The sequence below is a fragment of the Heteronotia binoei genome, chromosome 7, assembly GCF_032191835.1.
Source record: "Heteronotia binoei isolate CCM8104 ecotype False Entrance Well chromosome 7, APGP_CSIRO_Hbin_v1, whole genome shotgun sequence".
Lineage (NCBI taxonomy): Eukaryota > Metazoa > Chordata > Lepidosauria > Squamata > Gekkonidae > Heteronotia > Heteronotia binoei.
Genome location: NC_083229.1, coordinates 59,201,839 through 59,346,017, shown reverse-complemented (window position 1 = coordinate 59,346,017; position 144,179 = coordinate 59,201,839).

The window sequence follows — 144,179 nt, the reverse complement described above, 5'->3', positions numbered from 1 at the left end:
TGTTATTGATGCGTACATGTGTGCTATTAAGATAACTAAAGACATAGGTAATTTAAAAGCTCTCTTCCTCATATGGACACACACACAAGGACATTATAAAAAAGGCCATGATATTCTTATATAGTACAAAGAATTGGACCAAAGGCCAAATTTCATAACCATACCAGCACTGTGAGAACGGAACTGCTTGTTTACAATGAACACCACTTGCCATTCAACCCAAAATTTACTATAATATCACTCAATCCATCTTGCACAGATCTATGGTGGTGTAGTATTAGAATCTGATTCCACAGTGTCTTCTGAGTGAGCAGCCTGAGTGATATGAGATAAACTTCATGCCACCACTAAAGTCTGGCCCAAAGAAAGAACTGTAATGAAAAAATCCTCATCTCTTTTTTGCAGCAAAAGGCCAAATGAGGTGATAGTTTCAGACCCCACAAAGACCTTATAGATCAGGATTTTTTGCTGGGCCTAACAATGATGATATATGCTCTTACCCTCTGTTGAGTAACCTTTACCTTTGCCTTGACTTAACTTTGACTGCACAGAAACTGACACAGAGTAAGTGTGGGGAAATAGCAAAGCTCTACCAAATGCCCAACGCACCCCAGATACATCCATCTTATGTTACAGCCTGAACAGTATGTCTTAAGAATATAAGAACATAAGAGAAGCCATGTTGGATCAGGCCAATGGCTCATCCAGTCCAACACTCTGTGTCACACAGTGGCCAAAAAAAACCCAGGTGCCATCAGGAGGTCCACAAGTTGGGCCAGGGCACTAGAAGCCCTCCCACTGTGCCCCCCCCCCACCAAGCACCAAGAATGCAGAGCATCACTGCCTCAGACAGAGAGTTCCAACAATATGCTGTGGCTAATAGCCACTGATGAACCTCTGTTCCATATGCATATCCTATCCACTCTTGGAGCTGGCTATGCTTGTAGCCACCACCACCTCCTGTGGCAGTGAAGTCCATGTGTTAATCACCCTTTGGGTAAAGAAATACTTCCTTTTATCTGCTCTAACCCGACTGCTCTGCAATTTCATTGAATATCGACAAGTTCTCATATTGTGAGAAAGGGTAAAAAGTACTTCTTTCTCTACCTTCTCTATTCCATGCATAATCTTGTAAACCTCTATCATGTCACCCCTCAGTTGACGTTTCTCCAAGCTAAAGAGTCCCAAGCGTTTTAACCTTTCTTTATAGGGAAAGTGTTCCAAACCTTTAATCATTCTAATTGCCTTTTTCTGCACTTTTTAATGCTATATTATCTTTTTTGAGGTGTGGTGACCCAAATTGTACACAGTACTCCAAATGAGGCCGCACCATTGATTTATACAGGGGCATTATGATACTGGCTGATTTGTTTTCAATTCCCTTCCTAATAATTCCCAGCATGGCGTTGGCCTTTTTAATTGCAATCTCACACTGTCTTGACATTTTCAGAGAGTTATCTACCATGACCCCAAGATCTCTCACTTGGTCAGTCTCTGCCAGTTCACACCCCATCAACTTGTATTTATAGTTAGGATTTTTGGCCCCAATGTGCATTATTTTGCACTTGGCCACACTGAACCTCATTTGCCATGTTGACACCCAGTCACCCAGCCTCGACAGATCCCTTTGGAGTACCTCACAATCCTTTCTGGTTCTCACCATCCTGAACAATTTAGTGTCATCTGCAAACTTAGCCACTTCATTGCTTACTCCCAAGTTCAAATCATTAATGAACATTTAAACAGTTAAAAAACATTGCAACCAGTACTGAGCCCTGCGGCACTCTGCTGCTTACCATCCACTGAGAAAATTGCCCATTTATATTCACTCTCTGTTTCCTATTAATTAGCCAGTTTTTGATCTACAAGAAGACTAGTCTTTTTACTCCATGACTCTCGAGCTTACTAAGGAGCCTTTGATGAAGAACTTTATCAAAAGCTTTCTGGAAGTCAAGGTAAACGACATCTATTGGGTCCTCTTTGTCCACATGTTTGTTCATCCCCTCAAAGAACTCTAACAGGTTAGTGAGACAAGATCTTCCCTTACAGAACCCATGCTGAGTTTTCCTCAATAACTTCTGTTCATCTATGTGCTTACTAATTTTCTCTTTGATAATGGCTTCCACCAACTTTCCCAGTATTGAAGTCATACTAACTGGCCTGTAATTTCCTGGATCTCCTCAGGAACCCTTTTTAAAGATGGGGGTGACATTTGCTACCTTCCAGTCCTCAGGAACGGAGGCAGATTTCAATGAAAGATTACATATTTTTGTCAGGAGATCCATAAGTTCATCTTTGAGTTCTTTCAGAACTCTTGGAAGTATGCCATCTGGACTTGGTGATTTATCATTTTTTAATTTGACTATCAGTTGTAGAACCTCCTCTCTCACCACCCCAATCTGACTCAGGTCTTTCAGCACCCCTCCCAAAATTAGTGGTTCTGGAGTGGGCAAACGTTTCTCATCTTCCAAAGTGAAGATGAAGGCAAAAAATGCATTCAGTTTCTCAGCCATTTCCCTATCCTCCTTCAGTAATCCTTTTACCCCTTGGTCATCCAAGAGCCCCATTGCCTCCCTGGCTGATTTCCTGCTTTTAATATATTTGAATAATTTTTTATTGTTGGTCTTTATGTTTTTTGCAATATGCTCCTCATAGTCCCTTTTTGCCTGCCTGATCACAGTCTTGCATTTGATTTGCCATAGCCTGTTTTCCCTTTTTTAACCTCACTGGGACTAGCTTTCCACCACTTAAAGGAATCCTTCTTACCTTTTACAGCTTCCATTACTTTGTTTATTAACCATGCAGGCTTTTAAAAATACCTTTTTGTGCCTTTCCTGACTTGTGGTATATATTTTATCTGAGCTTCTAGGATTGTAGTTTTAAATAGCCTCCAAGCTTCCCCAAGGGATTTGACCCTATTTACCTTTCCTTTCAGTTTCCTCTTCACATAACACTAGACTGTATCTGAGCAGTTGCCCAGTACCACCATATTTCAGCTCTTTACTATTTATCCATTCATTCAAACGTATTCTTTAAAATATAAATGCTGTGCTTACTACTTACTGAGGAAGTCAGCATAGAAATTCTTGTGTCATAATAAGTTTTCATGTATTTTTGCATGATTGGGATAAAAGTTTGGAGAAGTTCATTGTTTAGGAGATACAATATTTTTGTATACAAAGTCCAGCCTACAAAATCTAGAGAAAGAAACCTTTGAGAGAAAAAGCCTTTAGAAGTAGAATAAACCTTGCAAATGATTTTTACAATGGATTTTCACCATAGCTTTGTGCACATGATTCACATAAGCACGGAATAAATATGGAGAACTTGGATCATACTAGCTACCCTGTTTCCTTGGTTTCGTATATTCAGATATTGTACATACATATGGAAAATACTCCTGAAGTCATAAAGACTCCCTGAATATGATCCATACTCTCTATTTTTATAGATGCAGCTCACATCTACAGAGTGTACATATTTAGGCCTCTGTGCAGATCCAAATTCAAGAATTTGATGGGCTGAAACCTATATATATGGCATACTATGCTGGTCATTTGCATATGTCTCCTTGAAAATTTCACTGAAATCTTTTGCCCAGAATATCCATTGCAGCTCACTTCTTGCCATGTTTTTATTCATTAGACCATTTCCATGATAATGATGACTGAGTGTCCACTATATAATTAGTACAGATTCATTACACATGCTTCTCCCCACCCTGTCCCACTCCCTTCCCATTATGCTTCCTTCTTTCCAACTTCCAACTCTCTTCCACAACTCTGCTGAAACCATGTTACCCTACCCTCTTCTCCAGCTGGATAGTTGTCTATTCAGACCCACATGAACCTGCACTCCCAACTGATGCCTTCTGGCTGGTAGCCACATTCCCACTCCTGTAGGCTACTGAGTTTCTCAGTTTGCCAGCATTGCTTCCAGGACAACCGTACACTTCTTCCATCTCCCCCATTAGTTCCTAGTGGGTATACAGGAGACTAGTCAAGGGGCCCCCTGATGGAAGGGCTGCTACATTTGTCCATTCTGGGAGTCCATCAGGCATGCTTCTGTAGAGCAGACTGGGTGGGGGAGGACAGAGGCAAATATTTTGTTATCCCCAATAAAATGTAGGAGCAGACCAGACAATACATTTTTTTAAAAATTACGCTGAGGAAAGATCTAAGAATTCTCCCAGTATCTGAGTACATCTTTAATTTTATTTAAAACAATCAATGGAAGAGATTTGTATTATAGCCAGAGCACTGATATGAGATGCAGAAACAAGCAATCTCTTTTAGGTTGCAATCTAACCTAGTTCAGTTCACACAGTAAAATCCAGTTCACACAGTAAAATCCAGTTGGAAAGTGCATTGAAAGTGGATTGAAAGTGTATTATTTAGTGTGTGTGACCACAACCTTAGTTGAGAGCATTCTTGGGCAATCCTGATTTACGGATTAAATCAGCAGTTCAGATTGGTGGGTGTGAAAGATGTACATTCAAATGAAACCAGAGTGCATACATAGAACGAGGAAGGTAAACCTTGCCATTTCCTGCATCTTGCATCACTGTACTGAGTAGCTTGATTTCAGAATTTTTCTTCCAGGATGGCTGTAACAGTAGGAGCAGCCAGGCTAGTGAAAAACTCTCAAAAACAACTGAGCACAGTGAAACGAGGCACTCTTTATATAAAGCTAGACTCACCTTTCACATATATCTTCACTTGAGGATATCATAAAGGAGTAGGAAAGTCACTTGCATCCCAATATAGAATAATAGAACATGAAGGGGCCACACAGGCAATCTATTCCAACCTACAGGGTGTGAAAGAAACATCATTTCCCCCCAAGTTTGGGTATATTGGACACAAAAAATAGTCTTGATATCCCCAAATTTCAAATACTAGTAGGGTATTCAGGTATCTGAATTTTGGGGCCCTTTATTCCCAGTGGAAAAAACTTTATGGGTGGCTGGGGGAGAGTTTTTTAAAAGTTACAAGCACCACTATTGTAGCAAAGATGCTAGTGCCTGTGTTTTATATATCTGTCATGACTCACTGTTTAGCTCAATCTTTCCAGTGCCTTAACCTGTGGTGTCTGTGGCCACAACTCAAAAGCAGGTGATGAAGGTCTCAACCTGTTGACTGAGGAAATGCGCAGGAATTACAACCCACCTCTGAGGAGGAGGGAATCTCCACACCATTTTGCTAGAGGGTTGAAAGAAAAAGAAGCAAAGGCTAAAGAGAATGTGGCAGTAAATGCTCACAACTGGTGAACTGTTGGCTCTTTTTAAAGAAACACCTGGATAGGGAAGGGCTGCTGCAGTCCCATGATTACTGAGCATTTATGGCCAGTTCATGGCTGGCAACAACTTTTGTTGTAGCTCCCTGCTTTTCCCTGCAACTCCCTGAAAGAGCCTTGCATCTTGACTACTGGTGTTTCAACCTTTATTCTGGAATCTGGAGCCAACTATGCCTCTTGGACTTACCTTATATCCTGACTTCCTGAGGTATGACTTTCATTCTGTCCTGACTACACTTCTTGAACTTGCCTTATATCCTGACTCCTTGTGCTTTGACCTTCAAACTGGAACTTGACTACGTCCCATGGAACTCACCCCTGCATAAGGCCCTGTCTTTGTCATCTTGACCGCCAAGCTTTTTCCAGGGCAAGCCATGCCTGGAAGCAACAACCACTGGTCAAATGTCTTCCACAGAAGAACCAGCAACAAGCCCAACAGAACCATTGCAGAAGTCAGTAATCCCAGTAGAACCCCAAGCCAATGAGCAAAGCCAAACAGAACCAAAGACAAACCAGAGAATCTCTGCAGTAGAAACTGAAGGGTGGCACTTTTGCAAGCAGAGCAGAACAAATGACAATGTACAGAATGCCCAACAGAACCCAATGTCACTGTGGCAGTGCAAGCTCAACAGAACTAATGTCAGACTAGGACAAATACAAGCAAGGGATATGGGGTTTGCAAGGCCAGCAGAACAAATGGCTATGTACAGAATGCACAGCAGAACCCAAGATCAACATAACTGATGTAAAACTGCAGCAGAACATATTTAAGCACTAAGCAGCAACACAGTAAAAACTGCAAAAGGAGCACTAAAGAACTCTGGCAAAGAAGGTGGGGGGGAACCATTGAAACTGACAAGCACATTTGACATTCTCAAAAGCAGCCTGGCAAGACCTTTGAAACACACACACACAAACCCAAAGGGGGAGAATGAGAGAGAGCAGTCCCTGTCACTCTGCAAACACTAGTTCCTGATAGTCCCAGTAAATCCTGAATATTTTTTTAGTCCCCCCAAAAAACTCCCAGATATATCTGGAATGCTGAATATATCCAAAAAATACCAATAAGGTATGATGGGGGTATATTTTCAGCTTTGGTGTATCTGAATGCACACCCCTAGAGCCTGCTCGAGGGAAGGAAGGAAGGTCTGATGGACAGACGGACAGACAGACAGACAGATAGATGATAGATAGATAGATAGATAGATAGATAGATAGATAGATAGATAGATAGATAGATAGATAGATAGTCCACCCTCCAACTCATTGCAGGATCAACCTAAAGCATTCCTTACAAGTGTTCATCCAACTGAAATTGCTGAGCAGCCAGGTTAAAATGGATAAAAGGAAGTACTTCTTCACCCAAAGGGTGATTAACATGTGGAATTCACTGCCACAGGAGGTGGTGGCGGCCACAAGCATAGCCACCTTCAAGAGGGGTTTAGATAAAAATATGGAGCAGAGGTCCATCAGTGGCTATTAGCCACAGTGTGTGTGTATATATACATTTTTTTGCCACTGTGTGACACAGAGTGTTGGACTGGATGGGCCATTGGCCTGATCCAACATGGCTTCTCTTATGTTCTTATGTTCTTAACTGCTGCTTGAAGACTTCCAATGAGAGGGAGCTCCACTTCCCTAGGCAACTGATTCCACTGCTGAATCAGTCTTACAGTAAAAAAAAAAAAAAGTTTCCTATTATCCAGCTGGTACCTTTCCACCTGTAATTTAAACTCATTATTTCATGTCCTATACTCTGCTGTCAACAAGAACAGCCTCCTGCCCTTCTTTTAGTAACAGTATTTCAAATACTTAAAGAGAGCAATCATGTCCCCCTCAGCTACCTTTTCTCCATACTGAACATTCCCACATCCCTCAGCCTTTCCTTATAAGTCATGGTGTCCAGGCCCCTGATCATTCTTGTTACTTTCACCCGCTCCATTCTGTCCACATCCTTTTTGAAGTGAGGCCTCCAGAACTGCACACAGTTCTCCATGCATGGCCTGACCCATGCAGCATATTGAGGAGCTATGACATCTTGTGATTTGGATGTTATGTCTGTTTATACACCCCAAGACTACATTAGTCTTTTCTGCCACTAATATTCTCATGCCTCCATGCCTAATCTGCAAATGACACTTTAATTGCCTTTAAAATTTGGACCCTTCCTCAAGTGTGCTAGAAATTTTACAGTATATATACCTCAAGGAAGGGGTACTATCCATGAGACCTTCATCCTGGTTGGCTGGGGAGGACGGTTATAGGTACAAAAAGTTTCCCATCCAAACAAACAGAGATGAAGCAAGAAACCAAATAGTGAAGGAAAAAAATGTAAAGCTAAAGTGAATCAAACCAATTTTTTTGTATCCATCCCTATTGTGGAAGTAGTCTAGGATCCATCACACACATTTGGCTCTTGGCAAATTATCATCAGCCCGTGAATCTCCAATGACACTGCAAACTGTGAAACATCTGTTGGCAGTATTTGAAATTGAATCAAGTCTAATATTATAATCCATATAAGAATAGTTTGATCATGATTTCATTTAGGCCATTAAGCCATTACCTTATTAAATGAAATGCGCTAATTATTACAGGTGAGCAAGCAGGTCTTTTGCTGCCACAGCTTTCTGAAATATATTCTGGAAGATAATCTGCACCTGATTTTTCTAACTTCAGAGATCCCACTTATCAATTTGATTTTGGTTGATTCCCAGAAGAGGTTTTTCCTTGGTGGTTATGTTCTTGGTGCACTTGTTCAGTTCACACCAGCAGGCATGAAAAGGAAGCTGCCAGGCCACTCAGGATATTCCCCATCAGTAAGTTTATGGAGTACTGGCTGATGTGGAGGAGTATGAAAATCTGGCCTTTTCTATTTGAATATTGAGAGTGACCATGTTGGTAATAATCCTTTACTTGAGAGACACACGGGCATATACATTTGATTTGCTATTGTTTAATGAATATTATTTTTCTTGTTAAGTCTTTATTTGTGTGTGTGGGGGGGGGAGCTGACCAGCTACCTGGTGAGGCTAACATAACTTTGGTATACCAGGTCTCAGTTTTGCTGTTGTCAGCAACTGGAAGTTCACTGTGAAATGCAGAGGAAGAAGGGGGTGTTTCCTGTCATTCAAATAGAAAGGTCTTTTTCTGGTTTTAAAAGTGAAGCCTTTAGTGGGGGGGGGGGCAGGCTGTTCATGATTCATGCAGGAATGTAGGACAACATTGTGTGGAAAATGATAAATGTGCATGAAGCAGAGAAAACCCTCCATGTGGAATAAGCCCTCCTGACTTCCTTATATAGAAAACAAGTGAGACCAATTGCAAATGTAAATTGTGAGATATTCAAACATTTCAATTCAATTGTAAGAAATGTTATAAGGCATTATGGTTTTAATAACTTAAGTAGAAAATATACTCATGGTTTTAGTAGGGATGTGCATTCATTCCAAAATAAATACAGGAGAAACAATGAACTGGAGAAGTCCAAGTTTTCTTTTTCATACAGAAATGGATAGGAATCATAATGAACAAAAAGTATTTTCCATTAGTTTCCAATTGTAACTTTTTTATTTCTGTTTTTTCTAGTCATTTACTTCACCATGGGATCATGCCTACTAAATATCAAACAGATAGGAAGCAAGGGCCTTTACTTTACTGACAAAATAAAATTGCATTTCTGGTGGTATGTCTTTGTTTCATATACAGTTAGGATTATACTCTCAAGAGCTGTCTCTCTCATTGATGATATCTTCCCTGCCAAATTTCAGAGATAGGGGAGAAAGAGTTTCCGTGAATCTAGAAGGTATGTTAATCTAAGGTAATTGGTTAAGTAGCAACAGAAATATTACTTACTCAATTACCACAAAATGTGGACAGACATTTGTACCCCAAGCATATTCTTAAATAAACAGGAAGCATTGTCATCAAAATAAATAGGAAGAACTATAAATCAGTCATAAAAATAAGCAAGAACCATTGAGTCAATTACTGAAGGAAAAGATCTTTTATTTCTTGAATGTGTGGTCATGAAAGACGAGAGAGAAAGTCAGGAGAGATAAAGAAATATGAAGCTGACATATAGGAAGCGTTAAATCAATCATCAAAACATTTTGTTTCCAACATGTGTTTTGGTTTAAATTGCTTATGAAACTGGGTTCATGTTTCCTATCTGCCTGAAATTTGGCAGCCAGGATCCCTTGTGTGACAATTCAGTCCTTCCGAGTTTGATCTAAATTGGATGCTATAGCTAGAAATGTGTTTTGCCTTTATTGTCTATAAACCTGAAACACTTTCTCCTATCTGTATGAAATTTGGCTGGCACAGTTCTTTCAGTCAGTGGTATAATCTCAAAAATGTCATCCAAATTGGATGTAATAAAAGTTACATTCTAATTGCATGTGTGTATTTCCATTGAAACTCATAGAAAATCATAATAAACAAAAGAGAATGAACATATTAACAAACTGAGCAAAACTGACAAAATTTTTGAAAACAAAAACTAATTTGAACACTTCAAAATGTTAGAAGCCTAGTGCTTGTTGACTTTACTTAACATAAGAATGGGAAAGGTGACGTTCCACCTTCTTGACCTGTGTATATAATGATCTTTTAAGCATGGTTAGGAAAACCAGATTTTGTTTCAGAAGATATGGTTGCAAACTTATCAGCAAGAATCAATTACTCTTGTCTAAATAATATAGATGTCATATGCTAAACTAGCTTTTGGTAACAAAAGCTCTTCCACTTAAGGAAGAAGGGGAGGGTGACATTTCCCGCCTCATTGCAGCCCACTTCTTTGGCTCTAGAATGTTCCTGTGATCCAGTGACCACAGGGACATAATATTGGGTGATGTGAATGACTATGGCAGGAGAGGGCAGTAGGAAAGTTATTATTTATTTATTTTTGTTAATTTGTATTCCACCCTTTTCCGCAAGCAGGATCGGGGTGCATAACAACAAAAGTAAAAACAATTTAAAACTACAAGCTAAAACCATAAAATACAATAAAACAAATAACACATTTGTCACAGGCGGTGGTTTCCATTGGGCGCATTCTGCATATTAGTACAGCAGTTGGCCCAGAGATGGAATAATAAATTAAGGTAAGATAATATAGCATCATGAAAGGCAAGGGAGGCCAAGCAGATGGAAATAAGGATGTCCGCTGCCTCAACTGAAGGCCCAGCTGAACAGCTCCGACTTACAGACCCTACGAAATCAAATCAGGTAGGGCCTGGATCTCCATAGGAAGCTGATTCCACCAGGCTGGGGCCATGGCCCAAAAGACCCTGGCCTTGGTTGAGGCAAGTCAAACAACCTTTGGGCCAGGGATGGTCAGAAGATGCTACAAAGTGGAACACAGTGATCTCTAGGGCACATATAGGGAGAGGCGGTCAAGCAGGTATGTCGATCCCAGGCCGCATAAATGTTAAGACCAAAACTTTGAAGCGGATCCAGTACTCTATTAGTAGCCAGTGTAATTGGCGCAGCACTGGCCAGATGCTTGCCCATAGAGGCAATACAGTTACCAGCCGTGCTGCCGCATTTTGCACCAGCTAGAGTTTCCGGGTCAGCCTCAAGGACAAGCCTGCATAGAGCGACTTACAGTAGTTCAACCTGGAAATGACTGTCGCATGGATCGTTGAAGCTAAGTCCCGGGAGGACAGGTAGGGCGCTAGTTGTCTAATCTGCCGAAGATAGTAAAAGGCAGATTGAGCAACTGCTGTGATCTGGGCCTCCAAGTGAGGCATCCAGTATCACTCCCAGGCTCTTCACCTTCTGGACCAGCACAAGAGGTGCACCGTCCAGGGTTGGGAGCCAGATGCCTGACTCTAACCCCCCATGGCTCAAGTACAGAACCTCCGTCTTAGTTGAATTAAGCTTCAGCCTATTTTACTGCAACCATCCAGCCACAGCTTCTAAGGCCCTGGTCAGATGATCTGGGGAAGAGTCTGAATGACCATCCATCAACAGATAGAGTTGGGTGTCATTGGCATACTAGTGATGACCCAGCCCATAACCTCGAGCAATCTGGGCAAGGGGGCACATATAGCTGTTAAACATAATGGGCGAGAGAATGGCTCCCTGAGGCATGCCGCATTCAAGAGGATGTCACAGGGAGGTCTGCTCGCCAAGTGCCACCCTTTGTCCCCGACCACAGAGAAAGGAGGAGAAACACTGTAAGACAACCCTCTGAACTCCAATGTCAACATGGCAGTGGGTCATTAGATCATAATTGACCATGTCAAATGCTGCTGATAGATCTAAAAGCAACAGCAGCGCTGACCTGTCTTGATCCAGATTCCTTCTGAGGTCATCTGTGAGAGCGACCAGAACAGTTTCTATTCCATGACCAGGGTGGAAGCAAGACTGGAATGGGTCAAGGGCAGATGTACCATCCAGGAAAGTTTGGAATTGCTCCGCCACTGCTTTCTCTTTTAGTTAAAACAATTTTATTTGGTAACATATGGTAACAAATTATATTTCTTGCATCATTAATAACTTCTTTTATCTATCCCATATATTACTTTCTACCCACCCCTCCCCCCGTTACTTGACCCCCGCCAGTGTTATTTACTTAAAATACTAATATTTAAAGGTACCCTTAACTAATAAAAACAAAAAATAATATTCTCCTTTTTTCTAAGACTTAATCATTATCAAAAATTGTCCAATGTCCTTTTACTTTCTACTCTTTTTCTACATATCTTCTGAATTTTTTCCACTCCATCTTAAAAACTTCTAAATCATAGTATCTTAAAATTCTTGTTAATTTGTCCATTTCACTCCACATCATAACTTTTACAATCCAGTCCCATTTCTCTGGTATTTTTTCTTGCTTCCACAACTGCGCATATAATGTCCTAGCAGCTGCGTGATTTCGCAGATGCAATGGAGGCTGCATAGAAATCTTTCTTAGCAGACTTCACTGCCTCCTCATAGGTCTTCATAAATGTTCTATAAGAAGTTCTTGACTGTTCATCATAGGAACACTGCCACACTCACTATAGCTGTCTAAGTTGCCACTTCACCCTCTGCAGCTTCAAGGTATACCATGGGGCTGCTTTGGCACAGCAATGGGGGCGATGTCATCTATGGCTGTAGAGAGCCAGGAGTACCAGTCCTGTACTAGCTCATCTAATGATCCACTATGGGGCACTGGATCTCGTAGCCACTCAGGGTCCAATTGGCTCTGTGGGCAAGCATAAATCTGCTCAACACCTAAACAGGAGGGGGGCTTGTAAGCCAAAATGCCCTCAAAACGAGGTTGGGGAATTGTCAGGTGGGCACCTGGCTCACTCAGGATCTTTTTACCTGTGTATACAGGATTCCACATCCAGAAAAGTAATGCTTAAAATATTAGGGACTCTAATTAAGTAAAACAATTATAATTTATTAAGAAAAATATAGGCTTCCATACAAGATAAAATACTCATAAAAACACACATTCAGTCCTAGGAAACATAGATAGAGAGATAGGGAACACGTGGGTAGACAAACAGGGCAATATTTACCTATAGTAGTCTTCAAGGAAGGCTCCAATGGCGAGAAGCGAGGAAGTGGGAGAAGGGACCCGAAACTGATCAGGAATTGGGGATGGATCTATGCAGCGGAAGTTGGGATACTGATAGAAGCACACCTGTGGGTAGCTAGTCCACAGAATATAAGGACTCTCTTGAGCCCTTAGGGGATGGGTGGTACGAGGGAGGAGGAAGGTGGTCAGCTGGTGCATGACCTCATGAAAAGAGGAGGCTTCGCAGTGACCATAAGGGCTGGACCACTGCAACAACCAATAGAAAGTTCATTGGTGGCACCTAATTGGGTGCTTGCTCTTGACCAATGGACTTGCCTGGATCCTGGATACCTGAGAGAACTTTCAGGTTGAAACGGACCAGGGGGAGGCTCCAAAGTGACAGTTGGGGAGAAGAATAGAGAGATTACTTGGGTGGGGAGATGCTTAGGACTATTGGACTTATCTAAAAGGGTGACAATAGAGAGTCAAATCATGGCCTAGGTAACACCCAGTTTGTACAAAGGAACTTGGCTCTGGCTGAAGATGGTCTTCCTCTTCTTCTGTCTTCTTCTGGGCACTAGTCTTTGTCTTGAGTTCCGTCAAACAAAGAAAGTGGTGGTTGGACGATTAACTACTCCTGAGGTGGGTGGGTTGCTTGCAGGCATAGGTGACATCTGGTGTGTATGTGAGCCGTTGCTTCGCAGGAATGGAGTCAAGCCTGGTAGGAAGATGGCTGCGTGTGGTGTTAGCCCTCCACAGTGGATTCCATGGTCAGAACTTCATAACCGTTTGCCTGGATAGCTCCTGGCGGCGCAGTCTCCTCCACTCCAATGCCTTCCGTTCTCCTGGTGGCCACTCTTATACTGGTCTGGAGTGCCTTTGTAGCATTATGGCTGCTTGTACTGCATAAGTCCCTTTTGCCCCTGGAGAGGTTTACCCACACTTTCTGGCCAGACGTGTGTGAGTCACTTCTCCAGATGCTCTGGCAACCAAGCTGGTGATCATGATGTTCTGTAAGGGGGTTTTTCCTCACAGGCTGCAGGTCCAGTTGGACTTTCAGGGCATTCCCGTGTCTCCAACCTCTTCCAAAATCCTGAGACCTAGTCCCACCATCATACCTTCCCTGCCCTCGTATGTCTGGAATCCCTGACCTTGACATGGCCTACTTCACACGATGCTATCAGGTCAGATGGTCCAACTACCATGCGACCTCATTACAGTTACAACTTATGTAGCTCAGATCTAAGTCATGCTGCACTGAATGTAAGCTATTGTTTACATCTTTTTGCTCATAATATTAGATAATACACATGCTTTAGTATATTCATAGGAAATCCTGCTTCTACATATGGGTAACAAGTATTGTTACACTATCTGCACCAGGGATGGTCCAGACATGATCCTTGAGACAATCAGGCTCCTGGGCCTCTTTCAGATACATTTTCAAATTGTTTTTTAAAAATCCATATATATATATATATTTATTCTACATGACCAGATGTAATTTATAGCTATGAACCCACTTACTGTTGTACATCACCTACTTCCATATGGAGCTTGTAACTTTCAGCAATTGGGCTACATTCTGGAAAGGCACAAACAGGCATAAGAAAAGGCCTGCATGGTTAACAAACAAAGTAATGGAAGCTGTAAAAGGTAAGAAGGACTCCTTTAAGCGGTGGAAAACCAGTCCAAGTGAGATTAATAAAAGGGAACACAGGCTGTGGCAAATCAAATGCAAGACTGTGATCAGGCAGGCAAAAAGGGACTATGAGGAGCATATTGCAAAAAACATAAAGACCAACAATAAAAATTTCTTAAAATATATTAGAAGCAGGAAACCAGCCAGGGAGGCAGTGGGGCCCTTGGATGACCATGGGGTAAAAGGATTACTGGAGGAGGATAGGGAAATGGCTGAGAAGCTGAATGCATTTTTTGCCTCCGTCTTCATTTTGGAAGATGAGAACTTTTTGCCCGCCCCAGAACCACTAATTTTGGAAGGGATGTTGAAAGACCTGAGTCAGATTGAGGTGACAAGAGAAGGTCCTACAACTGATAGACGAATTAAAAGCTAATAAGTCACCAGGTCCGGATTGCATACATCTGAGAGTTTTGAAAGAACTCAAAGTTGAACTTGTGGATCTTCTAACAAAAATCTGTAATCTTTCATTAAAATCTGCCTCCGTTCCTGAGGACTGGAAGGTAGCAAATGTCACCCCCATCTTTAAAAAGGGTTCTAGAGGAGATCTGGGAAATTACAGGCCAGTCAGTCTGACTTCAATACCGGGAAAGTTGGTAGAAACCATTATCAAGGACAGAATGAGTAGCCACATTGATGAACACGGGTTATTGAGGAAGACTCAGCATGGGTTCTGTAAGGGAAGATCTTGCCTCACTAACCTGTTACAGTTCTTTGAGGGGGTGAACAAACATGTAGACAAAGGAGACCCGATAGATGTTGTTTACCTTGACTTCCAGAAAGCTTTTGATAAAGTTCCTCATCAAAGGTTCCTTAGAAAGCTTGAGAGTCATGGAGTAAAAGGACAGGTCCTCTTGTAGATCAAAAACTGGCTAAGTAATAGGAAGCAGAGAGTGAGTATAAATGGGCAGTCTTCGCAGTGGAGGACGGTAAGCAGTGGGGTGCCGCAGGGCTCGGTACTGGGTCCCATGCTCTTTAACTTGTTCATAAATGATTTAGAGTTGGGAGTGAGCAGTGAAGTGGCCAAGTTTGCGGATGGCACTAAATTGTTCAGGGTGGTGAAAACCAGAGAGGATTGTGAGGAACTCCAAAGGGATCTGTTGAGGCTGGGTGAGTGGGCGTCAACGTGGCAGATGCGGTTCAATGTGGCCAAGTGCAGAGTAATGCACATTGGGGCCGAGAATCCTAACTATAAATACAAGTTGATGGGGTGTGAACTGGCAGAGACTGACCAAGAGAGAGATCTTGGGGTCGTGGTAGATAACTCACTGAAAATGTCAAGACAGTGTGCGTTTGCAATAAAAAAGGCCAACGCCATTCTGGGAATTATTAGGAAGGGAATTGAAAACAAATCAGCCAGTATCATAATGCCCCTGTATAAATCGATGGTGCGGTCTCATTTGGAGTACTGTGTGCAGTTCTGGTCACCGCACCTCAAAAAGGATATTATAGCATTGGAGAAAGTCCAGAAAAGGGCAACTAGAATGATTAAAGGGCTGGAACACTTTCCCTATGAAGAAAGGTTGAAACGCTTGGGGCTCTTTAGCTTGGAGAAACGTCGACTGCTGGGTGACATGATAGAGGTTTACAAGATAATGCATGGGATGGAGAAAGTAGAGAAAGAAGTACTTTTCTCCCTTTCTCACAATACAAGAACTTGTGGGCATTCGATGAAATTGCTGAGCAGACAGGTTAAAACGGATAAAAGGAAGTACTTCTTCACCCAAAGGGTGATTAACATGTGGAATTCACTGCCACAGGAGGTGGCGGCGGCCACAAGCATAGCCACCTTCAAGAGGGGTTTAGATAAAAATATGGTGTGTGTATTATATATATATATATATATATATATAAATTTTTTGCCACTGTGTGACTCAGAGTGTTGGACTGGATGGGCCATTGGCTTGATTTAACATGGCTTCTCTTATGTTCTTATGACGCCCCCCCCCCATGACAAAAGTAACTATCCTGGGTTTACATAGTCATTTTTACATGCATTAAAAATAGAGATCCATGAACCTGTTTTGAAAGAGGTTCTGTTGCTTCCCTCCAACTTACCCAGAGTTTCAATTTATCCCTAGAACATTCAAGCATTGTATGTATGGAGTTGCTGCCTAGGACTACTGAAAATATATGGACCAGATGTTGTGAGAGTAACTGTACTTCTCTAATGATATTTTGCAGTTATAGGCTGATTTGCATCCACTAAGTATCTGGCAGATTCATAAACACATTCAGAAAATGCCAAAATTCAGTATACCCTTCAAGCGTTCTTCAGAGATCAGACATAATTAAGGTTTTTAAGCTAGTGCTTGGCAGCTATTTTGCACAGTCGGAAACATATTTCTTTCTATTATCATATAACTTTAAGAAGAAGCATAATTTCCCTGAAACTTTCCTAAATGTTCACCTTTTGGCTAACACCAAGAAAAAGAAATGTCAACCCCAAGGGGTATTTTTTTTAAAGACAAAAACAGTAAGCTATTGAAACCATTTATTAATCTTAACTGGAGAGGCACATACAATGAAATGGCACAGATAAAAAGTTGTATTTCCTGGAAAAAAAGAACACCATACCCAAGTAATGCATACAGACGGATCAATCAATACTACTAATGCATCCTAAAGGTTGTTGCTTTTCCTGCAGTCATTGCAGGAAAATTAATGGACTACAATTGAGATTGAGATTTCTATTGCTCTGAGCACAACAGTGATAGATTAGAGAGTCTATTTTATGTTAAACATTATTAGGCACAGAGTTGTATCCACCAAGAAAATTAGTCATGCAACTTTTAAAAACTAGTAGCTTACCTGCCTGTTCTCTCACCTATTGCATGAAGAAAATCACCAACAGAGAACATTCTTTATTTCATATCTTTCTAGGCATCCTTTCCACTGTGAAAATATTATTCACTGCAACATATACAACATTTCCTTTCTCCTTTTTGCTAATCCTATCTCTTCCCTTCTTCATCCCCTCTCTTCTTCTTGTCTAAACTATTTTAATTTCGTTTGTAAAGTCCCTGTGGAAGAGATTTGTCTTTTATCACAAAGGGCATGATGATGGCTAAAGAAGTAATGGCATGTTAGTAATGTGAAAAAAATCACTGTACAACATAAATAAATGGTGTTCTATTAAATGTAATTAATTCATACCTTCCTCCAAATGAAGTCATGCCTTGAAATGCACAGAGAAACCTGTAGTTAGAGATGCTAGCCTCCAGGTGGGACCTGGGAATCCCCCAGAATTACTGCTCATCTCCAGACTACAGAGATCAGTTCCCCTGGAGAAAATGGATACTTTGAAAGGTGGACTCTATGGCACTGCACCCCACTAAGGACCCTGTCCTCCCCAGTCTCCATCCCCAGATCTCCAGGAGCTTCCATGGATCTAACAACTCTAATCCTACATCCCCTACTGGTGGCCAGGGAGGACCTGGCAACCCTATCTTTGGTGGACCCTAAAATATTGAATCAAAATGATCCTAAGAACCTATATCTTGACATGTTAATGATCATAGGACTAAAGAGGCCCCTAAAAGAGGACAGGATAAATCATCTGGTTTGGTGGTTCTTAAGTTTTAATCAACTAATGCCTGGCAAATATGCAAGCTTTTCATTGAATGAGCCCCCAAACCATAAGTTAAAAAAATGAAATGTAAACACAGCACACTGGACAAATTTGTATAGTTATCTTTATGGCAGATGAAGAAAAGAAAGAACCAGATCTCCTACCCCAAGCAGCAATTCTTATTTAAGCCCAAATGGCACTTTTTGGAGAACTTCTTTCTCTTTTGCCTCACTTCTGTTGTTTTCTTTCCAGAAACTAATCACACATATCTACAGTGTAATCGTAAACATCAGTGGATTTAGAATGGTACAGTTCTGTTTAGGATGGCATTGCCAGTCTTGTGGATGGCAGATGAGTAACTTTTGTTGTTTGGGTTTCTTTGTCTCAAATGGGGAGGGGTATTCTTATTTGATTCCTCATCACTGAGTGGCACTTCTTGCTGTGCAGCCTGCAGAAGAAACTGAGGATCTGGGATTTATTATTTGTTTAGGAAGATTATATACTGCTTCTCCAGAGTCCTGAGGCCACTTACTCAGTAAAATGGGGGAGGGAATCTCATTGGCCTACTGTCAGAAACCATTGCTGGTAGGAAGAAGGGGCTGCCTTAAATCTCATTTGCCCCTTCATTGGAGCCCAAAAATCTTGAATTCTCCCCAGACAACTGCCTGTACTTGCACTTTCTTCATTGTGGTTCCCACCTTATGGAATAACCTGCCTAAGGAGGTCAGGAAAGCTTCCACACTCCTGGCTTTCCACAAACTATGCAAAACTGAACTGTTCAAAGGATTTTTCCTAAATAATTTTTATTTTAAAAAAGGGGGGGGGGGGTCTTTCCTTTCCTAAGAGGGTTTTTCTGTGCAGATAATAGGATTGTACTGCACAAAATCGTTCACAAACTTAGTTGGATAAATGATTGGGACTGTGGTCTATGCTGTTGTGCGCCACATATTGTCAGTAGGATCCTATTACATAATCTCTGTAGTGCTTAATGTCCCATATGAATACTTCTGCTGCTATGCTTCATTCTTTCTGGTGGATCTAGAATTCTTAAATCTTGTAGCATTAGTTATGGATGTCCCACTTTGTTAATTGTACTGACACACTTTTTGTAATCAGCCTTAGGTTTTGTAATCAGCCTTGTAAGAAAGGTGAACCATAAATAAATATAAATAAAATGTAAAAATTAAGTAGAGATGGCCCAATGTGTGTGTGTGAATTGTTCTGGTGAAGAATCACTGCTCCACTTTATCTGATGTACACATGATAATCTTTTTAGATCCTTCTGGACTTTTGGAACCAAAGCTTTTACAATCAACCCTTCTCCTTCCTATCATTCATTGGAGAGCCAGTTTGGTGTAGTGGTTAAGTGTGCGGACTCTTATCTGGGAGAACCGGGTTTGATTCCCCACTCCTCCACTTGCACCTGCTGAAATGGCCTTGGGTCAGCCATAGCTCTGGCAGAGGTTTTCCTTGAAAGGGCAGCTGCTGTGAGAGCCCTCTCCAGCCCCACCCACCTCACAGGGTGTCTGTTGTGGGGGAGGAAGGTAAAGGAGATTGTGAGTCGCTCTGAGACTCTTCGGAGTGGAGGGCGGGATATAAATCCAATATCTTCTATCTTCTTCTTCATTCATTCTTTTCTTCTCTCCTCCTTTTCACTTATTTTGCCTCAACTTAGCCCACTTATGACATCTGGACTTCCATTTCCTTTACCTGTAACCTCCCAAGGTCATTTCATTTCCTTCCCTCACTACTGAATTCAATGTGGGATAAAGGGTCTGAACCCAGATGCTGTTACACTTCTCTAGAACTGTGCCAAACCCACTTTTTACTATGAAATTCTTAGTAAAACACATACTTAAAACCAGCACCAAAACTATTTTGACTTCATGAGAACTGGGTCATATTTTTTGTTATTGTATTGGCAGCAAAAAAAATGTTTTTAATGCTTTAATGTAATAAAAGCTTATGACATTTTTAAAAGGAAGATTCTTAGTTTCTAAGAGGCCCTAAATTCTATTGACCTCACTATGAAACGAATTTAATATAAAATAAAAGAACTTTACACCTGTTTTGCTGTTACTATACTGGCAGTCAATGAAAACTGCAAGACTTGTCATCTACATGTTTTCAACTTAATAGCTATGCTAAAATAGGTTCCGCTGCATAGCATCTTGTAACACATTTTTTCTCTTATCCCACCCCTTCCGCTTCTCCCCAAGCCTGTTACTTTGTTCAGCTATCGAACAACTATAATGAAAAATGTTAAGTAATGTGTCGAGAAAGAGGGTTACTTTGGAACCCACAGCAGCAATTGGTGAAGATAAATGAACCCACCCACCTGATACTGAGCGCAAACACCCTTTTAACCTTGCATTCTATACACAATTCAGAAATACTCTTTTGCACAGTAACAAACTGCACAATTGCTGCTGCTTCATTCAAGGATTCTTCTTCTGTTTGGCCACCAATGTCTCTTCTGATGACATTGATCAGTTTTTGAAGGAGGAGATCTCTGGAATCAGTTCCTCATATGAACAAAAAAAGTCAGATTATTGGTCTATCTGTCTTTGTGCCAATCTAATCTATCCACATACCACACTTTTATCCTACCTTCCCTCCAAGGAATTCAGGGTGGCATACACTGTATTTCCCTCCATCACTATATCCTCACAACTGCCTGTGAGATAGATAAGACTGAGAAAGAATGATTGTCCCAAGGTCACTGAATAACTATGAAGCTCACTGTAGGTAGCTTAGAACCATCTCGTCTGACTCACAGAAGCACTCTGAAGATTCCATGGATTTTACTTCCTTACACAAGAAGTTATTAAAATGTGGAATTTGCTATCAGAGGATTTAGTGATGGCCGCAGGTATATAGACAGCTTTAAAAGCGGATTAGACAAATTCATGGAGTAGCTAGCTACTAACTGTAATAACTAAAGGGAACCTCCACATTCAGAGGAAGTAAACCTCAATAGATCATTCCCAGGAGGCAACATCATGGGAAGGCCTTGGCCTCTACGCCTTGCTATTGGCCATCCAGGGAAACTGGTTGGCCACTGTGTGAGACAACATGCTGGACTAAATGGACCACTGCTCTGATCCAGCTCTCTCTCTCTGTTTCTGCCTCTGCCTCTCTCTCTGATGTTGAATGTAGGACTTTCTGCATACAAATCACCAGGGCTTTTTTTTTGTAGATAAAACCCAGGAACTCATTGGCATATTAGGCCACACACCCTGACATCACCATTGTTCACATAGGGCTTTTTTGCAGGAAAAAACAGCAGGAAATCATTTGCTTATTAGGCCACACTCCCTGACACCAAGCCAGCCGGAACTGCATTCCTGCTCAAAAAAAAGCCCTGCAAATCACTTGCTGTATCACTGAACCACAATCCCTTCTTTAAAATGGAACACACACACACACACACAAATGTTCTTAAGGCTTCCCACCCCCAGCAATATTTTTGCAGACCGAAGGGATTGCCTTTCTGGGTTCAAATAATTTGCATAAAAGCAAGTTGCACTGGTTTTAGTGAATACCATGAGCGTAGTGACACTCAAAATCCTTTGGATTCTGCCCAATAGAAATTATGTGATTCTAAGTATGTTTATAGAAAAGTAAGTGATGTAGTAGGATTTACTCCTAATTCATGTCCATAGGATTACAATATGAGGATCACTGCTGAAATCCCACTGCATTGGAATTTTTGTGGAGAGCTGTATTCATCATTCTAGTTACTTCATTACTTATTAACTAGGGAGGAGAGAAGGAATTTGATTTGTCTGTATTGCATTTTGTTTCCCCTCTATACATTAAAAATTCATGAAGTTGTATTATTGGAGTATTGTAATAGATGGGAGGGTCTCCATCTTTGGACTGTGGAAGAATTTGGACTGTTGATGAATGTTCCAAGAGAACTTATACACACATTCTTTGATCAGGAGAAGTCACTTTGCCTATGGTCACTCACTGTTATTATATGTTGCCCTTATTACTAAGACTCTGCATTTTAAAAGAGGCCTTCATTGGAATGCTTGTTACAAAGTTTATAGAGAATGGAAGACTTTTCTTGCTGAATTACAAATTACAAGGTTTATAGAGAATGGAAGACTTTTCTTGCTGAATTACAAATTACAAGGTTTATAGAGAATGGAAGACTTTTCTTGCTAAAATTTTGCAATTTATTTCCATTCTAGGAAAATGGTAAGAAGTTTGCTTGTTTCTGCAATTCAAACAGTTGTGTTTGCTTTTGCAATATTCCAAGCTTGCTCTTACTTAACATCTTGTTATGGGCTCATTTTGTGAGCAGAGACTACCTGTCTTTCTGTACTTTGCTTCCTGGTTCTTTATTTACAGATAGAGATTGGATATACTGTAAATTACAATAAACCAATACTGTAAATAATATAAATTATCTGCGCACATTATTTATATGCATTCTTTACACAAGTGGATTTTTCAAGTTTTTAATGCTGACTCTTCTACACATGTATACACGTGTCATCTCTAAAAATGAAAACTTAAGGTAAAAAAACCTACAATGGTTCCTTGTACATAACAGTACCAAAATGAAGTATATGTGCATACATTCTACCACACCTGCAGTTTCACAACATACATGCAAATATAACTTGTTATATTTTGTATTGTTCTGATTTTTAAAAAATTGCTAGAAACTAATACATAAATGTTAAAAAGAAAGGAACATATGAAGACACTCTTTCAAAATATATAACACTTGTGCAACCATGGAGAAAAAAATAAAGCAGACTTCAGCAATAAAACCATACTATGTAGAAGAATAACCATCTTATATTATGATTGCAAAGTTGGACAAATTTTTGGATGCTTAAATATGGTAACTGGAGCTGTGAATGGGCAAGGCAAAACCTGAAAAGTGCCCCAGGTTTGCAGAAAAATGTGAAATCTTAAAAAAAATGCTTTGGGGAGTTTTAAAAAGCCAAAAATGATAAAACGGAGCTTTACCAAACAGATTCCCTCAGTGGCTGTTGCTAGGCAACCATGGTATTCCAGGCTGGGTTTCTGTGACTAAAAGGCAGGGGGAGAGGGCAGGGCCATTTACAGGACTGTTTGGGCCTTTGAGAGAGGACTTATCAGAGCCAGGCCTAGCTAGGGTTGCCAGCCAGGAGGAGGGAAAGAGGAAATAGCATAGGGAGAAGGATACAGGGGAAAGTGAGGTGATGTCACACAAGCCCTTTAGGGTTCCTACCATGCAAATGGGCCTGGCTCAAAGGCCAACACCACAAAACTGGGCCATAGTTTTCCCAAACAGAGGCTGTCGAGAGGCAGAAGCTTAAGACAGAGAGGCCAATAAAACTATAGTGGGTGTTGGGTGGAAAGCCGGGAAGGAGATAGGTTTGCCAACTCCAGATTAAGAAATTCCTAGAGATTTGAGGGTGGAACCTGGAGAGGGTCAGATATGAGGGAAGGGACCTCGGAGTGGTAGAATACTATAGATTCTACTCTTCAAAGCAGCCATTTCCATTAGGGAACTAGGGTTGCTTACCTACAGGTGGAGCCTGGAAACCACCTGGAATTAAACTGCTGTTCAGATGATAGAGGCTGTTTTTCATGTTGTACTTTAAGACACTCTACCTTTCTGAGGTTGTTTTCAACCCCAGACCTTCCCCTCCCAAAGGCTCCACCCCCAAATCTCCAGGAATTTCCCAACCTGGAACTGGCCACCCTAATGGGGGAACTGATCTCTGTAGTTGGGAGATCTGTTGTGATTCCAGGAGAGCTCCAGGCTGGCAACCCTAGAAGGAGAGAAGAAAGCAGGAAAAGGGAAGAGGCTATGGGGCTTTCAGAAAAGGGAAATAGGAATAGTGGGGGAGGAGGAAATGAGATGCCTCCGGCAAATCCTTGTGAGTTCTCACTTGTGGGGAAGCCTTACCACATAACCATATTCATGGCAGGGAAAAAAACATGGCACATTTATAGTAATACAGGTAACCAATCAAGCAACATGCTGTTCTTTAGTCCAGAAAAATATGTTGCTTATTTTTATTTTACTTTATTAAAATATTTATACTTTATTTTACTATGTAGCTCAAGGTGGTTTACAAATCCAAACTTAAAATATGCAAACTACAACAAAATCTCAAATAACCCCTCTCCCACGTAAAATGCCCACAGCCTACACCTGTCCTTGCAGCACCTTGTAAAAAAATGTATCACGTTAGTACCCCTCACCTCACAAACCATCTGTTTCATAGTATGCAAATTAGGTATGCATGTACCTTCAAGTCAAGACTTACAGCAACCCCAGCAAAGGGCTTTCAAGGCAAGTGAGAAGCAAAGGTGGTTTGCCATTGCCATCCTCTGCAGAGTCTTCCTTGTCATACACCCATCCAGGTACTAACCATGATTAGCTTCTTGAGATCTGACAAGTTTGGGCTATACCCTACCATTCCACATCCAACATGAGAGTTACCATACAGAAAACATGGGCTGTTGTAGAAACCAAGTGGACTACCTTAATCAAAGGGGTGTGTGTGTGTGTGTGAAAAAACAGTAGGTGGCAACCTGAAGGCTACAGTTATGTTAGGTATGAGGCTGATGCTGCAGTTCCTTTCTTCTCTTTCTTCACTAAAATGTCTAGTTAACCACCATGTGTGGCAGAATTTCATTGTGCATTTCCCTATTCTACCAGCTTTAGGTAGGAAAGAAGCAATGTCAAAGATCTAGCAAAAGACCACATATGTGCAGCAGAAACAGGATTCTACATCTGTATAGTTTACAAGAAAATATGCACACAAAGGGCTGCTGAAACATGGTTCCCATTCTTCCTGAACATAAATCCAGTTAGATATCTGAAAGAAATGTCACTGGTCAAGACTTGGAACGAAGACTGGATATAGTCCCATTTTCTTTCTCCTCCTCAAGGACTAAATTGCCTTCCCAGTCGGAATAATGAGACAGACACCGAATTGGATTAAAGGGCCACTTTATTAACTTAACAGCAAGGACAAAACATGGGGACAGGTCAAGCCAGGGGTCCAACCAGACCACCTCCTTGACCTGGAAATGGGCGAGCCCCCAAAGCCCCAGGTATGAGCCAACCCAATGGCTCAGACCCGGCCGGCCCAGCAACGTGATCTCTGCTCACAAAGCTCCACCATCCCCAAAACCATACAGCCTGGAATGTGGACACTTTCCGTGTGACGGGATCCCCGGACTCCCTGGAGCTGACCTTGGGCCGTACAGCTTAACAGTCCCTCAGGGAGGCCGTTCACCAAAAATGGTGCGGTGCCACAGGAACTCACCAATCCCCAAAACATTTCCCAACAACAAACAGCCAGTGACCAACCTATTTAACGGCACCACCAATTCAATTGCCAGCACCCATTACCCGCAGTACAGGGTAGGCAAAAACACCCCTCAACTGGCCAATTAGTCAGGGGGCGAAAAATTCCTACCCGGCCCCTGAAAAGGCGACGAGCCTATGCTTGTACTGCATGACAGGTGGGCGGGCCGAGAGCGGATTTCTAACTGTGACACTAGGGGCGGGCTGGCCTTTTAAGGCCGTGCCTCGCCCCCGCAACTCTGTTGAGCAAGTCTACTGCCTCCCATCTATCCGGGGAGGCAATGGGCGGCCCCCCAGCCTCAGTGGACGATGGTCCGCTCAGCTGGAAAGGGGCTGAACTAGTCATTATGTTTTAAAAAAACAAAAAACAAACTGAGGCTGCATTTGGAGGCAAGGAAGTTTGGAGATATGAAGGCAGTGCCTGAAATGAGTGGAATTTGGGAAAGGCAAAATTGCTCAGCAGGAATATAATGCCATAGAATCCATCTTCCAAAGCTGCCATTTTTTTCCAGCAGAATTGATTTTTGTAGTCTGGAGATCATTTATAATGCAGGGAGAATTCCAGGCCTCACAAAGAGCATGCAACACTCTAGGTTTTGTGCAAAAACTCTATGGGTTTTTTGCTACAAAACCATAGAATTTGTCCAAAACTCAGAACATCATTGCATGATGTCAGCAATGCAATGCCATCACTTCTGAGTGGCACCATCATGCCAGAGACATTGCATGAGGATGTCCCTGTTTGGGGGGGGGGGTTCCCCACCAGTCAGCTGGGGGCCAATGGACTGCAGCCCCAATGATCAAGGGATCTCTTGGCTGGACCAGGAGTCTAGCAACCCTACAAGTTGAGAAGACTTGATAAACACAAACTGAATTGAATGTTGTGTGCAGGCGTTTAGTACCTTTCACTTTTTTTGTTGTTTCAAAATAGGCCCTCATAATGGACAGGGATAACTTTCTCAGTAAAGAATAGTGAAGCCGACATACACATGGGTCCATGTTTGTATTGCAGCAGAAATAAGGTTTTTACTGTTTCAAATAAATGTCTTCTCAGTATGTACGCACAAAATAACATATGTTCCTTTTTTGCAGATAGTCAAAAATATGGTGTTGTTTGTATTAATTTGACCCTTGGACATGATCTAATAAGTCAAGTTATTTGCCAGTTTAGCTCTACTAAAGTCAATAGAATTGTGCCCACAGTAAATGTTTTAAATTGTAAAAATAAGTGGAGATTTGTTTCAATTTTCCTTGTTGGTTATCAGATCAACAGACTAATATGTTTCAAATGGAGATATAACAGGCACTTGTTCTGGAAGCACAGTTCTCTAATACAGTTTCCTGAGGGCAAGCCATGTATTCACTGAAAAATACAAAAAAAAATCATGTTATGTAACTGCAGCAGAAACTGACTGCTACATTACCACAAAACTCACATATTCAGAGTAAACAATGCATGGGAGAAATGGGCCGCTACTACATATGAACACACTCACACATGAAGAAATCTAATTGTATTTCCAATTCCTTTGGGATAGCTACATTTGCACTTATTTGCATTTCACTGTGTATCATTGCTTCCCTCCCTGAACCTTAATCTCTACAGTTGTTTTCTGCAGAATAGAAGATATGCTATAAAAATGAGCTCTGAAATCTCTTCATTGCTTCATAGATTTTTATATGGTAAATAATAACATCAGAGTGGTCAATAAGTACCACAACATCTACATCTATGGGGAATTTCTTGATGGTACATTGTCTTTACTTATTTGAGGAGGAAACCTAAGCTCTTTGTAGGATGGTAGAATTAAAATGTACTAAATAAATAATAAATGTTTTTAACCCCAATTGAACAGAAGTGGCATGATAGATGGTGTCATACTCTAGCATCTTCATGAAACACATTGGCTGCATCCTTCCTGCAGCAGAGGAAGTGTCCCTTCTGTTGCTTTCCTTAATAGGAAGCTAGCTGCTCCCCACTGAAGAGAAGGAACAGATCTTCCAAAAACCAAATTAAAAGGACAAAATAAAAAATGAGCTTAACATTTCCTGAAATGGAAAAAGGCAGTAGACAAGTGGTACCTTTAAGACCAACTAAGTTTTATTCAGAATGTAAGCTTTCATATGCTCTAAGCAGATTTCATCAAACAAAAATGGAATGGTAACAACACACTGATGGAGACAGTAGCATATTCCTTGGTCTTTCTGGAAGAAAAGATCGGTGTCACTTCTAACTTCTCAGACCTCATTACAGGCACTGACCAAAAGGTGCTCATGACTCCTGCACAATCACATAGTGGCCTATATCCTACCGTTCTGCTGAGCAAAGCCCTCCTCCAGTCCAAGATCCTTCCTCTAATGTCACTGGTTCTTCCTCCAGTAGAAGAGCTACATGTTGGATGAAGTCTCTTTAGGCTGGACTTCACTGAGCAGAGGAGTGGGATAGAGGCCAATACTCGGTACAGCAATCTGTATATATATATATATATATATATATATATATATATATATTTTAGTCTCAAATTTTTGCATTTTGAGTGCTGGGAAAACACAGACTGCCTTGCAGCAAACTTTCTAGCTGAGGAGAAAGAGAGCCTAGCATCCCCTACACCTCCTGAGTAACAACTGCACACTTATTGCACACTAAACCTATCATCTGGAAAGGCCTGAAACCCCAAGGGGCAAGGAGACTTTAGTTGAACAATCAGAAAACTGGCTTGCTTTGTGGTGTTTACACTGCTGCTTGCTAATGGATCACCATAAAGGAAGCAAAAGGGCTCTTACACAATTGAGTATGCTATCATGGGAGTCTTCTGAGTGTGCCTTTTTTATTTGCTGCAGTCAGGTTAATGAGCTCACCAGCCCACTTGATGTTGAGGACTTTGTAACAAAGCAATCTCTCATTAAATGCTGCTTGGCACCACACTCTTGAAGCAGAGGGACATTCGGATTATTGAATGCCTTTGTATTCTTCCTTCCTACCAGGCTATGGAGTCCAGCAGTGGCATCAGGCCCACACACTTCCTGGCAGGCATCCAGTCCTCCGCCTTCAAGCTGCATGGGCATTTGCCAATCTAAGCAGCACTAGTAGGCAAACAAGCATGGCACACGACTGCTTTGGCCAAGAGCCAAGTGTGCAGCTGAACAATCGCCCTTGTTTTACTGTACAGGGAGATGCATTCCTTGCCTATTCTCCCTCATTCAGCTGATTTACATGTCAAAGTTTTGTTATGATACAAAGGAATGTGCATTTATCTACATTCTCTTTCTCCTTTTACACCTTTATTAGTCTCAGCAGTGCAGGTCATGAATTCATCAGTGGCATTATATAAATACCTAATGGCTGACAGTTTCTTCAATGAAATGACCCCAGAGTGTTATCAGCTAGCGAGCAGGTGGGTCTGCTTATTCAAAATCTCACTGGCAACAGTGCATCAGGTCTGTGGTGAAGAACAATCTATGCCTGATCCAGCTCTCTCTGACATTACTTGTGAAATTTGCAATTGCTTACTGTGATGGCAGAACTTTCAAAAATTATTTTATGTTATATTCTACTGTAAATGTATTTTCTACTGTATTTTCTATTGTATGTTATAAGGCATATTGGCAAAAACATTCACACAGATATAAATGTCCACTTTAAAGAGTTCCATTCATGGACAAGAAAAGGGAAACTGTTAACCTTTATAAAACCTTTGAACATTCAGGCTATGAAACATATTGAATATGCATATTCAATATTATATTATACTCAGGATTGTATTGTATACTCTCCTGTTTGGGAAAGGGATATAATCAGATTTTCTGAACAGTTCTTTGTCAATCAGGCCATTCAGAGAAAGCTGAATTATAGTTCCCTCCCATCTCTCTGTAACAAAGAACATTCATTGTTTCCTCCCATGCTATTCCTAACTAAGCCTAAACTGCAGGGAACACCACAGTGTTTCAGTTTAAACCTAGTCAGTGATGCAGGCCCTAGATGTGATTCTTGACACCTTGGGCTGCTAAGCTCCCACTGGGGGTGGGGGATCCCCTGGTTTGGGGGACCCCAACCCACTGGCAGGGAGGAGGCTACTGTGGGACCCCTGCCCCCAAAGAGCCGTGTTGCCATGTTGCGCAACAAATCACTCAGAAGTGATGCCATCATGCCGGGCTCATCACATGGTGGATGCTCTAGGAATCATGGTAAAACTGTATGGTACCATAGAATTTTATTGCGATTCCTAGAACATCATCATGCTGTGCATGTGCACAAGAAGTCCCCCACCACAGTGGCAGAGAGACTTGGCAACCCTACACCTCATGGGAGGAAAGCCATTTTTTTTCCTGGTACTTCATACTGTCAAAACGTTTAAAGTTCTTTGGAAATAATCCATAATTTCACTTTGTACCAGGGTTGAAGAGTTGAGAAAAGTCTATCTTACTTAATGCAGTTCTTCAGGGCCTGCAAGACTAAAATGCTCTGCCAGACATAAGGCTGAGGAAACAATAGCTTCTAGATAGGCCACCTTCTTCTTTCCAGCTACCAACTCAATATAAATTGTAATATCCACTGACTCACATGATGTGCAATCCTTCCTTTGAGAGCTTGGAAATTGTACCATATGAGTCATGTGTTTGATTATTAACTGTACTGGGATAGATTTTAATTGATTTGTATTTATTGTTTTAACTATTGTTACCTGCCCTGAGCCTGTTCAGCAGGTTGTTTCAACTCCTTCTTGACAATGCAGTACAGCTCAAGAGGGAGGGGAGGGAGGGCTAGAAATAAAATAAATAAATATTGCTTTTCATCCCCAAAGACTATGTTGTGGTGGGTAGTCATAGCTCAATTGTACAGCACATGTTTTACATGGATAGGATCTCAGTTAAACTGTCAGCATTTTCACTGGACCAGACTTGAAATGGCAGGACTATTGTAACTGAATGATGTTGGGATAGATCTCTGAGACACTACAGAGTTGCTGTCTGAAGAGTGGACAATACTGCACTAGATGGACCATCAGGTTTTCTTTTGTATAGACAACATTGTTTAAACAGACAGTTGTGTACAGTCTCTCTGAAGGTCCAGAGAGGACCACACTATTTCCAGATTTTGAGGTCTCTACATGCATACATAGAATCATAGAGTTCAAAGGGACCTCCAGGGTCATCTAGTCCAACCCCCTACACAATGCAGGAAACTCACAAATACCTCCCCCTAAATTCACAGGATCTTCATTGCTGTCAGATGGCCATCTAGCCCCTGTTTAAAAACCTCCAAGGAAGGAGAGCCCACCATCCCCAAGGAAGCCTGTTCCACTGAGGAATTGCTCTAATAGTCAGGAAGATCTTCCTAATGTTGAGCCAGAAGCTCTTTTGATTTAATTTCAACTGATTGGTTCTGGTCCTACCTTCTGGGGCCACAGGAAAAAATTCCACACCATACTCTATATGACAGCCCTTCAAGTACTTGAAGATGGTGATCATATCACCTCTCAGCCGCCTCCTCTGCAGGCTAAACATGCCCAGCTCCTTCAACCTTTCTTCACAGGACTTGTTCTCCAGACCCCTCACCATCTTCATCGCCCTCCTCTGGACCTGTTCCAGCTAGTCTATATCCTTCTTAAAATGTGGTGCCCAAAACTGAACACAATACTAGAGGTGAGGTCTTACCAGAGCAGAATAAAGCGGTACCATCACTTCACGTGATCTGGACACTATACTTCTGGTTACCATAGAGTTTTGCCCCAAATACCAGACCGTTGTCATGCAATGTCCCTGGTGTGATGATGCCACTTCCATGTGATGCCATCACATTAGGGACATTGCACTGGGTCATGGCTGTTGAGGGTGGGGCTTCTCCCAACTGGCCAGGAGCCTCATAAATCAGGGGATCCCTCATTCTCACCCAGGGTTGGCCATGCTGCCCCTGGCCCTCCATGATACCCCCGCCCCCACCCCCCATGGCACCACACCACAGCCACTGCCTCCCCCCGCATTGCCTCCTCCTTCCCTTCCTTTCGATTTTAATGCCTGGGGAACTGGCGGTAAACTGCTGCATTCCTTGAGCTCTTTAAAGTCCTCCTCCCTGCCGATCAGCTGATTGGTGGGTAAAACAGTGCTGGAGGCTGGCTGCTTCTATGCCGCCCCTCCAGCGTGCTCACAATCAGCACAGGAGCAGCAGCAGTGGAAAGGCCAAATTTGGCGTCCCCATCCTGCCACTGCCCTAGGGCAGGGGTGGCCAACGGTAGCTCTCCAGATGTTTTTTGCCATCAGTCCCAGCCAGCATGGCCAATGGCTGAGGCTGATGGGAGTTGTATGCAAAAAACATCTGGAGAGCTATCGTTGGTCACCCCTGCCCTGGGCAATTACCTAGTTTGCCTAGTGAGCGAGCCGGCCCTGATCCCACCTGGGGACTGACAACCCTATTCCTTTGTGGTCTCCCAACCAAATACTGATCCTGCTTAGGTTCCAAGATTTGACTAGATTGAGCTATACCATGCTTCCTTGCCTCCCTTGAGGCCTCTAACCATAATAACAATAAATAAAAATTACAACACACGAAAACAAAATAGGGCACCCCAAAAAGTGCCAAAGTCTATATCAGCTTTTTTAAAATAGTTCTTTTACCAAACCATACATCTTATTGGCTTAAATTTGTAGCTCTATTCTCGGAATGGGTGTCACATTTGAGTCAACTCATACTGGTTAAACTGATTTCAAATTGGTTAGCACTAGAAATCTGGACTATGGAAATCAGATGAGGATCAAGTGGTCAAATCAAAGCATAATCAAATAATCAAGATACTTTGAAAGTTTAGAAGTGTTTGCAGTAGTGTCCTTCCTAAATTTTATTTCTGGTTTTGAAGAATCAAAGGAAAATTCTCTTCACATTTCTACTGGGAAACTAACAATTCAGCACAGAGTATATAAAGTTATTGATCATGCTTATTTTAAATCCATTCCATCCAAGCTTGTTTAAATATAAGGAAGGTATAGGGTTTTTTTAAAAAAAGTTTAAAATATATAATTAAAGTCATATAACAAAGACTAATACAGAACCTAAATTCTATATACCCTCTTCCTGTTCTGTCATCACACATGCGTGCTAGCTACATTGGTGAATAGAATGATGCCCACATAAAGCTATATCTTATACTTCTGAAAGATACTTAGTCTTGGGCTTTTTAAGGCTTAATGGATAAATAATTCTATATGCGAAACTAGTGTAACTGCCTAGAATCCAAATTAAATATTAAGTGGGGAAATTGATTTCCAATGGGTTTTTTTCAGGCTTAATCCAAGCTGTGTGAAAAGAAGAAACAATTCAGATTGGTCCTGTAGCATGGGATGGTAATGGTTAACTCTTTCCTCCTCCCCCTCCTTCTCCTCCTGCTCCACCAACACCACCATCACATTTTCAAACTCAGCATTTTTTGACCTGTAGGCAAAAGATTTAGGTACCCATCTGGTGCCATTAAGGGATACCTGAACACTCACATCCTGTTCAGTGAATGTGAACAAGGAGCTGATCTTTCAGTGGTTTGATAATTCATCAACTCCATTCTTGGCTATATGTTATCAAAGACTTTCACAGCTGGATTCCATTAGTTGTTGTAGATTTTACGGGCTTTGTGGCCATGGTCTTGGCATTGTGAGACCTGACATTTCACCAGCAACTCTGACTGGCATCCTCAGAGTCACAGTTGCTGGAGAAACATCAAGTCTCACAATGCCAAGACCACGGCCATAATGCCCGGAAAATCTACGACAACCAATCCATTCTTGGCAGTTCAGCAGGTTGTTTCAATTCCTTCTTGACACTGCAGTACAGCTCAAGAGGCTTTTCCTATAGCCTTGGTTGCCATTTTCCCTACTTGAGGGCTTTTTGAGGACTTTTTCAAAAACTGGTAATACTATTGCAAACATGCACAATAACTTCTATGATCTATTGCCACAGTCTTTGAATTCACAGCCTTTTGGTTAAAAAAAAGTTTCTAGCTCTTTTTCTTGCAGAGTTATAAGGGAAATCATGCACTGTACATTTCCCTTAATAATTCTGCAAGGAAAGGAACTAGAGACATGTTTTTTTAAAGGAAGCTTGGAATTCAGAGGTTCTGGCAGTACAACATTAGAACATTAGACCATTAGAACATAGAACATTGTTTTTATTTATTTTATAATATTAATTATTATGTTATAATATTAATTGTTTAAAATATTTTAACCCTATCTCTTGACTCAAAGTGGCATTAGTGTGCATTTTAACAATAGCAATTACTGATTTTGTAAAGCCTTCCAATGGCATGGCAGGAGGAGAATGTGAGGGAAGTGGTGGCTTGCTGCTGTGGATTCAGCCATAAACAGTTATATCAATCAGAAGTCATATAAATCATTCATAAATTAATGATTTTTTTTTAAAATACCATTTTGGTGTTCGTTGAAGCAGTCCTTAGTGATATTAGCAGCTACTGATCTGATTGGATCAGCAGTATTTTAGCACACGCTTCATTTTGGGGGGGAAATGTAAACACCCATCAGACACTGGGTACGATTCACCAAGAACCAAAACAAACAAGGGATCAGCTCACATCTGATCAACACCTTCAACCATGGCATATTTGATTGTTGCACAAGTTCACTGCAAAAGTTGCAGCACTCCTAGTGAGTATGTATTTCCCTTGTGGGATAAAAACTCTTATGAGAAGATAGTTAAGGCTGGTTATATCTTCACCTCCCCACATTGTGGCCCTACTCCTCATCTGTCCCCTCTTCTGCATCTGCTAGAGGATTAAACTTCCATGAATGGATTCCCCTTAGATGGTGCTTAGACTCTATGATGGGCCATAGAATTGATGTAGTAGTGTGTTAAAGCAGGAATGTCCTAAACTGTTCAAGAGAAAACTGAACATAGAAAGAGGTCTGTTCAGAACCTTGGCTTTATTTATTTAATATATGTGTAGATTATCTTTCAACTATAATGGCCCCAGTAGTTCCGCATAAAATTGTGCAACAATCTAGAACTAAGATAATTCATATTGTGTATAAATGCTAACCAAATAGTTCCAAACACACACACACACACAAGATCAACAATATCAGAACAAGCCAAAGAACCAAATAGTACCAAAAATAATGAGCTTGATCGAGTTGCTGAAGGCACAGTAAGAAGGACTGAGATTTCACTCCCTTCCAAAGAGAAAACAGGGATTATACCTGTCACAATTCCAGTAGAAGGGAGTGGCAAAGACAGGAAGAGCCACAGTGGTGGGGGAATCACTTTTAGTAATGTACTGTACTTGTAGCAAAATAAGAATCATTGAAATACAGAAGAACTTCCAACAGATATCAAAAACAGCCCACATAAAATGCATCACAGTAGTCTAATTTAGGGAGACGTGAATAACCAATGCATGGCCTCATCAGACAAAAAACACAGGTGCCCTTCCACCATTTGAAGCCCACTCACCACTGCAAGCTGCAGCATCGGGTAAGGGGATGTGGGAGGTTATCAAACACAGATGTACGCAAGAATATTGACATGAATGCCCAGATAAATATAAACCTTCACCCTCTTTGTAATATAATTTGTTCAGAACATAGAGATTTAAATCTAGTTCATGTTTTCACCAATTGCAATCCAACTTCACTAACAAAAGTTCCAGTTATTTTCATGGGAGCTGATCCAGGGCAACAAATAGAATGTTACATCTTGTGGAAGTTCAACTGGACCACCAGTAATTGCACATCATAAACCAGAGCATGCCACTATATTTGAAATCGATCCCGCAATATACTCTTCTTTTATAGGCTGTAAGATTCCCTGATTATCTAGTCCAGTTTATTATTCACATCATTCAAAGGCTAAACAGTGGTCTGTGTCATGCAGAAAAGTCTAAGATTTGTTTCAATTTTTCTGGAACAATCCTAAGAACATTTTAGTGGGAGTAAGCCCTGTTGAATAGGTGGATTCTGTGTAGAACTGCTTAAGGTGGGACTGTGTGGACACCATTTTTCTAGACTATCATTTGCAGCACTATAATAAGTTCAGCAGCACCATACCCAAAGGAAATCTTCTTGAAGGGTGCAGCAAAATGCGAAACCAAATCCATAATTTTTGTGAATGTTCACCTGGTTAGTAAGAACCTAGTCCTGCTGCCATTAAAAAGGTAACCATCATCTTCGATTCATCTCCGGGCTCCTATGTTTGAGCATATGCGTTTCTGTAACAAAAGAGAGAGTTCCTTAAAAACAAAAACAAAAAAAAGATGCTGAGAAGGCACATCTTGAATTGAAACTAATGACTTTGAAAATTCATTACCTGCTCAGCATGACCCAAAATAAACCCAAAAGGCAGTGTTCCACTCAAAGAATGAAAGCAGGAAAGATGGCTGGCTCCCCTCATCTATCATGTCCTTCTCTCATCTGCCTTCTCTGCATATCATGAGAACAGGAAGCAGTAAGCTGTGTGTATGTGTCACAAAGCCTTGCAGGCTGTGCATTTTTGACATTGCATCAATTCCAGATTGCCACTAATGAAAGGTTTTATTTCCTACATATATCTATTTTCTGCTTATCAATAATACTCAGAATGAACTCTTGTTTGCATTTATAAAATTCTCCCAACCAATCCTAGTTTTCGAAATTTTCCAAAACAGATTTTGTTATTCTGTGAATCCTATGGAATAGATCGCATCCTGTGTTTCCCTCGGTTAGTTAAGCAAAAATAGGTCGAAAAGTGAAAAGAATACGGTACTTGTAAATCCTGTCCTTTGATTTTACCCAACATTTGGTATCATTTGCAAATAGCTGTTGGGTATAGTTGTGCCCTAGCTTTAAACAATGATGATTCCAACAAGCCTATTAAGATGAAAGCTAAATTCACCAACAATGCAGCATACCAAATATAGCAAGCCTCACTATTTGCTGCTCCTTTTGCCATTGCATTTTAATGCATTTTTCCTCAGTAGATGGATGGTAAGTAGATGGGTGATAATATAACTATACCTTACATGGTCTTCCATGCATTTCCCAAGCACAGATTTGCAGCACTATGTTAGTAGAGGGGTTTTTTTAAAGCCTGTCTTATGTGCCTGTGATCAGAAGATGGGTTTTATCAGTCTATTTATAGAAAATGGAAAAAACAGCTGAGCTGACTAAAGTGATGTCACATACGCTGATAGAATGGCAGGCGGACTCAGAGTCTGCGCTACTCTGGGATGCAGCCTGAAGCGATGGGAAGGTGTAAGCATGGGCATTTTTCAGCTCCACTAATCAATATTGCATTGATGATTCTCACATGACCTTTAACCCTACAAGAATACCAATAGTACAGCACTGCATCGTTCGGTCTGCAAGGACCACCTAGCGTAAGCTACCAATTTTACAATCGATCAGAAGTCATCTTTGTGAATAAAGCATGAGATCTCCAGAAAGAGCAGGCAATTTCGGAAAGGTCGGAGTTGGGGTTTTATTTGTTTGACCTCTGCTTTCAAACAGGCAGCCCAGTTCTTTATAACCATTAAAAGTAGTAAGGAAAAAAAATTTGAGATCCCCCCCCCGACATATTTTTAGTAAGCCTTTGGGCATTTTCACTGTCCCTAAAAGAATATGGTTGCATGGCAACCTCTATGGTTGCTATGGAGACTCCATGTGTAAGCAGCTGCTGCAATCAGAATTAACTCCGGGCTTGCAGGTTTGTCATTCCAATACATGGGAAGAGAGAGACAAATAGGACAGCACTCTGCCGTAAAGGGGAACTCACCTAGATAATGTCACTCACAAACATATGCTCCACAATTATTCTTTCTACTGTTTTATTGCTGCAATTAGAGCTAAACTAAGATTGCAAAATTATATGGTTTTAATTTGCTTCTATTGACTGTGTTTCATTCCAATCAACAGCAGACCAACCCCATTTGGGATCAGCACAATGTTAGCTTTTGTGGCCAGAGGGTTGCCAACTTGTACCACTAGTAGGGTGAACACAATGAGACTAGTAAGAAGCATTCTGTGGCAGAAGATGGGGCCAAAACAGAAAATCAACTTACTGTGCGCAAGCCATCTCCAAGGTCGCCACTTTAGTTCAATCTATTTCTTGCTGGATTGAATTTCATGACAATATCTCCTAATGCTGACACTAGGACTCTGGAAGAGCAAAACGCCTCTGTCCAAAAGTTTTAAAATTCCATCTCCAGCTCACTTTCATCATGTGCCAGGCTTGCCAATATGTTATGGCATTTGTATGATTGCCATGTGCTCCAAGATGTCTATAACAAGCAGACACAAATGGAACTGGCTTCAAAATGAGGTAACTGCAAAGCCCTGATTTCACCTTCCCTTATAGTCACAGTTTTGAGTCAACTCTTTAACCTTTGTTGATATAAAGAATATACAGCTTGTTCTGTGCTACAAGAATTGTAGCACAAGCCACAGAACCATAAGTAATTTGCATTTTGTGCTTGCACATCATTAACATAATTTACATATTTTTCTAAACAGTTGGGAGAAGGTTGCAATTTTCCTGCTGTATCATTCCTACCCTACATATAAGGGGGGAAATCTGATTTATTACCTCCCCAAACTCTTGTTGTATGGACAGAAATTAAAATTGTTCAGCCAAGGAATTCTTACATTTTTGCTTGCATTCTGTCTCTTATCAATGTCTATGGCCACATTTTCAATTATATCTTTGTAATTACTTTGGCTAGAACTTTTTTTTTAGTGTAGGAGAAATCTGCAAGCCATACGCAAATGTATAAAAGCCTCCGAGTGTTGCTAAACATATTTGTGTGGTTTATTTCCCAAGCTACCTTGACAAGGAAGACACGGTTTCATAGAGTTATGATCAAGCACATTAATAACTTTTCTTACTTGTAAAGATGACATCACTTAAGCCACCTTGATGGGCCTTCTAAGAACAGAAAGGCAGAATATTCATTCTGCAAAATAAAAATAAATAAATAAGCAGCAATCCTGCATATTTCCAGTCCATAGAGGCCAGATAATCTCCCTCAATGCTATAAATTCATTCTGTGGCCCACAGTGACATTGTCTCTAAACCTTATTTTGTTCTGTAAGAGGTCAACATTGTCCCTCATGTTTGTTGAGCAGATGCACAGAATTAAAAAAAATTGTACAGCCATTTGCAAATCAAAGATTGTGTTTAAATACAGTGGCATCCCTAGTAAGATTCAGTGAGATTGACTCAGAGGTAACTCAGTTAGAAGAACAAAGGCATGTTTTGTGCTGCTGGGTTTAATATAGGAAGTCATAGACTATAACTGACAGATTTTTTTTAAAAGCCCAATTCACAGTACTAAAAACAAACCCAAACAGAAGTAGATTTCAAAAACAAAAATTCATGTGATGGTTATAAGGCACTGAGTGCATCCATATTTACGTACCTTATGAAACAGTCCATTATTTTTAAATATACAGAGCTCCCTAACTCATAGGAAGAGCTTACTGACTCAAAGCAGCTTCTAATATAAAGGCAGTGTATTAATGCAGATTAACATAATTAGAATGCACATACACAGTAACCAATTTTCATAAATTCTGTCTATCCAGGTTCTTATTAAAACTTACATTTAAAAACAAACAGGCTGTTTGGATGTCTTTTTAATTAACAGATACAGAGGCAGTATGATAGTTTTTTTAATTCAATGAAAAGTTTATTATCTATATTCAAACACAACTGGGAATGGTGTTTACATCCTCACTGCCTTGCCAAAATGGCCGAACTGATTTCTGTTGAAAGATTGTTGCTTTCAGAAAATGGTTTCCTTGGGAAACGCCTTGTGTGCTGCCATTTAGAGAAGATCTTATTCTTGTGGACACGTTACAGTCTATAAACCTCTGAAAATAGGGGTTAATAGTGAGAGCGGAGACAGACCTTTAACTATAGTCATGTCGGCAGGTGCTGCTATAATAAACAAATCCGCATCACATCAAGTGACCTATTTTCTAACCAGGCCAAGGAAAATGACATCAAGGGATAGATTTTTTTTTTTTTTTGCTTTTGCAGTGTCTTGTCAGGCAATCGTCACATCAGCAGCAATGATCATAGCAAAGCCAACATTTCATGCCTACCTCCTTGGCAAACAAGCAACACAGATTGTGTGTTTAGTCCCTCTTCCAGAAGTTAAATATGTAACTGGCTTGGTTTTGTTTTGTTTGTTTGTTTTTCCTGTTCTGGCTCCTTGTAACGGATTACTGACAATGAACAAAGCAAAATCCTTCCCAGCATATCATGCAGCTCAGAGTATCTGGAACATTTAAAATACACCATTTGGTTGCTATGCTGTGCTTTTGCTTGAAGTCAGGCCTTCCTGGGAACCCACAGCAGCATTAAGCTGCACTCAGATAACCCTCAGCCCTGGGAAAGCATTAAAGGTTTGCCTGATAAAACTAGCATGACTGCTGCATCCATTTCCTGTTGACCATTAAGAGAGACTTAAGGTGATTTCACCATTCCTTCATTTTAAGACAAGGTTTATTTTTCCTTTAGTTCTTGCTTAGCAAGTTATTTAGCTTTCATTCTCCTAAGAAATACCACTGATTTCTATAGGAAATCTTCCCATGAGCAAAGTTTTGAAAGAACTGGATTTTTTTTGGCAGTGATTCAAGATAAGAGTCAAATACCACATCCTAGTAAAACTGAAATACTTTTTAAAGGAATTGTGGTATGGAAAATGGACTGTATTAGTTTGATTCCTGAACTGCCTTGTCTAGAATAGGATTTATTGTGATAGCACTTTTGATAACGTACAAATTCTTTTAGCAGAACAGTGCTAGTGAAATCTAAAATTTCTCCATAAGCATAACATTAAACTGCAATATTTGATAAGGTGAAAATAGTTTTACATGAAAAAAATATCACCAACTCTTTCATAGATTTTTAGAATAAAAATAATGTTTGAACAAAATTAAATCTGTTTCTGTGTTTGACAGCTTAATGGTTAATATATCTCAAATACATATTTTCTCTGAAGATTGTTCTAAAACAACACTGAGCAGAATTTTAAAAAGTTGCCAAGGAAGAATACTAAAAGAAAAAATTGTAAAATTTCTGGAGTAAAAAAGTTGGTGTTTCCCACTATTCCATCTGCAATGCATTTTAATTATTCTGCATTTTACCTTCAGTAATTTTACCTGCCTATGTTTATGTATGATCTAAACATTTTATTATTCCTTCCCCTTGTAATCTGAAGTTATTTGCAAATAAGAGTTTTCAGTACATTTTACTGTCACTTAAGGATAATTTTTAAAATAAAATTTAGCTGGCCAGAACCTATGGGTGATTTTTTTAATAATACTTCATTATTCCAATATATTGTCTGTGGAAGGAGCTATGACCCACATCAGCTAACCATGTTCCTAAATTGTGATCCAGATTAGGATGTCACCTATTTCAGCTTTATAAGCAGATGTTGAACTGATTTTGATTACCACATGTATGTTTGTTGTTCCAGTTAGAAGATCTCCAGTGGGATAAATGTATTACTATTAAAATAGACTGAACATTTCTAGTCAATGGAGTAGGGTTGAAGGTCATGGATCCATTCTACTAGTGGAGGCACTTTCCTGTGGCACAAGAAACCTTTCCCCAATGCAAGAGACTCCTCTGAGCTTCAAGAATCAGAGGAAGGTTCCTTGCACTGGAAGAGTGTCACTGCTATCACAGTACAGGATCCAGCCCTACTACCTATAAGATAGTAAGAGGGAATGAAAACACAACTAAACACCAAGAGGAAGGAAATGGAAAAAGAGTAAATCACAAAATATTTCTAGAGCATAGAATTTTTTGTTTTACAAAGGCATAGAGTAAGAATCCCAGCAATCAGTACAATATACTCATCAGTAGGCTTTTAAAAGATATGCTAAGGCATATGTATTGCCCTTCATCCTTCAGACCTATCAGCATCACAAATGCGTTTAGGTAGATCTTGTGATCTTACTGAATTTAGCGGCAAATATCCACTGGCTTTTCGATACAACCTGAACACTCATTGCACTTACCCTAACACAAATGGTACCTTCTTCTATCTCCATAAAAGAACATGCACAGAAAACAGCCTCTGTATGGGTAAAATGGCAGCACAGAATAAAAATCCTACTAACCACTTCATCAGTTCACAAGAGTCTGTTTTAGAGTATCATACCCCCAGTCAATTCTGCTATCTAATAGTAGTATAATTTAAGTTAACTGCTTGGCAAGTTTGGTATTACTAAGGTAGCTAACAGATGTTACCTATGTGGGTTGTTATACTCTCCAGTGGATGTGCAGGCAATTTGACATTGTTCAGCATGTTACGTAGTACCTAAAACTTTGAACAGTACTACATATAGGATATTAAAAGTGGATTAAAGCCTTTCCTAGCCAAAATGGAATCAATTGGTTCCCTTAATTAAGCATCAATAATTTACAGAAGGTGGTTGCTACTAAGGGGTAATGTTAAGTTCACAATCATATGATGTAATAAGTATCTTGTTTACCTGATGCCAAATATATGACTAAGTAAGAATGTTTCTAATACAATATCCTGGACAGAATGGGAAGAATTAGTTGATTAATAGACACATGTTTGAAAGGCTTCCAAGTTCAAGGACCGGTCATCTCTGAGGTTCTTTATCATTGATATCTCCATCAGCATTAGTCAAACCTGTTTTTCTTTGAAATTTCAAATGAACTCACAGCAATATAATAATCTGGTAGGTGATACTAAATTATTCTTTTTATTCCAGAAGAAAAATGAAACCCAAACTTTAAAAAAAAATGAAAGGTATTTCAGCAACGCTCTGAAAAAATATTTCTCCCCTTTTAAAAATTAAATACTGACTATATGTGCAACTAATACAGTGCATTTATTCTACAATAAGACAATTGCAGCAGATAGTACTCCATGTAAATGTTCATAGTATTTCAGCCTTTTTTTTAAAAAAATGTATAATTTTAGGATGGAAACATCTTGGCAAATTTCACAGCCTATAGAAAACTGTCTTGCAAATGATCCATGAATTTTAAACAGGAAGTTATTGTACTACATTCTAAAAGCCAAATCATCAGGAAAAAATGATTGTCACTCTTATATGCTGTCTACACAGAGTCAAGAATTGGATCGACTGCCACAAGGCACTATGTAAGTAGACAAGCATTTTAGATCTCAAAAAAGACGGAAATCAGGAAGATCTATATGCATCAAATCAGCAGCCTATAGTCAGCCCAAAATCTTCTCTGTATTCTATGGAAGTTTTGTTTTCAAATGCAAAGTATAGATTGGGAAAGTACAAGTAAACATCTTCTAAAGACCTGAATGTGGCCTGGAAATCTTATTGTATGAACTGTCAAATACTTTACACAGGCAAGTTCCATTAGCACTCCAGTGAACTACTGCTGTTGTCTTGTTGTTTTTTAAGCAGGATATTAACCATGGATTGACAACAAATGCAACATCCCTATTAAAATACAGAGGGGTTTTTCTTTTAAAAAAATCAGCATTAACAGAAGTATATTTTAAATTATTTTGTTGCTTATTTTTAATCAGCAACTGATTTTTATAGCAATAAAAGTGTGAGGGAAATCACTACTAAGGGGAGAATGACAAATTTTACAAGCGTAGTATTGGTCACTCAAGAAAATGTAGTCTCCAGCAATATTTTAGGCAGTGTCTTAGTATTGGGGGGTGGGGAGGAGAGGGGAGGAACTGGCAATGCAGGGAATTCCTTAATCAATATTGTTAATTATAAGCACAGTAGTTTAATATTGCCAATGTGTAGAATCCAGAATAATATAGATTGTACTGCTCTCTTTTCCTACAGAAAACAGTCCCATGCTTTGGAACGATTTTAATATACTATAAATTTGCACAAACAAAACAATCACATAAATCACAAAATTTATTTCTCCATTTCTAGATTTAAGAATATCATTGTGTGTATTGTTGTTTTGTACAAGGATACAGGGGAAAAATCTTTTTTTTTTTTTACTCAGGTATTAGCAATCTGTCTGAATACAGTGTTCCCTAAACAATAACAGCAAACAAACATGCAAATCAGATGCAACAACCAAAAAATATTTTAAATATAATTTCTACAGAACTGATAACTTTTTCATTAGAAGGAATGTTTCAGTAGTATAAAAGGAATACAGGTCTTAACAGTTTGCTTTTATTCTCTAATGCAGAAGAAATTGGCATGCTTTTTTACTCTAAACATGCAGATTTTTTCCCCCAAGAGGATTTGGACTAACCCTACAACCAAGGCTACATTTACAATTATTCTATTAATATATTTTTTAACACTCTAAAGTGATGGAACACTTTGAGATCTGCCCCTGTCTCGTCTTCCTATCTTGTTACTTCCTTGGTTAATAATAAGTCTAAGATTTATTTTCTTCAGCTGTTTCTGTTCTCTTTTTGTAACCATTTTGTGCAAGGACTCTGACACCAGCAAGGAATGATTCACCTGCCATACTGCTCTCCTTATTTCCACATGTCAATTGCCCTTTCCCCATGTTCAAGAAAATTCACAACCTGTACATTCTGAGCATGTTGGGAGGGGCGGAGGATTTGTCCATGGGCACATACAACACTCATAGCTATATTCAGAAAGCTTTTCCTCACAGCCATCTTGCCATCACTGGGAATGTGAAATCCTGTCCAAGATCCTTCTTTTTTCTTCTTCTTCTCCCTCTGATTAGGACTTGTTCCCAGCTAAAAATAGGTCACGATCTTCTCTATGATTATTCATGAGTGATACTTGCTCCGAAACATTTTAAGATCACGGCCTAAAAAATAACACTAGCAGCTTCAAGCTTCACATTTATTTATTTATTTCATCTACCCATATCATTTATTTCATTGCATGTACAATTTTAACATTACATTATTGTATATTGGAAGGTCAGAAATTCTGAGAGAGAATATCTTCTTAGAGATCAGGGTTTTATCTGAGTACCATGAGTTTTAAATCACTGAAAGCCCCTGCTTTGCATGATCTCTTCTGTTGCTTCTGACAATGCTAGCACTTAAATATTAAAGGAATAAAGTCATTACCCCACCAAATTCATTTCACTCATATTTTAAGAATTTCTATCTCACAGTAAAATGGCAACAATTTTTAAGATATGATTTTTTTTCCAAAGATGTAAGTGAAGTTTTAATAACTCTGTTGTTTCTGATATCTACCCTAACAAGAACAAACAACACTGAACAAAAAGTCTAGCTATTGAATGCTGGTAACTTAAAGTGCATATCTAAGAGTATAGCCAAGAAAATCTGCCATACTCACATCGATTAATTAATTAATTATCATATGGCATTGTGTGTAGAATAGCCAGGAGATCCTAAGATTGTCTGGCAGCCAAAAGTTCTAGCTCTTTTAAGCATTATGCACTACTACGTGGTGAGCTAGACTTATTTTTAAAGCAAAAGACATTACATAAGTGGTTTTGCCATTTCCTGCTTCTGCATCATGACCCTGGTATTCCTTGGAGGTCACCCTTCCTAATACTAGCCAAGGCCGACCCTGCTTAGTTTCTGAGCTCTGGTGAGATTGGGCTAGCCATATAAACAAGTCTGAGCACATATGAAACCTGCAAACCATCTCTGCCCCATGACCAGTAAAGAGCCTTACTGCAATGTTCGTCCCTTCAGTATCCACCAAGTCAATTACAACTGGTTCAAGTAATGCCAATAACTTCCTACCAACAGTCACAAACCTGCAGACCAATGGCAAACACAACAAGGGGCCTGAAGCAAGATATTGGGGTGCAGGATAAAGGCAACACTTGTAGCCGAAGCACAGGTAGCAGATGAAATGGCATCAGTAGAACAGAATTGTTGGATCATGTCTATCAGACTGTACTTGCTTTTCTTCCACTATAGTAATCAAGGTAACTTTGGATTCTCAAGAAATCTCCCATCTAGGCATTTATCAGAACCAGCCCACTTAGCTTAAGCAAAGTTGTGGTATCATGACCTCCAACTCTTGGGATGGTTGAATTTGGCTTTAGACCATGAATGATAAACACCCACATCTGAACTAGGAAAGCTCATACCTTGAATGAAACTCTATTGGCCTTACCGGTGGCACTGGACTCAAACTTTGTTCCAAATATGAACTGAAATCTTTATTCTGAAGTGCTCCCTTTGCTGCCATTCCTTCTGGTATCAATGTCAACCCCTGTTTATTTTGAAACTGCTAATGCATTAATGCCTGCTGTTTATTTTTAGTATCCATGGTATAAAACTGAACTAGGGAAAATAATCAGTTATTCAGCAGAAAACTCCATCAGGCAGTATTAAAAAGTGGTAGCCTTATCGAGATTAATGTAGAAAGCCACATCAAAACCTTTCACTGTGTAAAGCACATGATTTCAGAATAAACCAAGAGTATGATCTGCCTCCCTGTTAATTTGTAATAATAAGATATTGGATTTGGATTTATATTCTGCCCTATATTCTAAATCTCAGAGTGGTCACAATCTCCTTTACCTCCCCCCCCCCTCAACTAGGGTTGCCAATCCCCAGATGGGGACAGGGGATCCCCTGGTTTGGAGGCCCTCCCCCTGCTTTAGGGTCATCAGCAAGTGGGGGAAAGGGAGGGAAATGTCTGCTGGGCACTCCATTATTCCCTATGGAGACTGATTTCCATAGGATATAATGGGGAATTGATCCCTGGGGCTCTGGGGGGCCTGTGTTTTGAGGTAGATGCACCAAATTTGTAGCATAGCATCTGATGCCTCTCCTGAAAAGATTCTCCAAGTTTCAAAAAGATTGGACCAGGGGTTCAATTCTAGGAGCCCCAAAAGAAGGTGTCCCTATCCTCCATTATTTCCAGTGGAGGGAAGGCATTTAAAAGTCATGTGGTTCTTTAAAATGTGATGGCCAGAACTGCCTTTGGAGTTCAATTATGCTTGTCACATGCTTGTTCCTGGCTTCACCTCCAATGACTCCTGGCTCCGCCCCCAAAGTCTCCGGGTTCCACCCCCAAAGTCCCCAGATATTTCTTGAATTGGACTTGGCAACCCTACCCCCAACAGGCACTCTGTGAGGTAGGTGGGGCTGAGAGAGTTTTTACAGCAGCTGCCCTTTCAAGGACAACTCCTACGAGAGCTATGGCTGATCTAAAGCCATTCCAGAAGCTGCAGGTGCAGGACTGAGGAATCAAAGCCGGTTCTCCCAGATAAAGTCCATGCACTTAACCACTACACCAAACTGGCTCTCAGAAAGCAACAGTTCACAGCAGTAATCATGATCACTGAATCGAAGAAACTGAATTTACATTCAGACTTTCTATGGGTTTGTCTGACTCTGAGCAAGTCACAGACACAAGGGGCCACTCAGCAGAATCAAGTATGAATCTTTTCCTGGACTATACCATGCCAGGTTGCAGGGGAAAGAATGGGTTTCCCTGTTATTTATTTATTTATTTAGGTAAATTTATATTCCACCCTTTCCCAGGCAGGCTCAGGGCGGATTACATCTAATAAAACCAGCAAATATAATAAAATCAATAAAATACCATTAAAACAACAACACAACACAGTACAGTATAACACTCCCTGCACTTCAAAAAGTAGGATGCTGGGGTGAATGTATCCTTCTGTCTGACATGTTATTTTTCTGTGTGCAAGGGGGTAGTTTCGGAGGAACACTCAAACAAAGAGCCTCACACATAGCCCAAAGTGATGCAGACCAAGAGATACTTTGCTATTTGATACTGCTAGTTGTGTTATATGGTCTTCATCTGCAGTTCCCATCTATGAAATGGCAAATACAGAGCTTGAATTCTGAAGACTATAGCAAGAAGTATAAAGACTGAACAGCATTTGCAAATTTTAAAAAAACGTAGCAGGGAGGGTCTATGGAAAATATATCATAAAGGAAGGGAAATTATCCACCCAAAATATATTTTCTCTTAAACCAATTTCTTCTCACCAAGATCCAGTAGGCACAGTAGCTAGAGGGCAGCACTAGAATCTGGGAGACCCAAGTTCAAATCCCTACTCTACTATAGAGGCTTGCTGGGTGATCTTGGGTCAGTCACAAACATCAGCCTAACCTACCTCACAGGGTAATAGGGAGGATGAAATGGAGGAGAATGAACTGCTTTGGGTTCCCAGTGGGAAGAAAGATGGAGTTTAAATAAAGACTTTCATCTGTGAGGAGACTTTCTAATTCACGTGTTATGTGTATCCCCCAGGCCCCAGATCGAAGGATAGTCTAGCCACTCTGTGTTGGTTCACTGGCTCACACTAGATCACTTGACTGCTGCTGTGTTGCCAAAATTCACCAGAGACATGAATATGAGCATGCCCATCTACTTGGGAAACAACCTTCTGTGAAAGTATTTTGACTTTTTGAAAGTTTTTCCTCATTATTCTTATAGATATTTATAAGGACTATGAACTGAGAATGAGCATTGTATGAATTTCTTATGTGAGGAAACCTTTTACAGTTTGGTAAAGTAAAAACAGGTGCCTGGAGCACACCTAGTGAGCGAACTGTTGCTGCGGGCTCACAATATGAATTACTTGGAATATTTGAGTTGGAATGTTTGGAATAACGGAATTTTTTATTATTGATAATATTTCTGATGACTTTCCCTAATGTTTCCATACTTTTAGTGGTCTCATTCACACAGCGATTCCTTAACTTGCAACTACCTGAAAGTTGGCAACCCTTAGGCTTCCCAATCCCCAGGTCCCAGCGGGGGATCCCCCATTTTGACAGGCTTCTCCCTGCCCCCAGCCAGCTGGCCTGTGGGGTAAGCCCCGCCCCCACAGTCATCTTGTAGTTTTAGAGCTCCTGCAGGTTTAGAAACCTGCAAACAGTTTTTAAAATGTGTGCCTTTAAGGCTGAGCAGGAAGGAGGAAACAGGAAGGGCTTCATGGGAAAGGATCAGTAACAGTTTCCTTAGAGAACAGCCCCTCCCTTTCTTTTGTTTTTGTTTTCGGAGCAAGTAAAGTTCTGCAGGAACAAGATGCAATAAGTATTTGTGTGTGAGAGAGAGGGAGGGGGCAGGAAATTCCCTGGTTTGGAAGCCCTCCCCCTGCTTTAGAAAGTGTGAGGGGGGAGGGAAATGTCTACTGGGCACTCTATTATTCCCTATGGAGAATGATTCCCATAGGGAATGATGGGGAATTGATCTGCGGGTATTGGGGGCTCTGGGGGAGGGCTATGTTTTGAGGTAGAGGCACCAAATTTTTAGTATAACATATAGTGCCTCTCCCCAAAATACCCCCCAACTTTCAAAACGATTGGACCAGGGGGTCCAATTCTATGAGCCCCAAAATATGGTGCCCCATCCTTCATTATTTCCTATGGAAGAAAGGCATTTGAAAAGGTGTGCTGCCCCTTTAAATGTGATGGCCAGAACTCCCTTGGAGTTCAATTATGCTTGTCACACCCTTGTTCCTGGCTCCACCCCCAATATCTCCTGGCTCCACCCCCAAAGGCTCCTGGCTCCACCCCCAAAGACCCCAGATATTTCTTGAATTGGACTTGGCAACCCTAGCAACCCTAACTGCTGCACCATCTCTAGGCATCCTTGCTAAGCCAGCCAAATGCTTAATGGAGCCTTCATTAGGCAATCTTTGCAGCAGCCAGTCTGGGGGAAGGGACAGGCACCTTGCTGTAGCCAATTAGAAGGCTAAAGATATGCCAACCTCTCAGTAGCCTTTCTGTGTAAAAACAGTTTCACACTCTTGTCATTGTTGCCCTTTCAGATTACACAAATGAAATCCTTTGTAGGCTTAATGACCATAATGCTCTCTCTCTTATTCATGTAAATGTCCCTAACAATACAGTCTAGTCAAATTAAGTCAGAAGGAGAGATACTGGTGGGACACTAACCCAGTCCCATCAAAATGTGTATAACAGAAGCTTTAATCAGATGGTAGGCAGCTTTTAAGGCCTTTTATAGGAAACCATGTTTAAAAAGGGGGAGGGGGGATGATATGTATACTGTAACTGTTGTAAGGCCCATGATGAGGAGGAGCACAACCCATAGACCCAACCAGCTACTCTTGCCTCTCCTTCTGCATTGGATAGATAGCCCAGAAAAAAGATGCTGTGAAACAATTTTCAGACATAATTCTTTTAAATCCCATTTTTAAATGTAATAGTAGTATACACAAGTTGAAGGAAACTTATCAGGGCATAGACTCATCAAAGGTTGCAAATGGCAGTGTATAGCAGAACCATTACAGGAAGCTCATAGTTCTCTCATTATTCTATGTTCATTGTGCTGTATAGTCATCATTATTGTATTCAGCTGCCCAGTGACATCCCACCAACTTGTAATTGTGGTGGGAGGAGAGAGAGAGAGGAAAAAAAACATAATTTTACATTCAGTAAATATGCTTTCAAGATTGCACTCCAAATGTAGCAGTGGTGCTATAGAAGTGGTAGTATATAGCTTTTGTTAGCAAATGTGTGTATAAAAAGATTGTATACAATGACCTTTTAAGACCATGAATTTTCAGAAAGTCAGATTCATATGGATGGGTAACTCATCTGAAATCAGATTTTTTTTTAAAAAAAAAAAAGTGTAACCACAGATGAATGGGTAGAATCTGAGACTGTATTTTACAATGCAATCATAAACAGAATTATACCCTTCTAAACCCATTGGCTTCAGCTGATAAAGAAGGAAGTAGCTCTGATTACAGTCACACTGTTAATACTGCAGTCCACCAAGTTGTGCAAATTCACCCTGTTCAGTAAAGTTTGCATGAGCAACATGGATGTTTTATCATCATAGATATTTTACTATCTTCCACTTTAAACATAGCCATCACTGCAGATTGCTTTATATGGCACGGTGTAATTGGAAGAAATGGAAGCTGAGCCTTTGAAGAAAAGTTGGGTTTATAAAAAAAAAACCCAGCAACAACCAAATAATGACAACAATTCAAAGTAAAATATATACTTTAGTTACTTAATTGCCACACTAAATGAAATAAAACTGCATATTAGAACTATAAATATATTTATAATTAAACTATGGTTGAGAAAAAATAAAATTTACTTAGACATTAATTTATGGGGCACATTCTTAACAGGGATCCCTCCCACAGAGATTTACCATGATGTAGACAAGCATTAACTGTGAACTGGAAACCAAGGACAGCCCAGGATCAAATCCTACCTTAGAATAAATCATTTCTCAATTTTTATAACTTAGAGTACTGCTCTTCTTCTTCAGCTCATTTTTAAGGAATCACGTGATAGTGTAACCTGTTCTCAATCATACTAAATTATAATTATTAATGCTCCCTCCTAGCTTTCTTCTCCTAAAGGGCCTTATCAGTAGGCTGCAGTGGTATTATGGAAATCAGAGAAACCCCCAGTTATTAATGACAGTAGTATGCATCATTCACATATCTGGTCATATCATCTATGTTCTTCTGATGAGGTTGAAATTCCATGCAGAAATTCTAGAAATCATATGGAAAAATATTTAAAAATTAATTTAGCTATAAAACATCAAACTGAGAAGAAATACAGGAAGTCAATTCTATTCTAAAATATTTTAATTGTCATAGGCTTTTAAAATTGCTTCTTTTTCATAAACTAAGGTTTGGTTTTGAAGTTATCTTTTAAAAGTTTGTATATCACTTTTCACGTTGTTCATATATAAACACACAAGACACCATATTTGTTAGCTCTTTCTCCTGGAGTGCTAGAAAAACAACACACAAGAAGATAAAAGCTCTTTAGAGAACAAAAGGCACAAGATGCTATTAAGGATCACTGTAAACAATATTCTATTCTAAGTAATGATAGGATCAGATCAGGTTAATGTCAGGACCTTGGTCACTAAGGTATTGTAGGTTCATTTTTAAAAGGTTTCAGTCCTATTGTCTGACTGCTGTCATTTAACCTACTAACATAGCTTTTATTGTAAAAAAGTTACAAAGAGAATTCTTGAGAAAAGCTTCTGTTTGTGTTAACAAACCCTGTGTTTATAGATATAGAGGAGCTCTTTGCCTATCAGATGGTACATCTGTGCTATACATTTTTCAACCCAATTATTTAGTAAAATATTTTCTTCCTTGAATAAAGTTGCCAATAGTATCAGAAAATCAGAAATGTAGTTTCATATTTCCATCTTTTCTTTTCAGTGCCTTCTTACTAAGAGTCTAAAGCTGAAACCCAGCCAAAAATTCTCTTATGCTTCTGTGCTATGAGTATTGTATCGCCATCACACAATTCTGCAGCCACTCATGCATACCTCATCCCTTTCAATTTAAGGAACTGTTTTTGTATCCCTCCATTCTTTTACTTCAGTGGGATGGTCTGTAAGTGTATACAGGATTGTGGCTCCATGTCTTCATCATAGGCATCTTTTATATCAGGGCTCTCTGACCTTTTTGACCTTCAAAATTCTGACACAGGGTGCTGGGCATGAGCACAAAATGGCTGCCACAGGAGGCAAAGTGAACCACAAAATATCAGAGAATAAGGTTATACATAAATCTAACAGTAACTCTTCCGCATTTCAGGCAGAAGTTCTGCTTAACAGGATGCCTTTTTAAAGGATTTTTTTTTTTCATTTTAAAGTATTTTTATGCACACACAGTTTACCTTCAGTGATGCAGTGAAGATCCTTGTGCTGTGATGGCAGCTGCTGCCAAAGTTGCTGCCATTCACATCTTAAATGGGCAATCAGAAGCTCTGCCCACCTGTCCACTTTCTAAAAACACTTGGCAGACACCAGGAAATGTGTTGACAAACATGGGCACTACATTGGGGACTCCTGTTCATAAGGCTTTGGCACAGGTGATCAGAAGCATGGATCTGTGGTGATGTATACCCTGAGTGTGATGTTGTGATTAAATTGTCAGACTATAACCTGGGAAACTCAAATTCAAATGCCTTTTCTTTTCATACAGCCTACACTGCACCAATTGTTCAGCCTTAATCTACCTCACAGCATTGTTGTGAGAATAAAAATGGCAAGGGACCATGCATGAGTTCCATAGAAACAATTAGGCTAGAATGATATAACCAGCACATGTCTTGCTTATTGGGTCACTACCTGGAACACATTTCCCCACCCCCAGCATCTCATTCATGACTCTTCAGGGGCACTTCACTGTCTGTTTAAAGAAGTATGCCCTGAACAGGAAATCCAAGGTTGTCTTCCTGACCTTCTCAGACACACTATGGCATTTCAGTTGCTATTGCTTCCAAGCAAAGTCAATCAAGAAAGTAAAAGTGAAGTAGCGAACAGATGTTAAAACTGGGCCATTCATCCATCACTCAACAAAGAAGTCCATCAGAGAATCGAGAACCTGCACTCCTGTGAGGCAGTATTCTTTTGGCCCTCCAAAGGGACAGTCAAGAAGAGCTCCAACTGCATTCCCCAGCAATGTGTGAGGGTCTCAATCTCCTGAAAAACTACAAGGGGATCATCACTTATATCAAAATGTCAGGTGTGGTGCTCAGGACTATGTCCAACTATTGCAAGCTAGGAACTCCTGCTACACAGTACAAAACAGCATTCCAGTTAAACCATCAGTGTCAAAAGGCCATTATAATCCCTGCAACTATCATATCTGTGATGGAATCTGCTGCATGGGCTATGCCAAATATCTCCAGCATCATCAAGGTGGCGAAGAAGTCCACCGCTGAAACTACCACTCCAGATGTTCAACCCTCAGCCTTTTCCTTCCCACCCCCACAACCTCAGTCAGTTCATGTACTCATGCATCACACAGAGCCCCTTCATCAGACTGCTTCTCAGTCCATCACCATCACCACACAGACTGAAACATCAAAGCTCTGAAATCAGGCAATAGGAAGACCCCCACCACACACACCCCACTGCTACCACTGTGGCTGCAATGACTGACCAGCCATTACAAAAAAAAAAAAAAACAGCAATCACCCAGGCAAAAAACCTCCCCTCCTGCCAAAGGCTGTCCTCTCATTTGGCAAGTTAATCACAGTGATGCTGATGACCAGGGAAGTCCCACTGGAACATTATATATACTCAGGTGGATGAAGTGGAGAAATTAAAGCTGCTTCCTAAGCAAGCAGCACCACTTCTAATGACTGGAGGAAGAGGAATGCATTGAGGAACTGAATGAAGCATCCTTGGACCTAGTTTACCAATATCCAGGTGGTGGCAGGAGATCTCCTGGCAACAGATTGCAACTGATCTCCAGGCAACAGAGATCAGTTCACCTGGAGAAAATAGCTGCCTTTTTTAGGTGAACTCTATGGCTTTATACCGTATTGAAGCCTCTCCTGTCAAATCCCGCCCTCTTCAGGCTCTGTCTCCCAAATCTCCAGGTATTTCCATACATGGAGATGGCAACCCAACTTGGTCTCCACAGACCTCACTCAGTATGCCTAAACCTGGAAAGATGTTTCATCACTTGAGAAATACCAGTCCAATAAGTCTGCTTTCTAGCCCAAATGGGATTGAGTTCTATATCAGCAAGAACACCCAATGGTGAATTCAAAACATTCATCATTCCTTTATCTCTCCAATCTGTGTAGTAGATACAGGGAGAGATGGCTGGAGCTCAGAGGGGGGAGAAGTTAGAGTGACTGAGGGAGGTGAAGGGTTAATGCAAGGAAATAAAACCATACATTTCTGTCTGACAGAGATCCAGCAACAGTAGAAATTCTATGGCAATTATCATGCCAGTGGGGGTGGGGGAATCAACAAGAAAGTCTGTGGAGACCCATCTTCTCATCATTAGTACATGACAGTAGAAAAAGAATCTGGTTTCTGAAGACCTGGTTGCTGAAAGACTATGCATGAGAAATAAATCATGCTAATTTATGTGGGACATAGATATTTCTGAATGTTAAAGTCAGTCAGATGACTAGTGAGAGCTCCAAGTACATGACTCAGAGCAAGTCTGCAACCATGACTTTCTTCCTTACGTGTTTCACTAAAGGTTTTGGATGCCAGTGCTGAGTGAGTGGAGGCAGTTCAGACAGACAATGGCAGAGTTCAGAGCTAAGGTAATGGATAAAGAAAACAGCCCTGCTCCTTTCCCCTTTCACTACTGTATGCAGCAATTTCCCCTTATGCAGGTGTCTTTGCCATGAGTCCCCATAAAGTCTCAGCTAGAGATACTCCAGCCACTACTACCTGCAGAGAAAACTCTGTAACAGTAGATGAATTGCGTGACACCAAAAAATACCCTGTGCATTAGCTGAGGCAGTCAATGGCAAACCACCTCTGAACGTCTCTTGCCTTGAAAACCCTATGAGGTCTCCAGAAGTCAGCTGCAACTTGACAGCACTTTCCACCACTGCCACTACAACAGCTGGCCACTCCACCTAACAGCTGGCCACTTCCCGAGATGTCTAGGATCCTCACTGCCAGTCAAAAATCCTAGAAGTCGGTCAGAAACCGAAAAAAATCTTTGGTTCTGATCTGCACAGGGGAAAAAGCTGTCATTTACTACTCATTCCCTTCTAACACAAAGAGAGATAGAGCTGGGTAAAGCAGTCTGAGAAAACAGATCCACAAAACTTTTTTTCAAATGTTCACAAACATGTTCACAATGTTCCATTAGTGATCCAAACGGAAGAGTGACTGAACAGGCCAATCTTGAGCACCCTGAAGGGCCTATGTATACCTGCTAAGTGGACCTTGATTGCCAGCCCAGTGTCTTATAAGAAGATGAACTTGATCAGCCTGTTAAATGGCTCTGAAAGTTTATTGTATGTAGATGTGCTGATGACTCTTTCTCTGTCAGCCTTGGTTGATCTATGATGGTAACAAATAAAGATTGTCTGATAATTATGAACGTAAAAACTTGATATTATTATTCCCCAGTCCCTTGCAGCTGTTGTCTCAAACACACATATTAAATCCAGAACAAAAAATGATCATACAAAGATTTTTTAAAAAACAAGGCATTTTCTCTATCCATACCATACCATAGACCTTTATTGGCATTAATATAAGAATACAGTATACTTTAAAACCAACGATAACACTATAGAATATAATAAAACCTTAAAAAACCAGCAAAAGTTAAATGACATAAAATAGCTGTGGGCTATGCATGAGTAAAAGCCTCTCTGATTTGGATCGCAACCTGTAAAAAGCAAGCAACGTGAGTAGTGACAAGGTTGTGTTTCCCGTGGAGTAAAAAGCGAACCTTGGCATTGTCAGAAAGGCCTTGATGGTCAGAGAGCAAAGCATCTAGGTATCTTGCTTGTGGACTGCTATAGAAAGGGCAGTCCAGAAGAACATGAGGGACCGTTTTGATGACTCCTTGGCTACAAGGGCATCATCTAAGATTGTGGAGGATTCTGTGGTATCTTCCGGAGAGGATGGCCGATGGTAATGCATTAAATCTAGCCAGCATGAGTGCTCTTCTTTGGTGAGGATCAGTTAAAAAGAGGAAATAGGGAGCTAAGAGCCCAGGAGTCTGGGATAAACCCAGATAGCTTGGGGAGCAAGTTTTCCGAGCTGCCTCAGTTAGACGTTGCAACTGGATATCTAGTAGTCTGCGTTTGATGGATTGGAATACCGCAGGAGCAGAGGATAAATAAAATGCATCCAAGGAGATTCCTATGGATGTGATTTTCTTTTGGATCAGGGTCAACCATTTGGATGCATGATGGTCCATCAGCATCAAAAAGGTGAAAGAATTCTGATCAGAGTTAAATAAAAGGCGCAGCCAAAACTTAAAGGTCAAAAGCCAGGCGCGAGTTTCCAGCAGCAACAGTTCAGTTTCCATGCAAATTGCAGCATAAGGAACACAGCTGGGTAATCCCAGTATTTTCCTCAAAAAGGATTGTAGGCCTTCAGTGGTGTAGTCGAAGGCACTGATCCATATGGGGGCGCCATATAAGAGTTGGGAGCTAGATTTCGCATTGAAAGCTCTTAGGGCCATAGGGACATATCGGTTCCCTTTCAGATTAAAAAAAAAACGGGCAATAGCCAAGGCACTAGTTCTTGCCACTGTTAGAGCGCACTTGCGATGGGTTGCCCAGCTCCCATTGTAGGAAAAATTAATCCCCAGATATTTGGTAGTTTTGACCTGGTAGGTTTCCCTGGACTGACCATAATTGTTGCTTCCAAGATTTAGAGAAAACTAAAATCTTTGTTTTCCCATAATTCAGGGTTAACTCGTTGTTATTGAGATAGGTCATAACTTGGTATAATAGACGCCTCAATCCAATTTGGGAACATGCCAATAAGACGGCATCATCCGCATATAAAAGGATGGGAACGTGACGGTGAGCAATTTTAGGGGCATGCCCATCGATTGCATATAAAACAGGGGCTAGATCATTTTAAAAAAAGATTTAAAAGTGCTGGGGCAAGGATACAGCCCTATTTCACACCCTTACAAATTGGAATTTCCATAGTTAGATTTTCCTGAAGGTTGTACTTAACTTGACAGCTGGTACGTGTATACAGTTTTTTAATCAAGGTAAGCAATCTCGGATCCATGTTCATCCTGGCCAACTTAACCCAAAGCAACTCTCTGGGAACTGAGTCAAACGCTGTCTTGAGGTCTAAAAAGGAAGCGAAGAGTTTGTTTTCCCACTGTATTTAGAAACTAGGTGCGATAAAACGACACAGTGGTCAAGGGTGGATTTACCATGGCGAAACCCTATTTGTTCTGGGCCTAGTATGTTGTTTGTTGTCAGCCAGCTTTCTAGTTTCACTAGGAGGTGTTTGGCATAAAGCTTGCCGACAACTGATAGGAGGCTAATCAGCCAATAATTCTCAGGTAATGAGGGATTGCCCTTTTTATGGATGGGAACAATGATTGCATTGGTCCATGTCCTGGGCATTATTCCAGTGCTATTTATCATAGTAAACAGGGCAGCCAGGGGTGGAGCCCACCATTCTGGGTGGAACTTCAATAGCTCTGGAATGACTGCGTCAGGGCCGGGGCCCTTTTTGGGCTTAAGTTGCGAAGTCAGGGTAATGATGTCCTCTTTGAACAGTCTGCGAAGATAAAATGTTATGTAATAAGGAACAGAAGGAGATATCTACAATAACATTATGAAAGGGATAGTGGTAATATGTAGGGACTAGGAGTAATGCCCATTGTGAAGAAAATACAATGGGTTATAGAAGAAGGCTCTGGGCAAGTGCCCGCCAACCTTGCTCCCACCCAGCCAAGTGAAGACATTAATTCCCCCCTAGCTCAAGGGGAGCAGATCTCTGCTATCTAGAGAGCAGCTGTAAATCTGAGTGATTACCATTAGTTCCCTTGGCTGGTATTGTGCTGCCTTCCGTGCCTTCTATAGATTGTATTGTCTGTAGATTGCCTTATTTATAATGTATTTTTCTCAGTAAAACTCAAGACAAATTACACAGTGTGACAATACAATCTATAGAATGCGACATCTAAGAAGCAACATAATAGGACTAGGATTTCAGAAATCTGGAACAAAGCAAATATCTAAAACAAAACATAAGTATTAACATGTTAATCAAGCATTATCTCTGTCTTTTCACGTTTCAGTTTCACTTTGTTCACCCTCAACCATTTAACAATAGCAGGTAGGCAGCGGCTCATGACCTCTACCACTTCTCCAGGAGATTTGGATGACATTATAGAGCTGGATGTCATCAGCATATTGATGGCATTGAGTTCCAAAATTATGAAGGATTTACAAAGCGGATGGATAGAATGGTGAATAGGGAACAATTAAACCCAGTCCAAAGCCTCCAAACATTTCAGCAAGATGACATAGTCTACTGTATCCAAGGATAAATCCACCAGGAGCAACATTTGTCTACTTCAGGCAGACACCTGAAGACTGCCCAGTTGAACTGCCCTTACTTAATGGTTGTTATAGCATCCATTGAATGGGTCCTTGTTTTAGTCATCATATGTCTTGCACCTGTGGGAGTATTTGTGGATGCTAGAACCTGAGTCTTTGCTGTCTTCTGTGGGTTTTTTTTAAAAAACTGACTCTGTATGGAACTGTATCTTAACTGCTGTGACCCACCCTGAGCCTGCTCGCGGGGAAGGTGAGATATAAATCCAATAAACAAATCAATCATCAACTAAAGCCACCTGTGCCATCTCTGTTCCATAGCCTGATATCAGACTAAGAATGGTTCAGAAAACATGAGTTATCCAAGAAGGCTTGGAGCAAAACCATCACTATTCTGTCAGTCATCTTGCCCAAGGAGAGCAGATTATAAACAGGGCAATAATTGACCACATTACTCTTCTGTAGGGATGGGGGAGTAGTAATTGATGGATAAACTGACTCTTTGAGTGGCCAAGCAAAAGTGCCCTAAGTCAATGGTTGATCTATTCATGAATATGGTCCTTACATTGTTATAGCTACCAAGAAGGTCAAAGGTCCAGAGTATCTGGTAGCCTTCATAGACCCAAGAAGCCAGTCGAATTCCATTGTGGTAGCTGGCTCAAAAAGGTCCATAAACAGACCAGATCACTGTTTAGACATTTCATCTGTCTGAGCCACATTACAACTGGCATCCAACTCAGAAGGTATTTGAAAGATTTTATCAGTAAAAAACTTTGCAAAAGCATCACAATGTTTCTGGAGCAATGAAGATTCAGCTTTAGAGTCAATAAATGCTTAAACCTTAAACAACTGGGATGGTTGAGAATTGGCTGATGCAATGAGAACAGAAAAGTAACATTTCTTTGCTTCATAAATCTTCCAATGAGCTCTATAGCATGCTCTCTCAAATTCATTATGATTTTTTGCCAGTGCTGCTTGAGACATCTGACTTTCTTCAGGTCACCCAGCTCCATGGTAAACCACAGGGTCAGGTTCAACCACAAGGGCAGGAGAGGTTGATGAACATCTAGCCTCTGACAGCAATGAAGATCCTGTGAATTTAGGGGAAGATATTTGTGAGTTTCCTGCATTGTGCAGGGGGCTAGACTAGATGACCCTGGAGGTCCCTTCCAACTCTATGATTCTATAATTCTATGACTCTGGACTTGGGCCTTAGGCTGCAATCCACAGCTGCTCGTATAGCAAATCTGCAAAGACACCCAACAATTTTCTCTTGAGCAACTGAACCCATCAAGCTTCCCAAGTATACTTTAAACTGGAGGTATTTAGAAGGCTGTTGAGTTTTGGCAAAATAGTGCATGGCTACTATTTATGTGTGCAATATTCACATCTACAGATAATACATGCAATACTTACAAATTAAAAATGTAAGTGAAGAACATTGTTACTTTAATTTTCAAATTTCTATGACTCTTTCCTATAGAACCATGAGTACTGCTTTATAGCCTCAGTTTCATATCATCTTTGTTAAGGTTTCTAAAACCCTTCCCTGGGCTTTAAGATAAAACAATCATTTATGGACATAATCTTCCAGGAACATTTGCACAGTTCAGTGGCCTTCCACATAATAGAAAAGGGAAGTGCAAAAGCAATACCTGTTGGGTAGTCCATCTATCATCTGGAAGATTTAAAATTGTTTTTTTAACAATTGTTAACAAATGGTTAGGTGTGTTCAAATATATAGGTGTACTTAATTGACACTGAGCTAAACTTACTCAGTAAAAGTCTTATTAGCCATGTACAGTATGTCTGCAATCCTGACTGTCCTGGGACTAAACCCCACTGAATTAAAAAAAAGAACTGAGTAGAACTTCTGTGGTTGCTCTCTGTATCTCCTGTATTTTGTCCCTTGGTAGTACTATTGCCAATCCAAGAACACTTTCCTGAGAGTAAGACTCACCGAATAGACCAGAGTAGACTTGCTTAGAACTGCTCTCTAGTTCTCTTATAAAATCTCTATTATGACCAGGGGAGACAGTTTGTTTAGGAAATTAGTTATTTCCTTGAGAATTAAAGAAATGGGGGTAATTAGGAAAGCAGAGGTCAGTCTTAAAAAGTGGAGAACCAAAAATGTTAGTGCTTGAATGATGTGAACTCTGGTGAATGCCAGCATGCAAGATGGCAAAAATGAATCAATCAGTTCAGCTTCTGTAACTGGCCATCTGGCGCAAAATCAACCAAATGGATCCCTGCATATTCATCTTCATTTTCACAAATACTCAGGAGAATGTCATTCTTGGGCAAAATAAAATTAAATCACCATAATTTTTAAGACATCTTTTCCTTTCATCCTCTCTGGAGATGTGTGTGTTTATGCACAAATACTTCTTGCTGTAAGGTTACTGGATAATTTCTCTTTTAGATGGTTACTTTGTCATTTCAAAACAAAGCCCTGATTTTACATATGAAAGAATTTTGATCCCAATCTCAGCTTTAATGTAAATACATGTATTTTAAGAAATTTCTCTCAATAGGTTGATTGACTTTCTATGCTAAGAATCAAAAAGTAGCTACGCACCTATATGCTTCATCTGTCTGGAATAATGCAAACACAGGCCTACCATTGGTCAAACATGATGTTGAAATGAATATTGACTTGGAAGGCTCCAAATGCCATCTGCAATGGAAGCTCTGAGTTTATTTAGTGTGTGTGTGTTTCTTCAAATTCTCATAGAAAGTGACCAAAAGATCTCCCAGGAACTTAGTCATTCATACGTATTATTTTACTTGGAAAATGTTACATTTTCATAAGTGGCAGTGTGCATGGCTTTCATCCTTCATGGAAGTTATCTTCAAATAGGCTGCATAATAGGACATTTTAGGACATACAATTACTTTACTGTAAAGAATGCAAGCCAAATATAGAGGAGATACTTGAATAATGTTCTAAGCTCTTAAAATATAAGTTAAAATAAAATGTGACTATCATCATATTTTTTTTAAGTAGGAACCAGATTAAACAGATGTTTGAAAGGTTCATTCTTTTCCTTCAAAGACAGAATGCAACTTATAAGAACATAAGAGAAACCATGTTGGATCAGGCCAATGGCCCATCCAGTCCAACACTCTGTGTCACACAGTGGCCAAAAACCCAAGTGCCATCAGAAGGTCCACCAGTGAGGCCAGGACTCTAGAAGCCCTCCCACTGTGCCCCCCCCACCAAACACCAAGAATATAAGAACATAAGAGAAGACACGTTGGATCAGGCTAATGGCCCACCCAGTCCAACGCTCTGAGTTACACAGTGGCCAAAAAAACCAGGTGCCATCAGGAGGTCCATAAGTGGGGCCAGAACACTAGAAGCCCTCCCACTGTTGCCCCTCCCAAGCACCAAGAATGTAAGAACATAAGAGAATCCATGTTGGGTCAGGCCAATGAACCATCCAGTGCAACACTCTGTGTCACACAGTGACCAAAATATATATACACACACTGTGGCTAATAGCCACTGATGTACCTCTGCTCCATATTTTTATCCAATCCCCTCTTGAAGCTGGCTATACTTGTAGGCGCCACCACCTCCTGTGGCAGTGAATTCCACATGAAGAAGTGGCAGTGTGTATGGCTTTCATCCTTCATGGAAGTTATCTCCAAATAGGCTGCATAATAGGACATTTTAGGACATGAAATTGGTGAAGAAGTACTTCCTTCCATTTTAACCTGACTGCTCAGCAACTTCATTGAATGCCCACGAGTTCTTGTATTGTGAGAAAGGGAGAAAAGTACTTCTTTCTCTGCCTTCTCTATCCCATGCATAATCTTGTAAACCTCTATCATGTCACACCGCAGTCGTCGTTTCTCCAAGCTAAAGAGCCCCAAGCGTTTTAACCATTCTTCATAGGGAGAGTGTTCCAAACTTTTAATCATTCTAGTTGCCCTTTTCTGCATTTTTTCCAATGCTATAATATCCTTTTTAAGGTGCGGTGACCAGAATTGTACACAATATTCCAAATGAGACCGCACCATTGATTTATACAGGGCCGTTATGATACTGGCTGATTTGTTTTCGATTCCTTTCCTAATAATTCCCAGCATGGCGTTGGCCTTTTATATTGCAATTGCACACTGTCTTGACATTTTCAGTGAGTTATCTACCACGACCCCAAGATCTCTCTCTTGGTCAGTCTCTGCCAGTTCACACCTCATCAACTTGTATTTGTAGCTGGGATTCTTGGCCCCAATGTGCATTACTTTGCACTTGGCCACATTGAACCTCATCTGCCACGTTGACGCCCACTCACCCAGCCTCAACAGATCCCTTTGGAGTTCCTCACAATCCTCTCTGGTTCTTACCACTCTGAACAATTTAGTGTCATCTGCAAACTTAGCCATTTCACTGCTTACTCCCAACTCCAAATCATTTATGAACAAGTTAAAGAGCATGGGACCCAGTACTGAGCCCTGCGGCACCCCACGGCTTCCTCCACTGGAAGGAAGGACTGCACCCCAGTGGGCAGTCCTCCACTGTGAAGACTGCCCATTTATACTCACTCTCTGCTTCCTAGTAATTAGCCAGTTTTTGATCCACAAGAGGACCTGTCCTTTTACTCCATGACTCTCGAGCTTACTAAGGAGCCTTTGATGAGGAACTTTATCAAAAGCTTTCTGGAAGTCAAGGTAAACAACATCTATTGGGTCTCCTTTGTCCACATGTTTGTTCACCCCCTCAGAAAACTGTAACAGGTTAGTGAGGCAAGATCTTCCCTTACAGAACCCATGCTGAGTCTTCCTCAATAACTCGTGTTCATCAATGTGCCTACTCATTCTGTCCTTGATAATGGTTTCTACCAACTTTCCGGGTATTGAAGTCAGACTGACTGGCCTGTAATTTCCCGGATCTCCTCTGGAACCCTTTTTAAAAATGAGGGTGACATTTGCTACCTTCCAGTCCTCAGGAACGGAGGCAGATTTCAATTAAAGTTTACATATTTTTGTCAGAAGATCCACAAGTTCAACTTTGAGTTCTTTCAGAACTCTTGGGTGTATGCCATGCCTGGTGACTTATTAGTTTTTATTTCATCAATCAGTTGTAGGACCTCCTCTCTTGTCACCTCAATCTGACTCAGGTCTTTTAACACCCCTTCCAAAATTAGTGGTTCTGGAGCGGGCAAACACTTCTCATCTTCCACAGTGAAGACGGAAGCAAAAATGCATTCAGCTTCTCAGCCATTTCCCTATCCTTCTTCAGTAATCCTTTTACCCTTTGGTCATCCAAGGGCCCCACTGCCTCCCTGGTTTCCTGCTTCTAACATATTTGAAGAAATTTTTATTGTTGGTCTTTATGTTTTTTGCAATATGCTCCTCATAGTCCCTTTTTGCCTGCCTGATAACAGGCTTGCATTTGATTTGCCACAGCCTGTGTTCCCTTTTATTAATCTCACTTGGACTAGCTTTCCACCACTTAAAGGAATCCTTCTTGCCTTTACAGCTTCCATTACTTTTACAGCTTCCAACTGATCTGTGCAAGATTCTGTTTTGATACCCATTTTGAATTCCACATACACAGCAGATAGAAAGAACCATGGGATCAGTATGGGTGCTACAAAACCCACACACTAATCAAAGCAAGCATCTCCTCTCCTACTCATTAGGTCTTCCTGCACTTCTGGTTCAGTGCTATGATACTCAACCATCACTGAATTTATTCCACCAACATCCATGTCGAGTCAATGCATAGGAGCAAGCAGAAATAGATTCCAGTCCAGTAACACCTTAGAGACCAACAAAGTGAACAAGTGGCCACTCAGAGGCCACATTCAGTACATAGGAATTGTGTCAATGATACATGGAAGTGCCCTTGCACTATCACATTCACAGTGTACACCATTCATCATGGATGGCCCTATAGTGTGCCAGTCTTTTTTTTTTTTTGCTGCCGAGCCAGTCTCACCCCACAGTCAGAGACTGATGGATTTCCCAGACCAAGTTGGAAAGCAAGGAGCATGTGCTACTCTAGTAATTCTTTACTTTGTTTTTTTGTGAGTATATGTGTGTGTGTACACGCACACATGTGCATAAATGCCTGGAAGTCATGACTGACTTCTGGTGATCCGTAGTGCAGCCTGGACATTCAGAGAGGTGACTTACTATTGGCTGCCTCTGTGTCCAAGCCCTGGTATTCCTTGGAGGAATACTTGCCAGGGTCTGCCTTGCTTAGCTTCTGAGATTTGATGAGATCGAGCTTGCCTGGACTATCCAGGTCAGGGTGCTAGTTATGTCAAGGCTTGTCACCTAATGCTTTGCAGTAGTGGTTCCTAAATTGGCATGCCTGGACTTGTTCTCCAGGAGCATGACAGGAGCTTGGAGTTCCTGAACAATAGACTACCAGGATTCTGGAATATGCCTGCTGATTTGGCATGCAGTTTTTGGCAGCCAATAGGGAGCAGGAAGGCAGTTCCAACCCTCCAATTGTTTGGGAAGGGGGAGGAGTTTAAGTATATATAACCAGGTTGAGGCCTGTATGTGTTAGTGGATGTTAGCTGAAATCACTAATAAACAGAGCTGATCACTATGCCTGGTGTCTGCCCTCTTATTAGACCCGGTATTTAATAGTGCTATTTTAGTATTTCTGTCTGTATTCTATTTCGCACATTCAGCCTCCATGCCCCACCTCAGACTATTTCTCATTAAGCCAAGTCAGTATGCAGAGATGCTGGCAACTTCTCTTAATGACCTCCATGTAAATTGTTGTTGCTGCTGTTTTTGAGCCACAATGAACTGGAAAGCTTTCAAGCACATCACCAACTTAAGCAGTCACCCTGCACCCAATCCACACAGAGAACCATTTTTGTTCTACAGCACATCCCAAGGGTCTGGTGATTTTCTTACAAGGCAAGTGGTTTGTGGTAGGTTGCACTGGCTTGGAGAAAAGAAAGCTGCAGAGCTTCTGCACTGAGCACAGACTCTGCTTGCTGAGAGGATCAACCACCAAAGGAGTAATTGGAATTAGGAATGGCTGCCCTGTGGCTCCTTCCATCAGAGCAGCTGTCCTTGGGCTGCATACAGCTGGGTTATGTTCCACTCAGGATTTGTGTTTCTCCTAGCATTTAAATGTTGCTATATTGCAACAGATCCAGCAATAGGAACCAAAACAATTTAACTGAAGATTGATTGTGCTGCGGTGTGTTCAGTGTCCAAGCTAGCTAGCCTAGCTGTCTGTTTGACAGAATAATGTCTGTGGCTTATATCATTGGTTTGTTCCTGCCCTAGAACTGTCCCACCTCATTCGTAAGGTATGTACGAATGCCCTGTCTCATTTGAATAAACATGCCAAGCAAATGTTAAACAAGACATATTGGGGAAAGGCAGCAAATAATAATAACGCTTCACCTGCTACTCAACCTGCACAAAGACACATGTTTCCTTTCAAAGGGAGAACTTACAGCCTGTTAATCCAGCTCTCCTAAAATGCAACTATCATCATATGGATGTCTTTACCTATTTAAGTACTCAGATTTTTTTTAACTTTAAAAAATGCCTCCAGATAATGTTTTCAAGAGGTTCATTACTTATTAAAGCACAGTTTCAGAAATCCTGCTGTGTTTACTAGACAGAGGAAATGTTTAAAGGGGTTTATCAGATGCTGTTTAAGATCAGATATTGGATATTGTTAAATGTCAATGTGTTACATCTTAGGCCAACCTACCTCCAAGGAACTCAGGTGCATTTAGCCACACATCAGCCTTGCAAGGTAGCTGAAACTGAGAGCTAGTTAGTTATCCAAAGCTAGCCAGAGAAGTTCACTGTGGCGTATAGATGGACCACACAAGTTTTCCACATATGCATATTTCATTATAATTCCTAGGCAACATGGAGAGTTTTTTAAAAATCTGATTTTCTTTTAATGAACTGGAAGATTTATAGAACACAGTGATTGAATTGCTATCTGTAGAAATATTAAATAGTATGTTTGATCATCACAGTGGGTTCTGTGGTTGCCAACACCAGGATGGAAAATTCCTCAGGTTTGGGGGGACAGAACCTGGAAAGGGAGCTAAACATTTATTTATTTATTTATTTATTTATTTATTTATCAGATTTATATTCTGCCCTCCCCTGACAGGCTCAGGGCAGCTACAACAGTTAAAAACATCAACAATTAACAAACATAGAATATTAAAAAGTAATATATATAATAAAACATTTACGTACATATCAGCAATCATAATCCTTTCATTAAAAGTCCAAGATGGCAGGTTTCTGATTTCCATTATATTAATTCAGTGAGATTGTTGGTGCTGAAAGGTAATAGCCACCTCCCCCAACCATTGAAGGTGAGTTTGAATAATTTGGTCTTACGGGTCCTGCAAAACTGTGGCAGGTCCCACAGGGCCCTGATATTTTCGGGGAATGCATTCCACAAAGTGGGGGCTATTATCAAGAACGCTCTGGCTCTGGTGGTGGATAATCGAGCTTCTTTTGGTCCAGTGATCTTAAGGAGATTTTGAGACCCTGAACGCAGTGCTCTCTGGGGTACATATGGAGAAAGGCGGTCCTGATGGTAGACAGGTCCCAGGCCATATAGGGCTTTAAAGGTTATAAACAGCACCTTGAAGCAAATCTGGAATGCCACAGGGAACCAGTGTAACACTTTCAGTACAAGTTGAATGTACTCCCGTACAAGTAGCTCCATTAACAGCCTGGCTGCTGCGTTTTGCACCAGTTGCAGACTCCGAAGCTGAGTCAAGGGCAGCACCATGTAGAGGCATTACAGTAGTCTATTCTCAAGGTAAACATCGCATGGATCACTGTTGCCAAGTTGCTGCACTCCAGGTATGGAACCAACTGCCTTATCTGCCTAAGATGATAAAATGCAGATTTGGCAGCGGCTGCTACCTGGGCCTCCATTGTCAGCGAAGGCTCCAGGAGCACCCCCAAGCTCTTGACCCTTGATTCTGGTGCTGATAGCGTCCCATCAAAGGCTGGCAAGGGGATTTCCCTACCTAGGCCTCTGCGACTTAGGCATATGAATGTGAAAGTGACAGAATATACCCACCAAAGCAGTCATTTCCTCAGGGAAACTGATCTCTGTAATCTGGAGTTTAGTTATAATTCTGGGAGATCTACAGGTCCCACCTGGAGGTTGGCAACCTCAGCGGGATCCCAGAGGGATCAGTATTGAGACCAGTGCTATTTAATTTGTTCATAAAGTATTTGGAAGAGGGGGTGAGCAGTGTAATGCCAAGTTTGTGGATGATAGCAAATTATTCAGGATAATATAACCAAGGAATCTCCATCTAAATTGGGTGAGTGGACAAGAATATGGCAAATAAAGTTCAGTGTTGATAAATGTAAGGTGATGCAGAGTGGAACTAAGGATGCCAGCTTAAATATAATGGGTTATGAATGGGCTGAAACCAAAACTGAAAGAGATCTTGGGGTTGTAGAGGATACCTCAATGAAAATGCTAACAGTATCTGGCAGCAGTGGAAAAATGCAAATTTCATGCTGAGGACTACTAGGAAAGGGACTGTGACTAAAACCATTGCTGTAATGTCCTTGTTTACAGCAAGGTTCACCCATATTTGTGATACTATGTACAGTGTTGGTCACCATATCTCAAAAAAGATATTATAGACTCTGAATATATACAGAAGATGGCAAGCATGGTAATTAGGGATAGGAACAAACAACATTTTTGCAGTTAGGTTCGTGTGTTATGGCTGAACCATGAACCCATATGAACTTGGAGGTTAGTTTATGAACAAATCCAGTTGGGCACGGACAACAGTTTTGTAGTTTGATTCATGTGTTGTGGCTGAACCATGTACCCATATGAACTGGGAGGTTAGTTCATGAACCAACCTGGTTCACATTGGTTCGTGAACCATTTAAAGTTTAAACGTCTGCTTTATTCTCACTGTGGCTTTTGACAGGGGGCAAAAAGCAGGGTTTAAATGGCTCCAAACCATTTAAACCAAGCTGAGTTTTGTTTGTTTGTTTTTTGTGAAGAGCAAAGGTAAACTCTTTCTGCTGTTCATAAACTGCCATGAATCACTGCAAACTGCATCAAAATTTGTCAAAGTTTGTGGAGCTTCTTCAGTTTTTGCCCATCTCTAGAATTAAAGAAAATGTATCTTTCCATTATGATTTCACTTCTTTGGTGAAGAAAGATGATCCACACATTATCATGACTCACTGCTTTTCTAAAGCAACATTCATTGATCTCAAAGAAACTCCTTGGGCCTGTCACATTTGCTGAGCCTAACTTACCTCACAGATATGATGTGAGGATAAAATGGAGGAGAGGAGAACAATGCAAGCCTCTTTGGATCTTCATTAGGGAAGAAGATGGATGGATGGATAAACAATTCTGGAAAACGTTTTGACTATTGCCAGGAAGTTGTCTTCATCAGAGTCAAGGCCTTGAATAGCTGTCTTTTCAATATATTTTGTCAAGAAATGGGAGTATTTTTTATTTATTTATTTATTTATTTTATTTATATTAAGATTTATACCCCGCCCTTCTCACCTAGGTGTCTCAGGGCGGCTTACAACACAATAATTAAAACAATTTCAGTTTAAACAATTAAAATACCATTAAACCATAATTTAGTAAAAACAAGATAGAGTAAAAACCGGCGGCCTATAGATACATTTTTTCATCCAGGATATTTTGCATTGTCAGTTAATATCATAGGCCTGCCGGAAGAGGACTGTCTTACAGGCCCTGCGGAATTGCCCTAGATCCCGCAGGGCCCGCACCTCTTCCGGCAGTTGGTTCCACCAATAAGGTGCCGTTATTGAGTAGGCCCGATCCCTGGTGGATTTTAGGCGGGCCTCCTTTGGCCCGGGGACTACCAACAGGTTTTGTGAACCTGAACGTAGTACTCTCTGGGGAACGTGTGGGAAGAGACGGTCCCTAAGGTAGGCAGGTCCTAGGCCATATAGGGCTTTAAAGGTCATAACCAACACCTTGTACCGGACTCGGAATATTACTGGCAGCCAGTGCAGACCCTGGAGCCCCGGTCGAATGTGCTCCCATCTTGGGAGCCCTAATAACAGCCGGGCAGCAGCGTTCTGCACCAACTGCAGTTTCCGGGTTCGGCACAGGGGTAGCCCCATGTAGAGGGCATTACAGTAGTCCAGCCTCGAGGTGACCGTAGCATGAATCACTGTTGCCAGGTCGTCACGTTCCAGGAAGGGGGCCAACTGCCTCGCCCGCCTAAGATGAAAAAAAGCGGACTTGGCAGTGGCTGCTATCTGAGCCTCCATCGTCAATGAAGGCTCCAACAGCACCCCCAGGCTCTTAACCCTGCCCGACGCTATTAATGGAGCGCCGTCAAAAACTGGCAGGGGGAGTTCCCTTCCCGGGCCGCAGCGACCTAAGCAAAGGACCTCTGTCTTCGCCGGGTTCAGTTTCAGCCCACTCAGCCTAAGCCACCTAGCCACTGCCTGTAACGCCCGGTCCAGATTTTCTGGACGGTCCAGAGTAGAATATGAAGTTCTTCTCTACTGCTCAGAAGTTTGCTGAATGAGGATGAGTCCTGAAGCATTTGATTGGTTGAACTTCAGGCAGAAGTTTCTCCTTTTTGAGAGAAAAGGAAACCCACCCAGAAAACAATAGACAGGGAGGAATTCATTCATGGCTTGGTCTACTTGGCTGAAATCTTTGGCAGTATGAATGAGGTAAATATTTCAGTTTGAGGCCATGCAGTCACCATTATGGATGGTGCTGAAAAACGATGAACTCTTTTGCGCAAGCTGCCTCCCTGGAGAAGGAGATTGGAGGTGGACAACTATGAGAACTTTCAAGTGCTGGAGGAAATGTTCGTGTAGGCTGGAGTTGTGAGTGACAAAGCCTTGCCAATTTCTCTGCAAGCAAAAATCTGCACACACATGGAAGCACTGCAGAACTCTTTTGAAGGTTACTTCTGCTCAGCTGACCTTAACATTGAAACATAGATTCATAATCCTTTCCTTGCTGGCATAGACAGTATCAGTAATGCAGACCATACTAAAGATGACCTCATTGACTTGAAGACAAAGGAAATGATGCAACATGAATTCAACTCAAAGAGTCTGGGAGAATTCTGGTGTTCCTTGACACAAGCCTACCCTCATCTGGTAAAGTCAGCTATGAAAGCTCTGATTTTGCTAGCTACTATATACTCTTGTGAGTCAGAGTTTTCAGCACTTGTTCCCATCAAAATGAAAAGTCAAAATTAATTGGATGCCAAAGATGACATGAACATTGCCATGTCAAAGACCACTCCACAATTTCAACTTTTTATTCAAGCCAAACAACAGCAGCCTTCTTACTGAAATTTACTTTTGAGCAGAATTAAAAGTTTACTCTTTGTTTTATTTGGATTTATTTCAATTTATTTCAGGGAGTGGCCATTAATAAAAAAAATAACTTGTATGCAAAATTTTGTATGTACATCTTTATGTGCACTTTTTCCTGTCAAGATGGTACATAGCTTTTATCAGACTCTCAAAGGGGTCTGTGCCCCACCCCAAAACTTAAGAACTACTGCATTAAAATGTTTTTCATTAAAATGCTATTTTGAAGGGGGGGTGCCTTTTAAAATCTCATTCTTTTTCTTTTGGAACACTAGTACAATGTGTGGAGCTTTATGACAGGGAGGAGGAACTGAAGGACCCAGGCCGAGATTGCACAGGTGAAATTTGCTTTTTTCAGTTGCATTGAGATCTGTCATTTTTATCAGTTTATATCATATGAAGACTTGTGTGGGGAGGGTCTTTAAGGGATTGGGGGAAATCATACTTGCTTCTGAATAAAAACAGATGAGATGCTTTGAGATTTGTGATCAGTTCCTCCCAGTATTTTTTTTTAAATGCTAATAGAAGCCATTCAGGAGTTCAGTTTAGACTGGGGCCCAGGGAGGGAGGAGTTTTAACTCTTTCTCTCCACATGTTTTGCTGAAATCACATAGAAGCTCTGTGCTATTAGCCAGTGAAGGGAGAAAGATGGATATCTTACCTTTGCCCCCCTTTGAAGGATAGTAACAGGAGTGGTGGGATCAGTTTTGATTGCTAAAATGCCTGGAAAGTTAAAACCTATCATCCTTTCTCTTCATCTCCTACACAGTCCTAATCCGAATCACTCCTGTGGTGTGGCTGTTATTATTATTATTAATCAAATTTATCTCCTACTCCTTGTCCCTTGAACAGGACTCAGGGCAGCTAACAGCATACAAAACATATTTGATAAAAACAATACAAAAGATACAATAAATAAACTTTAAAAATATAAAATGATTAAAAAATCTATCCCCATTAAATACTATCTGTTATCAAGCAGAGTAGGATGCACGGATGGTGAAGACACAGCTGAAACATACGAGCTGCCTGGTGGATCACGATCACCCAAAGGCCACTCCTAAAAGAGTGCAGAATCTAGGAGGTCCAACACCTCTTCAAGCAGCTGGTCCTACAGGACAGGGGCCACTACTGAAAAGGCCCTTGCCCTTGCTGACACACGACAGATAGTTTGTGGATTAGGGACCTTCAAAAAATGCCAAGATGAAGCCAAAAAATGCCAAGATTGAGATGAGACTGATTTTTCTGCATGGCTTTGTGGACAATTCAGACCTCTCTAGACTGAATTTGGTGGCCCCACCCTGCTGACCCTGGGGGTGCGGTGGGTGGGCCCTGGGGCCGGTCCCGGGTGCCAGAAAGTTGGGGGCCACTGTTCTAGATCTATTGTATATGCAAGCAGCAAGAAGATGGAGCGGATTCACCTGCTGAGAGGCCTATCAACATGGCATCTAGGATTGCCAACTCTGGGTTAGGGAATTCCTGAAGATCAAGGACTGGAGCCTGGGGAGGGCAAGGATTGAAGAGGGGAGGGGCCCCAGAGGGGTCTACCTTGCAGTCTACCTGCAAAGCAGCCATTTTCTTCAGGAAAACTTAACTCTACAGTCTGGAGATCGGTTGTAATTTCAAGAGCTCTCCAGGCCCCATCTGGTGGTTGGCATCCCTAGCTTCCTGAAAAGCAACTCTGGTGAGGTTTCTCCCACTCCTTAGTTTTTAAAATAACACTTTGCCCAATCCTCATGTAAGGTACCCCCCCCTCGATACCTTCTATCATTCAGTGAAGAAAGCCATCTTCCCACAGAAAAGTGTTTCCCCATGGTGCCTCCTCATTTAAGATAACTTGTTCCTTTTGTTATTGATGGTAAACAGGGAAATTTTAATGTATAAAATTAGGCATGAACATGTGAATTTATTTATGTTTATTTTTATAAATTATATCCTACTCACTCAAAATTGACTCAAAGCCAATTTTTGCATCAGATTCCCCTCCTCTGTTTTCTTTTCCCAGCAATGACTTTATGAAGTAGGCTAAACTGAGAGGTGAATCTGCTGTGATTATTATTATTACGCATTTAGTTTTCTACATGCCCCTACATACAGGGCTTAGGGCAGGGAATAACGTATCAATAAATATATATAGATCAATGTATAATCAAGTTAAAACTATTAACAAAACAATAACAAATCTAAAAACTATTCCAGATGGCATTAAAGGACCGATTGTGTCCTTCCTCATTAAGGGAGTGGAGAGAGGGAAGAAGCCAGGCTCAGTCACAACCATTGCTGTCTTCAACCATAGCCCTGGCAGAACATCTCTGTCTTGCAGGCTCTGCAGAACTGTACTAAGTCCCACAGGGAACAGATGTCATTAGGCAGAGAGTTCCACCAGGCCAGCACCAGGGTTAAGGACAGCCAGATCTCTTTCAGGCTGGGGATCACCCAGGATGTTTATTTATAAAATAAACAGATAAAATGGGATAGACAAGCAGGTTGTGGCTCAGTGTGGCTTTGAATCATTTGTCTGGAACATAGCCATTTCTTCTCAGTGGGGAAGTTGCAAGTTCAACAAAAAATTGAACTAAAAACAGGGGGATCACTTTTGGGTTCAGATTTTGAATGAAGCCACAAATACAGCAGCAAATCATCTGTGGCATTTCCTCCCTGCTTCTGTTGGCCAGGTACCTACTTTTCCAGAGTTTAACTGACAAGGAGAAAACATATTTATGCCTTAGCCCCCAGCAGCTATCATTACTGCTACTTCTGCTATTCTTTTGGGTCTTCAGTTTTATTTTTTACAATAAACATCTTGCCTTATTGTTGATTTTGTTATCTTAATTGGAGAGCCAGTTTGGTGTAGGGGCTAAGTGTGCGGACTCTTATCTGGGAGAACCGGGTTTGATTCCCCACTCCTCCACTTGCACCTGCTGGAATGGCCTTGGGTCAGCCATAGCTCTGGCAGAGGTTGTCCTTGAAAGGGCAGCTGCTGTGAGAGCCCTCTCCAGCCCCACCCACCTCACAGGGTGTCTGTTGTGGGGGAGGAAGGTAAAGGAGATTGTGAGCCGCTCTGAGACTCTTCGGAGTGGAGGGCGGGATATAAACCCAATATCTTCTTCTTCTTCTTAATTGTATTTTAATAGTGTTTTTATTTTGGAAGCAGACTTGAGAACTTTGTTGAAACTGGCAAGTCTTAAATACATGAACAAATGAAGCACCACATTTTTGAAAAGGGTGGTTTTCATTGTAAGCATAGCACTGGTTTTGGTAAGGTCCAAGAAATTTAACATAAGAATTTATTATATTGTTTATATAATTTACTATTGTAATTAATTATCTCATTGTGGAAATTATGCTTTGAACTTTACTTGACAAGTCTGAAACAACTCATTAAAGAAAAATAACTTGCAGCTATAATTTTTATTTTATTAATGATCTAGAATTATAAACACAACTCGTACTAATCATATTCCACTTTCTAATGCCCAATAAACCCCCCGAGAGCTCATTTCTCTGAGACTTCTGGCAACCAATAACAGTCCAAGATCAATATACTTCTAAGGCAATACAACATGGGGCCATCCAGCTCCACTTGTGTTCTCTGTTTTTTGTATTGTTCCTGTTCCCCTACTGATCAGATTACCTTTCTCCATTCCTGGATCCCTTGTATAATACCTACCATATTTGTCAGCTCCCAAAGTCAGGAGAGGGACTTAAATTAGGCCATCTCTCCTGTTTGCCCTCACTGTGCTCAATCGCTTTTGAAATCTTTCCCCCCAGATTCTGGCTGACAGAAAAATACTTCAGGATGATATTATGCCTGGGAAGAGTCAATGGCTGTGCTCAGACAGGAAGTTGGGCCCGACATAGTTGCTTTTCCCTACTGGATTAAATGGTCTCATTCACACAGCCATATCTGGCATCCATTCCCCAGTTGTACTCACATGATCATATGACAAGTTGGATGCAGAGTAAACAGGTACCAGAGAAAGTTCAGTGCTTATGGATGTCCATGCATTCATCCCACATTTCTGGATGTCTGAACTCCCTCAATGCATGCTCAAACCAGTTCAGAAGTGTGAACCTTTAATTTCAGTTTTGCCTTTCTGTTTTTTCTAACTGGTAGTGCATGTGTGGACATGTACACCCAATAAATGTTTTCCAAAAATGTCATTTTTTTAAAAAAAGACCAGATTGCACACTCGGTTGACATGCAATACTATTCTGAACAGTCAACCATGGAAACCGTGCATGATGAGGCTGGATCAGGGTGGGATTCTGATCAAAAATCTCCATCACAAAATGCTACTGAGTAATTAGCAGCACACCCAAACCAGGCCAACCTTCCAGTCTGACCACAGCCAATATGGTGCTTTCCTCACTCACATACTCCATTTTGTTTTAAAACAGAAGTTCAACACACACACCCATACTCCAGAAACTCTGGCTCTTTTGCTCAGTGATAAGGATCTTGAGATCACTCCAGCTATTGTGAAATTTATCTCAGTCCTTTTAGCCTTTGCTTTAAAAAAAATTGTCTTCTGCTGCTTAAGAGCTTCTAAAAGGAAAGGAAAGAAGGTTCAGCAAAACTTTAAAATATATGATTAGGTGGTATGCCAAGCAAAGATAGGCAGATGGAAATCCAAAAAAACAGCTAGTGGACTTCAATATATTATTGAAGTCTACTAGCTGGTTTTTTGGATTTCCATAGGCCTATCTTTGCTTGCTCTTTAAGCCAAATTTTTTGCATATAAATGGGGACACTTTCTCTGCTCTGTCTTAGGTTTGATGGCAAGAATCCCTTTGGATATGAGACATAACCTCTGAAGATTCCATCCTTGTTGAATTGGAATTCAGAATTAGAGTTGAAGGTGTGCTTCCCATCTGTATATGGTCTTGTTCCTCTTTTTTTTTATGCAGTCTAAGCTTACACAGGGCTTTTCTAACTCACATCTAACTGTAAGCAGGTGCTTGCTGTACAGGGCCTAACTTGTGTGGTTTCTGCATTGCTGCTGTGGCTGTCAATACAATAGGTTTCCATGCTGCAAATTTCTTCATTTTTTCTGTGTCACAGTCCCCTGTAGCAACCATTCTTCCCACATCCCACACCAGCAGCTTTTGGGGCTTTTTAAATATCAGCAACTTCTATGTTATAAGGCTATAACCATATTCAGTCTATCAGGTTTCCTGAATTCCCAGCTCTCATTTCTAAATGTCTCTACCCTCTATCTTTGCTGAAATCTTTCTCTATGCATTAGAACAAAGAACATTTGGTAAAGATTGTAGGAAAGACAAAGAAGACCTGAGAGGTGCATGGAACCATCATGATACTGTGTGGAAGGGGGGAGTGGGATCTGCTTTCCAATTGCATCCAGTCTGATGAAAACAACCTATGGGTAAGTGCCCTTAGCAAACAAGTGAAAGAAAAGTATTACACTTCAGATCAAGCATGCAGCTCTGTTCTATGATGGTCATTCCTTATGTGTGATTCATTGTTTGATACGGCAGTGCTTGAAAAATGAAAATCACATGATTCAACTTTGTCAGTAGTCGTGTTGGGCAGGTTATGTTCTCTCCACCTTAGTTTCCTATCTTAAACAGTGAAAGTATATGGTGGTACTTTCTTCTGATGCAAGGAGCTGTTCCATTACACAAGAGACTCTTTCACCAGTGAAACAACTCTTATCAATTGAGTAGGTCATGTAATTTGTTTTCCTAGGAAGTTTGGACTGATTTTGTGTAGTGTGAGGGACAGTACCAGATCTATATGTTTTTTGAGGAGGGACAAAATCAAAAAATGGCACCCCCTTATGGGCCTTTCTATGTTATGGTCCCATAGAATACAATGGACTCCATACCCAATTTGGCGCCCCCCTTCTGTCAGCGCCCAGGGCAAACACCCCCCTCTTTCCCCCCCCCCCACTAGATCCGGCCCTGGTGAGGGATACCCAGGTAGAATCCTTGGCCAGAAGTGACATGGTGGCTCTCAGCAGCTCTGGAGAAGTGCCCTGTTAAGCTGAATGTGAAGAACCACTTGTTTCCCAGTGGAAGAAAATGAACATTTTATGTGTATGTGCACAAACATGCATCCCAGTCCAAGTAACAAAGCAATGCTAAATTAATAAAAAATATTACAATAACTCAGGAAAAAATAAATATGGGAAAGATGCTGTTCTCGGGGGGGGGGAGTGTTCAAAAAAAGACATTCTTCCTAGGCTAGATATACTTTCAAGAACATTACAGCAAGTATTGCAGAGCAGGTCCCGTTTTGAAAAAGGCACAGATCAATTCTACATTTTCCAAGCCAAAGGCAGCTAGAGCTAAAACTAATGTTTCTTAAGATCCCAGATATAGAGTGAGATTCAATACAGCACACACCATATATCTAGAACTCAGATTAGTAAAAATTAATGTGGAAGCTCAAGGAAATATTAAAGCATTGGGGCACAATTGCTGGGGCTTCTCCCTAAACTTTTTTTTTTTTGGCGGTTTTAACATTAGACTATTGCTGGAGGCGTTCTTCCCCTGACCTCGGTCCCCTGCTGCCGGCTTGGCTTTTGTCTGAGCTGGCCCTGGGGGCCTCTCTCTAAAGCCTCAGCAGGGGGCCTCTGAATGGCTTGTAGCCGCTCTCTGCTCTGAAGCACAATGTGTATGGAACACACTCTGTTTATCCAAAGGTCTAGTCCCTTTCAGATAAATGGGTCTTGGCATGTCTTTAAATGGGCTAGTTTTGCAACTTCCACACAAATGTAGGAATGAAAAGTAATCAAACAGTAGCTTGCAGTTGAGTTTTAGTTTACTTACAGTGCTTACGGTACTTTGCTTACAGGGGTTATTCTGGTTATTTTCACATGCATTTTTCAATGTCACACAAAATTAAAAAATACAGCAAGTCAATGTAGCAGCTGTTAAGAAATTGCTGGGTTTTTGTTTCTATTTCTTCCTCTTGGCATGAATGTACTGAGAAACTGAGGCAGTGGAGATGATTTGATGGTCACAAAACAGGAGTGCAGAGATTGAGCTTAACTTGGTCACAGAGCATGCAATCTAAAACATACATATTTTTGAGCACTTTGGCATTTGCATACTGGCAACATTCATAATAACTGCATAACAATTGCTGGTGCACCCCTCAATTTACTATGTCCTTCTTGGATTCTGTAAGCCTCAGGAACCCCATGGGCAGGCTCTACATTAGTTAAAAGTCTGTTACATTTGGAACATGTGTGCTCTTTTATTCCTGTGTTGTCGGTGTCATTCATCATGCTGGTGTATGCTCAGAATTTACTTGTTCATGCTACAGTTCCCAGGAGGCTATGTGAGAATGTGTAAAGTGCCTGTGCTCCACTCAATACAAAGGGGCATGCTCAGCTTTATGAGTCAGACAAGGAGGCAAAATGGAAACTCTGGAAGACTGAAGAGATAATGTATGCAGCTTTCCCTGTCCAAACTTGAACGTACACATAAGCAGGACCAAGACAGCCAAGATGCATTATTTTTTTTTCCCTGTCAGGTGCATGGTACAATGGATCTGGGACGGGCCAGGCATAGAAAAATGTGAGGACTTACATGGATCTCTCTACTTGTAATCCAATCCTGATCATTTCTATGAATCAACATAGAGCTAGCTAGGAAATATGGGTAAGGCTAGAACAGAGGGACAGGTCAAGACTCCTCCCCTTAACAATTGAACAACAACTCATTTAAGTTCATCATTTTGGTTTTTTTTGGGGGGGGGGGTTACATATAACAAAGACGGCAGCTGAATGGGGACTGGAAAAACAATGTGGATGTGGATGGACTGAGTATTAGTCATCAGATTTTAAATACTTGGAAAAGTGAATGCATTTTCTCAAGTGGCCAAAAGTTCTTCTCATAATCTCCCATCCAAGGGATGATCAACCATTCCTATTATGCACTTCCCAACTAATTTGAGGCAAAAGCAAGATAAAAGAAAATCTGAAAATATTGAGGTTTTTTGCTATCCTCCCAAGTTTCCCCCTCCACATTAGTCTTCCTCTGAGGTCTTCCCTTTATATGAGCAATCCAGTCCATAAGTGTCTGAGCCCCAACAGATACCTGGGCTACCAGGTTCAGATATTACAAGGACATGTGACTGTTTTGCACAAGTAGCTTTCCCACTTGATCAAAACCTGGGTACTACAAAGCCATACAAGAAAGGTCTTTTGCCTTGCTAGAATCCCAGATCTCTTTCTTACTACTAAAAATCTCTCTGTGGCTAGAATGGCAGGCATGGATGCAAAAGATAAGACCAAGGACATCTCCACACTGCAGATACAAACTAATTGGAAAGTCCTTCTCTCTCCCCATGGAGTTTCATAAGACAGGCTATGAATCTCTGCAATTTCCATAGCTCTTTATTATTTTTATTATTATTATTAGTTTATTTCTATTCTGCCCCTTCCCCCTTTTGGGGGGCTCAGAGTGGAGTACAACAATTTAAATTAAAATCACAGTACAATCATAATAAAAAACAAATTCAACATTCTGTAAGTGCAGTAAGTTAGTTCAGCAAGGTGATAGGAAGCAAGATGGTATAGCTCCACAATACAGTGGTGCAGCAGTCTGTAAGGGTGTACGCGGAGGTCAACTGATTTAAGGAAATCATTGACAGTAGAATTGGAATAAAACAGATACATGCTTGCTGGTTGCCTATAATGTACAGTTCAAATCTCTATGTCAAGTGGGTGAAGTTCATTGAATGGCCTTTGGTGAAGGACAGTTGCTCAACCTGAATTGCTCCACAGGGTTGTTGTGAAATTTAAACATTGTTCTGAGATTTGGAGGAAAGGTATGGGCAAATGCATTATACAAAATGATCAAAATAACCCAGTTTCTAACAGGTTTTATTCAGTACCTACGAATCTTTGAAAAGATGGTGGCCTTATTTACCAATTTTGTGCTGTCTAGTTCACAGGAGTAGAAGAGTTCAGAGTCATGTAATGATAGCAAATATGCAGGGCCAGCAGCAGCACACCCTAAGGAGAGTCAGCTGCTAAGGCCCAGGGTTTTTGGCAGGGCCCACTACCCATGTTGTTGTCTAGTACCACAAGATGAAGGCCTGCAGGCTGCTGTGAGCAATGGAGGGGGAATGGCTCTGGGGAAGACGTGTGGAGAACACAGATGGGTGTGGGGCATACGGGTTGGGAGTAGAGAAGGAAAGCATGAGCAGGGGAAATCTCTGCCCAGGCTCCACCTCCAAACTTGGAACCAGCCCTGCTTGCATGTATTTGCGCAAGGAACAATGATCAGGGGATTATTCATTTGATCCAGGAGGGATCACCAGCCATTGCTCCAAACTTGGTTTACAACAGGAGAATCCAGTCTGGAAACATTTCAAGCCATAGTTAAATGTGCCAGAACAGAGGCAGATTGCACTCCCTCCATCACTGAATCAGTCACATCCTCCTTAACAGTACTGGGATTTTAGGATAGGCTTTGGGAAAATTTGGGAAAAGACACTTTTCAGGCAGTGATGGTAAACTGGGTTGCCAAATTTTAAATTAAAGACTCTGCCTGGAAGCTGTGATATTTGTTTATGTATTTTTTGAAGCTCTAGTTTCTCTCTAGTAGGAACCCAAAGCAGCTTACATTATTTTTCTCATCCATTTTATCTTCACAACAACCCTGTGAGGTAGGCTGAGACTGGCACCAGGAAACCCAGAAAGTTTTCATGATAGAATGGGGATTAGAACCTGAGCATCCCAGATTGTATTCTGACACTCAGACCACTACACCGCACTGCATATCAATCCACATTAAACTATGCAGCAGTGGTTCCTCCTGTTCTCCTGTCCATTGTCCCTTTACCATTTAGTTATGGGAACACAGTTGGGGACCTAAACATGCAACAACAGAATTGTCAAAAGCATTAACTAACTATAAACCTTCCAGCGGTAGAGAGGTATTCAGCCTGTTTGGCTAACTTACAGACAGAAAGAAACATGATACAAGGCAGGAAAAGATAAGCGTTCAATAACCTCTGATCAGTATGGCGCATACATTACATCTCCCCCTAGAGTTATAGTGGAATGAACATGTTCCATGTCTTTAATGTACATTAATCAAACTGCTCACATGCTGTTTCCTCTCTAGCTAGTACATTTTTTATTTTGTCCTTTCTCCAAGCAACCCAGGGTGGTATACATCATTCTCTCTACTCCGATTTTAACGTGAGTTTAGTAGGTTCGGTTGAGAGAAAGTGAGTGACCCAAGGTGAGCTTCATGGCAGAGTTGGAAGGTGAACAAGGGTTTCCCATATCCTAGTCTGACACTTCCAGCTACTACACAACATTGGCTCCAGTCTCCACCCATGGCAGGCAGATGAGAGTGAAAGGAACATTGGTAGTCATTCTGAATCCCAGCACAGTGCTGTCTGACTGCTGCTATATTGTTTTCCATTGTTTTCCTCTGTTTCTTACATCCTTTAGGAACTAATTCCGTCTGTAGCAAGTATGTCCTCCCCTCTACCAATTTCCAGCAAGCTTTCGTACATAGCCAATCTTTGTCTTTACCAAGGCATTAGTAACAACTGGGGGAATAAAGGAGAATGAACTTGTATTTGCTGTTGTGAAATCCATTGTTTCTGTGTATAAAAGCCTGGAGGAAAATGTAGAAAACAGCACAGCAAACTAAGACCATCAGAAACCAATCTTAGTTTAAATATTGGAACTTCTTGGTTTCTGGATGCTCATTACTTGAAAATCAAGTCTGCCCACTACAAATGCCACCTGGTTTTTGTTTTTTAAAAAAATCTACTGTACAATTAATTTGTTGACTGATTAAATGTACCTAATACAAATATTGTCCCAAAGAAGAAAAATGTTGGGTTTTATATGGTGACCACCATGTGTTGAAGCAGGCATCTTTAAAGAGTTTCCTAGTTTTCTCTCTTATATGGAAGAGGAGGAATACCTCTTCTAGGACAAAATGCCTCTCTTAAGACACCATTTTTAAAAGTACTTATAACAGTAAGCATTTTTAAAAAAAAAAAATCTGCTGCTTCATTATTTAGGTTCATCTTCTAATCCAACAAATGTCTTAATCGATTCATTCTTCACCAAATAATCAGCCATTAGAAATCAAATTCCTCCAAGAGAATTTGTGCCATCTACATGGGATGCCACAGAGATCCCACACTTGGTACCCATCGCCTATTTATGACTTTGTGTAGATCTTTAGTTCAGTACAGCTGGATTAATGGCATCATCCATGAATAACAAATAGATAATTTATGTCATTAGAGAATTGTGTAAGGACACTGTAATAGATGAGGAGTTCTCCTCCCTTTGTAACTACAAGAACTCCCACACCCCCTTATGGGACAGGTATAGCCATTCCTTCCAGCATCAAAGGTATGCACTTTGTATTTGATGAGCCTACTGATTGAATACCATAACCCATATCATAGGGAAATGTAGCAGAATCTGACCTTATAAAATAGCATATTAATATAAGTAAAGGGAACAATCTTACTAATTTAGGAGAACAGACTCACAGTATTCAAATGTAACACATTGCAAATCCTAACCCTGACATTTTCCTTTTCTGTCAGCAAATCTCAGAAAAGTTGCCTTTAACTGTTGAAGAGAATATAATTCCACTGCTATATATTAAAATTACACCAAGATACTTCCCATTCAAATATATTGCAATCTGTTCTTGTACTACAACATTTGAGAAAGAATAGGAAATTGTGTACACTATTACAGTAGAATTCACTGATAAAGTAAGTTGTAATTTAAATTTTTTAAAATGAATATCCCAGTTAAACAAACATATTCAGATCGCCAAAGCAAAGCCATATGCTGAGATAGAATCTGGCATTTATCAACATTAAATGAGAAGGTTAACTGTTGTGATTAACCATAACAGTCATCTTGTGGTACACATGAGAAGGAAGTCAGTGGGAGTTTGGGTAGACCAGGGAAGCAGGATCAAAGCCTCCAACGATAGAAGATTAACACTGAAAATATGAAGATGTGCTGAATTAATGCACACTGAATTAATGTACCAAGCCAAAATGGTGTTTCAAAAGAGCAAGGCTATTTTTAACAAGTACCTGTGAAAGCAACAAATCTTCTAAAAGAATAACATTACAGGTGCCACAATGCTGTGTGTAATAGGTCTAGGTTGTATTTTGAATCATTTTATTAATTCCTTTGGTGAATGACTTATAAAAGAATTATTCATCTTCTCTGTGCATTAATTCTGAAAACAATTCACCGTACATTTCCAAATTATTTTCAAAGTGTGTACCAAGAGGAAAGAATACAGAACTTTTTTTTCCCAGGCTACATTTGAAAGCTTGTCAGCACTCAGCTCTAAGGCCTTTAATCCCATGCTCTAAATAATTTAGATCACACTTGATTACTCCTTTGCTGAAATGTCAGGTTTTGCAAAATCTAAGGAACACTATCCTGAAAGCACACACAAAAAAGGGAGGGGGAATACTATACTGTAAGCCCTGGGAGTAAAAAGATGTCTCATAAATGGTGCACACTCTTAATATCCTAGGCCAGCTATGAAAATTCTTCTGTGGTGTCGTGGAAGATCAGCCACATCTCCCTCAGCAAAGCTTTTAGCATGGACTTCCCCACAATCCAAAGCGTTTTACCTTGCACATCACAATGAACTAAACTCAGACAATCCATCAGGCATTTTCCCTCAAAGTCTTCCTGCATTTATTTAGCAATATCAACAAGATGCAAAATCATTTGTTAAAAGACATTAAAGCCTTCTCCTCCTTTCAGGGTTTTTTTTTTCACAAAAGCATCCCTCCACACCCCTCCAGAAGGATGGCTGTGCTGCAGCAATAACAACAACAACAACCTAAAGACTAACACTTTTATTGTGGCACAAACACTGGTAGATTAGAGCCCACTGTATCAGATAGGAAGCACACTTAGAATGCACATTTACCTGAGAATAAGACCTGGTGCAGCTTACTTGTAAGTAAACTTGCATAGTATTAAGCTGTTAATGCATCTGATGAAGTAATATGCAGTCCACAAATGCTTATGCCACAATAAATCTGACAGTTAGCTAGTCTTTAAGATGCCCTAAGGCTCTCTTGGTGTGGGGGGAGGGGTTTCACAGCAGAGATGCAGGAAATCCTTTCTACTGGGTTCTTAGTTTCTTTCTATTTATAAATGACAAAATAGTATGTATATTCCTCTGCTCTTTAACTACAACTTGACAACCTGGATAATCTGGTTCTGGCAGGGAAAAAGAAAAAAATTGTTTCACTTTTAACAACAACAACAACAATTTGCTTGGATCCTACTATACAAAATGTGGAGTGCAATCTTGTGTAAATTTACTGAGATGTAAGTCCCACTGAATTAAATGGAGCTCAGTCCCAAGTAAGTGTGCATAAAACTGCAGCTGGAGAGCACAAATAAGTCCCTCTGCTGTATGGAGCTTTCCCCCAAGTAAGTATGCCATTAGACTGCAGCCTCAGTTGCTTACTGGGAAGCAAAGAGGTATACTTCTAAGTAACTGTGTTAAGGAGGGGAAATCAGTGGCACAAAGTTAATGTTGTTTATTTCATGGGGATTATAAACACAGGACACCCATGGGTTAATATACTCTTTCACAAAAGATAATATCAAGGCATAATATAGCCATATTGGTCCCAAGCCCAGACTTTTATGAGAATCAATAAATCCTAGCACTTGATCTGAAAACAAGAAATTCAAACATATAAGCAACTACTTATTTGTACTATAAAACAGCGATCAAAATGCCTTGATTTCTGTTCTTTCTATAGACCAAAAATATTTCTTCACCTTTTAATGCCCAAGTCATAGAGCTTTTCCAGGTGATAGCAACCATACGATGCTCTGCCCTGTCATAAAAGGAACGCTGACTCCAAAGCAATACCCAGCACTTCTGATTACCTCTCATGCCCCTTGCAAAGAAGTCCTCAGACAGCTCCAGGCCTGACACTTCATCCATCAGTTCTAATGCCCCTGGTGCAGGTGCACCCCCACCCCAGCAAACCCCACTCCAGCCCCCCATGCCAGTGGGAAAACTGGGAATCCAGCTTTCCCGCCCAGGCCCGGTCACAGCTTTCAGCTGGGCCTAGGCCATTTGACCTAAAGCCGTTCTTACTTGCAACAAAGTCTCCATCATCTTCAGAGGCAGGAAGAGAGAGAAAGAGTGAGAAGGCCAGAAACAGTGGGAGAAAAGTCCAGGCTGCCTGTGGCCTGCTTTGGAACCTTTGTTATGATAAAGGGAGGGAGGGAAGGGAGGAGGGGGGAGAAAACTTTGGTCCAGAGTGCCATTGGGTGATCCTGCTTTAGGAGGGCCTGTGGAGGAGGGGGATTTCTCTTTCTGCTTCTCTTGTTTCCAAAGGGGGCCTCTGGTCAGTGCTGATTAATAAGCGGGGGAGGGTTTTTTGTATTTTTTTTTGGGTGGTTGTGAAGTGCTGAATAATAGAAGATGGCCGGTGACCCAGCAAAGCTTTAAACCTCAGTGCTACTTTATTGTGGCAAGCTGAGAAGGAGGGCTTTAGGACAGAGACCCCAAGCACTGACCCGCATGCATCCTGCAGATTGCCTATTCATTCCCTCAGCCTTCCAGCCGCCCATTGTTTGCCAAACAACAACGGAGATTTTGCAGAGAATGTTCACCCCCACGCATTTCACATCCCAGGCTGAAAGAGGACTTCTTACAGCACCAGCCTTAACATTCACCCCCCAACAACAAAAAAATAATAATATGGGCTGTGAACTTTCTAGAAATGGATTCAGACTGGAGGATTTCTCTGTCTTCCTCTCTCATTCCAGCTTTCTAAAGTAAACTGAAGCACAAGGGGATGTTGGGCCTTTCCAGGTCAAAACTGTGCTGCTGCTGCCGCCACACTCCCAAAAGGCCTCTCAGTGACCTGGACGGGGAAAAGGGCCCTTTAGCTCTCAACCCCAGCATCATCGCCTTTGAACAGGAGCAACTCCTGGGTGGTTAGTTTTTAAAAAATGAGAAAAGGGCACAAGGAACAGGAGGGCAAAATTTTAATCTTTCCTATTATTTCTGCTCCAAGTGGGCAAAATCTGCATTTTCCTTTCCTGCTTCTCCCATTCAGAAGCACATGAAATCCCTGCATAATCCTAGACCCCAACAAACTATCCCACCCCATCCCTGCCATCCTCTGTGTATGCCTGCTGTGTGGGATTGCAGTCTAGGGCTGGTAGCTTTCATCTTGGGTCAGCGAAAGGGCTGAAAGCAGTGTGCTGAAATCCTGCTTTCTGAAAAATACAAGCAAGAGGAGATGGGACAAACAATTCAAAGAGGTCTTTGGAAGAGGCCCATGCAAGGCCAGGAGAGGCAGGGGAAGCTCTGGGGGTGATGGTCAGGATCTAGAAGAGCCTTTTGTTTGTTTGTTGAGCACCTTCTATGGCAAATCTCGAAAGCTCCCAGGGAGGGGGTGGACATCAGGCCAATCTAGTCAAGCTCATGACATCCCGTGGTTTCAACAAGGCTCACCTGCCCACTCAACATTTCCACTGAGCTGAATAGGCCTTCGAGCTTCGCTTTGGCGTTGCCCAGATATTCATGTTATTTCTAGTTTCTGAGCTCACTCCTGCGGCTTGTCAGGCCCCGTCGGCAGAACGGGAGGAGGAGGGTGCTGATGAGAGGGTGCGGGCTGAAGGGAAGCCAGCGATGCGGCGCGGCTCTTCAGGGGGGACTGCTCCCCTGACCCTTGGGGCGCACCCAGCGCATTACCGCAAAGGCGCCCTCCTAAACCGCCCAAGCAGGGAGGGGGGAGGAGAAGGCAAGTCCCCAGTCCCGAGTGAGAGGAGAAGGGTGGGGCACCCATCCGTTCCTGGAGACAAAGGAATGGGCCGCTCATTGCCTCTCCTTCCTCTCGCGCGGCCAGCTGAAGGTGTGCAGCCAGTGGCCAAGCAATGGGTCTGAAGTGGAGGCAAGAAAACTGCAGGCCTCTCTCCCAGCCTTCCCTTTGAGGAGCCCTCGATCGCTTTCAAAGGCACGGAAGGGGGGGGGGGCGAGAGAAGGAGGCCCCGCGCTGTAGTTCTTCTTCTCCAGGGATATGCTAATGTCCCTTGTGACGACACAACAACGACCACCTTCGCCTTGCAAGACTCCTCGTTTGAGACGCAGCAGTGCCCTGGCCGGAGAGAGGCATCCTCGAGTCCACCGAGCTTGAGCCACATGGTCTCGCCTAGTGCACACCTCGGGTGACATTTCCTCGGAGCCTGCGTAGATACTCGTGGCCGGATGAAAAGATGGGGAAGGAGAGAAGGCGGTTTCCAGACTGAAAGTTTGAAGACTGAAAGATCTCAGAGGCCCTAATGGGAACTGCGGGAGGGGGGGGGGGGGGAAGAGAGAGCCAGATTCTCCATGAAGCGCATTTGGCCACGGGTTTCTCTCCAGGCGCTCCACCCTCCCCAGGGCTGTCTTAACGCATGGGCCTGATGGGCATTTGCCCGTGGGCCCCACCGGCATAAGCGCGCCATACCGATTTTGTTGGAAATGCCAATAAAATAAATAAATATTTAATTTTATCGACCATACATTTTTATTCCTGTGAGTAGTTGTCCTAGGGGCCCAGTACACTGCTTTACCCAGAGCCCATAATGCTGTTAAGACGCTCCTGCCCCTCCCCCCCAGTCGCAGGCTCCGCTCATTTTTTGCACAAGGGCAACAATAGGGATCCTAAGAAAAGCTCAGTGGGTTAAAAGAAGGGAACTGCCAGCCCGGGAACTGTAAGTGTAAAACCCAGCGCGGCTGCTCGCTCGCCAAAGATGTCAGGCAGGCCCAGCAGCAGGTCAACGACACCGATTCTTCCCCCACCCCCCTACCCCCCACCAGATTGGTGTGTTCCCAGCTGCAGCTTTAAAATCTTTGCTGTATTGTCAACCGCCTTGAATGGAAGCAAGGAGGGAAGAAGGCGAGCGAGCCTGGAGGTCTCCTTCTGTCACGGGTGGAAGCAGAACCGCCCCAAACCAAAGCCTTTCCCATTCGGCCGGTCGCCTGAAATATGGAGCGGCGTGAACGATTTTGTAAGGCGCCTATCATGGAAGGTGCGAGTCCAAGTGGCGGGTTATTGGGGCTGCTGAGGTTAGGCCCCACTACAGCCTCCATTTTATTCTGGGACTTGCGGGGATCTTTGCAAGCATCTCGCCTGAGTCGAGAGGCAAGCAGATCTCATCTGACAATGGGAGCGAGCTTCAGTCAAGGCTGCCAACCTCCAGGTAGGGCCTGGAGATTTCCCGGAATTAAAACTGATCTCCACACTACAGAGATCAGTTCCCCTGGCCGCATTGGAGGGTGGACTCTATGGCATTTTAACCCCAACTGAGGTCCCTCCCCTCCCCAAACCCTGCCTTCCCCGGGCTCCACCCCCAAATCTGCAGGAATTTCTCGACCCAGGGTTGGCAACCGTGATCGGAAGGTCTGTTACGCCTCCCTCCAATAACTCACCGTCTCTCCCACCACCCACCCACCTGGTACGCTTCCCTTCGAGATCGGCTTTATTTGAATTGGGGGTGGGGAGAGACGAGTGTCCACCAAGTGCTTTAGCCGGCCTTCTCCTTCAAGGGCTTTCATTTCATTCATTTAAACATATCGAAAGGTATCGTGAGGTCTCCGAGAGGGGGACAAATAGCAACTGAACCTGGAAAGTGCAGGCGGGGAGGGAAGGGAGATGGGAGGATTGGATGCCTTCATTTCGTTTGGTAATCTTAAATCCAGCTATCTCTGGCTCTTTAATCGCCTCCGGAGTCGGATTACAACCCATTTGCGCCAGTGCGGCTGGACTCCGGAAATGACAAGGGCGCAAAAACAGCTCCAAATGGAAACTTTATGTAAGCAGCCGGGGTGAGACCTTCCTCCGCCCAGCATCTGCCTGCTTCCCAGCCCAACCTTGGCGGTCCTCTCCTCTTCTCCATGCCTCCGCGGAAAGGCGCGGGGCGAGGCTTGGAAGCTCCAGAGCCGCGCGGGCCATCGCTTCTTAGCCCCCCCTCCCCCGGCCGCCCAGCACAGCCCCCCAGGACCGCAGCTGAAGCGTCTCAGCATCCCTCGCCTCGCCTGTGGACCAGCGAACCCTCAGCGCCGGTCTGCCTCGGGATGAGCCAGGCGGTGCCGCGGCGGTTGTGGCGGATCATCAACGCCATCCGCCAGCCGGCCGGAACGGACTGCGGGGCCCAAGAGTCCGGCTCCGCTTCCCTTGGTGCAACTGGAGCCGCCGGGATGCTCTCGAAGGGAAAGAAGTCTGGAACGAAGGCGCCTTCCCAGTCCCTCAAAACCGCACTTTACAGCCCCTGGTGCCTGCCTGGTGCTTGGCAGGGCCTCCTCAAGGCAAGAAAGGAGTGCTTTGGGGACGCCCACCAACACAGGTCTGCGCAATACTCCAACTTCGGAGTCTGATAGGGATCCAACGGGGGGGGGGGGGAGAGATACCGAACATGTGACTGTACTCAACTCCTGTGTTTGCGCGCCCTCACTCTTTCTCTCTCACACATACAATATGTGAAATCTTGCTTTGGAAAAGGTTGTAATCCGTTCAGAGAGATTTGGATTGTTCTCTGGACTCTATTGGAAACTCTTGGAGCCTTGTAGGTTGCGTGACCTTTGCGGGATACTGGGGGGCGGGGGGGGGAAGCCCCAGAGCGCTCAGCTGCTTCATGCGGGGAGCGTCTGCCCGAGCGCAACTCTTCAAGTTTCACCCTCTCCAAGTTGACGCGGTCGTTTCCAGGGGTATCCCCCCCGCCATGTTTCCATGATGCCCCAAAGGGGGGGCGCCCCAACTGCAGGCGGGGTGGGGCCCCCAGCGTTGCGGGCGAGAGCTGCTCTTTTGTGCCGGCGGCAGCGGCGGGGTTGCCAAAGAGCTGGCGGGGAAGGGGCCGGGGCTGCTGGGGCTGATTAGAATGCAGGCAGCGAAAGAGAAGGCAGGCGGAGGGACGCCGCGGTGCTGCCAGCCACTCAGCCCTCCTGCTTGCCTGCGTGCGAGCGAGCGAGCGAGTGTGCGTGCGTGCGTGCGGTTGTGTGAGAGTGAGTGAGTGTGTGGCGAGGGGGGCTGCGTGTGAGAGCCAGCCAGCCAGCCAGCGGGCCAGGGGAGGGGAGCGCGGAGGGGGGAGGAGGAGGGGCGGCAGCGGCAGCGCAGCGGGCTTTGCGGCTGAATGTCAAGCGACTAGGTGCAGGAGCGGCGTCCCTCTGGCCCCGGGAGCCACAGCGCGGGTCTCCCCCTCCGGCTGTCCCGAAGGCCGTGACCCGGTAAGTAGCGCGGGGCTGGTGGAGGGCGCCGGCGGGAGAGCCGGGGGAGGGGGGAGCGGAGAGAGCCCTGGCGGGTCTGCACCAGGTGGCCTCCTCCTCAGTGGGGGCGGGGGGGGGCGGCTGGGCTCCTGGCCGAGGGTGCCTCTGCTCGGGCTCTGCTGGCGGGGTCCTGCGAGGGGCTCCTCCGCGCCGACTTGGGCTCGATGTGGGCGAGCGGGGCGGGTGGGGGCAGATGCGGGCGCGGGAGCATTCCGACGGGCCTGCTCTTTGTGTCGGCTGAAGCGCGGCGCCGCGGCTTTGTGCGGGGAGGGATGCCCGGGCCGGGAAAATGGCGAGGACCATTGTGCGGGAGGAGGCCGGGCGCTTCCGGCAGGGAGGGAGAGACAGCGCGGGGGGGGGGGGCTTGGGAAGCCCTTTCTAGGCGCCCTCCAGAGCTGGGAGCTCTTTCCCTGCTGGGAAGGAGGCCCATGGCGTGGAGCTAGCGGCGGGGGTCGCCAGCGGCCCAGCTCTCGGCCTTCTGCGCCCGCCACAGTCGTCGCGACCTGCTTGTCTCAGTCCCCGGGCGGGCTGCCTTGGAGCAAGTGGGGCGGAGGGAGCCAGGCCTCCGGCTGCGGGGCCGAGATGGATCGCGAGATCTTTCGAGGGGGACCCGCATTTGAAAGCCCCTCGCCCGGCATCAGGATGGGCGCCAGACCCTCCCCCCCCCCGCCGCTCCGGAGGCGGCCCTCGACTGGTAGCAAAGGTTGGAGGGAGCTGGGCGCGGACTGGAGGAGGGCCCCGGGCGAGCTCGAGGAGAGCTGGCAGCAAGACCCCTCCCCGAGGGCTGCAGGTTGAATCGTCCCCCAGGGACCGACTTGGAATGGCAGAGTTCATCGGACAAAGGGCATTGTTTCTTCGGAAGAGGCATTCAGCTGGGCGGGAAGCAGGGCTGGGCGCTCGGTTCGTTCGCACTGTTCTGTCGAATTCGCCACGTTTTTCAAAAGCAGGCTCGAAATGAGTGCCCTGTTGACGAAATCAGGAAGCGGGTTGTCGGGATTGTTTTTGTAGCTGTCGAAATGGTATCCGAAAAGACTTTCCGTTGTCTGTCTTGGGCTCAGAAGGTTTTTAGATACCCTTCCCCCTCCAGCATTTGGCATTACTCCAGTTCTATGCCTCGTTGTACCTATCCCTATCGAAGCTGTAGGTGTCTATGAAGGCTGCAAACCAGATCCCTCTCCATAGGAAGTCGGAAAGCGGTCTTAGGTTAGGAGGCAGTGCATTTGTTTGCTTATCGGTGTCTCTGCTTACTACATCTTATTGAACTTTGTTTTGCCATTTAACCGCCTTTCCTAAAATAAGGTGTGAGTTGTGAAACACGGCAGTAAAAACAACAGCAAGTAAACAAAAAAGCATCAGTTGGCTAAGATCCCAACAGTTAATTGAATAAAATAGCCCATTTTACTTTAAATGTCGTTATTAAGGAAACAAAACCTTCCTTGGAGATGTTTGGGATTTATTTCGCCATTTGGTGGCCTGTTAAAAGCAAAGAATCCAAACTGAGACATTCACAGCGATTCTTTAGTAGGAAGCCCTCTAGTCCTCGCCGACATAGAAATCAAAACCATGGACAGCGAACGGATATAAAAACTAGGATTATCTCCCTAGAATAACGTCTTTCGACATTCTCGTCCTGGAGGTTATCATTCTATTAAAACAGGCATTCTTATTAGGCTGTGTGCACATTTGGTTGACTACCTTGCTTGGTTCCCCGCCCCCCTCCCAACCCATGCAATTGTATAATTCATCAAAGAAAGCATTTCTTTTGCAGCAGACTGAACTGTTCAGGATACATTTCTTAGCGGTGTGACAATACGGTGCACGCTTTTGTCACCTGCTAGAAACAGAAGTGTAAACATCCTTCCAGCCTCTGTGCCGCGTGTGTGTTCTCAGATTATGAGACAAAAGGAAAGTTTTTTCACGAGCTAAGTGAAACTGGGATACATTGAACTGATCATTATCAGTGGACAGCTCCTCCAAATGGGAGACCACCCTGGCAAAGATAACATAGAGCAGATCCATAGAGAAGCCACAGTCTCTAGAACAGGAGCCGATTCCAAGAGGCTGAGCTGATGAGTCATCGAGTTCCGCGCAAAGTTAGGCGATATTTCCCGTCCGTGTTAATTATGCTGTTAATTTAGGCTCAGAGCAGTAAAGCAGCAGTACTGCAGTACTGAGGTCTGAACTCTCTGCTCACGACCTGAGTTCGATTCCGGTGGAAGCTGGATTCAGGTAGCCGGCCCAAGGTTGACTCAGCCATCTATCCTTCCGAGGTCGGTAAAATGAGTACCCAGCTTGCTGGGGGGGAAGTGTACAAGACTGGGGAAGGCAATGGCAAACCACACCGTAAAAAGTCTGCCGTGAAAACCTTGTGAAAGCAACGTCACCCCAGAGTCGGAAACGACTGGTGCTTGCACAGGGGACCTTTCCTTTCCTTTTCAAAAGACCTTTGAAGTCGTCCTCAAGCCTTCTAAAGAGGTAGCTGCAAACCCTTCCCCCTCCCCCCCCCCAATCCGACGGGCTGCGGCTATTGGTCACCACAGTCGAGGGAGCAAAGGCCTTTGGTGCAGGCGTGGTTCCCGAAGGTTCCCGTTCGGATCTGGTTGCAATAAATGACAGATCAGTGGCTATCTGGATTGAGCCAGGACTGGCCCGGCAAGGACCTTTTCGGACCAAGGAACTCTAAAGTGGTGCTCTTATCTCTTTTTATTTTTGCTTTTAGTTGAATTCGCGAAGCAGAGAGTTTGAGGCCTAGAGAGATGGTCTTACAAGCTCTTGAGTTCCTCTAGTGTCTAGGGCTTCCCACTGCGGACTTTGACTGTTGCTCTGGGACTCAGCTGTACTAGATCTGTAGCCCCGGCGCGTTCCCCTTCAAGACACGGAGAGGATCTGGCGACGGAGTTCAAGGCCGAGTTGATTCTTTAATGCTCATCCTACTTTCTCGGTGGGTTGTTACAGACAACTAAACGATAATTTACCAGGCGGTGTAAATAACTCCTTGGTACCCCCCCCCCCTTGCCTGAATTCAGAGTCCACCTAACTGGTGTGGAGCCTTTGCCAAGCATCCGATGCAGATGTATAGTGACGTGGAAGGGAACGATCCGATCCGGGCTTTCTGCATTATTCGGCCACGTGACCAGAAGGCAGCTAGGTACCAAAGAACCCCAAAGGTCGACTGCCTGCTCTTTCACTACTTCAGCAGTGTCTAGTGGGGCCCACAAGGCCGGGTGGCACCAGGATCCTTCGCCAGAACAACGTATAGGAATCCCAGTTAGCCACAGTGGCCGGGAGGATCGAGCGCGCCGGATCCATTAATTACTGCAAGACGTTCTGTCTCCCCCCCCCCACTCCGCCCCGCCCTGCTGCGCTGCGCTGAGGAGGGACTGGGTTTTACATAATGCAAGCTTAGCTGCTGCGATCAAGCCTGCCCCCTGCTCGCCACCTCCTCTCTCCTGCGTCTGGAGTATTTAAAGCAAAGCTGTTCCCCTTGCATGGAAGGGGAGGGGGCCACGGAGGCTGAAGCCAGGCGCCGCAGACCGCCTTCTCTTGCTGCTGAAGTAGGACACGCCGTGGCCGAGGAGATGTGCAGGCGGGGACGCCTCTGGGCCGGCGGGAGGCCGCAGGGGAGGTCCGCCCAGCCTCTCTTTCTTCTGGGCAGGGCTGATCGGCACCGACGGGGGCTGCCTGAGCCGGAGCCCAGAGTTCGGCTGGCTCCAGAGCCGGGATCTTCAGGTCACCGAGGGCTTTCCGAGGCTTCCGTCTCCACACCGGAGGGGGACCCTTGTGTGTGTGTGGAGGCGGGGGAGGGGGTGCTGGGCTTCGCTTCCGGCCGGGCTGGGACCTACTGCTGCTGCCGGGTTGCTTTCAAGGACACGGGGAGATGATCGGGACTTTGGGAGCCAACATCTGCCTTCCTGGTGACGTCAGCACCCCGTGTAATCCTCTTGGACTGGAGGCAGATGCCTTATTTGTTTGGCTGGAGAGCCATTAATCCCTAATTCTGGAGCAGCCAGCGAGGGGCGCGCACATGCAAACCGGACGGCTCCGGACACCACCCTCCCCCCAAGAGAACCGCTCGCCAGCTCCCCAGCACTGGGAGAGATCGGGCTGGATGAAGGTTTGGCTGCCAGCGATGGATTTTTTCGCCGCGGGGCGGGGGGTTGTGTTTTTCGGGGGAGAGAGGGGTGTTCAGGGGTTGTGTTTAGGAAGTTCGCCATTGCCCGTGATTCTTTTTTTCCTTTTGTAAAAAAAAGTGTTCCTTCGCTGGAGTTCCCGGTCCGGATTACTTGCACCGTTGCTCGCACCGGCTTTTGCATGGTCTTTAATCTGGGAGCTGCCATTGCTTTGGTCCCGGGCGGAGATCTCCGGCATCCTCTTTTGTAGTTGACGGGACGTCGCCAGCGCCGTTTCTCTGGGCTGCGGTCCGCCTCCTGTTGAAACCCGCGCCAGAACTGCCTTTGATCCAATTTGGATTGCATCCGTTGCTCCTGCAGCCTTCAGAGAAGGAAAGTCCCCACTTTGCCCTTTCCTTCCAGTGGGGCAGCTCCAGAAAGCAGACCTCCTTCGGCTCCCCTCCACTCTTCCTGCTTGCCTGTCCAGATCCCCTTCCGCTCTGAATCCGCTCCGGTTCTGCCCTCCCGCCTTTGTCACTGCCGCCGGGTGCAGGCGCTTCCTTCCCCATCTAACCTCCTGGCTTTGCTTCTCTTCCCTAGGACGCTCGGCGGGGCCTCCCGGACCGCAGCTGCTCTCCGCCTTCTCCCAGCAGCGGGGCTGGGTGTCAGCACCACTGGAGTCTCGGGAAAGGAGCATTCTTCGACCCACCCATTTCCGTTGAGATCAGACCGGAGCATCAGAGCAGCTGACAAATCCGCATTCAGCCGACGCTTCAGAACCTCCGACAGAGGTCAACTCGCTCAGCTTTCCGGCTGGTTTCTTTGCGCACTGCTGGCGCTAGATCCCAAAGCATTCCAGCACGGCTGGCCTCTGGGCCATCAGAAGACACCGCCATCAGACGCCCCTTTAAAGGCAGCCAAGTTAAACCATAGCGGTGTATCTGTTGTTGTCTCGCCCTTCCTCCTCCTCCTCTTCCTCCTCCTCCTCCTTGCGGCACAGTCACTGTAGCCAGACCAGATGGGCTGTCCAAATTCTCCCGGGAACTGGCAGGTGCTATTGAGTTAATGTTTTCTGCTTTACAAAGCAAGTCGACACGCATCCTGCCCCTTTCATTTGTGCAAATCGCTCCCTCTGAGAACGAAATATATTGCCAAGCCTTTCTTTAACCAGCAAGAGGTGGGGAGGCTTAAAAGCTCGTTTCTTGCTGCACAGGAATGGCAAAGGGGAGCAAAAATCCGGTAGTCTTCAGGAGCAATCAGGGCCTGGCTCTGTCATTCTGCGATCTTAAGTAAGGAGAAAAGCTGGCCACATTAGGGCAGCTTAAGGAGGTGGCTGCAAAGACAGACGTGCTTGAAACAGACTTCTGCCCGGTGGAACTGGCAGATGGGCGAGGAGGAAGTGGCCTCAAATTCAAAGCCAGGCCTGGAGGACGAATGGAAGGAGAAAGGGAGGGGGATCGCTTCCCTTTTTAAAAACGTCGCTTGCTATTTTGTCTGCAGAAGGAAAGCGAGAGAGAGAGAGAACCTCGGCTCTGCCTCTCCGTGTTCACAGCGGACCTTGATTTAATGTCATACAATTAAGGCACGCGGTGAATGCCAAGAGCAGAGGCTTGAAGTCATCGTCGAAGAAGAGATTGTTTTAAAGCGTACTCAACAGAAAGGTTTAAGCCCCCCCCCCCCCTCCACACACCCACACCCACACACAGGGCGACCTGAATGCTGCACCTGTCTAAGGCAATGCAGATTCAATTGGGAAGGCGCGACCGCCTCGCTAAGCTTATAGGAGCCCTAAATCCACTAGAAGCAGTTGTCTTATCATTACGTGCACGGCGGAATGTCTTTCCAAGGAAAGGTAGGTTCACTTTTTTCCCGAGTTTCTCGTTTTAAACTAAACCATGTAACAACGATGGAAGGGAAATAAATACAATTTGATAATATTATGGCATCGCTTTGTTCTTGATTGTATGTTCACCTCCTCTAATCTGCGCCAGCCAATTAGCCTCTAAGAAGGTATTGTCTGAAGACATGCCGGCTTCTCCCCGCGGCCCTCCATGGCATTGTTGAGCTGGAATCAAGCAGGAGACGGCGTAGCCACTGGGATGTGTGCGACGGAGAGTTAAGAGATCGTCGTGTGTCTGTTACTTGGAAATGGAGCAGGATATTGCTAGGGCGTCTAGATCAGACAGTGCTGCTGCCAGTGGGGAGGAACGAGTCCCGGAGCTTACCTTTTTACGGCTTTCTTTGTTTAGCCTGAGCGCGAAGGTTGCGGGTAAACAAAGGGACAGAAGCCATCGCTTGTAACTAAGGGAAACCTCTGCTCTGTCCATGGTCCTGAAGTCAATTCCCTGGCCAAGGGGCCTAGATAATATACCTGATAACGAAAACTTGGCGAAACAAAAAACACCATGCTGTAGATTATCCACTGGACACCACCAATCCGTACCAGGATTTAATTTTCTCTACTGAAGTAAACGGCACCCGGGTTTTGGGGTTTCAAGCGACTGTAGGGTTATTTCCTCCTTGAGGGGTTTGAACATTTCAGATATTTATAAGATCTTCCTAGTTTATTTAAACAACAGTGTTGAGAGTGTGAGGCCCAGAAAGATTTTTTAAACCTGTCACTCTATCACTAATTTTACTGTAAAATTGTTTTGATATTGAAAGAACTCCCTTCATCAAGTGAATATTATGCCTAAATATAGACAGAGAAACATATAATCCACAATGCGGGTGTTTGCTTTCAAATGTGCCCGGCTCTAACTGAATAACAGAGTCGACCGTTTACCAGGGGCCTATGTTGCCACACAGTAACCGCTCCTCCTGCCAAGTTTTACCGCTTTCATACTTTTCACACAAAGTGCAATAAAATTTTCTTCACCATCTGGCCAAACCATATAGATGACCGTTTTATCTCGGTGAATTAGTAGATGGTCATCTTGTATTCACGCTGTATCTCCCCCCTCCCTTCTTTTTCGACCGGGACCAATACTATAGCTTCAGACGCAATACCTCAGTGTCTGACCTATTGCCGGAGTTGTGGGTGGCACAGAGACATTGCAACTCCAACGATTTAACTATCAGGTAATAGAATGCCAGGTGCCCCTAGGACATTGCTCTTTAATCTGGATTAAAACACAGCAAAGCAGATTAGCGCCTACCCGTCTGGTATCAGAACCGGAACAGTGCACATTCCTGATTCTGCAAGCACAGCTGGGGGCTAGTTTGGTGGAGGGGAAGAGGAAAATAGCATTAAAAGGAAATGGGGCCTATCTCACAAAACCAGCCCCTACTGAATCTACTCTCTGCCGACTTCCACTGCAGCCAACTAGCACATGATTTGGGTCACCAGTCCTGTGCAGGCTTTGCTCGGAAGTAAACTCAGATCATGTTTATTGTTTTCTAGGTGCTTCAGTATTAAAGAATTTCCCATACGAAATTCCACCAGCATCATTTAGTCCCGATCAAGTGTATGGAGGATAGCCTAATTCAGGGACACTGCAATGCATTTTCCAGTTTCACCGGAGCAGACCCGCTGACTTCTCTCTGGATTAAAGAGGTCGTGGATCAGACAAGCGAAGCACGTCTTAAACGATTTAGCATCGTGTTCAAAAGTCACGCTGTTTGCAGCGACATATCAAAAGCAATTCACCTAACTCACTAGGAGGGCAGATTTCATCGGTCATATTTTTACACTCCTACCCTAGTAATTCCCCGCTGTCCCCTCGGCCACTCCTTCTGATTTTGAAAACAAAGACTTTCTGGTTCCCAACACCCTTGCCTTGGAATCGTAAACTGAAGCTTCGCCTCCTTTGCGCTCATTTTTATCAGAAGCGTGGAGACATTGGGATAACATTTCAGCCTTGTTGAAGGACGAACCTGAATGTATTTCCTTCGTTTCCAGACCTTAAACCACAAGGTTCAGGTTGTGACCATTAAGTGTACATAAAAAAAATGCGTAGACTACTAAGGAGTAAACGTCCAAGGTTATAATTACCCAAACGGTCACAGGGAAGGAATACATAGTGTTGAATGGGCGAGAAGGAAATGTCATCCATGGAAGACCGTAGACAACATCATATCGACTAAAGCGTCCCAATAATAATCAAGACAGGGACAAGAAAGACGTCAGGCGTTAGGCATTTCTCTGGAATTATATGAAAGCATTTGAAGTGTGATAATGCGCTATGACATTAATGTGAACAATTTAAGCGCAGGTTGCTATGTACAACGTGTGAGTAGCCATGTGATGTCAGTTGGAATCAATTTGCTCTCTTTTGCTCCGAGTGGACTGTATTGAAATGGTATTAATTAGAGGAGCTACGAAAGGCGTGGACAGTGTTAATCACGGCCACGTCCTGATCTTTGCTAGGAAAGAGGACCCTATGGTTTTCTTATAAATCTGAGAAATAGTCTTTAAACTGCTTCCTACTGTGAATATGGACCAGAGATGGAGGAAAATACATTCAGTAGTGTCCCCTCCCCCCACGCGGAGGTCTGAAATAATTCGCATCCCTTTGTTTTGCTATTGTCAAGTTTAACATTTAACAACTTTCTTTTAGCTTTGAACATGGGAGTCAAATCCTGTTCTCAGCTATTTCCCCCCCTCCCCCCCCCCCAGTGCGGTATAATCTTCTATCCCATCTCAATCAAGACATCCCACCGGGAGGCAAGTAGGGAGATTTGCTTTAGAGGCCCCCTCTACAGTCAGAAGCGCTCCGATTGTGCCTTTCTTAATCAGAAGGAAAGCCTCCCGGAATTGCTGGGAAGACAGTTTTGCCCTTGAGCTGCTAAAACGAAGCAATGCTGCTGCAACCGCGGGAGGGGGGAGTCTCGCTTTGTACTTTGCAATGCTACTCTGAAAAATATTAACTAATTCGGGTTTCTATCGTATAGGCTACTTAACTAGGTGATGGCGCACTCTGCTGCCCAGAAGAGGCGAGAACACCTCTGAAAATGCCCAGTAGGTAGCAACCAGGACAAGAACTACTAACCGCACATCAGCAAAAGTAGTAAACAGGAAATTTCAGCATTGCACTCAGCTATGCGCTGCTACAGTTCTGCAATGCCTACAGAGATGCGTTTCTTCTTGCAGTTAATGCCTCGCGGGCAGAGTGCTATTGTGACGTCATAAAACATTGCCGCATTCTAGAATGTTGCGGGCTGCCGCGGTGCAAGGACAGGGCATTCTTTAGACAGTTTAGCATGATGACAATTCAAAGGAAGAGTCGTGTAGCAGCACGTGGAGTCGGCAATCAAAAAAAGCGAAGCGTAGAACAGAAGAAAGTGCTTTGGCAAATCGGCTATATATTTCCATTTGTGTACAGATTGCAGGCATTTCATTCTTTCCTTTTTAAAGAAGGACATATTGGCTATGAGAATGACTGAGTTGAAGAGACATCAGAATAGAAATGGCCAAAGTTTGGGATCTACTTTACCCACCCCCATTCTTTAATTTATACAATATCAGAAGGATGCCTTATACCTAAACTGGACTATCCGTCTTCCAAGCACGGTATAGTCTTCTGTAACTGACAGTAGCTGTGCATCATCTCAGGCACATTACCTCTTGCGTGTCACCTACTTCCTGAGCCTGTTAACTGTAGGGATAGGAGACTGAACCTAGGATCTTCAGCAAAGAAAGCAGATTCTCTACCAGAGAGCCATGGCCAGTGGGTCACATTCTACAGAGATAATGAACAGTTCAGGGAACTCAGGTCTAAAATATAATTAAAATTTAAAATTCTGAACCCAAAAGACATTACATGGAAGTCGCACATTTCAATTGTTATTTGAGAATATTTTGGATCAAATCTTGATTTTAACCTCATAAATTAAAACTATTTAGGCAACATGCTGACCATTAAGGGGAATATTTACTCCACTGCATGAATATGACATCTTTTTATGTACGTTGGTTAGTTTCTAAAGAGAAAAATGAATAGGCAAAAAATCCTGATATTGTTATATTGTTTTACATTAGTTTCATATGTGAAGCTGCCTTATACTGAATCAGACTACTGGTCTATCAGTTTCAGTACTGTCTACTCAGACCGGCAGCAGCTCTCCAGAGTTTCAGGCAGAGTGGTCTTTCACATCACCTACTGCCTGGTTCTTTCTACTAGAGATACTGGGGACTGAACCTGGGACCTTCTGCATGCAAAACAAAGGCTCTTCTACTGAGCCACAGCCCTTGCTGTGCTAATAAATACAGACCTCATTCTGCAGTGTAGGCTGGCCCCAGAAATATCTCCTCCCTGAAACAAAGATCACTAATGCATGTTAATGCAGCATCCCTATCTTTCCTTTCTGCAATATGTTAGCTTGTCATGCTTTCCAAACTATAATCCTGACTGGCAACTGAAAAGCTTCCTCACTGTCCTAAAAATGACTGTGTGTTTGTATGAATGCTTAATGAATGATGAATTTCAACAGCCCTGTATTGTACAGGAAGTGCACATTGGGTTGCTATTCTCAGTCTTCTATATGAATAAACCATGCATTGCTACCAATTATCCCATTTCCAGATTTTTCTAGTGAAGACTCTAGTAAAGGCTACCTTAGGGTATTGCACGGTTTACCTTTCTGGCTGTTTAGAAAATACCCTAACCATTGCCAGATAAATCCCTGTGATATCTCAATGATTTGACAATATTATTTGAGAATAAATATTCTCTTTCTCTTCCCCTCCCCCCCCCAAAAAAAATCTAAGTGTTTCATATTTGACATTTACAAATAAATAGCAAATCAATTTGTTATTCATTGAAGATCTAAACTAGTAGTACACTCATGTTTCCAGTGTTCTTAGGTTGTTTCAGTGTTAACCCTGGCATATTCAGGTTAAAAATTGATATCATCCAATATTTGAATTGAGGGTGTCTTCTTCTCCCCACCCCCCATGCCATACCACAAACTGATATAAAAAATACTATCAGTTGCAAGATCAGTTTGGTGTATGGTATTAGGAAGGCTATTGTTTAGGAAGGGGTTAAACATCAAAAGCCCTCTTGGAATCTTTGATATAATTGTGAATTTCTTTAGACGAGAGCCAGTTTGGTGTAGTGGTTAAGTGTGCAGACTCTTATCTGAGAGAATCGGGTTTGATCCCCCACTCCTCTACATGCACCTACTGATGTGACCTTGAGTCAGCCACAAGTTGTCTCAGAGCTGTAATGCTCAGGAGCAGTTATGGAAGAACTCTTCCTGTCTCACCTTCCTCACAGGGTGTCTGTTGTGGGGAGGGGAAGGGAAAAGAGATTGTAAGCCAGAGACTCCTTCAGGTAGTGGAGGGTGGGGTATAGTATAAATCCAATCTCTTCTTCTTCTAGATCAAGACTATGGTCTAGTAGCACAGACAGCAATGGAAACGAGAAAAAATAATACAAATTAAGCATCTGATGGCCTTGATGTTGTTGCAACCTACCTGGAGGCCAACAAGTTGAGGAAACGTTGCTCACCTTCCTCTCAGAAGACATAGCTACCTTGTCAAGAGGAATATAAGCAAGGGCCACCACCACCTCCATCCACCAGGCTTGGGACCTAGTTTTATAATCTCTCACTTCTTGTTGGAATTCAAGTTATTTACTGGGTTAACTCCAGGTGCAAATATGTAAATTTGATTGGAATCCTATAGAAGAAAAAGTGAGGCAAAAAAGTCTTCCTTCCATTACTACCCTTCTCTTGAAGTGGCTTTTCCTGAAAAAGAAAATGTGATTTTGTTATTCATACTTGTGCTTGAGTTTAGAGCATTGTCTTTGCAGATCCTTCCCAAGTTTGGATCTAGTTTGGCTTCCTGATACATCCCTTCAAGTTTCTGAAGGGCTTTTGTTCATTTCTTCTTGTAAAGAACTCATAACCCCCTCCTGTACCCATGGTCCTTGCAATGGCTTCTCTTACCCCTCACCGCTTTGTCCCTCTTTCTCTCCATAACACATGGAAAGGGGGCATATGCATATCCAGTTGGCAGAGAATCAAAAGGCCTGTTGAATTGTGATTCCCTGAAGCACAAGGGAGACAATAGCACAGGATATCAATGTGGTGGGAGTGGGAGTAGGTAGATAACTGGGGATCAGCTATTTTACCATCACCACACTCAAAAGCAGACAAGTTACAAAATTTACAAAGTTGCAAAATGTATCAGTCCTCAGTAAGTGAAGACATGGTGTCTTATTTTATTTGGTCATGCACTATATTCCATTAGGATGTTTCAAGGACAGTCATTATTAGATCTTTGTGATAAAAATCACACAGAAGGCTAATAATGTTTCTATAGTATCTGTTTATTCCCAAATTCTATTGTCCTATCTGGATACAGAGTAACCTGGATACTGTAATATCTGGTTACAAAATAACCTGATGAAAGAGCTCAAGCAACTTGTGAACAGACAAACTGCTCAATGAAAAATCATTTCCCTGCTTATAACTAATAAGCAGAACATGAGCCAAACTGGTGAGTGTTCAAGGATATCTTGTTCTTCAAAGGATGCCACAGCTGTGCTTCCAATTCTGTTTCTTTGGTGCCCTACTTGTATAATGATTGCCCATGTTTGCTATGGGTCAAAATTACCAAGTTCTGCTAATCATAGATGCTGGAGGAAAAGGTAGGAGAATCCCAGTGGAAAAATGAGAATGAGATAGAGAACCACATCTTTCTCTTATGTCTAAACACTTAAAGGTCTAGGCATCAGTGGTTGGTTGATGAGTTGGGTATTTTTTGTCATTTTAAATATGAAGCAAAGAGACACTTTCATTTCACATGAGATACTTTTTCATAAATGAAAGCTGTCATTCATTAGTAGAAGCTAAGACCTTTTGATTTTAATATTTTCTTTTTCATAAAGTTAGGCAGTATGGAACACATTCCAACCAGGTCAGCTTCCTTTAAATAGAGTGCAAGACCCATTAATATTGTATGATGTCTGGTTTTAAAAGATATATTGACAGCAATTTAAAAGATTAATGTCTAAGCACTGTCATTTCAGCTGCTGCAATTCATGCTGTTAAAAGAAAACACCATAGTGGATTCACCTTGAAAAACAAGCTATCTGCAACCTTTGTATAAAAACTAGATAGAACATTTGGTGCAGAGACACAGGAGCCAGAATGTCTGTGCAGCTTGCATGCTGGTTGGCTCTTCAGGAATCCTAAATCCTTAACTCTTTCTTTGACATCCTTTCCACCATTTAATCAAACCATAATCTTCTATGAAAGATTAATAATAATAATAATAATAATCATCATCAATTTTTATTTATATCCCGCCCTCCCCGCCAAGGCAGGCTCAGGGCGGCTTACAAGACATGGAATGAACCATGATTATAACAATACATTATATAATAAAATACAATAAAAACATTAATAAATTAATTTTAAAACCACTACAGTTAAAGATTGTGATGAAATGTTTTGAACAGAGAAACTCTCCTGGATCAAGGGTTCCCTAAGCTCAGAAACCCATCCCTGAAAGTGGTCAGACTTAGGTGCTGTAAGAACTGCCTCTCCACCTGTTATTGGAAGTAGTAATATCAAGCACTTACAGATCTATTAAGTACTATACAAAGAACCCAAACCCTTTATTCTGTTAGACAGTTGAAAATGCTTACAAGCTAACAGCTCTAACAAAAGGAAGAAAGGGTGCAAAGGAAAGAATACAACAACAAAACAGAATACAAACCCAACCCAATAACTGAATTAGGTACCATAAAGGCTGAGCAAGAACAATGTTAAAAAATGAATCAAACAAATAAATAAATAGTGCACTGGCACTTAAAATATAAATTAAAAACATAGGAATTGAATTTAGCCCCTAGATAGAAATTACTGGTCTAAGTTTATTAATTTTCATGAATTAATTCAAATTAATATTATACCATAGCAAACTTTTAATGGCATAACAAGTGCAAATAAGAATATACAAAATGCAAAAAAGTTTAAGTATTGGAAATTAAACCAAAAAAGAAACAAAGATTAGATAAACTTTCATACATGGTCAGATTTAGATTTAAGAATATCTTTCAAAAATTTTGCTACAGCCTCAGTAACCTCAGTATCATTCAGTAAATGATGACAGGGCAGCAGTGTAGTCCAATGATCCGAAGACAAAAAAAGCTTGCTAAATAGTTCTTTACTGAGATTATAACATATGGAACAATCAAACAATATATGCTGAATTGAGTTGGGAGTATTGGCTCCGCAGGAACAGAGTCTTTCACACAGAGGTACTCAATGATATCTCCCCTGTAAAACTTTGGAGGGGAATACATTTAGTCTAGCCAGCATTAGTGCAAATTAATATCTACAGGTTGATGCCATACAAATAAGACCACAAGTATAATAAACAGGACCAGATATGTTTCAGTCCAATGGGCCTTCTTCAGTGGTTACTACTAGTACATAGATATATACACACATTAAAAATAATTGTTGTTATAAAAAGCCAAAATAGGAGTTGAATGATTCCTAAAAAAAGTGTGGGGGGGGGGAGCAGGAAAAATTTAAAAAACAAAAACAATGAAAAATGTAAAAAAAAAAGTATGGTAAAAAAGGGAAGAACACAGGCAGCAAATTTACAGATTCAGGTACATTTCATTTTGTACCTGCCTCGGCGGGAAGGGCGGGATATAAATAAAAGCTTATTATTATTATTATTATTATTATTATTATTATTATTATTATTATTATTATTATTATTATTATTATTATTTTACATAATGATCACTGATAGTCTTTGTTCTGGTAAGTACCAGCACTTGACCATAGGTAGGCCACAATGCTCATCTCTCTCCATCTAAAAGTCACCAAGTAGAAATAAAACCATTTCTGGTTAACTTTTTCCAGTTTTCACTACTAAACATATTTTGGATATTTTAACAAACCTTCCAAATAGCCAATAGTTGCAAACATAAAGTTCCATTGATCTGAGAAAACAACAGGCTGGGCATATATACCACAGATCAATCCTAGCTTTCATGACATACCCTTCAAGAAAACTTACCTGTTAACACTGAACCCACACTCATGCGTCAAGATTAAGTGCAAACTGCCTAGGCTCTGCCCCAGCCCCGTTCAACACAGCTGGTCAATAATGCTTGTACCTCTACTAAATAATTGGAGGAATGTTTAATTTTGTTTGCATGCATATACGTATTTGTAAGAAAGTGCAAGTCATGATCACTTTACAAAAGGAGCTAAGGACATGGGGTTTAAAATCACATATGCAGGCATACATGTGTTGAATGTGACATGAGAATTATTTAATGCATGCACAAAGCAAAATCCAGTGTACATCATGCATGGATTGTATGAGTGTTCACTGTCTTGTGAACAGGGCTAAGGGTTGTGTGTTTAAAAGCAAAATTTTAAAAGGCGATTCCTTTTTCTCCAAAGTAGCTGCCTGGTTAATTTCATTGGAAACCATGAAACAGTTAATACTTAGAAATTAAATTAATGTCTTCAAGGAATTCATGCTCTGAAAGTAATTTAGCATTTGGAACATATGTAGGGTGGGATGGAGAACAGATAAAGTCAGAGAAGCCTGGGCGGTGAGAAGCATTTGGAACAGGGCTTTGTCTTACAGAGACCTGTGAAGATTCCTGAGGAGGGAACACCACAATTCTGTTGCTGTGGAAGTACAAGATGAGCTGGGGAGGGGGTCCTATAAACCAGAGTAAGGACTTTAAGAAGAACCCTTAAAATAACTATTGTATTTATTCAAGTCTCACTTTTCTTCCAGGCAACTTATGGAAGTGTAGATAGGATTTGCAGAAATCCAGGTACAGCATAGACATGTTTAGCTTTAGGATTGTAGCTGCATTGTGTCTCTTCAAAATATGTTATGTTAGGAGAAATTAACATGCTATATACCTATTAACTGTATGCAATATCTTTAACTGGGCCAAGCTTACAGAAAAGTAAAGTGAGAGTAAAGCAATTTTTTTGTATTTATAAGCTTGTATTTTTCCAAAACAGGAGTAATGTTGTCCTCATACAAACTTTTTCTGATCATCAGTATGATTTTAAAGAATTGACTTCAAATCACTGGGAATTCTGCTTAGAAAATGAACTCAGAACTAGAATCTTAATTTTCTCACTGGTTACACAGTATAGCATAGCCCCTTTAATAAGAGCCTTCCTTCCTTCCTTCCTTCCTCTCTCTCTCTCTCTCTCTCTCTCTCTCACCATTGTAATCTGAACTGGGGATGGTGTATAGATGATAGCTTTCACTCTCAAAAATTATTACTCTACACATTAAAATTTCTTTTATTCGATCATTATTTTTAGTGGAAGAAGGTCAACAGGTTTTTGTGATGTTTCAAAAATCTGCAGAATTTACTGGATGGTACAGGGCTATGATTGCACACTACAAGCAACAATGATTCTTCCACATTGTCTTAAGGTTTCAGTGGAGAAAAAACACATTTACACAGCCTAAGCTTTGGTAAAGTTACATTTCCTCCAAGAAGTCTGAACAACAAATAGGTCTTCTCTCTAATTTCTATGCCAACCTAGTAGACAAATTAATTAATCAAAGGATATATCTTAATAATAATAATAATAATAATTTTTAATTTATATCCCACCCTCCCTGCCAAAGCAGGCTCAGGGCGGCTTACATGGCATAAAATGCAGACATTACAATAATACAATAATAAAATACACTAGTTACATAACAATCATATTTCTCAATTAAAATATATTATTCATTAAAACCATCAATTAAAATTATCAAATTTAAAACCAACAAATCTTGGGGCTATATCTTCTGCACTTACTGCACATAGTAGCACTTATTTCCAAGTAAGAGGATGCTGCATATATTATTTCCTGTTTACCAGATTGTGATTTAGAGTGTCCTAACATTTAGTGGTGGTTATAAAGACCATGTAATATATTCCTTTGCTTCACTCCTTCCTCACACCCCACACAAAATCTGTTTTTTTGAATAAGTGTTCTGCTTTACAATAGTTCTGCCAATATATGCATTTAAATGTCAGAAGGAAAAATCCATGCCAGATAGCAGCAATATGAAGCATGATAGAACTGAATTACAAGCTTTGATTTTGTTTTCTAGTTAAGTTCAGCTTGACCTTCCAGGATCACTTCATTTACCCCTTGTGTCAGTTTGACATGAATTGAGGAATACAAAGTGAATTCAGAGCCAGATGAGTTTGTTACTAAGAACCAAAATTCATAGCACATAGAAGATAGAAGATATTGGATTTATATCCCGCCCTCCACTCCGAAGAGTCTCAGAGCGGCTCACAATCTCCTTTACCTTCCTCCCCCACAACAGACACCCTGTGAAGTGGGTGGGGCTGGAGAGGGCTCTCACAGCAGCTGCCCTTTCAAGGACAACCTCTGCCAGAGCTATGGCTGACCCAAGGCCATGCTAGCAGGTGCAAGTGGAGGAGTTCCACATAGAATTCCACTGCTGCTGAAATGAGTGCACAGCGCCAGCCTGTTGGTTCCTGGCACCGTAGGCAGGCGCCCCCCCCCCCGCCCGCTGGCTCCCCCATGGCCAGTGCTGGCTCAAGGGTGTGTGGCTCCTCAGGCAGGCACTCCCCCAATCTCACCCCCTAATGCCATGTGGCGAGGCAGTGGCACTCCCTTCCCTTCCCCCCTTTCCCTTCCCTGCCCCGCCGCCGTAATCACAGCGTGCGGCGAGGTGGTGGCACCCCCTTCCCATCCCTTCCCTTCACTCCCCCACCCCACCCCCCCGTGTGTTCACCTTATTTCCGGAAGTGGAAGGGAGGGGGAGCCAAGCCTTCATTTCAGCCCAGTTGTTCTAAAGCTAAGGTTCACCCACGTCAAGCTGTGAACATGCCGGGGGGGGAGCGAGGGAGCGAAGAGAAGGGACTGGACAGGAAGGGGGTGTCGCCGCCTCACCACGTGGTGTGATCGCAGCAGCGGGGCAGGAAAGGGAAAGGGGGAGGGAAGGGAAGAAGTACATCTGCCGCCTTGCTGTGCGCTGTGATCATGGTGGTAAGGCAGGAAAGGAAAGGGAAAGGAGGGGCAGGTGACAATGGTGGCAGCAGAGGGGAGGCAAAGGGAAGGGGATAGATAGCGGCAGCAGTGGTGGCGGCCAATGGGCGGAGTAGGCAGGCAAACTAGGTGCTTGCCTGGGGCACCGGGAGGGGGTAGGGAGTTCAATTTGGCACCCCCACCCTCCCGGTACCCTAGGCAACTGCCTAGTTTGCCCAGTGGGTGAGCTGGGCCTGCGAGTGCATTGCTCCCAGATAGTTCAGACCCCACAGAAGGCTCAGATGTAAGATGACATGAATGACCTCAAGTTGAGGTGGCAAGGAACCTCTGGCCACTGAAATGGAAGCAGGGACAATTAGGGCAGGATTACTGTAACACTAATTTATGCTTGTATTTGTGTCTCCCACATGGCAACATTGCAGATCCTGTGGTCCATAATATGTGGAAATCGACAACTGCCCCAGAAAACTTGACTTGGGCCTTTTTCTGAGCCGAGCCCAGAATCAGGAGCTCAGCCCTGTGAAGAGAAGGCCTCTGGATATGTATGAATGGCTTTTCTTTCATCATTCAGTGATTAGAACCAACCACTATTTTAAGGATTAAGGAAAGGTCTGTATATGAAGCTGCATATGAGCCTGGATATCTGTCAGACTGATACAGGAATCACTTAGGATATGAAGGATTCACCTTCCCCCCCCCCCCCAATGGGCCTCAAAATCTTGTCAAAAAGAGTTCCCATGCACAATTTTGTGATATCTGCCACACACAGAAACACAGAATATTTTAAAATACCTCCAAATACCCCATTTCAAGCAGCAGCCTGAACACGTATTTATACTTTCTGTCTCCAAGTGCTCACCTGCTAACCAGTGCCAGGCAGCTATTCCTGTAGCCCACCATAGTAATTTTAATAATTTTATGATTTATATCCCGCCCTTCCCAACAAGTGGCTCAGGGCGGGATATAAATCATAAAATTATTAGTAATAGCTAGTAAAATTAGTAATAGCTAGTAAAATTAGTAATAGCTAGTAACTTCCTGAACTGAAGGTCTCCATGTGGAGTTGAAAAGTTAGTATGAAAATCATAAGCAACAGTCCACAGGAAACTGGATAAAGCAGTGAATCACAGCACTTTCTTTATAACCAACTCAGAGACCAATCACAATCCAGCCAATGACTGAATGAAGTGGATAAGAAAAATCATCTTAAAGCCAAGTAATTCAATGTGGCTGAAGTGGCATATACGCTATATAACATTTTCCAGTTTATTTATCAGAGCTTTTTTTTAAAAATCCTCTTCAGCATAAGACTGCTTGCAACATCTACATAAACATTTTACAAAACAAACATAAACATTTTATTAACATGTCTTTAAAAGAAAGTAGTAAACATGGACAACAGTAGCATAACTTGAAGCAGCTGCATAAAAAGTGCATTCTTTACCATCAACCAACAAATGCCTTAAGAAGAATACAGTTACATCCTTTCTTGAAAGCTGGGGAGAGAATATTCTGCAAAGCGACCCATGAAACTCTGAGCCTTGGAGCCACCACAAAAAGCTCTCCTTTTTACCTGTACTGTTTTCTTGTTCTCACTCAATAATTGGGCATGAAGTTAGACTCCTGATCATTGATGGGAAAACATGTAAAGGTACTGATAGCCTTTGAAGTCTAGTGCTCAGGCAATTAAGGGCTTTAAGGGGTAAAATAAGCACACTGGACTGGCCTTGCAAGCTATCAAGAATCCAGCCCAGTTTTCACAGCACACTGAACATGCATCTGCTTCCACATAAGTGTCAGTTTAAAAGGCCATAGTCCTTCATAGCACTTCCCACTATCTTTGGATTTCTACAGCTATAGAAAGGCAAAGACACTGCAGTATACTAGGTTCTTAATAGGGATGATATAATGCAAAAGTTATGTATGAATTAAGGTTGAGAATGGATCCTTAGGGTCTCTGTGGGAGTCACAGACTCAAAAATATTTCCAAAGCATAACTAGTTTGTAACAAGGAGAGAAAGAAAGCTGAATGGAGAGAGATGTTCCCAGACATTCTACTCACCCCAGTGGTGACTCATACCACCTGTATACACAAACAGGTGAGTAGTTGGAAAACAGGGGCTCCACTGAGCATAGGAGGATCATCCACACACAGAACCTGAACTCATTGTGGACTTCATTGTGCCCCATGATTTTAAATTACAGAGCACTCCTCAGTTGAACAAAAGTTCATTTAAATTAGTTCCCCCTATGAGAAAACCCAATTATTTCCATAGTTGGAAAAGAAACTTTTTGACTTACAGTTCTTTCAATACATAGGAACATAAGAACATAAGAGAAGTCATGTTAGATCAGGCCAATGGCCCATCTAGTCCAACACTCTGTGTCACACAGTGGCCAAAAAAAATTATATTTATATATATATATACACATATACACACTGTGGCTAATAGCCACTGATGGACCTCTGCTCCATATTTTTATCTAACCCCCTCTTGAAGGTGGCTATGCTTGTGGCCGTCACCACCTCCTGTGGCAGTGAATTCCACATGTTAATCACCCTTTGGGTGAAGAAGTACGTCCTTTTATCCATTTTAACCTGTCTGCTCAGCAATTTAATTGAATGCCCACGAGTTCTTGTATTGTGAGAACGGGAGAAAAGTATTTCTTTCTCTACTTTCTCCATCCCATGCATTATCTTGTAAACCTCTATCATGTCACCCCGCAGTTGACGTTTCTCCAAGCTAAAGAGCCCCAAGCGTTTCAACCTTTCTTCATAGGGAAAGTGTTCCAGCCTTTTAATCATTCTAGTTGCCCTTTTCTAGATTTTCTCCAATGCTATAATATTGTTTTTGAGGTGCAGCGACCAGAACTGCACACAGTACTCCAAATGAGACTGCACCATCGATTTATACAGGGGCATTATGATACTGGCTGATTTGTTTTCAATCCCCTTCCTAATAATTCCCGGCATGACGTTGGCCTTTTTTATTGCAAACGCACACTGTCTTGACATTTTCAGTGAGTTATCTACCACGACCCCAAGATCTCTCTCTTGGTCAGCCTCTGCCAGTTCACACCCCATCAACTTGTATTTGTAGCTGGGATTCTTGGCCCCAATGTGCATTACTTTGCACTTGGCCACATTGAACCGCATCTGCCACGTTGACGCCCACTCACCCAGCCTCAACAGATCCCTTTGGAGTTCCTCACAATCCTCTCTGGTTCTCACCACCCTGAACAATTTAGTGTCATCCGCAAACTTGGCCACTTCACTGCTCACTCCCAACTCTAAATCATTTATGAACAAGTTAAAGAGCATGGGACCCAGTACCAAGCCCTGCGGCACCCCACTGCTTACTGTCCTCCACTGCGAAGACTGCTCATTTATACTCACTCTCTGCTTCCTATTACTCAGCCAGTTTTTGATCCACAAGAGGACCTGTCCTTTTACTCCATGACTCTCAAGCTTTCTGAGGAGCCTTTGATGAGGAACTTTATCAAAGCTTTGTGGAAGTCAAGGTAAACAACATCTATCGGGTCTCCTTTGTCCACATGTTTGTTCACCCCTTCAAAGAACTGTAACAGGTTAGTGAGGCAAGATCTTCCCTTCCAGAACCCATGCTGAGTCTTCCTCAATAACCCGTGTTCATCAATGTGCTACTCATTCTGTCCTTGATAATGCTTTCTACCAACTTTCCGGGTATTGAAGTCAGACTGACTGGCCTGTAGTTTCCCGGATCTCCTCTGGAACCCTTTTTAAAGATGGGGGTGACATTTGCTACCTTCCAGTCCTCAGGAACGGAGGCAGATTTCAATGAAAGATTACAGATTTTTGTTAGAAGATCCACAAGTTCAACTTTGAGTTCTTTCAGAACTCTCGGATGTATGCCATCCGGACCCGGTGACTTATTAGTTTTTAATTCGTCTATCAGTTGTAGGACCTCTTCTTTTGTCACCTCAATCTGACTCAGGTCTTTCAACACCCCTTCCAAAATTAGTGGTTCTGGGGCGGGCAAAAAGTTCTCATCTTCCACAGTGAAGACGGAGGCAAAAAATGCATTCAGCTTCTCAGCTTCTCCCTATCCTCCTTCAGTAATCCTTTTATCCCATGGTCATCCAAGGGCCCCACTGCCTCCCTGGCTGGTTTCCTGTTTCTAATATATTTGAAGAAATTTTTATTGTTGGTCTTTATGTTTTTTGCAATATGCTCCTCATAGTCCCTTTTTGCCTGTCTGATCACAGTCTCGCATTTGATTTGCCAGAGACTGTGTTCCCTTTTATTAATGTCACTTGGACTGGTTTTCCACCGCTTAAAGGAGTCCTTCTTACCTTTTACAGCTTCCATTACTTTGTTTGTTAACCATGCAGGCCTTTTCTTATGCCTGTCTGTGCCTTTCCTAACTTGTGTTATGTATTTTATCTGAGTTTCTAGGATTATAGTTTTAAATAGTCTCCAAGCTTCCCTAAGGGTTTTGACCGTATTTACCTTTCCTTTCAGTTTCCTCCTCACACGCCTCCTCATCTCAGAGAATTTACCCCTTTTAAAGTTAAACGTGGTTGTGGCGGTCTTTTTGGGCAACTCCCTATTTATACAAACGGTGAAATCAATAACATTATGGTCACTGCTTCCAAGTGGCGCAATCACTTTTACATCTCTCACCAAGTCTTGGGCATTACTTAGGACCAAATCCAGGATCGCTCCACCCCTGGTAGGTTCTGAGACCATCTGCTCCATAGCACAGTCATTGAGAGCATCAAAAAACTCAATCTCTTTCTCTCGACCAGAACACATATTGACCCAATCAATCTGCGGTAGTTAAAATCACCTATTACGACACAGTTTTTACATTTAGTCGCTATCTTTAAGCCTTCCATCATATTATAATCGTCCTCTCTCTTTTGATTTGGTGGGCGATAACAAACTCCCATAGTTAAATTTCCTTTTGGGCCCTCTATTTCAACCCAAAGCATTTCTAAAAGGGAATGTAATTCTCTGACCTCAGTCTTACTGGACCATATGCCTTCTCTGACATACAGAGCCACCCCACCTCCAACCCTTCTCTCCCTATCCTTCCGATATAACTTATATCCAGGAATCACCATGTCCCACTGATTCTCCTCATTCCACCATGTTTCTGAAATTCCCACTATGTCGGTTTTCTCCCAACAATAAACATTCCAATTCACCAATTTTACTTCAAACTCTTCTAGGAAAATAGCAAAACATTGTCTGGAAGAGAAAGAATGCCATGAAATTATTTCAGACTCTGCATAGAAAAATGCTCTGTAGATCTAGCTTTTTCAAGGCATTTTAACAGTCCACTTTAGAAACTACCCAGGGGATAGTGCAATGATTCTGGACATTTACTGGGCAATTTTTGATGGAAGTGACACAAGATACTACAAATGCCTAAGAAATCATAATGCTCAAACTAATTCATGTTCAATCTCACAATAATTTTTACATGAAAACTATAGAGAAGACTACCATTCCTAACTGTTGGGTGGGTGGGGGGCTTGAACTGAAATAGCATTCTCAGGACCAACATCAGTGCAACATTTGAGCCACGGACTTGTTGACTCATGGTCCATACCAGTGTTTCCACTGAACTTTGTTAGCGTGTGCTGGCACACATTTTTTTATCCCTCAGCACACAGATTTTTGGCTTAGTACAGGGCGACAAAATTCCAGAAAGAAACTGAAGCTGCCATCCAGAGTGCACCAGTGCCTTCCTGGATGGTGCTTCTGCACGTGCTTTGAAGCCTTCCTTCCTCACCAATGCAATGGAGGGGAGGAGGTAGCAGCTCAGTGGCAGCCACTTGAGCTCTCATTGCCACATTTTCCTTGGCCACATATAGTGGTTGTCTCTCCCCCCCACCCTCAGTGCTAAAGATAGAGGAAAATCACACAGTTGTGCATTCCAGTTTGCATCCTGGGAGCCACTGGGGCATGGTGAGAGGCACTGGTGCCTAATTTCCCTTGAAATAAGGGAGGAACAAAAGAGGAGGAACAAAAGCAGTGCAACCCCCCTCTCTCTCCTTGAGCAGGGAGGATGAGCTCACATGGACCTCAAGGGCGAGGAGGAGAGAAAAAAAGAGGGAGGAATGGGCACTTGTAGCCCAATTCTCAGCATGTCTGCTCACAAGTAAGACCCACAGTGCTCCTGAGGATTAGCTCCCAAAGCAGCATGTTTTGCCAAGAGCAGCTTTGCACTGAGCAAAGGGCATCAAGGCTGCATAGGACTCTCAACAGGTTTTTAGCTGGTTGCTCCCCCTCAATCAGGTGTGAGTAGCTGGTGTGGTCACTAACCCCTTTTGTCTGGAGCTAAAGGGGCTTGCACTCTAGCCTGACCTTCTGCACCTCTAGAACCGGAACAACATAGGAGAAGGGGGGAGAGGCTTGACATGATCAGAAAAGGCATTGGAAATGGCCGGGCAGGGGGGAGGGTAAGGGTGGAGAAACTGGGCAGGAGAAATTATGCCAGCTTGCAGTTCTTGTATCATAACTATTTTACCTCTGAATGGAAGTTGCTTTAAGTTGATACACTTAAAGGCAGGGCCAATTCTTCAAGAAGATTGAGGGGGTGGTAGAAATAGGAAGGAGAAGGAAAGTACTTACTTGAAAAGGGAGAAATGGGGAAGTTTGAGCATTGTATCATAAATGTAATTCAAAATAAATGGGTTAGGAAGACAAAGACAAACTTATCTGAGGGCATCCCGACTTAAGCAGGAGACTTTCAGTCTGACTTAAGGACTTCTTGATTTTATTTGGAAAAAAATAAGACTTTCATTCAATCATTACCTTGCTACAGGCTGTTGTTCTCTCTAAAGAGTTGTATTTGGATAATAATCACAATTCATAAAAAAGCTATGTGTATCTCTACTCAGCTTGGTGAACTGAAATGGCCTTAAACATGTGCCTAAACAGCTTTTGAAAATGTTGTCCATTTCACTGACTCTATTCTAGCTAAGGAAATACTGGCATCTGTAGTGACCAGGGTAAAAGAAGCTTTTTTTTTTATTAGTACTGTATTTCTGATTTTAAAAAATGATTTTAAGGCTTTTGATGGAAACCACACAGAAAACTCTAACCCTCCTAAAACACATGCCACTAATTCCACTAGAAAAGTTGACTCACTCTTGTCAGCAATGGTGGTATCTATGGCAACAGAACAGAGTCCAACTTTGCTGCAAAATTTGTTGTCCAAGCATTCTGGAACAGCTGCTGAGGTTATAGGCAATTGCTGCTCACTTTTAAAACACTGGCTATTAAATTGTGCTTACACACGCATTTTGGAGAATGCTATTCTTTGTACATCTTTTGTCTCATTTTTAGAAGAGCTGCAACTGTGAGTTCAAGCACTTGGGCTGTGCTCCAAGCTAGGCTGCTCTTCCAATAAAAGCTTCAGGTAAGGCAAAGTGGCAGAGAAGCAAAGAGCATGCAGAAAGGCAGGCCAAGTATTCTTATTTTAGGAGGGGGGTAACTTACCTGGCCTTTTGTTTATTAAAACAACATCCCAAAGGGGCCTGACATGACCAAAGAAAGAGAGAAAGATTAAATCAATGAAGCATTAAAAGGTTAGAATGGCAACAGCTAAAATTAATCATAAAAAGAACCAGTGTAGGATGGTGGTTCCCACATAAGATGAAGATCTAGGAGATTCCACTTTAAATCTCTACTGGGCTATGAAAGTTTGTTGAGTGACATTGAACTACTCACATACTTGCAGCCTTCCACCCAGACCTTTAATGGCATAACATACACATTTAGATACATACAGAGCAGAAAAAGAAGGTTTAAACATTTGAAATAAAACCAAAATAAATACATGAATTGTGTAAACCTCTGGATCAAACTGAATGTAAAAACACCCAAAAAGAGCTTTCTGAATAATTCCTTACGTAAGTTATCATACAAGTGACAGTATATGTTGAATCGAGTCAGGGGTATTTGCTCCACAGGAACAGAGTCACACAGAGGTATTCAATATCTCCCCTGTAGAACTTTAGGGGAGAATGCATTTAATCTGGCTAGCATTAACACCCTATGGGATCATTGTCTAATAAATAGTGGGGCATCTTACCACAAGAAACACTGAGACCTAAGGAGGCTGCGGAGCAAATGTAAAGGTTACTTGGGCCGCCATTACACATACTAAATTGGATTTTACTGTGTGAACTGGCAAAATCCAGTTGGAAAGTGCATTGAAAGTGGATTGAAAGTGCATTATTTAGTGTGTGTGATCACAGCCTTGGACATAATTTAAGTTTCTCCAAGTCTAACAATCTCTGTTTAACACATCTGAAGATATGTAACTCATCAGACGCAAAAAAAAAATAATCATAATCAACTACTATCCCTAAGTGGTTGAGTTTGGACATAAGAATCACTGACCTGGTTGAGGTATATGGCTCTCTCTTCAGACAGTCAAGAAGACTGTCAGGCTCAGCTTTAAAATGAATTTTGAGCCAGAATTTGAATGTTTTCTTCATCTTAACCAGAGACTAACCCGCTTCAGAACAAAGAGCAAAATAGGACATGCATTTTGGCATGAAGAGAATTTGTCTAAAAATGAGGCTTGAATATCCTCCACTTTCTTAGTAAACACTGAAATTCATATAGGGATACCAAAAGAGATTTGGGCTAGCGTTTTAGCTTTATACACTCATCGCCACTGGAACTAGTTGGTTGCCCCTTACAAAGTAAAATTGTTTGATTTCAGAAACCAAACACTTAGCCAAGTTAATGGTCCTATTTACAATGCAGATCCCAAACTTAACTTGTGGTTAAAGGTGATCCCAAGGTATTTAAAAGTTTGTTTGCTTGATTGTTGAGTTGCCAATACACCATTTCTGTGGGTGCCAGCCGCTTGAAAAGACAACTGCTTTAGATTTGGCATAATTAATGGAAAGTGATTTAGACTGACAATAGTCATAGAAGGCATTCAAATACTTTTTCAGGCCCACTCTTATACAAGAGAGGATGGTAGTGTCATCACCATAAAGTAACAATGGGACAGTTCAGCCTCCTAATTTAGGCAGATGACCATTTATAGAGTTCAAAAATTGTGCCAGGTCAGTTAAAAATAGGTTTAAAAGATGTAGGGTCAGCACACAGCCTTGTTTAACTTCCTTTAACAGGGGGATTTTATTAGTCAGATCACCGCTAGAAGAATTTTTCACTTGGCAACTTGTATCAGTATAAGTTTCCTCAAAAGAAACAGAGGAGGATCCATTCCCAGATTTCCTAGCTGAGTCCATAATTTAGCTCTATCTATTGAATCAAACGTGCTCTTCAGGTCAAAGAAAGCAACATATAATCTATTTGTCCCTGTATTCATATATTTTTCTGCAAGGAAGGCTAGAGTACAACAATGGTCTATAGTAGATTTGCCTTTAGAAAAGCCAATTTGTTCAGGTCCTATGAACATCCAGTCTGTTAGACAGAGTTCCAAATGTTTGGCATACAATTTGTCCACTACAGATAGTAAAATGGGGTGAAAATTTTCAGGTAACTCCAACACCCCCCCTTTTAAAAAAAATAGATTGGAATAATTATAGAGTCAAGCCAAGAGTCTGGGATGGTGCCATGTAAATCAATCAGAGTGAACTATTTCACAAGAGGCAAGAGCCATCAATCAGCAATTTTTGAGACCTCATCAGAGAGGCCATATTTGCAACCTAACCTACCTCACAGGGTTATCATGAGAAAGAAACTGCAGGAGAAGAGAACAATGTAAACCACTTCGAGCCCCTATTTGAGAGAAAGGCAGAGCACAAATGAAGTAAATGAAAACATTACAGTCCTTAAAACAACAGATAATATAAAACTAACAATCAACAGTAAATAAAAACCATTTCAAAGTAGTTAGCACCAATACATACATGTACACAAAGATAAACACACCAAAGACATGAATTGGAAGACAAAGACATCAAATGCCCTCCAGAATAAGACCAGACAGGACCAGGTGAGCTTCCTGGTGCAACGGTTTCTACAGTCTTGGAACCACCGCTGAAAAAAGTCCACACATAGCCACTAAGCCTGTGTGAACAACAAACTGGGAGTCTCAGCCACACTGGGAACTCATGGAGCTGGGTGAATACTGTGAATTGTTTTCATATGATGTTTGAGATGAATCTCAGTGGTGAGAGGGGAGCCATGGGAAAACATTTTCTACAAAGCTTTGCTGATTTTCCACAGCCCAGGCTCCCCATATTCACCACCCCTTCTGAACAGTGAGCAGAGCAGAAAGGAAAACAGAAAGTCTTGGTGAAATGTGTGAAAGCTGAAGCCCAGATCCTGCTAGACTCTGCTGCCATGTATATCAAAAGCAAAAGGGAAATATTTAAAATGGAATCTAGTTTCTCCTGCCTGGCTTAAGGCTAGTGTCTTTAACTAAATCAAGGTATTATAGAGAAGGCTATTTTATGTTTTTCACATATACCTGAATTCAGGCCTCAGATTCAGTGGGAGCTCACAGGACGGCAGCTCCTGAACCTTTCGGAGAGTTCCACCTCCTTGTACATTGAATAGTACTGCAACTGCATAACAATCCCTGGATTAGCTCCACCACCTATTTTTCTAGAAAACAACCCCTGCCTGAATTTGTGTTTAGTTTACCCTAAATAAACATTGCAATTTAAACTGCTCTCTTTTACACTGAGTCATCCACAAACATTTTTTTTTAAGTCTCCTGGACATATTTAGCTAGTTTTGACAGAAGAGTAAAGGATTCTGAACATTAGGAGAGGAGGCCATCCAGAGGTAAACTAGGGAAGGTACACTTCATATTATATTAATTCTATTTCTATCTAGTAATGCCTTTTCACCCTGTTTTAAATAGTGTAGTGGCAATTTCTAAGCTAAGTGACATTCAGAATGTTGTTAGTCTGCTTTCAATCAAAGACTAAAGGGTATTATCTGATCTTTTTTGAAAAGAGCCATATACTGCATACACATTCACTAAGGGTGGGAGGAAGCAAATGAGGGGCTAGGGCATCAGTTTCTGAAGAATTTCTCTCTAGCTCAGTTTGAAATAGTTTCCTAAGTCTGATTTCACAGAGCACCCCCTGGAAGCAATAAACTCCTCCCTGATTCATATCACAAATAAATATGAATGTTGGTGTGTTTCAGATTATTAAAAGCAATTTCATAAGTGAATATGCTGTTTTCTGTAGCTGGAGTGGGTGTTTCAGATGATGCAGAAACATGCTGAAGAAATACAGATCTCATTCATAACCATTATCAGTATGGTGAGTTAGCAGAAAGCTATTACATTTCAATTAGATAAGCCTGCTAAATTAGCCAGGCAATAAACACATCTGGCATAAGCTAAAGGTTTCTGGGAAAATCTTATTAAAATTGCAGAGGAAATCTGATGTTTTTAAAAAATCAAATGCACCACACATTTTTTAAAGGGAAAAAAGGACAACATAATGCTGTGAAGAAGTAATGAATGGGTTGAAGCAACTTCTTCACAAGGAAAGGCTGAAGAGTTTGGGGTTTTGTATACAATTATGCATGGTGTAGAAAGAATGAAAAGTACAAGTTTTTTCTCATACTTTCCAAAATACCAGAACTCGAAGACACCCAAAAAAGTTGATGGACAACGGACTCAGGAAGTACCCCCTGCATATTGTGTATTTAAGTGATGCAATTCACCACTATGGCATGTAGTGATGCTCGTTAGCTCTTTTTAAAAGACATTAGACAAACTCATGGAGGCTAGCTATATTAGCCATTATAGCTAAAGGGAACCTCCATGCTCAGGCACAGTGACTCTCAGAATATTAGTAGTTGGAGTATAGTGATCTACCTGCTCTCCTTGCTCACCAGGGTCCAAAAGGTGGGTCAAGTTCTGTGGGTGTGGGAAGGGGCATGCACTCACTGGCCCCTTCCTTCCTATCATACAGGGTATATACCTGTCACCACTAAAACTTATTTGTCCTCCTCTGCAGTCAGCAGTTTGAGGTACTGAGAGTTGCACACCCTGCCTGCTTGCACTAACTGCCACATCCTGTCTTACCCCTCCCTGCTAGTCCTCTAGCCCTGTCAGGTTATTTAGCTTAGGCATGGATTAATTGCTAAACTCAAGGATAAGAGCTTTTTGACCACAATCTAAGATCTTTAGGAGGGAAAAAAATCTTTGTAGCATACATCTCTGTTCTCTAGTTGCACATGACATAGGAAACTAGTATCAGAAGTGTTACAGAAATTTACTGAAAAGGAAAAAAACAAAGACACTAACTAGGTTGTACAAGTTACTGGTTTTTCCTTGATGTTCCCTCAGAAAAATGGACATAAGCTCAGCAAGAACTTTGAAACAGAGGTTGGTCAAGTCAGACATCACTCTATTTTTCCTTGTTCCCTGGTTCTTGGCTTGCATTCCTTCCAAGAGTGTGTCAAAACTTTTAACACTTTGACTGATTCCTCACTAACAGTTGCTCTGCCCCCAGGCTTCTGCTTTTCCCAGCTCAAGTGATAAATTCCCCACCAGTAACTGTGCAGGTGCATTTTGATTCATGGCTTCCTCCAATTTCCCTCATGGCTTCCAGAACTCTAAAACCCAAGAGCAGGAAGCTGAGAGGGAAATTGGAGGGAGCCACAGATCAAAATATGCACATGCAGCGATTGGTGGGGAATTGATCACTTGAGCCAGGAAAAGCAGAAGCTCGGGGGTGGAGCAACTGCTAGTGAGGAATCAGTCCTTCCCTCCCATCTGGGATAGTTTCTCTCTGAGGAATCTTGAAGGAGGAGTTGACTCCTTTGTATTTTTCTCTTCTACCTGATGGGACTCAAAATGGTATACATCATTTTCCTCTTCTCATTTTTATCCACATAATAATCCTATGAAGTAGGTTAGGCCATATATATGTGACCGACCCACAGAAATTTTCCAAAGCAGGGTGAGGGTTCAAGCTTGGGGTCTTTCAGATCTAAAGCTCTAACAGCTATACCATACTAGGTCCCGGTTTCAATTCAATTCTCCCTTGTAAGGTGAGGGGGGGACTCATTTTTGCATCTTTTTCTGTTTCTTAATAAGATTAATGCATTTACGGTGTTATTTATGTGTCAATTATGTGTCCAAAACTCATAGACAAAAAAAGGCTATTAAAAGCAATGAAATAGAGGCGGGCCAGAACAGAGGACAGTGGCAACATACAGAATAATCAACTCCTCCTTGAGTTACACAGTTTTGTAAAGGCTGCTTGGGCCTTGTAGCTGAGGTCTCACAAGACTGAGCTAATGCTACTCAATGCACACCAGGTGGATATCCCTTCTGGAACAGTTTTTTTTTTTTTTTTAAAGAAGGCTTCTTTTGCTGATCTGGGTGACTGCTGCCACCTAGTGATCAAAACCTTAAAAAGCCAGTAACGCAAATCTCCCTCCCAGAATTAATACAAAGGTCTCAAAATACTGTGTTGTTTTCACAACTGTCTAAGGCATTCAGATGCTAAAGACAATTAAATACAGAGGAACCATTTGCTCTTTTAAGCACATCTAAGTCCTGCATGTTTCATTTAGACCCACCCCCACATTTCTCAGAGTGTATAAATTGCGCAACCTTGTATACTTACTGTTGTCTTACTGTTCCACTTTGTTTACTTTAGCAGAAATCCACAAATCTTTAAACAGCCTTGTTTTAAAAAACAGGTTGGTGTTATGGCCAAGAATGCCTTCTAGCATTTGCACCTGGTTCACCAATCCTCTCTTTTCTTAGACTCAGCCAAATCTATGATTCTTGGATTGGTTTAATGGCATTTAAAGCCACCAAGAAACGTAAGTTAGTTCAGGACATGGTAGCCAATCATTGTCAGGAGATGGGAACATATTTCATCCATCTTAAAACAGATTGGTTGCCATATTGTTTCCAAGTCCAATTTAAGATGCTGGCTATGACATTTAAAGCCCTTGATGACATAGTGCACACATATCTAAAGAACCTTCTCCTTCCATATGTCTCTGTGATCTAATATGGTCTTCAGGCACCTATTGGCTGTTCTCACACCTAAAATGGCCCACCTGGCATCACCCAGAGCCAATGCCTTATTCATGGTAGCCTTCACTCTGTGGAACTGACTCTCTACAGAGATGAGGGGAGTGCTATCATTATAAATCTCCAGAATGCACTACAAAGCCATTTTATTAGCTAATGGGATATAAATGTGGTATAAACTGTAGGAATCGTGAAGGGGATATTTGGGATTTGGAGATGTGGAATGGTATAGTACCGCCAGATCTTGTCAGATCTCAGAATGTAAGCCGTGTTGGTACCTGGATGAAAGACCATCAAGGAAGACTTTGCAGAGGAAAGCAATGGCAAGCCATCTCCGCTTAATCTCTTGTATTGAAAATCCCTTGCTGGGTTGCTATATATTAGCTGTGACTTGACAGCACACACGTATTTGGGGTTTTATTCTATTGGTTTTAAATTATAATGTTTTAACTATGATTTATAAGCTGCCATGAGGAAATTAATTAATAGATCAGAGAAAAGTCAGTTACTTCAGTAAGTGCTTCATTAAGAGTCAACGCACCAGCTTTGTAGCTTGCCTTGTCTCACTGGCCCAGGCAGGGCTTTTTTGGATCCCATATGAGCAGAAGCAACTGCAATAGCAAATTAAGTGACAGAACAGTCCTATTGAAATCATAGCCAAGACCTTCAGGCAAGCAGCAGAGTCTATAGAATGTATTGCTGGAGTATGAGAGACCACTTCCTAATGTTTCCTAGGTTCTTGGGTTGCCATATGTAAAACTCTGTGTGTACTTCAGGATGCTACCTTCACCAGCCTTTCCTTCTGCCTGCCCTGAATGCCATAATATTAACTACCATAAAATGGCGATTTATCCCATCTGCCTGAAACTGCCGCTTAGGTAATCCTATAATCCATAAAACTTTCATCCAAACTGGATGGGAAACAACAACAAAAATGGGGGGTAAAGAAGGCACATTAGTTCACCTCAGTTATAACTCTGCTCCAGAGAATATAAATCTACAGCATCAAAATCACTGATGTTCTAGCCCCAGGTTCAGCTGCATGACACAACACTGGGGCCACGTGGAGAACCAGGCAAGTTCAGTCATAAAAATATAAGAGCCTTGCTGAATCAGAACAATGGTTCATCTAGCCTAGCATCCTTTCTCACACAGTGGCCAACCAGTCACTCTGGAAGGCCAACAACAGGGCATAGAGGCCAAGGCCTTCCCCTGTTATAGCCTCTTAGCTCTGTGGTTCAGAGGTTTAGTGCCTCTGAACATGGACGTTCCTCTCAGTTGTCATGGCTAGTAGCCACTGATAGACCTATCCTCCATGAAACTAATTCCCTTTTAAAGCTATTTATTCATGTAGCCATCACTACATCCTCTAGCAGCAAATTTCACATTTTAATCACTTCCTGTGTAAAGAAGTATTTCCTTTTGTCCATCCTGAATCTACTGAACATCAGCTTTATTTAATGCCTTCAAGTTCTAGTATTTTGGGAGAGGGAGTCCCCATCCCAGAACATGACAGAAAACAGGTGAGACAGTCTGGATGCATTGATGGTGAAGCAGACCTTGGTAACCAAGATCTTCAGGTAATAATAATAATAATAATAATAATAATAATAATAATAATAATAATAATAATAATAATAATAATAATAATAATAATTATTTATATCCCGCCCTCCCCGCCTAGGCGGCTCAGGGTGGCTAACAACAATTCAGCATTAACATAAATAGATAAAACATTAAATTTAAGGTAAGCAGGAAGAGTCTATAGTATTCCTTGTTAGTCTATGGGAGCACAGTGGGCTCCATTCTTTCACACCCTTGGGTGATCATTACTTTTTTCCAGCTGAAATTGCTGGTAAATGAACCCTCAGACTAGATACAAAGCTGTGCTGTCAGAGCAAGCAGAAATTCCAATTTATTTCAGTTTCTGCCCCCAGAACATTTCTTTTTTGTCAGATTCCATAAATGAAGCATTCCAAATGTTACAATTATGTTCATTTTGGTCACACCCCATATGTTATTTATTCAGGAGACTTGCTGGTTGCCAATATGTCTCCAAAACCTTCCTTGAATTTAAATTGCCAAGTAAAAGTTTTTCCAACATCCAAGATTAAAACATGAGTTAAAGTTAATAAAAGATAAAACATAAAAAAATGATCTACATTTAATCAAAAAACTAAAAAGAAAACAAGACCATCTTATCAACAAAGTGGAAAGTCAATGGATTTTTCAGACATAACTATGAAAACAATCTCTTAATAATTGCATAATTGTTCTTCTAAAGACACAAGTTCGCAGATATATCTTTTTGTCTTTCTGCAAATGCTGACCTTGTTGCAATGAAGTCTCCTCTTTCAGGCTTTATTAATGCACGTAGGAAAGCTACAGTTTATAAACTTGGCAGCAGTAATACAATCCACAATATATCAGGAGCTAAGGAAGTTGTAAGATGCATAAAAGAATAGTGGTCGAGCATTATCAAATATTACACTCTATAACTGGACATATGGTATGCCCCGACGCCTTGGTACACAATGTCATTGATTAAACTAAAGCAAAGAGAGGAGGTCCTACAACTGATAGACAAATTAAAAACTAATAAATCACCAGGTCCAGATGGCATACATCCAAGAGTTCTGAAAGAACTCAAAGTTGAACTTGTGGATCTTCTGACAAAAATCTGTAATCTTTCATTGAAATCTGCCTCCGTTCCTGAGGACTGGAAGGTAGCATAGGTCACCCCCAACTTTAAAAAGGGTTCAAGAGGAGATCCGGGAAATTATAAGCCAGTCAGTCTGACTTCAATACCGGGAAAGTTGGTAGAAATTATTATCAAGGACAGAATGAGTAGGCACATTGATGAACACGAGTTATTGAGGAAGACTCAGCATGGGTTCTGTAAGGGAAGATCTTGCCTCACTAACCTGTTACAGTTCTTTGAAGGGGTGAACAAACATGTGGACAAAGGAGACCCAATAGATGTTGTTTACCTTGACTTCGAGAAAGCTTTTGATAAAGTTCCTTATCAAAGGCTCCTTAGTAAGCTCGAGAGTCATGGAGTAAAAGGACAGGTCCTCTTGTGGATCAAAAACTGGCTAATTAATAGGAAGCAGAGAGTGAGCATAAATGGGCAGTCTTCGCAGTAAGCAGTGGGATGCCGCAGAGCTCAGTACTGGGTCCCATGCTTTATAACTTGTTCATAAATGATTTTGAGTTGGGAGTAAGCAGTGAAGTGGCCAAGTTTGCAGATGACACTAAATTGTTCAGGGTGGTGAGAACCAGAGAGGATTGTGAGGCACTCCAAAGGAATCTGTTGAGGCTGGGTGAGTGGGCGTCAACGTGGCAGATGAGGTTCAATGTGGCCAAGTGCAAAGTAATGCACATTGGGGCCAAGAATCCCAGCTACAAATACAAGTTGATGGGGTGTGAACTGGCAGAGACTGACCAAGAGAGAGATCTTGGGGTCATGGTAGAAAACGCACTGAAAATGTCAAGACAGTGTGCGATTGCAATAAAAAAGGCCAACGCCATGCTGGGAATTATTAGGAAGGGAATTGAAAACAAATCAGCCAGTATCATAATGCCCCTGTATAAATCGATGGTGTGGTCTCATTTGGAATACTGTGTGCAATTCTTGTCACCGCACCTCAAAAAGGATATTATAGCATTGGAAAAAGTCCAGAAAAGGACAACTAGAATGAATAAAGGGTTGGAACACTTTCCCTATGAAGAAAGGTTAAAATGCTTGGGGCTCTTTATCTTGGAGAAACGTCGACTGCGGGGTGACGTGATAGAGGTTTACAAGATAATGCATGGGATGGAGAAAGTAGAGAAAGAAGTACTTTTCTCCCTTTCTCACAATACAAGAACTCGTGGGCATTCAATGAAATTGCTGAGCAGTCAAGTTAAAACGGATAAAAGAAAGTACTTCTTCACCCAAAGGGTGACTAACATGTGGAATTCACTGCCACAGGAGGTGGCGGCGGCTACAAGCATAGACAGCTTCAAGAGGAGGTTAGATAAAAATATGGAGCAGAGGTTCATCAGTGGCTATTAGCCACAGTGTGTGTGTGTGCGTGTGTGTGTATATGTGTGTGTGTGTGTGTGTGTGCGTGTGTGTGTATATGTGTGTGTGTGTGTGTGGTGTGTGTGTAATTTTTTTTTGCCACTGTGTGACACAGAGTGTTGGACTGGATGGGCCATTGTCCTGATCCAACATGGCTTCTGTTATGTTCTTAACTCTACTGAGGGCAGATCAACAAATGAAAACCCTACCCAAGTATGCTTGAGTGAGACCTCACAGGCATCTTCTGCCATCTCTCTTTGCCTCGATCCAGGCTCAGGGTTGCCGCATAGCACACTCCATAGTTCACTCTTCATATGTCATACACCTTGAGGTATACTGAGGATTGTTATTCCCTCCCCTCCCCCAACAAGTAAGCCTTGAGGCTCAGTGAAGCTGCACACTGCTAGATTCAAGGGGATTCCATCCCAGGTTCTTTCAAGCTGCTGAGCTATGTGGATGGTTTTGGTGAGCCTCCCTTTACCTGACTGATCCCTTGGCGTGTTCACAAGTATACCTTCAGCTTCTCAAACAACACTAGGTGTGACACATTGTTAAGACACAACCAACAGTGTTTGACGCAATCGATTACAATCTTATGACCCACCACCTCAGCAACACTGGAGTTCAGGGGATTGCTTTACGGTGGTTTTTCTCTTTTCTTCGTGGTCGGGGACAAAGGGTGGCACTTGGTGAGCAGATCTCCTCATGACACCCACATGTGCGGTATTCCTCAGGAAGCAATTTTCTCACCAATGATGTTCAGCATCTATATGCACCCCTTTGCCCAGTTAGACCGGGGTTTTGAGCTGAGTTGCCACCAATATGCAGATGACACCCAGCTCTACCTGTTAATGGACAGCCATCCAGACTCTGCCCCAGATCATCTGGCTGAGGCTTTGGGAGCCATGCATGGGTGGTTGCAACAGAGTTGGTTGAAGCTTAATCCAACCAAAATGGAGGTCCTGTACCTTGGCTGAGTTGGGTATCCGGCTCCCAGCCCTGAACAGGGTTTTACTTACGCCAGCCCGGAAGGTGAAGAGCCTGGGAGTGACCTTGGATGCCTCCCTTTCTATGAAGGTCCAAGTCACTGCAGTTGCCAGATCTGCCTTCTACCGTCTTCGGCAGATCAGGCAACTAGCACCCTATCTCTCCCCTCAGGACTTTGCTACAGTGACCCATGCAGTGATCACTTCCAGGTTGGATTACTGTAACTCAGTCTATGCAGGCTTGCTCTTGAGGCTAATCTGGAAACTCCAGCTGGTGCAAAATGCAGTGGTGCATTTGCTAACTGCATTGTTTTTATGGGCAAGCATCCGACCATCGCTGTGCCAATTGCACTGGCTACCTATTGAGTACCAGATTCACTTCTAGGTTTTGGTGCTGACATTTAAAGTCCTGTGTGGCCTGGAACCAACATAGCTGAGGGACCACCTTTCCCAAAGGACTTCATGTTCAGCTAATCACCATCTGCTGGTTGTCCCCGGCCTGAAGGACATCCATGTTGCCTTGACTAGAGCCAGGGCTTTTTCTATCCTGACTCTGGCCTGGTGGAACATGCTTCCATTGGAGGTTAGGGCTCTACCTGATTTACTGCCTTTTTGTAGGGCCTGTAAAACTGAGTTGTTCTGCCTGGTCTTTGAGTAAGGCAGGGGACACCCATAATATATCAACTCTGGCCTGTCTGTTGCAGCATTCCATCATCTATCAGGCCTATTGGAACATCATCGGTTCCAGCTCTATTTGCAATATGGCCTAAATAGTTATCTTCCATCTGAAATAGAGTAATTTTATTGTTTTGTTTATTTATTTATAATTTTATTGCTTATTGCTATTGTTTAAGTCTGTTGTGATCTGCCCTGAGCCCACTTGTGGGATACGGCAGTCTAAAAATTAACAAAAATAAATAAAACCAGCCAAATCAGATGATTAGGAAAGATTAGAATACTTTGCATCATTCCCACAGCAGAAATGGAAGGGGAGACCCACCCTGCTCCCCAACCTAGCGGGAGTGCAAGACCAAACAAAAAGTCTGCTTTGTCCCTAAATTTTTCATTGTATTAAGTGTGGAAAGAAGTGGCTAAGAATGAGACTATTCAATCTAATGTACACTTCCGGGACCGGATTTATATCTGACTGTATGGTCACTAATAGTTTCTCTCTTGGTGTTATGGACTGGCTGATGCCCCTAACAGCAGGAGTGTGGTACTTGCCTTCCCTGTACTATGTAGGTGTTATCACTTCTTTCCTTTGCCTGTTTTCCCCTGATGATATGTGGTTTTTAAATATTTTTTTAAAGTGGGGGAGAGAAGGAGGGTGGACTGTTGCAATTGCAAGCAAAGGTAAAAGGAAAGAGGCCCAGTCCACTGGCCTCATGATGATTGGCTGCCCTGCAGAAGACCAGTGGTGTTCCTCAGGCCCCACTTCCTACGGCCATGCACTTTCATCTTTAGAAGGAATCAGTGGAATTTGCCCCCACCAGCCAGCAGCAAAATGAGAGAGCAAGGCTCAGTGCAGAAGGAATACATAACCTAGAGACCCTGGGAATTGTGACAAAATAATCCCTTGAATTTGCAAATTTTATAGCAGACAGATTGGAGAGCAACAATTAAACAAGGAAAACAACATCTTATCATGGGAAAGTTATTAAAATATGGGACAAGTATAAGAAGCCAAGGTCTGTAAAGCCATCATAAAGCATTTATCATTTATGGCAGGGGTGGCCAACGGTAGCTCTCTAGGTGTTTTTGCCTACAACTCCCATCAACCCCAGACATTGGCCATGCTGACTGGTGATGAATGGGAGTTGTAGGCAAAAAACATCTGGAGAGCTACTGTTGGCCACCCCTGATTTATGGTATTGGATTTCATCTCAGTGGAGCTTTTGGCAAATTGATTTCAAGAGAATATATAATCGTATATAACTACATAGATTTAGAGGAGGAGGAGGAGAACTGGTTTTATACCCCATCCTTCACCACCCAAAGGGCGGCTTACAATCATCTTCCCTTCCTCTTGCTACAACAGAGGTAGGTGGGGCTGAGAGAGCTCTGAGAGAACTGTGAGTGACCCAAGGTCACCCAACTGGCTGCATGTGGAGGAGTGGGGAATCAAACCTGGTTCTCCAGTTTAGAGTCCACTGCTCTTAACCACGATACCAAAACAGCTAGCTAAATACCTGTGGAAATGTTTAAAATTCTAAGCAAATTTTAAAAACTATATCAGTTTGAATATTTGCAAATAAAAAGGTTTATATTAAAGGAAAAATATGGGAAACCATTCCAGTTTAGTGAATTGACTGCATTTTTAAGTATTTAGTGATAAAAAGTTATAGGAAGGTTTTATTATGGGCATTGCAAAACAGAGCAGGGGAGGGAATCATGATAATCTGGGACAAGATTTAAACCATCCAATAAATTCTGGTGTTTGTGGAAATAATTTTGAGGTACAGTATTAATTTCACACTAGCTTCACTAGCTTAAGAGGAAACTATAATAAAATCATGAGTAGGTGGCATAACACTCTAAAGATTACATGGAATTACAGGCAACTCTAATCCTCTTTGCGGGAAATCTAAAAGAGAACAGGAACCTTTTTTATTTATGGGAGACTTGCCCAATTGAAAAGCTTTCTGGCTGCATGTTAATAAGGCAGTTAAAAGAATTACAATAATAGAAATACCTCTCAATCTTTTAGCATCCTTAGTGACATTTACAAAATAAATAACAGATGTCAAAAAGTAACTTGCAGGTAGATTTTTAAATTTTATATATATTATAGCAGATACAAAAATACCCACAACCAAAATACAGGAGGCTAGATAACAGGAACATGCAATAATGGCTAGACACAGTTTGTTTCTACTCAGATTTAGCTTGTTCAGGCCCTTTGATATGACATATCTGGGGTTATTGTTGTATCTGGGTGATGAAAAGAACTTCTTTGCCAGACTGCAGAGAAAGAATTCCAGCTTTAAAGGCCTTTAACATTCTCCTTTGCAGAAGGAACCCATGAAGTAGTGCAAAAGAGTTCTTCAGTCCTTTACTACTTCCAGAATATATTAGGTGGTATTTTTCAGGAGAAATAACAATAGATACTATATCTTGCATATGTACACACACACACATATACACCAGAGCTAAATCAATCCATTTCAGCATATTTATTTCAGTGGCAGATGTACACACATATGTATTGGTTTTGTCAGATATTTTATAGCTCATCCACTTTGTTTCTCATTCTCAAAGGTCTATGTATTCTTCTTCACATACAGTAGTGTCAGAACTTGTATCTTTACTGCTGGTCCCCTATAATGTGACCAATGCTGCAATGTATTTTTACTATGACTTAGAACTGCTTTGTTACTGAACCAAACTGACTCCATGTTGTAACCCTTGCTTGACCCAAAATGCTTGAATAGTAATTAACCTTGCCCCACTGGTATCCAAAATATTTGGGGTTGTAGAATGAGTTATGTTATGTCTCTGCACATTCTCACCCTGGGACCCTTTGAAGCCGAGCAGTATGGCCTTCGAAGTAGGGAGGCATCCTCTCTACTGATAGCGATGGTGAGAAGACAGATGTGCCTGTAACGGTGTGAATTGGGGCTTTGTGAGATGTTTGTTTTACGTGTATAAAATTGTGCTGGTGCTGGCTCTCGCCATCACTGTTATCTTGCCTCTTCCAGTGCTTAGTTCTCTTCAATAAAATCCTAGCTTTGCAACCAAGTATGGGATCCGTTTGAAGTTCTTAAGTTCTGACATTATAACAGTGATCCCATTGTTCGTGGCTTATCTGTACTGGAGGCTTGGCCCGATGGCGGCAAAAGTGCCAGACGACGGAGAGCCCACCACCCCAATAGAGGACCCGCCGCTCGACCCAAATGTGACGGGAGTCCGGCGCAAGATTAAGGTCCCAGCGCCTTTCTCGGTCGACGCCGCGTTCCCAGCCCCGCGAACCTGGAGCCCACGGAAGTCCACGGCAGCAATCGACGCCGCGGAGCAGCGGTACCGAAGCATGCTGGGCGAAGGGGGAGCCGGAGACGGCGACGGCGACCAAGAGGAGGGTCCGGCGCCCCGAGGGGGAGACGACCAGATCCGGACCCTCCGCAACGACTTATTCGACTGGGTCCGGGAGATACACGACGACGTGCATCGATCCCGCGTGACGATGGCCGAGGAGTTGCAGCAGAACCTGGGCGCGATCTACGACCAGCTCCGCACCTTGCAAACTGCGGTCCTGGGAGTCCCGATAGGAGGGCTACCGCTGGGGCAACCGCCCGTAGCCCCGCCGGCTCCGCCGGCCCCAGCGCCGCAAGCTCCGGCCGCCCCGGCCCCACCAGCTCCGGCCGCCCCAGCGCCGCAAGCTCCGGCCGCCCCGGCGCCGCCGGCTCCACCTGCCCCGGCACCACCAGCCCCGCTGGCCCCGGCGCTGCCGGCCCTGCCCGCTCCAGGGGCCCCGGCGCCACCCGCCCCGATCCTGCCGGCTCTACCGGGCCCCGCGCCGCCGCCGGGGGCGCCGCGAGCCCCGGGAGGGGCCGAGGGTCGAGGAAGAGAATTGAAGATTACTTTCGATGGGAATCCGGAGGACGTGGAGTATTTCACCATACAGTGCGACACGTTCTTCACCCACTGGGGTGCGGATTACCCGACCGAAGCCAGCCGAGTGTACCACATCGCGTCCCGACTGAGAGGCGCGGCCCGCAAGTGGTACGTCGGGCTTTTTATGGGAAGAAAACCCGAACTAGCTACGGTGGCGGGGTTCCTGCACACGATGCTCCGCCAGTATGGCGATCCCCTACGGGAGGAGAAGGCTGTCGCCGCCCTTCAGCGCATAGAGCAAGGCAACCGCTCCACCCGCGAGTATGCCACCGAGTTCCTGGGGTACTGCGCGGCGGCAAGGGGATGGAACGAGGTCATGAAATATACCGCGTTCATCAATGGTCTGAACCCGACAATCCTCGACCGCTGTTACAGTCAGGGGAGACCCGACACGTTGGTCGGATGGATCCAGCTGGCCGGAGAGGTGGAGACCAACCTCCAACATGTGGGGATGCGACGGCAGCAGCTGGCAAAGAAGGCGGCGAAACTCACACCGACTAAATCCGAAGGGAGGAAGACACCGGCGACCTCCACCCCGTCTCCTGCTCGCAAGTGCTTCAAATGCGGAGACCCAAATCATCTCGCTGCCAACTGCCCAGTGAAAGTGGGTGCCGCCCCACCCACGGCGAAGACAACTACCCCGGGGCCGAAGAAGAAAAAGAGCGGCCGCTCGAAGGAGCCCAGCCGGGGCTCTGTCGCCACTTCCCTGGCGACTGACGAGGATTTTACCACCGAATTGGCTACCGTGGAAGAATCGACCGAAGAATCGGACGACACCGAGTCGGCGGGAAACGACAGCGACCTGCTTTAATGGGTGCCGCAAAGCAGGTCCAGCAACAGCCGGCACTCCTCACGGTGAGAGCAACAGGGGGTTTACTTTTTATGGCCGTTACCCTCCTCAACCCTAACCTAAAGAGATTCATGCACGCCCGAGCACTGATCGACTCCGGGTGTAACAGGGAACTGATCACCCCCCGCCTAGTTGAGGCGTTGGGATTAGCCACTTCCCCCCTACCACAGCCGATGCAGTTCCAGCAGATGGACGGGGGGCCCATGAGAGGGGAGCCATGTGCGTTAGAGACTCAGGCAGTCCCGGTGGGAACCGAGGAGCATTGGGGGATTGAAACTTTTGTAATTGCCCCCTCTTGCTCTTTTGACGTAGTGATGGGCTCGTCTTGGCTCGCCCGCCACCAACCAGACATAAGGTGGGAGGAACAAATCGTCCGGTTCCCGGATTGGAGGTGTGAGCATCACCACTGGCGCCCCGAATGGGGGCCGCACGCTCCTCCCCAAAACATGCGGGCTTGCCTCACCCTCGAGGAAGTCGCCTCGATCCCCAAGGAATACCAAGATCTAAGATTAGCGTTTAGCGAGAAGGAAGCGGACGAGCTACCGCCCCACCGCCCTACGGACTGTGCCATCGAGCTGATCCCAGGGCAACAGCTTCCCAAGGCAAAACTGTACTCCATGGGTTGGGCGGAAAAAGCTGAGCTCCGAAAGTTTTTGGACAAGAACCTTAAGCGCGGCTTCATACGGCCGGCCACTGCCCCCCATGCCGCCCCCGTCCTCTTCCGAAAGAAAAAGGACGGGTCTCTTAGGCTCTGCACAGATTTTCGTGCTATAAACGGGATTTCCATGTCCAACGCCTACCCGATCCCGTTGATAAAGGATTTGTTGAACACCGTAGCAAAGGGCAAAGTATTTACAAAGCTTGATCTCCGAGACGCGTACTTCCGCGTCCGCATCAAAGAGGGGGACGAGTGGAAGACAGCATTCAACACCCCCCTGGGACAATTTGAGTACCTAGTCATGCCCTTCGGACTGCAGGGAGCCCCTGGTGTTTTCATGAACTTTATCAATGAAGTGCTACGGGACTTCCTGTTTAAGGGGGTGGTGGTGTACCTTGATGACATCATTATCTATTCACAAGATCTAAAGTCTCATGTACCCCTGGTCCGAAAAGTGTTACGCACCCTTTGCAAACACAAACTGTACGCTAAATTGTCAAAATGCGAGTTCCACAAGACCGAATTGGACTATTTGGGTTTCCGGGTGTCGGGGGAGGGATTGGCCATGGACCCCGCAAAGGTCCAAGCGGTACTAGACTGGGAACCCCCTCGAACCCGCAAGCAGTTACAAAGTTTTATCGGGTTCGCTAACTTTTACCGCGATTTCATTAAGGGGTTTGCCACCGTCATGCTCCCCCTCACAGAACTTCTCAAAACCAAAGGGAAGGGTGAAGAGGCGAAAAAACCGGGCGCACGCCTAACGTGGACGCCTGAATGCCAAAAAGCTTTCAGTGAACTAAAACGCCTCTTCACCTCCGAACCCGTGTTGGCTCATCCTGACGAGCGGAAACCCTTCGTGGTCCAATGCGACGCCTCCGACGCCGCAGTGGGAGCCATACTAATGCAGAGGGGGGAAAATGGGGTGCTCCGTCCATGTGCCTATATCTCAAGGAAATTTTCCAACGAACAAAGAAATTGGTCAGTCTGGGACAAGGAGGCGTTTGCAGTCATGTTTGCCCTGAAAACTTGGCGCTCCTGGCTCGAAGGAGCGAGAGTGCCCTTTGAAATCTGGACCGATCATAAAAACCTTGAAGCCCTCACCGGGCGCCGCAAAATGACTGCAAAACAAATCCGGTGGGCAGGTTTCTTTGCTAAATTTGACTTTGTGCTGAAACACATCCCAGGCTCAAAGAACTTTTTAGCAGACGCCCTCTCTCGCATGCCACAACACGACAGTCTCCGGGAGGAGGTAGTGGACTCATTAATTTCCCCCTCAGCCATCTCGGGGGGGGTCACTACCCGCTCAGGCAGGCAGACCAGCCCTCCGGATTCAGATCTGCTGCCTCGATTCCTCTCAGAATACAACAAGGAGACCGACCGCCCACCCAACTTGGTTAAAGCCGAAAACGGGCTCTGGCTGCACAATGAAAAAATCTATGTACCCGACCCCCTCAGAAAAGAGGTTTTGGAGCGCTGTCACTCAAGTCGCCTGGCCGGCCACTTTGGCTATGTCAAAACCCTCAACTTACTCACCCGCCAGTTCTGGTGGCCGAAAATTAAGAAAGATGTCTCTGAATTTGTTCTTTCATGCCCCACCTGCCTCATGGCAAAAAGAAGGGGGGGTAAACCCCCAGGCCACCTGGTTCCACTCCCTACCGCCACCAGACCGTGGTCGGTAGTCTCCATGGATTTCATTGTCGAACTCCCACCCTCACAGGGCAAAACAGTCATCCTGGTCGTAGTCGACACATTTTCTAAGCAAGCCCATTTCATCCCATGCAAAAAACTACCCACGGCCAAAAAACTCGCCCAGCTCTTTTTCACCCACATTGTACGCCTACACTCATTCCCGGACAAGGTCATTAGTGACCGCGGGACACAGTTCGTTGCCAACTTCTGGCGGGAGTTCTGCAAACTAGCTGGTATCGAGCAGGGGCTAAGCTCTGCCTACCACCCCCAGTCGGACGGACAGACGGAGAGGGTTAATGGTCTTCTGGAACAGTACCTCCGCTGCTTCATTAACTTCCAACAGTCCAACTGGGTGGACCTCCTCCCTTTTGCAGAATATGGCTACAACAACAGCCTCCATAGCTCAACCAAAACCTCCCCTTTTCAAATCATCAATGGTTACGAGGGCAAACCGTTTCCCACTCTCGCCCTCCCCGCCAGCCCGGCCGAACCCACTTCCTGTCAGCAATGGTGGGAGGGCCTCCGTGAAGGCTGGAAGGGTATTCAGGAAAACCTGGAGGAAGCGAAAAAGGCCTACAAAAAGCAGTTTGACAAAAAGCACTCCCAAGAGTGGGACTTGAAGGTGGGAGATACAGTTTTTCTGTCCACAAAAAACCTTCCCCTTCCCCAGGCCTGTCGCAAACTCGCACTGAAGTTCCTGGGCCCATTTAAAATAAAAAGGGTAATAAACAAAGTGACCGTGGAACTCGAACTGCCCAAATCTCTAAGTAAGATCCATCCGGTTTTTCATTGCAGCTTGCTTCGGAAAGACCCTGGTGCTACGTCCTTCCATCCCAGGGCCCCACCGCCCCCTCCGACGACAGTGAAGGGTCAGAGTCACCATGAGGTCCAGGAGATCCTGGACTCCAGAGTCAAACGGGGGAAACTGTATTATTTGATCAGGTGGAAACACTTCCCCCCGAGCTGTGACGAGTGGGTCGAATCTCAGAATGTAGCCGCTCCGCAACTGCTGAAAAAGTTTCACCTACTGTACCCGCACAAGCCCAAGGCAGGCCCCGCGGGAGGGGGCGCTTAGGGGGGGCAGTATGTCAGAACTTGTATCTTTACTGCTGGTCCCCTATAATGTGACCAATGCTGCAATGTATTTTTACTATGACTTAGAACTGCTTTGTTACTGAACCAAACTGACTCCATGTTGTAACCCTTGCTTGACCCAAAATGCTTGAATAGTAATTAACCTTGCCCCACTGGTATCCAAAATATTTGGGGTTGTAGAATGAGTTATGTTATGTCTCTGCACATTCTCACCCTGGGACCCTTTGAAGCCGAGCAGTATGGCCTTCGAAATAGGGAGGCATCCTCTCTACTGATAGCGATGGTGAGAAGACAGATGTGCCTGTAACGGTGTGAATTGGGGCTTTGTGAGATGTTTGTTTTACGTGTATAAAATTGTGCTGGTGCTGGCTCTCGCCATCACTGTTATCTTGCCTCTTCCAGTGCTTAGTTCTCTTCAATAAAATCCTAGCTTTGCAACCAAGTATGGGATCCGTTTGAAGTTCTTAAGTTCTGACAAGTAGTTATTTCTCATTTGCAGACATTTTTGCATCAACAGAAAGCAGCATGCACCAAGATGATTTTGCATAGGTAGATTTGCATGGAATTTACTTTTGTTTCTTTTGTCTTTTCTGAGTGATTAATGTATCAGAGGAGACTGGTAATGACATGAATAAAATGTGTTTGATTGGTAAGCCTATGATACTGAATACATTTCTAGAACTCTGTGAGGAACCGGTCAGGGTCAGCTTGGAAGGACCACTAAGATTTTTCTGTCACCTTCACCCAGTACCTCAGACACACAAACTAAAAATACTGTCAGAAAAATAACTAGGCAGCAGACGGTTTTAAATTCAAACCAAAAAGTAGATTTATTAGTTTACAAAAGGCAAGGGAGAGAGATAAAATAATATTAATTAATTGATCAATAACAAATCAGTTGGAAGCAGATGGTTATTAAAATAATCTCCAAACAACAGAGATTTATCAGGCTGAGATGATATCAAAACTATAAACAGGCAGGCTTTAGAACTATACAAAAACCTTGGACAGGCAGGCAGTGCCAACTGGGCACTAGAAATGCTTTGCAGAGATGATGGTATCGCCCTATGCTTTAGCTTCTGAAATAATAAAAATAATAAACTTTTCCACGCACACTGAGGACTCCTGATTTGTGCTAGATAACTTTTCCCTCACATACATATACACTAGTTCACCGGACTCACACCCTTTTGAGTGCTCTAACTAGCCCCTCAACTCTTGGTGTGTCTCAGTCCCAGCTAGATTCCTAGTCTAACTCTTGGAATCCCTTTCTAGCCACAAGAATCCAGTCACAGTATTTGTGTATTGGAGTGTTCTCAGTTTATACTAGGAGTCTGCCCTGTGTTCTGACAGAACTCCTCAGAGAGTTTCTCCTCATAGAAGGTGCCTGGCTGTGACCCCCTTCTGACCAAAAACTCTCTCACTCAGACAGAAGCTTAGCCCAGTTCTGTCTACCAAGGAACTCAGCCACACTGGCTGTTCTCAGCTCCTTGTCCAGTTGCTTCACACCACCACTGACCAGTTTAAGTACCAGTCTTCACACTCTTCAGTACTCAAGCTCCAACTCCAGACTTAACTCTGAGGCATTTTTTTTCCTTCTGCCAGCCCTTTCAATTTGCTACATTCTCATTTCCATAACTGCAGCCCAGCCAATCATTGCAAGGCTTTTCCCAGCTTCCAGGCTAACTTACCTGAGTCTGTTACAGACACATATGTAAAAACAGATTTAGAGATGGATCTCAATATATACCATCTTTACCAATACTTCTCACTTTCAACATAAAAGCAAAATTAATGAAAACATAAGTTGTTAATGTGAATTAATCACCTGACTTTACATAAGAAATAAAGTCTGGGGAAAGGCAGCCTCATCTGAATATTCTGCTGGCCATGTTTCATCTACACTGTAGGGGCACCCACTAAACATCCTATTGTCATTCTGCAGAGAGGAAAGAAACAGCAAACTCCCCTCCACAAAGCCCAGATTTGCCTGGCTGCTGGGGAGGGATGCTGATGGACTGTACACTTTTATAACCCAATAAGCACCACCATGTGTTATTTTAAGTTGTAAGATAGCAATGAAAAGCACAATAATTAGCTTGTTAATGCCAGTAATGACTTGCACACATCCATTTGTATAATATATTAGGGCAACCCTTACAGTAACAATACAAATACTCACATGAACTACTAGAATACAACTGAAAGTTCTGCTATGATAAACTTCATAGAAAAAAGAAAATGCTACCATTAACTGTAGTGTTATACATATGTGACGTATGTTTATAAAGTACAAAAAATTAAGCTTTCTGGTTCATGGCACTCTTTCACAAAATGTTCTAGTAATAGTGCATTTATAATTTGATTTCTAATTCTAGAGACATGTTCTAAAATCCTAACCTTGATCATCCTTATGGAAATTCCTATGTATTGTAATCCACATTCACATTCTGCCAAATGTGCCAAATAATGGGTTTTGCAGTTTGAGAAATGTGCTATTTTAATTATGTAAACCTTCTCTGGGTGTTTAAACCAGGGCTGTCTTAACAGCATTATGGGCCCCGGGCAAAGCAGTGTACTGGGCCCCTACAACAACTACTCACAGGAATAAAAATGTAATTGGTTGATAAAATTAAATATATATTTATTTTATTGGCACTTCCAACAAAATTGATGTTGAAACATTAAAAACATGCTGTGCAGCAAGTACTAATCAACATGATAAACATTTGAACAATACACAAGGTTTGAAAAACACAATAATACTCTATAAACCATACAGATTAGATGTCACAGTATGAAATTACTACGAATTTCTTATTATAACAAGCATTTGCGGCATTTCTTAGCAGATAATTGCTTTATTATTGGCTTGAAGTCAATGGTCTTCAGATTAGTATGGGGACCCTATGCTCGTGGGGCCCAAGGGCAATTGCCCATCAGGCCCATGCGTTAAGACAGCCCTGGTTTAAGCTCCTTAATTACAATAGCATACTTGTAAGCTGCACACTTCTGTGTACACTTAAAGTGGCCTGTCAAAGTTGGATTCACTAGAATACTCTCCTGGTCAAAATCAGACTTGATAAATAGATCCCATATAAGATGATATTGGATTTATATCCCGCCCTCCACTCCGAAGAGTCTCAGAGCGGCTCACAATCTCCTTTACCTTCCTCCCCCACAACAGACACCCTGTGAGGTAGATGAAGATATTGGATTTATATCCCGCCCTCCACTCCGAAGAGTCTCAGAGCGGCTCACAATCTCCTTTACCTTCCTCCCCCACAACAGACACCCTGTGAGGTAGATGAAGATATTGGATTTATATCCCGCCCTCCACTCCGAAGAGTCTCAGAGAGGCTCACAGTCTCCTCCACCTTCCTCCCCCACAACGGACACCCTGTGAGGTAGATGAAGATATTGGATTTATATCCCGCCCTCCACTCCGAAGAGTCTCAGAGCGGCTCACAATCTCCCCTACCTTCCTCCCCCACAACAGACACCCTGTGAGGTAGATGAAGATATTGGATTTATATCCCGCCCTCCACTCCGAAGAGTCTCAGAGCGGCTCACAATCTCCTTTACCTTCCTCCCCCACAACAGACACCCTGTGAGGTAGATGAAGATATTGGATTTATATCCCGCCCTCCACTCCGAAGAGTCTCAGAGAGGCTCACAGTCTCCTCTACCCTCCTCCCCCACAACAGACACCCTGTGAGGTAGATGAAGATATTGGATTTATATCCCACCCTCCACTCCGAGGAGTTCTTGCTACAAAAACAAAACAAAAAAGCCCTGTGGATTTTTGTTGTCGTTTAAACTAAGAACATCTGAGGGATTTGGGAAGCCAAGATTATCACTGTACCTTATGGATATCATGTTTAAAGGTCTTTGTCTTCGGGATAATTATGTTTGCTGAACAGATAGCTGGTTATTAGGGGTTAGACTCCACCACTGCAGAGCAATAATACAACGAGGAAAACTGGGAACATCTGTTTGTCAGCTGAATGAGATCTGGGCTGAGTTTCTGTTCTTCATCTGTTGCAGACATTTAGTCTGGGTGTAGCTTAGGGTTGACAAGGAACAGCTGGCAAACAGAAGCAATTGCAGTGGGGTGGGGACATGGAGGGGGCACTATCAGTGAAACAGTGTGACCTTGTTTCTGAAAAAAAAAACCCCTCTTAAGTATAGTCATGCCACTCTAGGAATAGCCAACAGCTCTATGGTAAAACAGTAGACTTCCCAGTGATTCCATGAGTGGCATTACATCACTTTCAGGTGTTTCCTGGAAGTAAGGTAGCTCCATACATTGACAGTGATTATTTTTCCCTGGAGTGGCAGCAGGTAATGGTAGCAAGAGAACTCTTGCCCCAATCTTGTAGCTGGCACCCCTAGAGAGAGCCAGTTTGGTGTAGTGGTTAATTGCGTAGACTCTTATCTGGGAGAACGAGACTTGATTCCTCACTCCTTCACCTACAGCTGCTGGAACGGCCTTGAGTCAGTTGTCCCTGAAAGGGCAGCTTCCGCCAGAGCCCCCCCAGCCCCACCCACCCCACAGGGTGTCTGCCGCGGGGGAAGAAGACAAAGGAGATTGTAAGCCACTCTGAGGCACTGATTCAGAGAGAAGTGTGCGGTATAAATTTGTGGTCTTCTTCTTCTAGTGTGGCTAGAGGAGTGAGATGGAGGCCGAAAACCAAGGGTTTTTGTCCCTTAGCCATATCTTGTTGCCAGAAGAGCTGAGAGCGCTCAACCAGCAGATCCAGGACTTCCCTGGATGTACTGAATGATATTATTTGATTATTTATATTGTATTTTGGAAGCCATTTTGGGAGAAAAGCAGGGTGAAAATATATAAGTTAAATAAAGGCACAGTGTTTGCTTGGGTTGCTTGACTCCAAAAACATCCCTCGTCATGACATGGGATGTCTTAGCCGTGCTGTTATTTTACTTCATCTTATGGCTGAGAAACAAGTTAGGCTGCGAGCCATTAAATCACTAAGATCATCACAGCCGAGAAGGGATCTGTTGTCAGTTCTCCAAGTCTAAGAACCAATATTCTGTCCAAAATACCATGCTGCCTATCCCCGTTCTTGAAATGTGGAGTTGATGCAAAGATTCCTTGTTATACCCGGCAGCGGCTACACCATCGCATCATGTAAGCAATTATTTAATTCAGTTCCTATCGTTGTTGCTGTCAATTACAACTGAAAACAAACCGGCTGATATTGGTGCTACCTGCTGCATTCTCCCATATTTCACGCGCAGGAACTTTCATCATCCCTGATGGCCTTTCCAAAAAAGCACCACCTACCTGGCTAGAAAAGCAGGGGGTTTAATTCCATTTCTGACCCTTCATTGCTGCGGAACGGCCACATAAATGCAGCTGTGCCGTGAAAGTATTCCCCGCCCCCACCCCTGTTGTGAAATCAGTGGCTCTAAAAATCAGGAGATGGACAGGATGCTTTCCCCACCTCCACCCACCTTCTGCCTTTTGCTGATTAAAGAAAGCAGGTTACAGGGGGAAATAAATAAATAAATAAAATGAGGCCTGGCAGCTGAATGGAGCATCATCTTCCTTCAGGGAAAGTGCAAAAAAAAAAAAATAAAAAAATAAAAAAACCCAGCAAACCTTGCTGCATGCTCAGACTTTAAATGAGCTCTTGAAAGGGCCCGTTTTCCACTCTGTGTGTTATCAATATGCTACACATTTGGAAAATCTCACAATGCTCACCCAAACATGAGGCTGCCCCCCCCCCCAAAACGGGGGAGGATTAAGAGTCCACCACGGGCCAAAACAGGTGGTATAATCAGGAGTTCCCATGCTGACACGGAGGAAATTCAATTAAAAAAGAGATGCTATTCAAAGACATACATAGGAAAGTGGAACTGAAATAACTTAATGTGATTAAAAAAAAAACCCACCCTTGAATTAATTCCACGCAAGCACGAGGGCTTCATGAAAAACAGATTTGATGGGCAGACGTTTTTGAGAACACCATTTATTCACTCATATTTGGCAACCGAACTTCACTTCATGAACTCTTAGTTAATTGTTCCTTGTCGAAGGGGAGGGGTGGGGAGGGAGCATCCAATTATTTTAGTGAACTTTAAAAACCGGATGATTAATCAATGGCGGTTCAACTACCAAGGAACTGCATACTATAAAAGAAGTATATGATAAATACATAGAGAGGACACATCTAGAATTGATGTGGGAAGTGGCCTTTATTATGGAGAAATCACAGTTCAGCGAATCTGGTTATATCCAGGGGTTTTTTTGTAGCAAAAACTCCCCTGCATACCAGGCCACACACCCCCGATGCAGCCAATCCTCCAAGAGCTCACAGGGCTCTTAGTACAGGGCCTACTGTAAGCTCCAGGAGGACCGGCTACACCAGAGGGATGCGGCCCAATATGCAAAGAAGTTCCTGCTACAAAAAAAGCCCTGGTTATATCCAATGTGTTTCCAGCAACATGGGGAGAAGGATGAACAGACAGTGAATTGTCACACTCTTGTGGGAGCTAACTGGGATTCTGGAATCTACTGGAAGCAAAGGATGGCCATCTGTATTTGGATGTACCAACTGCTTTCAGATGTACAGCCCTCTGAAAGTAATGGCGGCACCACCATCTGGAATCTCATTCTGAGAGACACCCCTCTGAAAGTAATGCAGGCTCCTTTGTTTGGAAGCCCAGTTGGATGAATACCCAATGCTACGGTCACTTTGCTAAATATAAGGATAACCAAGGCAGTCTGTGGAGTTTTAAAGGCTTTCCAAGATCAAGGGGTGCAAAGCAGAAAAATTGCAAGGAAACAAAAGAGCACGCTTTGCACATTTCTTAATGTGTCAGTCTGAGTCTGGGCTGGACAAGACTTTGCAGAAATACCCCGTTCGTTGAAAAGTGGGGGGTCACCGTGACAATTGTCCAGTGACCCCCCCAAACTATACCTGAAATGGAAAAGCCTGCAGAGAGGGCATGTGAACGAACGCTAGGGTAACCAATGTCCGGGTGGGGTTGGAGTCTCCCGGAATTACAACTGATCTCCAGCCTACAGAAGTCAGTTTCCCTGGAGAAAGTGGCTGCTTTAGAGCAGGGATTCTATGGCATTGTACCGCACAGAGTTCTCTCTTCTCTCCAGACTTTGCCTTCCCCAGGCCCCACCCCGAAATCTCCAAGAATCTCCCAACCTGGAGCTGGCAACTCTAATTAGGGCCAACATATCATTTCTCTGGGAGCAGTTTGTAATTAGCCACACACATGTAAAAGAAGAACAATTTCTAGGAATGAGTGATTTTTTTAGCTCTATCCCAATCCAGACTTGCTCTTCATTTACTCTTGGGTTCCATCTACACATCGCCGGGTAGTTTCAGAGGCTAGCTGTGTTGGCCTGTTGTTTGCTATTAGCCGCAAGGTAGATGGAACACTCTATCTGGGGCAGTGATGCTCCATATTCTTGGTGCTTGAGGGCAGGGGGGCAAAAGTGGGAGGGCTTCTGTAGTTCTGGCTCTGCTGGTGGTCCTCCTGATGGCACCTGGGTTTTGGCCACTGTGTGACACCGAGCGTTGGACTGGATGGGCCACCGGCCTAATCCAACATGGCTTCCCCCGTGTTCTTAAGGTCCATTAGTGGCTCTTAGCCACTTAGAGACTTGACAAATGGAGCTTTGACTCTTGGAAGCTCATATCCTGAAAATGTTTTGGTCTCTAAGGTGCTACTGGATACTATAGTATTGCACTATAACCACCATTCAGTTCCTGGAGTGGCTTGTCCACACAGGGAAAATACAGTTGCGAATGACTGCTTATAGCTCAATGTTAGCATAATACATGTATCCAAGCTGTGGACTTTCAATCTGAGAATCTCCTATCAAATTATCAGAACCTACACAGGAGAGACCCCTCCTCTCTAATTCCTCACTGTTTATAGACACAGGAATAGCTTCTTTAAATTTTTTTTTTAAAGAAATCCCATGGGTGCCACTTGAGATTCTGGAATCCTGGGGAAAGGTCACCCGTCTCTTGCAACACAGACATCACAAAAGTAATAGACATCCTCCTCCTCTCCCTTCAAAACTACCTCTTTGTGAATCTATTGATAGAGATTAATATATTTCTACACAGATGAATAGTTTTGAAGATACTCCCATTATATTTTTTACTCTTTCTGTATCCAATCTTGGGCTTCTCTTGGCATCCAGTAGTACCTGATACCAGGTGCTAATGTCTGGAAATTATACTTTTAGTGGCTGAAAAGTCACATGGGTGAAAAGTCAAGAGCAAAAGCAATGCCTTTCTCACATATGCATTCTTTGTTCTTCAATAACAAGTTCTTGTCAACACTCTCAGTCCATATTTTGGCAGATCCCACTA